This window comes from Girardinichthys multiradiatus, chromosome 12 (assembly GCF_021462225.1).
Source record: "Girardinichthys multiradiatus isolate DD_20200921_A chromosome 12, DD_fGirMul_XY1, whole genome shotgun sequence".
NCBI classification, from domain to species: Eukaryota; Metazoa; Chordata; class Actinopteri; order Cyprinodontiformes; family Goodeidae; genus Girardinichthys; species Girardinichthys multiradiatus.
The window spans coordinates 15,018,686-15,140,581 of record NC_061805.1 but is presented as its reverse complement, the minus strand read 5'-3'; the positions used below and the strand labels follow the sequence as shown (position 1 = coordinate 15,140,581).

Sequence of the window (121,896 nt, the reverse complement as noted above, 5' to 3'; positions counted from 1 at the left end):
TCGCACCCCTATTTGTTACCGTTTCGTCCATTCCTACTGCTGTTTCGTACCTCATAAACCATCTCGTGCCTATGCACTGAAACCATTGCTTATTAGTTTTTTATATAAAATAATCAGAAATAGTGAATACAGACAAAAAATTGTATGCCATGGTTAAGTACAAGGCTGTGAAAGGGTTTGTTTGCGCGTACCAAATCGAAGAAGTAAGAGACGGTGTGGTAATGCGTTGGTACGAAATGAGGGTAAAAATTATTTTGCAGGATGGATGGATGTTATGAAATTTTGAAATTAGATTTTGACATCATTATCCCTTTCACGAGGAGGCAAAATAAATATTGTACCTTTATTTATTGTACCCATACAGAAATGTTTACGCATCACCTTTACTCGGTGTTTAAATTTGCACCTAAACTTTTTCATTCTCCACGTAATCTTCAATTACGCACGAATCCCTCCATTTACGCACAACCTGAACGCCCCTCCTCATAGGGTCCAAAAATGAGATCACATGTTGCAATTCCCACGTAGAGTCCAGCCAGCCAGTGCGCTCCCGCTGAGCTCTTCTACCCCTCGCAGTTTCCAGATGCAGGCGCAGAAACGTAAAGAAGCCGGACTGTAACTTTTTGCGGAGGACTTTTTGCGTTAGATCTTGCTATGACAAAATAACTTGTGAAGTTTTTTGTTGTTGTTTTTCACGAGTAATCTAACCTGGGTCTTTTATGATACTGTTAGAACTTTTTATTGTAACATTGGGTTGGAAACATGGGCTGCTTTATCCTTATCATGAAACAATGACCAACCTCTTAGATTTGTCTTAATGTGGGGAATTAGGCTGTTTCAGCAAATAACGTGGTACAGTTCTCAACAGCAATGGCATTTTGTTTGCATATTCAACTTTTTGCTGCTTTTGTCTTATGTTTTAAGGTAAGTTAATTCTTTAAAGTAATCAGCTCATTTTCCGCATGTCATGCTTTGTGAAACTTTAGATTTTTCTTTTACAGGTGTGTGCTCAGATGGTGCCAAATGAAAAGCGTCCAGGTAGTGGCCAGTTTTTCATATACACATTATATCACACTTTTGTTTTCTGTCAGATCAACAGATCAAATGACAACATATTGGTTGGGAAATATACAATAACTTGAGAAAACAATGTGTTCCAGCGTCTGTTTCCATGGAGGGTTGTTATTTGTTTTCATCTCTTTAATCAGAATTGTCTGCAACATAAACAGCTTTTGCAGCTGGTTTGATTCATCATCATCAATCTCTTGATCCAACTAACTTCCAAAAGTGGATGCCGGCGTAATAATAAACCCTGAGCAATGTCCTTTAGGGACACTTGTTTACCTGCAATCTTTCTGTCCAGGCCTGCAGGTGTTGGCCACAGCTTCACATTATTGGCCTCTCGATGTAGTGGATGGAATTCATGAGCTGTGGGACAAGATTGGAGACAGACCACGTTATGTCAGCGACAGTGAAATAAGTATGAGCATACATGGCCGCCATGTTTACATTTAGGGCCTGCCTAGAAAGCCCTTTTGTTCACTATTCTCACTTTTGCCACTGTCATCATGTCTGTTCAGTGTCCCACTCACTTTAGAGACCTTTTATTTCTTGTTGAATATACAGTGCCTTACAAAAGTAGTCACACCCCTTAAACGTTTTCACATGTTGACACATTACAACCAGAAACTTACATTTTCTTCACTTGGAATTAATGTGATAGACCATCAAAAGGTTCTGTATAATTGTGAAATGGAGGGAAAAAGATGAAAAGTTTTCAATTTCTTTTTACAAATGACCTTTTGAAAAGTTTGGCGTGCATTTGTATTCCGTACATACAGCCACTTTTTGCTGCAGTTAAAGCTACAAGTCTTCTGGGATATGTCTCCTATCATCTTTGCACATCTATAAACTGACCTGTTTGCCTATTTTCTTTTGCAAAATACCTTAAGATCAGTCAGATTGGATGGATAGCATCTAGAACAGCAATTATAAAGCCTTATTACAGATTCTCAATTGGATTAGGTCTGGAGTTTAACTGAACCATTGAATAAAATAATGTACTTTTATCTTAAATATTGCATTATTGCTGTGGCTGTATTTGTAGAGTTGTTTTCCTGAGCCTCTGCACCAGTCTCTGCAACAATTTTGCTTCTAGTATTATCCAATATAAAGTTATATTCAGTAAATTAGGATATTATTGAAAAGTTCATTTTTTTACTGTGGGCTACACGGTGGCGCAGTTGGTAGCACGGTTGCCTTGCACCAAGAAGGTCCTAGGTTCGACTTTTTTTCTGCATGGAGTTTGCATGTTCTCCCCGTGCATTTGTGGGTTCTCACCAGGTACTTCGGCTTCCTCCCGCAATCCATAAACATGACTGTTAGGGTAATTGGTCTCTAAATTGCCCTTAGGGGTGAGTGCATGGTTGTTTGTCCTTTGTGTCTCTGTGATGGACTGGCGACCTGTCCAGGGTGTACCCTGCCTCTTGCCCATAGACTGCTGGAGATAGGCACCAGCTCCCCCATGACCCACTATGGAATAAGCGGTATAGAAGATGAATGAAGGAATTCATTTTTTACATAAACTCGCTAAGTAAAATGCATTATATAGATTACTTATACTGATGTTTTAAAGCTTTTATTTCTGTTAATTATGATGATTTTCCGCTTACATGTAATTTAAACATGCATTTAAGATTAGAATATGACAGACCAATAAAAAAAAAGACATTTGAATTCAGAAATGAGGGCTTAATGAAAAGTACGTTTAAGACCTGTGCAGGTAGTACCCCTCCTCTCACCCATAGACCACTGGAGATAGGCACCAGCTCCGCCAGGACCCTGAATGGAAGAAGCAGGTATAGAAAATGAATGGATGGATGAATATGACTGTAACGCTCCAACCATCCAGCAATCAATTTTGACCAGCTTCATTGCCATTGCTGAAGAAAAGCATTTCTGCAGCATGATTTCGTCACCACTATGCTTCAAATTAGGATCTCATTGTATCAGATTAAAAAGAGGCCAAAAGACCAATGCAAGCAATGCATCCTTTTCCTTTTGTTTTGCAGTTATGTGCAGCTCTGCGTTGGTCTGTTACATAAAATCCAAAGAAAATTCATTGAGGTTTGTGGTTGTAATGTGATAAATGTTGAAAAGTGCCATGGATGCTTTTCCAAGCCACTCTATGACTACTGGTTTGTAAACCAGTTATACTGAATACTTAGGGAAATACTAAAAATGTTTAAGCGGGATCTGATTTGGATATGAGCATGTTATGTGGCCTCACTCTGTGTTTACCTTCACCAGCATCACTCTATCTCATACCTGTGCAGCACGTCCCTCCCATTGATTTGCTCTCACTGTTCTCTGGAAATTATTGTTTTTGTCTTCTCTTTTTTGTCCAGCTGTCAGAATCCACAACCACACTGTGCTCCCTTCTTCCCATAACTCTTCCTATGTGTATACCAATGACTCTGCCTACACTAACATTTCCGCAATAGTAGGTGAGAATCCATCATTTTCTTCTCACTTAGAGTCCTTTGTGCATCACACACTGCAGCAAATCATTGCAAATCTTTTGGTCCTTCACTTGTTTGTCCTTGACGTACGAGACTTCTTTTAGGCTTATATATCTTAGGCTTTCGTCAAAACATAGTTGGAAGTCATTTTTATTGGTTTAGGCCAAAGGTGGACAAAAACTAGAAAACTTGAATAATTAGCATAAATCCAAACCATTCAATTTTGATAATTTAAAAAAATCATTATTTAAACAATATGTACTTCAAGCTCTTCAGTTATCTCCTAATTTTAAATGTATGTCTGTAATTTATATTTTGCTACAGACATTGTTGAAGGAGTATACAATAGGGGCATCTTTCTGAACAGCGATAACGGCGGCTTTTTTCTTCACTTTGGAACCTACCAGAACTCCTGCATGAGTGATCCTATTCTGTGTGGTCTTGAGGGTAGGTGCAGTATATTTCATACATATACACTTATCAGAATCAGCTTTATTGCCAAGTTTGTACAGACGAACAAGGAGTTTGACTCTGGTACACTTTGCTCTCAATAATAAAGAATATATTTTTTAAATGTACATATATACACAATTGACTTTACAGTAGAATATAATGTGGGATCAGTCCAAGTATGCATGGTGTTGTTCTGGAACTCTGACTATCAAGTGTTCATCAGAGAAACAGCCTGGGGGAATAAACTGTCTTTGTGGCAACTGGTTTAAGCAGACAGTGCTCTGTAGCGCCACCTGAAGGTAAAAGCCTAAACAGTTTATGTGCAGGGTGTGTGGGCTGTGTAGAGATTTTCGCTGCCCTTTTCCTTACCCTAGACCTGTATTAGTCCTGGATAGAGGGAAGGTCAGCCCTGATAATGCTCTCTGCAGACCTGATTGTACATTGCAGTGTAGATCTATCCTGTTTTGTCGATGACCCAAACCACACTGAGATGGACGAAGACAGACTAAATTATGGCAGTGTAGAAGATGACCAGCAGCTCCTGTGGAAGGTTGTACTTCTTGAGTTGCCTCTGCTGGGCCTTCTCCTGAAAACTGTCTATGTGTGAGAACCAACTCAGGTCTCCAGAAATGGAACCGGAAGTGGTCCACAGCAGGATGGTTAGGGGGTATGTGGGGGCGGTGTTCTCCAAAAGTCCACCACCATCTCCACAGTCTTGAGTGGGTTAAGTTCCAGGTGGGTCTGACCACACCAGTGTCTCAGCCGATCCACCTCCTCTCTGTATGCAGACTCATCACTGTCCTGGATCAGTCCAATAACAGTGGTGTCATTTGCAAACTTCAGGAGTTTCACAGATGGATCCGGCAGGGGGCCTCAACAGTCGCTCAAAGAATTTCATGACCACAGATGTCAGGGCGACAGGCCTGTTGTCATTTAATCCTGTGATGGTGGGTTTCTTGGGTACTGGTATGATGGTGGAGCATTTGAAGCAGGAGGGAACCTCACACAGCTCCAGTGACTCTTTGAAGATCTCAGTGAAGATGGGTGCCAGTTGGTCAGTGCAGGCTGTCATGCATGATGGGGAGACGTCAGGTCCTGAAATTTATATCTAATAAAATCAGATATTTATTGTACATACACTGTATAAAAAGATACACGATTTTTCTCACTGTCTGACATTACATCAGATCAAATAGTTCCTGTTATAGGTTATTGAGGATTACCAAATTGTTTCTATTTGCTTAATACCAGAATATTGAGAGATAATGCTTTGAGAGAATTAGTTCATTATAGCAATTCAAGACCTTGTACACATGTACATTACTATGACATATGACACAATTTGAGAATCCCAGATGATGATGTTTTGACTTTGTAAGCCAAGACATCATCATCTGCAGAAATATCTTAGGGCAACAACTCGAAAACACAAAGGCTCCTTGTGTGACATCAAGGGGAAAATGAACAGAAGTCTACCAAAATATCAAGAAGAAAATTGTGGACATCCACAAGTTCTGTTCTTCCTTGGATACAATTTCCAGATGCCTGACAGTGCCACAACTAATTAACAATTATATGCAAATAATAACACCAAAGGAATTTCCAAGGATCTTTCTGCTTTAGAAGGAGACAGGTTTTGTGCCCCAGAAATTAACATGTTTTGGTGTAAAACATGTTTATCAAGCCCAGAACAAAAGCAAAAAGCTCCGTGAAGTTGCTGTCTGAAGCATTATCCACAGTGAAAGGAGTTCTATACCACCATCGACTGAAAGGGAGCTCATAGAGGAAGAAGCAATCACTCCAAAACCAACATAAAAAAGTAAAGACAGATTACATTTTGCAAATTCACTTAGGGTCAAAGACCTTTTCTTTTTGGGACATGTCCTGTTGTCTGATGAAACTAAAATTAAAATGTTTAGCCATAATAATCATTGTTACATTTGAAGAAAAAAGGCAGTGGCTTGCCAGCCTGTTGTGTGTGGGTGATGTGCTGCAAGAGGGACTAGTGCAATGCACAAAATAAATTGCATCTTGAGGAAGGAACATTTTGTGCAATTACTGAAGCAAGATCTCAAGATACCCATGGGAAATTAAAGATTGGGCATGAATTGGTCTTGCAAATGTAAAATGAAAAAGTATATCTCCAAATTAGTCATAAAGTGACTTAAAGACAACAAAGTCAATATTTTTGGTGTGGCCCTCACAAATCCCTGATCCTAATTCCTTAGAAATGTTTAGGGCAAAGGGAGAAATGTTCAAAATTCCAAACTATTGTGAGAAGCACATGGAAGGATGCCGTAAACATCTCCAAATCACAGTTTAAATAACAATTCTACCATCAACGAGGAAAAGTATGTGAATTTTTTAATATGAAGAAAGTAATAAAAACCTTTGTTCTAATTATTCTGGCATTTTAAAAAAAGTAATAATTTTGGTGATCCTAAATGACCCAAAACAGGAAATGTATAGTCCAATTTCAGTCAAGCAGTAAGAAAAAAGGGTATGTGTCTTTTTAAACTGTATAAAACAAACTGAATGTAGCGATTTATGCAATATGTTATACACAACTGTAGTTATTTGGAAAAGCACATAATCTTACATTTATATTTTTTTTATGTATTTTTCTAGGTATGACCTTCTCCTTCTTTTGGAAAAACGAAAAGGCAGATTCCAATTTTGCCGTAGTGTCTGGACCAAAGGTTATTTCCAATGGCTTCTCAGTCTTTACAGACTCTCACAAAGGATTTGTGGAGCTTTACACGCGAGACAACAAACACTTTTGGAGGGCAGAAATTCCTATCTCAGGTACTGCAAACAAACACTCTTTTTTTTATAACACACTACTTCTTCAGAAAAGTGTTCGTACACATCTGTTGGGAATGCATTTAATTTGAACAAATCTTTAACTGTACACGTTGATTGTTTTCATGGTTTTAACTGACACCCAATGCTCCACAGTTGATTTGGTAAGTTATTTTGTAAATCTTTCTGCTGCAGCACAAAATATGCATCTTATTCAAGATGCAGTCATTTTGTGTGTTAAATTTAATTTTGGCTGATGATTACAGAATTGATGTTCTGGAAGTAGATCAAATGATCTGTAATGTTATAACTCAAACAAATGAGCCACAATGAAAACGAATTTTAAAAGCTAATAAATATTAGCCATTATTAACCTTATTAATTATTAAAAAGTTTTTGTCAATGTATTGTCAATGAATTTTATTAGAATTCAGTTGAAAATGTTGGGTCAGTCCTATTCATATTCATCGCGTGAAGTGAGCAGGCAGGGAGGCTGACATGTTTATATGGGTTGTATATTGAGTAAATATATAAACATGCAATGAATAAAAATTGTCATGAGACTTTTGGCTAAGACGGTTTTTGAGTTGAACATTAATTTAGGTTTGTATCTAGCTTTGTCTAGTTTAGTGACAGCGCTAATGATTTAGTCAAAGTTATTAGCTAGCTGAGCATCTTTAACCTGAGACAGTTGTTGCCAGTCCACAGCACATCTTAGCTGTGGTTGCCAAGGAAAAGATTTACACGCAACTTTGTTAGAATAGATTTAAAATGTGTACTCTATTACAGTAACATGTTATGTCTTAATCACAAACTGTTTGTCCTGGCTGCTCAACAGTTCATGCAGAGGCTTCATAACTCAATCTGGATTTGAATTCTCTATTCCAGAGCATCAAATGCTCCCTGATTCTCATACAGTAACACGCCAGACCTGTAGGACTGAATGTCCCAATCTCTCAGCTGTCCCTCTTTCTTTTCACAAGTGTTAGGAAAACCTTAAAGGGTGACTTAACCTCGGGGTTTGATGTGACCAACTTTTTATTAATAAAAGCTGAGAATTGAGTAGTTTTTAGAGAGAAATCTGAATGAGTTGAGAAGTGGAGGAGGTCTTGGCACATATGCTTTATATTGTAAGCAAAAAAAGGAAATGTATTATGATCTTCTGGCAGATATGTTTTGAGACAGTGAATGTATTGTCCTTGGGGACCTTCTTGTTGTTCATTTACTTCCTTGCCTTTCATAATAGCAAATGTTTTGGGAAATACTAAGACACATATGGGGATAAACTGCAGGAACTATTTAAATCTCAGATATTTCATCAACAGCAAACATGTTTACAGTAATCAGTGTATACTCATACTTTTAGTTATACTTTCATCTAAACATTTCTTCAAAATAGAAACATTATCCACTATATTATTTATATTGTTTATGTCCACTCCAGAGAAATACATTATCAGCTTGAAAATGACCGGTTAACTTGGTGATTTAGCATTTTAAGTAATAAATTCTACTGGTTCTTAAACTTGGAACTGGGACATGTTTAACCTTGTCTTCACAGGTAGAGAGAACACAAGGTAAGTGCCCTACAGCTATTATTCTTGGTTTAGTGTCCTTCACTACTTCACAATAAGTACACTTCTATTTACTTTGCTAGTAATTAATGCCAACGTTTTTTTGGAGTACCACTAAAGTCAGACCAAGTAGAACCAGTCATATTTGTACCACAGTCTGAGGACTGAGATGCATTTATCCATCAGAAATATATCTGTAATCACAAAAGTTTGTGAGGAGCACAAAGTCACATGTTTGGGTTTGTATAGAGGTCAGGCAATTTTAGGTACATCGCTTCCATGAGTCACAACAAATGTGTCTACCTAAAAATGTTAGCAATTTGCCTAATTGAGTTGATAGCATGACCAAAGACCCCTTGTCACATAAAAACACAAATTGGAGTATTTATCACTGACAAATGAGGCACTTAGTGATAACATCATTTTTTTAAATGAAGAGCATATAGGTTACATTTTAATATTTTTTTTTTTATTGAGGTAATAGCAAAATGCACAACTTATTTTCTAGAGATATAAAAAAAAAAAAAAATTGGTTTCTTAAGAAATGTTTTGCTTGATCTTTAAAATTAACATAATTATAAAATTTTGAAAAACATCTAGACAAGAATTTTTTACATTATTGCTACTCTTTGATAAAGACTGTCTTAGTAAATTTGGTTTGTAAACTCGCTAAATTTAAAAATATACAGATTTTACCATCATGACATCAATAAAAATATTTTTTACTTCTTTTTGAAAAGTAAACCAACATTTTTTAAACAGTCCTTTATCTTAGAATGCCTTCATTAAATGAAACTTTGTTTCATTTAAAATTTTCAGTAAATAAAACATTTTCTGATCCCTTTTTTCCTCTTTTAGGCCCATTTTGGACACATGTTCTGTTCACCTGGACCAAGAAGGATGGTCTGAAAGTTTATATCAACGGGACTTTCTGTGATGGAGATCCAACCGGCAGTGTCTCAGAGAACTCTGGGGACCGCAGTTCTGATGTTTTCCTTAAAACTGAGAATAGGGCACATCGTCATTATGCAACGCTGGTTTTTGATGAATTTGTCATCTGGAAAAGGGCCCTTTCACCTCATCAGATCAAACTTTATTATGGTGCAGCTCTAGGTAGGACAATATCCTCTCTTGTAAAGTGTTTCCTGGGTTTTAGCATAGGCCATGTCAATTAAAATGTTTCCTCCCTTTTTACTCAGAGGAAACAGGAGTTAAAATGAAATGTCCTTCCTTCATGCCAAATCTCTTTAATGACATTTAGGCAAAACAACCATAATGTAAACTGTGCACCGACACACTCCTCCACTCTCACACAATTTAAGTCCACAGCTGAAATAGTTCTGCCTTTTAAGTATCTATCCAAGTGTAGAGGCATGTTAAGCTGCAGAAGGCAGATCGTTTTAATTTAATGTGACAAGTTACAACATACAAGGAGCAAACCTCCACACTCTTAAATGTTTTTGTTCTGTTTACCTCCTCTGGTCAGTGGAGGACCATAAATGGAGATGGAGGAGATTTAAAAAAAATAACCACTATCTGTCAGGTGTGAATCAAAATTAGAACATTCTACTATCGTGTTTGAATCATATTGATTCCTCGGGGTGATTTGTAGCTTCATATGTGTAGAGTTACAGCTGGCTGCGATGTGTAAAGAATTTAAATAATCCACAGAGCTTTCTTTTCTTCTCTGAAAATATTTCCATAAGCAATATAATTCACAGGTTATTTCTCGACCACAACACTCTGGCTGTTATTGCTCACGATATGTATTTTTAGTTCTCAATGACTCTTCTATAATACATTTAATACATTTTACTATCAATCAAAGAAGAGCTGGAATGATTCAGATCCCTAACACACACCCGAATATGGTCATTTTATAGTAGCTTGTAAGAGGTGGTTTCATTAAATGAGTGCAAAGACATACACATTATCTAAACCCTGTACAGTCTGCTGTGGTAACATGTGTGTTTGATCATTCATGTCTAATGGAGGTTGCAAGTCTCTGGATCTGGCATTTGTTATTTCATGACTGGTGAGTGCAATCAGAATGTAAGCTTTATGCTGATAAAATCCAGCTACAGAACAACAGTCAGACCTGGTTAGGTGCCCGAAGCACCGAATAACAAAATAACAAAAAAGGAAAGAATATGTCAACTGATAAAATAAAGGAACCAGCTAAACAGGTCAACAGTCTGATAATTATTGTGTATTTCAAAAGAGCCCTTTTCTTTTTTTAGGTCAGGATATGGCTTCTGCCACAACACACGGAAATGCCGTAGATATCCCCACAACTACAGCAACAGGGGTAAGTGTCTCTAAACCTTTCCTTTACATGATTCTACCCCTTTGCCTATTCATACCCCTATTTCATACAAACACACTGAAAAATCCGACCTTTAATTTGAGTGGGAATTAGTGCTATGTTAATAATTATTCATTGTTTTTCACAAAATCGTGGTGACACAATTATTGGCACTGCTGCTGCTTTACAACCCTCTTTTGCCAATAGAATAGCACTTAGTCTCAGCAAATGCATCTGCCTTTTCCTGTAACCAACTGTTATTCCATTTTTTCTGTAGCAGTCCCTGTAAAAGTCTGCAATATACACTTTTAAATTCATTTTACCGGTGTGACTAATTTGTCATTGTTCCCCAGTGTTCAGGACATAGTTTACATAAAGATTATTAAGTTTATAAATTTTTGAATCATTTTGTACTGTTTTTCATTTTGTAAGATGAAAAGGAACTGTTATTTTACCGAACAAAACTATTGGAAATACTTGTAGGTTGTGAAATTTTAAATGCTCATTTTTGTGTCAGTAAAATGCCAGTAAATTTGACTTGCACTGCTCTTCTATTTCATATGTTGTTTATTTCTTTTGGTTGCCAAGTATTTAGATGAATTGTGGGGACAAATCATAATAAAAATCATCAAATCTTTCTCTAAATTAAATGTAATTTTATTTCAATATTTGACATAATACTCTGTTGATTGATTCTGGTTCTGATCCCTTTTTGGGCCAGTGACACTTATGAAATATTACAGATAATGACCCCTCATCAAACCAAAAAGACTATGACCAGATTATAGAAAATCCCTTTTAGTTACATTGGGTACAAAATGTCCTCAAAGCGGGTATTGGCACATGGTTGAAATGAAACACACCATGGCAGATTGCTCCTTTTTGCACAGAAACAAGTTGGGTTTGAAATGACCAAAACTGCAAAAGTACCTAATACTAAAGGGGCAAAATGACTCTGGACTCAACGAGATATATTCTGAAACCTTAAAAAGCCTAACATTCAAACATTCTGAGTAAAATGCAACAGCTACAAAGAAAATGTATGGAGAGAAAATCACTTGAAGTGTTTTGGACCAAAACAAAACACCAAAAATGTCACAGAAGTGGGAAAAGGGGTCTTTTGCTTCAATATGCACAAACAGTTCTTTATCTATCGAGGCATTGTTTTCTTTTTGTCAATAGATGAGAAGAAAGATATTGATAACACATGTGAAGAGAAAGCTGTTTATGAAAGCTCTGGGAGTAGAAAAAATAATCAGAAACTAGAGGACAGTAAAAACAGCTGCTCCACATGGCTTCTTCTAACAAACCGTGTAGAGAAATAGCGGTACAAAATCACATTTCTATAGAGTATTCCCTGATTTTAGTCACTAAACATTCGTGTGTATCTTGGAGCTCTGTGTTTATTCAACGCTTGCCTCCACATCCTTTGTATGCTGTCTCCCCAGAGAGCATTTGAAGTGACTCCTCCTGTCATCAGCAGTCATCAGGAGGTGGTCCAAAGCTCCCAGGGGCCAAACACTATGCCTGTACTGGACTTCCTCAGCACACTGCCCAACAGGACAATTCCTCACAACGCTGCCAACAACCTCACACAGGTCCTGGAGCAGAGCACAAAAAAAGCTATAATTACACTTTCAAAACAAGATCACACACTGATACAATGCCCACCCATGTTCAGATGATGCAGCAGTTCCATGATGTTCATTTTCTTCCATCCAGGCTTTTCTCAAAAGCGTGGAAGAGGTTCTGTCCTCTCCAGGATTACCGGAGGTAAATGAGGTCACTGTTGTTGTCTACAGGCAAAACATGAAAAAATATTGCAGAAGCAATCTGACAGTTACTGAAGCGGTCATTGACTCTGAGTTTTTAGCACTGCATATTTCTGGCATTAGAGGTGCTTTGAACAGTGACAGTAAAAGGCAGTAAGTCTGGACATTAATTCAGCTTGCACTCAAACAGGATACTTTAAATGAGGTTATGTCACAAGACTGGCAAACAGTTGTTACCAACACAACACATTCAAAGGAAATTGGCAGCTTCCTTTAATCAACAGTTATCGTGGTTAAATCTTTGTGCTCTGATATTCAAACATCACTATAGTTTCAAAGGCCTGGGTGCTCAGAACAATTTTTTATATTTTTATAAATATATATTATATATATATTATAGGTCAAACATTTTTAGAATCCCTTTGTCGTTTAATGCTTTTCTTTATGTTCATGACTATTTACATTGTACATACAAGGGTTGGACAATGAAACTGAAACACCTGTCATTTTAGTGTAGGAGGTTTCATGGCTAAATTGGACCAGCCTGGTAGCCAGTCTTCATTTGTTGCACATTGCACCAGTAAGAGCAGAGTGTGAAGGTTCAATTAGCAGGGTAAGAGCACAGTTTTGCTCAAAATATTGAAATGCACACAACATTATGGGTGATATACCAGAGTTGAAAAGAGGACAAATTGTTGGTGCACATCTTGCCGGCGCATCTGTGACCAAGACAGCAAGTCTTTGTGATGTACCAAGAGCCACGGTATCCAGGGTAATGTCAGCATACCACCAAGAAGGACAAACCACATCCAACAGGATTAATTGTGGACACAAGAGGAAGCTGTCTGAATGGGATGTTCAGGTGCTAACCCGGATTGTATCCAAAAAACATAAAACCACGGCTGCCCAAATCACGGCAGAATTAAACGTGCACCTCAACTCTCCTGTTTCCACCAGAACTGTCCGTCGGGAGGTCCACAGGGTCAATATACACGGCCGGGCTGCTATAGCCAAACCTTTGGTCAATCATGCTAAACGTCAGTTTCAATGGTGCAAAGAGCAAAAATCTTAGGCTGTGGACAATGTGAAACATGTATTGTTCTCTGATGAGTCCACCTTTACTGTTTTCCCCACATCCGGGAGAGTTACGGTGTGGAGAAGCCCCAAAGAAGCGTACCACCCAGACTGTTGCATGCCCAGAGTGAAGCATGGGGGTGGATCAGTGATGGTTTGGGCTGCCATATCATGGCATTCCCTTGGCCCAATATTTGTGCTAGATGGGCGCATCACTGCCAAGGACTACCGAACTATTCTTGAGGACCATGTGCATCCAATGGTTCAATCATTGTATCCTGAAGGCGGTGCCGTGTATCAGGATGACAATGCACCAATACACACAGCAAGACTGGTGAAAGATTGGTTTGATGAACATGAAAGTGAAGTTGAACATCTCCCATGGCCTGCACAGTCACCAGATCTAAATATTATTGAGCCACTTTGGGGTGTTTTGGAGGAGCGAGTCAGGAAACGTTTTCCTCCACCAGTATCATGTAGTGACCTGGCCACTATCCTGCAAGAAGAATGGCTTAAAATCCCTCTGACCACTGTGCAGGACTTGTATATGTCATTCCCAAGACGAATTGACGCTGTATTGGCCGCAAAAGGAGGTCCTACACCATACTAATAAATTATTGTGGTCTAAAACCAGGTGTTTCAGTTTCATTGTCCAACCCCTGTAGATTCTCACTGAAGGCAACAAAACTGTGAATGAACACATATGTAATTATGTCGCAAACAAAAATTTGTAAAAGAACTTTAAATATGTTTTATATTTTAGATTCTTTAAAGTAGATGCCCATTGCTGTGATGACTGAAATATTAACCTTTGGCTGTCTCTCAATGAACCTCTGGGAAGTTCTTTCTAGACTCTTTGGAAAACTATTTTAGGTGACCACCTCATGGAGAGAATGCCAAGAAGCAGTTATCCAAGCAAAGCGGGGCTAATTTGAAGAATTAAAACAATCTAAAAATGTTTAGTTATTTCACATTTTTTGTTTACTACATAATTCCATGTGTGTTCATTCACAGTTTTGTTGCCTTTGGTGAGAAACTACAATGTAAATAGTCATGAAAATAAAGAGACCCATTAAGGGAGAAAGTGCATCTAAAACATTTGACTGGTAGTGTATATATGTTTATATTTTTTAACAGAAACATGGTAACTGATGTTCCTGTCAGACATGAACAGTATTTACAGTGTTCATAGCAAAGTCTACAAATTCTTGTCAGATTTGAGGAGCAATTTGAAAACAATGAAAAATATTTCTGTGATAGAAAAATAAACACAAAGTAGTGCATAACTGCGAAGTGGAACAAAAACGATATTGAAATGTCTTACAAATCAGCCCCTTTTACTCTGCAACCCTTATGAAAAATCCAATGCAATCAACCTTGCATTGGAGTGACCCAGTTTGTAAACAGAGTCCATCCCTGTGTAATTTGTCAACAAACAGAATCATGAAGTCCAAATAAACAGACCAGACGGGTCTTGGATAAAGTTCTAAAATTTAACACAGTTAAGTGCCACAGGCTTTAGAAGAGGGCAGAGGTTCTCCTTCCATCAGGACAAGGAACCAAACATAGAGCCAGAGTGACGATATGTTAGTGTCCCAGTCAAAGTCCAGGCATACATAAAGGTTGGGATGCACACCAAACTTTTCAGATTTTTATTTGTTAGAAATTTTGAAAAATCATGCATCATTTTACTTCAACTTCATATGTATGCAAGGTGCTATATTTGTAACACTGATTGCCTTTTTTTTAAATTATTTGTATTAATGTTTAGGCTAAATCCACATTATTTTCCTGTAAAGTCAACTACAAAATTAGACATACATAAATAAATGTATACATAAAGGATCAACTAAATGTATTGTTCATTAATAGTCCGGCCCGGTGGTCAGCAGTTTGATTGAGACAGTGGACACAGTGATGGGACACATGGTGACAAAGCTGGAGTTGAGCTCTAGCTCTCCCTTCTCCCTGGGTGGAACGTCTTTGGTTGCAGGTCAGAAAGATGCCAGCTCTCCATGTGTTAAATGGACCACCTTTGACTACCCACCCCTTCTACTTTTCAAAACACATTGGTTTTATTGTTGGCTTCTGAGTTTATTATTCTCATTTGTTTCTAAACTCTGATCCCCCTGCAGATTACTCACTGATGAAACTGCCACAAAACTTCAATCTGCCACATTACCGCTTTCCCACACAGGGGACAAATTACATCTCAGTACCTGGGGAGGCATTTATAATGCAGAGTAAGTGTAAATGTTACATGTTTTTGTTTATTGTTGTGTTTTCTGTGATAGACAGGGTAGCTTTTCCCATTTTAATTTGACCACTAAACATTGAATGTGCATCTTGAGCTTCTACAATAAGCTAAGATGTACTGTAAGAGTGCAGTCAAACAGCATGCATTCTAAAAGGGGATTAGGGTGAAGGCCTTAGTCTGTCTTTAGAGTGCCCTGCAGAAACCTACCTATGATTTTAATGTACCCTTTCATTTAAAACAGAGAGAATAAAAGACATTGCCCTTTTTTCCACTTCACTTCGTCATTAAAAAGAACGAGCCCCTGCAGTGGACTGAGGGAGAGGAATAATTACAGTGGGCATGAAAACGTTGTTTGTTCGACTTTGCGTTCAGGTCAGATTCTGCTGGCTCCATCTCGCTCCTTCATGCAGTGTTCTGGCATACAAACACAAATATAAACTGTATGAATAATTAATTTACAAACTTGTATCGAAATGGAATGGATGTTATAGCTTGACATGCGAGAGCCAGGGCCAAATTAAGTCATAGATGTGAATACCTGGCAGTATAAAATGCGTAAAGGGTAGCTTGTATATCCTAATAGAGCACAGAAAAGGCAAAGCATTGGAGAGTTCAGATGGTGTTTTCTTTGTTCACTCTTCTCCTTTGAAGAGCTGTGCAAGCAAACTGACCAAGACATGCTGTTCTGTAAAACTTGCTGGGAGGCCTTCAGTCGGAATAATATTTCTATGATCTTTCATGCACATTTGCTTAACGTATCCAAGCCCTTGTTGTCAGTCTCAGCGGGTTTCAACTGGAAGACCTTTGAACAGAGGAAAGGGGTCATTAAAAATTTCCCCCAATTACATTTTTTTTATCTCGTATTGAGGAGGGACAGAGCTGAAGGAAAGGTCAGATCAGGGGTGGGGGGACCAGACCTTCTGGTGTGCCACTGAAGTCATGTAAATGTTTCATAAGCATTCCCTGTAACTATGTGGCTCTTTATCTTTCACCTTTGTGAGACTATACAGCTGTCATATTAGCTAGCTGGTGCTGGTGTGCGGTGGCAAAGCGACGTTAATTAACTTCCCTTCTTTGTGAGCATTTTAGCAGCCCTGTTGAACATTCCTGGTACCTCTCACACTCTGCTTCTGTATGTCTACTTCTTTTCTTCAGCTGAAACCACCATTGTTGGCCTTTTCTACCACAACATGCATAAGTACTACAAAGAAATGAGTCCAGTCAAGACAAGGTAAGAGGAGGGGTGGCCTTTTGTGTTTTAAGGTATGGACATTGTTTTTTAAGTTCAAGCTATTTAAAAGAAAACCACTCAAAGCCCTTTTCTTTGTGCTAACTGTGTGGGAAATCATGTCCAAGGGGCTCAAGCTTCCTGAACCGCAGAACAGCTGGAGCCAAGAGCTTATCTGTACTTTTTCCCTATCTCTCATCTCACCACTCAGCGTCCACTGACTGATACACCCTGCTATTAACATGCCATATCTATCCCCCCACTGTCACAACCCTCTCAGATATTGTCACATCACTGGATCGTCTTGAGACATCTACTTTGATGTGTTTATGCTTATCAAGTGTGGTATAACTGCATTCAGGCGACTTTAATCTTCGCCAAATTCAAAGTGACAGTTTCTTGCAAAAGTATTCATAGCCCTTGACTTATTTATGAGTTTGTCACTTTACAACTACAAAACCCAATGTATTTTTGATGGATTTTTCTGAGTATTTTAATTGTGAAGTGAAAGAAAAAATGCACTTGGTTTTCTTTTTTTTTCCAATAAAAAATTGTAAATATTAGGCATGAGAAAAAAATAGTAGACAAATTAAGACAAAGGGGCATACGAAAGTGCTAAAACTGTTGAGAAGTCAATAGAACGCTTCATTTATTATACAATATCCCAGGCTTTGAACATTTTACTGAGCACTATCTCATCTGAGAGCGGAAAGACTACAAAACAACTGCAAGCCTACTATGACATGGCCATCCACCTAATCTGACAGTTTGGACAAGGAGAGCATTAATCAGAGAAGCAGCCAACAGGTCAAACTCTAGAGGAGCTGCAGAGATCCAAAGATAAGGTGGAAAATTCTTTCAGATGAACAACTGTTTCTCCACAAATCTGGCCTTTATGGAAGATTGGTAAGAGTGGCATTGTTGAAAGAATAGCCACAATAGGTCCAGTTTGAGGTTTGCATGCACACTTGTAGATGTTGGGCTGGTCATATGGGAATAAAAACATACTTTTGTCCTACATGCAAAGCCCTATGTGTGGAAGAAACAAACACTGTATATCACTATGAGCACACCATCTCCATGGTAATACAAGATGCTGGCAGTGTAATGCTGTGGGAAGTTTTTCTTCAGCATTGTCATTGGTCAGAGTTGGTGGGAAGATGGATGTCATTAAATACAGGACAATCTCGAAAGAAGTTAGAGGCTACAAAAGACTTTGCAGAGATTCACCTTACAGCAGGACAGTGACCCTTAACCGAAAAAATGCAATGTCTTTTTAGGAAAAGGTGGTCCTGCAAAGTTTGGAATTAGACTGACTAAAAGTAATTGATTTTTAACACTTCAGATTTTTATTTTTAAAAGTTTTTTACAGCATGTATATTTTTCCAAACACTTCACACATTATGCACTTCTTTGTTTTAGTCCATCATATAAAATCCCATTAAAACGCATAGCTATAACATCAGGAAATCTAAAAACATTCAAGGGGTGTGAATGCATTTCCAAGGCACCACATAGCAGCCTATTTGCAGATGTTTGTGATCTACTGGACTGTTCTGTGGATGAAAAAGATATTTTGTGTCTTTAGAGAGATGCTTGTATGATCCTAATGTCACATATCAGATAATGTTGAAAAACTACTGATGCTGTACTGGTGGCTGTCAGCGCAATTCATTAAAAAGACAGATGGCCAAAATCCCATCTCAGTGCTACTGTTCTGTTTCTCTGGTCTTCTGGGTGGCACTCATGTGTTAGTAGAGAACTTTTTGTAAGCTACATTTAAAAGTGAAATTTTGTGAAAAATAGAGATAAAACCAAACTGCGAGGATTTGATAAACATTTAACAAAAAAATTGAAAGACAGATTATTCTGTGTTAAAACTGAATACAACCGACCTCTCATTTAGAATTTGATTCATTCGTATCTTAAAATAATTAGCAACGGTACAACAAAAGTTCAAAATAGTTGTGTAATGTTCAGAAAATACCTGGTGGTGCCTTCTCATGGCAACAGATCCGTAATGTGATTACATTTTTATGTATGTAAAGTTGGATGTTGTGTGATAGATTGTCTGAGAAAACAGTTTACTAATAGTAGCATTTTGTTTTTTCCTTTACTGTTGGTTCTCATTTCCCTCTCTTTATCATTACAATATAATGTCTCCTTTATGGCACAACAGGATTACTCAATCAGCCAACTACAAGGATCACAAGATACAGGTAGCAAGCTGCCTGATCTCTTTGAAAGTAGAGCCTTTACCAGCTTTGTTGGCCAACCATTCGGGACCACCACTCATCAAGATTGTTCTCACTCATGTTCTGGTAAGAATAACTCAATGCAAATAACCCGATTCTTTTTATTTGACTCATGTCCTTAGCAATTTCTTTAAACTTCTTCTAAATTTGTAAGACTATGAAATGTGTCTGTCCCACTGCTGACTGTAGCTGTTGGTTGTGAGACACATCTTATCAGATGGTTCATGGTTTGCCTATCGCAACAGCAGTTTGAGCCCTCATATGAAATCTATAAACTCTATTTCTGGCTTTCTCTTATGTAAGAAGATGAGTGTCCACAACTGACTGAGGCTTGTGCAACTAGGCCTGCCCAGTGAATAGAGCGGACCCTGTTTTCTTTTTTCTCAGCCTGCTTGAATTTTTCCCCTCACAGAACATGTGGTGTCCAGAACTGATTATAGATATTTGAATTGCAAGCTTGGGGCACTTTAAAGCAACAATAGCTTTCTTTATGGATAACATGTTTTCCTTTGGTGCTTTACAAAGGGGGTCATGCCAGTTTACCATAGCAAATGCTACTGAAATACAGAATTGGAATGTTTTTAAAAAATGTGGATTGTATTAACTTTGTCTCCTGTAGTGGTGTAGTAGTGGTATTAGCCACATAAATTCTCAGGTCACTCTTTCTGCCCTGATAACATCTGCTCATAAATATAGGCCAGCCAAATGATGAAATTGATAAAGCATTTATCAAAACCAGTCAGACAAATCACCCATCAATGTGTTCCCACAAGAATCGTTCAATTTCTATTGAAGTCCATTATCAAAACCTTCTTTTCCTCTCTCACTCATAAAAGCAGGAAAGAAGCTTTTGTGGTGTCATAAAATTGTACTAATATTGATTTGTATGCGTTTTTCCTCACTTGGTGAAATAAATATTGATACTGTAATTATTTGGCCTGGTTCCTGTTCCAGTGATCCCTCTGTTTGTTTTAGCAGATGATCACCAGTTCAGCTGTCTTTCCAGTCAGAGCATTTCCATTTTTAGTTGGACTACCTCTGTTGTGAAAACAATTCTGCTTTGTGGAATTTCTCTTCACTGTATCCAGTCATAAAATGGTTGAAACACTCATTTCAACCTAATCTTAGCTCAGATGATCATCTAAGCTAAGGAGTTCTATTATGATTTACCATACAACACTTGTGGCCAGGATCATGTCCACAAATGAGCTCTTTTGCTATATCGGGTTTGCTGCTCATTGCTGTGGTCAGATTTAGTCAAAGGGAGACTATTTTTGGCACTTATATGTTGGTTGGCTTTCAGAAGATACTTATCACCTTTCTAGCTTGGAAGCTGGAAGGAATCTTATACAGTACAGTGTGTAGAGTATGGCGCAATCACACAAGTCTAATTTCCAGGAATGTTAGAATGTTTGATAAAAATCCAACAAACGTTCAAATTTATAAATGTTCAGTTTGTTTTATTAACTTGTTTTTAACAGTCACAAGTGCATGCCCTGTAGCCAGAAGGTGGGATGAATCTCAGCTGTACAGCTTTTTCTATGTGGAGTTTGCAGGTTTTCCTCTTGCATACAGCAGTCTTCTGGGCAGAAACTACTTTTGGACTTGATCTTCTGCTATGAAGTGGCACTTTATATAAAATCTCTATATTTTACTATTGGGATCAATATGCTTACATCAAATCGATCAATTACTCTGGTGGTTCTGCTGTGCTAGTGTTTGCCTGATGGCAGTTAAAGGAGTTCAGTACCCAGTTTCTGCTGCAGCTCTAAAACAGATTGTGATCTGTGATCTGAATATTGTGTGGTAGTTCAGCTCCCTTCAGATTCTTTGCAGGTAAATCTTGTCTGCCATATTACCGCTGGAGTACTACTCCGAGAAGCAGTACATAAACATATTTTCCACCACAGCTCTGTAGAATGTTATGAGGATGCTGGTAGGACGTGATGTTTATTCTATAAGAATGGAAATACTTTTTACAGTGCTTAAATAACATATTTACCGCCATACAGCTTTCTTCTGTTTCTGCTTTTTTGTAGCATTGAAATGTTTTAGATTATAAATAAAAACACATTTTAGTAAAAGATAACTAAAGGGAATTTAAAATGCAGTTTTTTAATGATGATTTCCTGTATTAAGGAAAACAATTGTATCCCCAAAGTTTAAGAACTGGTTGTGCTACGGTTGGCAGCAATAACCGCCATCAGGCTAGTGTCTTACATTGTTGTTTTTATCATGAATAGGTCATGCCACAGTCTCTCAAATAGATTCAAGTCTAAACTTCAGCTAGTTCACTTATAAGCATTTATTTAGTTTTTTGTGCTTTGGATCATTATCTTGCTTCGTAACCCAAGTGTGAGCCTAAAATCACAAACTGATGGCTGGACTTTCTCCTTCAAGGTTTTCTGGTAGAGAAAAAGATTCATGGTTCCATTTGTCATGGCAAGTTATCCAGGTCCTGAAGCAACAAAGCAGCCCCAGACTATCACACAACCGCCTCGATGTTTGACTGTTGGTACGATGCTCTTTTTCTATAATGCTTCACAAAGGTTTCACTTTTGTTTGTTTAGTCACTTTGCTAAATATTTTCCCAAAGGTCTTAGGGTTTACTATTTTTTTCCTGGCAAACTGGAAACGTGCCTTTGTGTTCTTCCTGGTCAGCAGTGGTCTTTGCCTTGCAACTCTCGCATGGATGCTGTTTTTTTCCTGGTATCTTTTTCATACTTAAATCATGAACAAAAGTCTTAACTGAAGTCAGTGAGAACTGCCGTGCTTTAGATGTTCTGGGTTTCTTTTTCTGACCTTCTGGAGCAGCTGCAGTGCACTGTTGGAGTAATTTTATTAGGCCAACCACTCCTAGCTAGATTCATCACTATTTCATGTTTTCTACATTTGTAGATAAGGCTCTCACTGTGCTTCACTGGAGTCTCTGAGCCTCAGAAATGGCTTTGTAACCCATTCCAGACTGATAGATGTCAATGGCTGTTTTTAATCTATTTTTGAATTTATTTAGATTAAGTAATGATGTGTTTCTTTTTGAGATTTTTTAGCCTACTTTGTGTTGTCAAATAGGTTTTATTTCAGTGATTTATTGATTATACAGGTCAAGTAGTAATCAGGCCTGGCTGGGGCTAGGGAAGTTGAATTCAGTTCATAATTTAACAGGTGTTCATTATTTGAAACAAACAAATGGGACAAAACAAAAACAGAAGGAATCTATATGGGGGCAAAGACTTTTCACAGCAAGGTAAACTACAGTCACTGAACACAGTCCACCTCTGTATCCAGAAATGTACCCTGAAACTGTGACGCAATGGACAGCCATTTATCTCCGAGCTCTGCGCAAGACTACAAACGACGTCTAAGTGCATGAGCTCATCTTGTATAAATAGGTGAACATTGGACACACGCTCTTTGGTTGGAAAACTCTACATTTCAGTTTTCTTTTATTAAACACAGTCAGCCAGCGTTCATCAATGGGTACCAAGGATGTCAGCAGAGATGGTTTTGGGCCACATCAGTATCAATGGCCTGGCTGGGCTGTAAAGGTTTTGCTCAGACATAGGTTGGAATTTAAAATAGAGACTTTCTGTCATCAGGATGATAGCTTTTCCTGGGAGCCTGGATGTTTTTCCACTAGGACAACTCCATATTTCAACTGTAAGACTTATAACAGCACAACTTCACTCTGCTGCAGTCCAGATATCTCCTAAAACTGTATGACGACCATGAAGCTGAACATTTAATTATGACAGAATTGTGCAGCAGAAGTGTTACCTTACCAGAAGAGGATGGTAATACTGTGTCCCGGTCTGCACCAATTAAATTAATTTCTTTAATTAAAAGTAAAAAGTATATTTAGGAGTAAAAGTAATGTGAGACAATAAGAAAAAGGTATCTTTCACAAACCTAAGTGTGTTTCTGCCAAATAAATGAAATAAACTCCAGATATTGTGCTTCCAAACAATTAAGCATAAAATATAAATTTTAAAATGCATTTTTCCAAATACAATGGAGTCTTTATGACCTGCATTAGCTGGCTTAACCTCAAAATCGTCTACACATGACACACTATTCTTAGCTATGTTTTGTCTCATATCTGACTTCCCTCTTTAGAAGAGTACTCAGCAAGTCCATTAAAACATTGTGGAGGTCTCAAACAGAAATGTGTGAACTCTCTCATTAATGTATCCATGCTGCCATAGTTACAAGTCTTGTGTGCTGTCTGCAGTATAAACAGTCCACTCATGCAACAGATACCAATCTCTCTGTCTTTTATCTGACACTTGCTTTGATAAAAAAATAATAATACCAGAAACCAGATTGCATGGATCACCAACCTGTAAATAACCTTGTCTTGTGGCAGGTACTCAGTCAAGCTGAGGTCAAAGCTAGTCGTTGATGTCGGAGCGACCCTGCTCTCTTGATTAATGCCCTTTTGACTCAAAGAACAGCTCAGCTGAGCAACTCAGAAGCTGACTCAGTCGGAGCTGAGATACTGTTGCCTGTTGCCTCTAATATGGCAGAGAGCAGGTGTTAACAGGTCTGCTGGATTTCCACATGCCCTCTCACTGCATTACTCTGTGGTGTTGATTGGAGTCTGTCTCCATCACTGATTTATTCCTTTTGTTTGATTGTGGTTCAGTTTGGGAAACAGCGAGCAGCGAAGAACAGAAAAAAGGATTTGAGGCGTTGGCATTTGTAGGTAAACATTAATAGACCCATATAAAGACATACACTAACTTTTTGTCATAATGTTAACTGCCAACCAGACCCACATGTAGAGAACAACCAGAGACAGATGAGATTAGTGAATGTTTATTTAAACAAATGATCCTGGGAACGGAAAACAAGACTGTAACCGTCTGGCTGCGGGAGAAGAGCAGAGTTACAAACTGGACCTCAGAAAACGCACCAGAACTGATTGTGCAGCTTACAGGTAAGCGCAGGGAAACCCGCCGGGGGGAATGGTCATAGATCCAGTGGTGTAAGAGAGAGTGGCTCGCCTTGACCGCCATGTTCATTGAGACGGGGCCGACAGAAGGTGCTGGGAGGGCGGACAGGATTCGCTTCGCTGGTGGCTCACAGAAGAGTCAGCCTGAAGGTTCAATTCGAGACTCGGTTCAGACCGATTCTTTAAATCTCTGGTCAACTCTGTCGGATCCAGAGGTAAGGCACCTGGAAGTGTCAGGACAGGCAAAATCAGTGCAAGTTTACAGAAAATTTCAGAAATAACTTTCAAACTACAAGACTAGATTTCAGGGGAGACCAGTAGCTGTACCGCAAGGGCAAAACGCTCAGGCAACAATGTGCAGGCGCGGCCTCTTCATATACTGCCCAGTTGATAAGCCTGATGAGCTGCACCTGTCCCTTCTCCAGCACATCCAAGCAATGGCACCTGTCGGTAAAATGGTTAGCTGCAGGCGGATTCTGACACCACCCCCCCTCAACGGCCGCCTCCTGGTGGCCCAGGAACAGCAGGTCGGGCTGCACAGAAGTCACGGAGCAGAGCAGGATCCAGGATGAAGGAGCCGGGCACCCAGGTGCGATCCTCAGGACCGTAGCCCTCCCAGTCGACAAGGTACTGCGACCCACGGCTCCGCCGCTGGGAGGCCACAATCCGGCGGACGGTGTAGGCAGGGTGGCCCTGGAAGTCCCGGGCGGGAGGAGGGGGCACGGCTGGAGGGCAGAGCATACTGGTCTGGACAGGTTTCAGTTAGGAGACATGAAAAACTGGGTGAACCCGGAAACTGGAAGGCAGACGAAGGCGGACAGAAGTGGGTCCCAGTAGGGACTCTATTACGTATGGCCCAATGAACCTGGGGGAGAGCTTACAGGATAGGGACTTTAATGGGATGTTCCGAGCAGCGAGCCAGACCTTCTGACCCGGGTGGTACGTAGGTGCGGGAACACGTTGTCGATCAGCATAGCGCTTGTTATGGGCAGACATCCGATGAAGCGCTTGAACCGTTGCATCCAAAATCCGCTTGCATCTCCGGATGTGACGTTGAACTGAAGGTACCGCAATAGCGGCTTCGTCGGCCTGGAACAAGGGTGGCTGATAGCCCAGGGAGGCCTCAAAGGGTGTGCGGCCGGTGGCTTCTGAGACGTGAGAATTGTGTGAGTATTCGACCCAGGCCAAGTGAGAGCTCCAGTCGGCAGGGTTGGTTGAGGTCACACATCGTAAAGCTGCCTCCAGCTCTTGATTAAGGCACTCGACCTGGCCATTAGTCTGGGGATGGTGGCCAGAGGTCAGCGCCACCTTGGCCCCCAGGGCAGTGCAGAAGTGTCTCCAGACCTGGGAGGTGAACTGGGGTCCCTGATCAGACAGCAAACTTTGCGGGATGCCATGGAGACGGAAGATGTGCTTGGTCATCAGCTTGGCTGTCTGTGATGCAGATGGCAGCTTCCGTAGTGGAACCAGATGACAGGCCTTAGAGAATCGATCTATTATGGTTAGGATTACGGTCATCCCACGGGAGTTGGGCAGGCCAGTGACGAAGACCAGAGCGATGTGTGACCATGGTCGAGTGGGTACACTAAGAGGCTGGAGGAGGCCGGCAGGAGGACGGTTAGGCGCCTTGTTCCTGACGCAAACAGTACAGGCATTCACAAAATCTCTGATATCCTTGTGCGGGGACGGCCACCAGAACCTTCTGGAAACGGAAGCAACGGTTCAACTGATGCCCGGGTGGACGGAGAACTTGACGGAATGAAACCAGTTGATCAGTTTGGATTGCACCGATTCGGGTACGTACTTCCGTCCCGGGGGTTCGGTACCAGGTCCAGGGTCAGTCGGTAGGGCTCGCTGCATCAGGTTCTCAATCTCCCAGGTCAGAAAACCGACCGTGCAACTAGGAGGTACAGGGGTTGGACAATGAAACTGAAACACCTGTCATTTTAGTGTGGGAGGTTTCATGGCTAAATTGGACCAGCCTGGTAGCCAGTCTTCATTGATTGCACATTGCACCAGTAAGAGCAAAGTGTGAAGGTTCAACTAGCAAGGTAAGAGCACAGTTTTGCTCAAAATATTGAAATGTACACAACATTATGGGTGACATACCAGAGTTCAAAAGAGGACAAATTGTTGGTGCACGTCTTGCTGGCGCATCTGTGACCAAGACAGCAAGTCTTTGTGATGTATCAAGAGCCACAGTATCCAGGGTACTGTCAGCATACCACCAAGAAGGACGAACCACATCCAACAGGATTAACTGTGGACGCAAGAGGAAGCTGTCTGAAAGGGATTTTCGGGTGCTAACCCGGATTGTATCCAAAAAACATAAAACCACGGCTGCCCAAATCTCAGCAGAATTAAATGTGCACCTCAACTCTCCTGTTTCCACCAGAACTCTCCGTCGGGAGCTCCACAGGGTCAATATACACGGCCGGGCTGCTATAGCCAAACCTTTGGTCACTCATGCCAATGCCAAATGTCGGTTTCAATGGTGCAAGGAGCGCAAATCTTGGGCTGTCGACAATGTGAAACATGTATTGTTCTCTGATGAGTCCACCTTTACTGTTTTCCCCACATCCAGGAGAGTTACGGTGTGGAGAAGCCCCAAAGAAGCGTACCACCCAGACTGTTGCATGCCCAGAGTGAAGCATGGGGGTGGATCAGTGATGGTTTGGGCTGCCATATCATGGCATTCCCTTGGCCCAATACTTGTGCTAGATGGGCGCGTCACTGCCAAGGACTACCGAACCATTCTTGAGGACCATGTGCATCCAATGGTTCAAACACTGTATCCTGAAGGCGGTGCACCAATGCACACAGCAAGACTGGTGAATGATTGGTTTAATGAACATGAAAGTGAAGTTGAACATCTCCCATGGCCTTCACAGTCACCAGATCTAAATATTATTGAGCCACTTTGGGGTGTTTTGGAGGAGCGAGTCAGGAAACGTTTTCCTCCACCAGTATCACGTAGTGACCTGGCCACTATCCTGCAAGAATGGCTTAAAATCCCTCTGACCACTGTGCAGACTTGTATATGTCATTCCCAAGACGAATTGACGCTGTATTGGCCACAAAAGGAGGCCCTACACCATACTAATAAATTATTGTGGTCTAAAACCAGGTGTTTCAGTTTCATTGTCCAACCCCTGTAGGATGGGCTCAGCCTTCTTTTCAGAATCTTCAGGTCCAAACTGGCGGGAGACAGCATCAGGCTTAAGGTTCCTTGTGCCGGGTCTAAAAGAAATGGACAGGTTAAAACGGGAAAAGAAAAGTGACCAACGTGACTGTCTAGAATTTAAGCGTTTAGCTGACTGAATGTAGGACAGATTCTTGTGGTCTGTCCAAACCAGTAGGGGATGTTCAGCTCCCTCCAACCAATGCCTCCACTCCTCCAAGGCCAGCTTGATGGCCAGTAGTTCGCGGTCTCCCACCTCGTAATTCCGTTCAGCATATGTCAGGCGACGGGAAAAAAAGGTGCACGGATGAAGTCGTCCGTCCTGGCCAGAAAGCTGGGAGAGGACCTCTCCAACCCCGGTGTCCGAGACATCCACCTCCAGGGTAAACTGTTTTGAGGGATCAGCGTGGATCAGAACCGGGCCCTGAGAGAACCTCTCCTTCAGGCGGGTGAAAGCGGCCTCGGCGTCAGCGTTCCAGCTGAATGGCACCTTGATGGAAGTCAGCGCTGTAAGGGGTGCTGCTTCCTGGCTGTAGTTCCGGATGAACCTCCGGTAGAAGTTTGCGAATCCCAAGAACTGTTGAAGCTTCTTGCGTGAATCCGGAACTGGCCACTCTAACACTGCTCTCACCTTCTCGGGATCAGCGCGAACCTGTCCACCCTCCAAAATGAATCCCAGGAAGCTGATGGTGGACTGGTGGAAGGCGCACTTCTCCACCTTGACGAATAGTCTGTTCTCCAGGAGGCGCTGAAGGACTAGCCGGACATGGCGGCAGTACTCCTCGAGGTCTCTAGAATAGATTAAAATATCGTCCAAATATACAAAAACAAAAACATTCAGGAAGTCTCTTAGCACGTCATTGACCAGGGCCTGAAACACCGCTGGTGCATTGCACAGTCCAAAAGGCATGACTCGATACTCAAAGTGGCATAGGGGGGTCTTAAACGCCTCATCCCCCTGGCGGATCCTGACGAGGTGGTAGGCGTTTCTGAGGTTCAGTTTAGAAAACACAGTGGCCTCGTGAACGGGCTCAAAAGCGGAGGCTAGGAGCGGCAAAGGGTACTTGTTCTTAACAGTGATAGCGTTAAGACCCCTGTAATCTATACAGGGGCGTAAAGTGCCATCCTTCTTACCAACAAAGAAAAAACCCACAGCCAGGGGTGAGGATGATGGGTGGATTATACCAGTCGCTAGGGACTCCGCTATATAGTTTTCCATAACCCGTCTTTCAGGACCAGAGATCTTATATAGACGGCTAGAAGGCAGAGGAGCGCCAGGAAGATCTATTGTGCAATCATACGGCCAGTGGAGGGGCAATGACAGGGCTCGTGATTTATTGAACACTGGTCTGAGGTCATGATACTCGGGAGGGACTCGGGCCAAGTCCGGAGTCTCCTCCTCGTTACAAATAACGGGAGCAGAAGTGGGGCAGATGGCAGAATGTAAACATGACTGGAGGCAGCTCTCAGACCAGGCCTCCACCCAGCGTTCAGCCCAATTAATATGGGGGTTATGGAGCCGCAACCAGGGAAACCCGAGAACCAACGAGCTTTGAGCTATAGGGAAGACTGAAAAAGAAATTATCTCCCTATGATTACCTGAGACCACTAACTCCAGAGGCAGAGTGCGATGAGTTATTTGATGTAATGACAGCCCATCTAAAGCTAGAACCTGGTGTGGATGAGAGAGAGGCTTAGATTAAATACCCTCTTCTTCTACAAGTTTCTGATCTATTAAGTTTAATTCATAACCCGAGTCAACTAACACAGGAAGTGATCTGGAACTAATGTTTCTAAACAACACTGCAGGCAGAGTAAATCTAGGGGCTTCTAGGCTAACAGGCTGGTCCGTCGGCCGCCCCTTTAAGACTGACAGACCCCCCCTTTTGACCGAATGGGGCAAGAAGAAATGAAATGATCTGAGGCTCCACAGTAAAAGCACTGGTCAGCCTCCCGCTGCCACCTCTGCTCACCGGGCGAGAGTCTAGCCCTTCCCACCTGCATGGGCTCGGGCTCGGCGGGAGCACTCAGCTGAGGCTGCCGATCAAGTGACACAAAGTGAGCCGCTAGCGGGGGTCTACCGGCAGCTCTTTCAAAGCGAGCTCGCCTTCTCTCTCTGAGACGGGAATCAAGGCAGACGGCTAGGTCAATATACTAGGGCTAACACGTCTTTTAATGCCTGGTCCAAAGACTGAAAGAATTCTGCCTTTAATGCGCTGGTGTTCCAGCCAGAAGCTGCAGCTAAAGGGCGGAAATCTATAGAAAACTCAGCCACTGAGCAATTACGCTGTTTTAATGTCCAGAACCTGTGAGCAAGACTTGTCTGATCAAAACCTAATTCAAATGTTCTTCTAAACTCTGACTCAAAGTCTGCATATGATATCTGGAAACTGCTTGTGGAAGAAAACCTCGCCTCTGCCCACTGGAGTGCCCTCCCAGTTAATAAGCCCAGAATATAAGATATCTTTCCTTCATCATGAGGAAAAGAATGGGGCGACCTATTAAAAACTAAAGAGCACTGAAGCAGAAAACCGCGACAACCTCCCACCTCCCCCGAATATCTTTCGGGATTGTGGGTGGTTACCTCGCAGAAGTGCTGGTATTGCTGAGGCGGAGGGTAAGCGGCTGCGCCCCCTACCGGAGTGGAGGGCTCTGGTGCTGAGGTGGTCTGGTTACAAGCCTGCTGGAGGAGCGAAACCAGCTGCTCTACCTGAGATCCAGAATCTCCCGGAGGATAGAATCATGTGAAAGGATCTGCTGGCTGTGCTCAGCTAGGGTCTCTGGAGGTTCTCCGCGGGGTCCGGCAGGCCTGAGCGTTCTGTCATAATGTTAAAAGGGTTAGCTGCAGGCAGGCACACCACGGATTCTGACACTTTTTGTCTGCTTCTCTAACATAATATCACATAATATCACTGGCATTGGGTAAACTAGTTAAAAGGATGCTCGTTTCACAGTGTAGAGTGAAAGGAAAGATGATTTGACCAACAGCTTTTGAGTTTGAGGGTGAGTTTCCTGTCAATACTGATCGTTGCCTCACTGTCACTAAAGTTAGCTCAGCCAGCACAACAGTATTGTGTGTATTGTTTGTCTCTATCTCAGTCAACTTAAAATGTTTTATTATTTTGTAACTCAAAATACAAATTTCTAACTTTAACTTTGTTAAGCACCTTTTGAGTTTAATTATTCCATCCTCCTTAAGCCACACCCACCATCAATCATAATGTATTTGATTAATTTTATGAAAAGTTTGCTTTCTAAGCATGATTTTGCTGGCATTTGCTGATTTGCATTCCTCAGCTCAACAGAAGCTTCTGAAGGGGTTACAAAGAATCAAAAAAATATCTTAACCCAAAGGTATCAGTCAGAAGAAGAGTACAACAAATCGTAGCATCCTATAACACAATAAAGACAATCATCAATAATTAAAGATGACATCACACATTTCTCCAAAGCTCATAAAAGGCAAGACAAAAACTGGCCAGGGAAGCTGCCAGGAGGTCGACAGGAACAACACGTACTGGTTGTGTTCTACAACAACCTGCTGTGTATTGTTATGGTGTTTTGCCTAGGCTATCGAGTAGTGTTGAAAGACAGAAAACGTTCCTGCCTAGCTAAAATCTGGGGGAGAATGTGTTGTGGTCTGATGGAACCAAACTGGAACTTTTGAGACACAATTCACAAATGTCTGGCACAGAAACAGAACTGCAAAATATCCAAAGAACACCAATGTAATATGTAGATGGTGCCATCATGCTCTGGGGTTAGTTTTTTTTCACATGGAACTTTGGTTATTGTCAGAGCGGATGAAGTTTTAAATAGATCTCACTCTAAATCTTTAGGTGTCTTCTAAAAGGCTAAAGATGAAGACAGATTTTATTCATCAGCATCACAGTTAGACCAAACACACACCCAAATCCACAAAAGAATGAATTAATAAAAAGCAAACCAAGGTTTTGGAATGGGCAAGCCAGAATACGAAACTAAATCTGGCTGAAAATCTGTGGGGTCACCTGAAGAGGACTTGCATATAATGCAAGAAAACCTTGCAGTGTAACAGATCACTTTTGAGAGGAACTCTTTCTAACTGCAGAGATAAAAAGTTACTCCTTGTAGCGTCAGATATGCCCAGAATTAAAAAGAGCTTTGAGTACTGATGTTACTCACCTACCTGCAACATCACACTTAAGTACAATATTTAGAATAGAATATTAGCTTTTCCAGTTATTGTGTCAATCACCTTTGACCTATTAAAAAGCATGGTGACAAAGACTTGGCAGGAGGTAAGCATAAGTGTAGCTGCAGAAAAGGAAAATGCATGGCTTGTGTTCATAAAGACCTCTGCTTCCTTTAAATGTTGAAGGTAGAACAATAGATTGAATCTTTAGTAACTAAAAAAAACACAGAAAGATTGTTTAGCATATCTGATTCCCACAGCTAATCTATGTATTTAAGCTGTGGGTATCAGCTCTCTTCATCAAAATAATGCTTGTGCCTTTGTCAGTCTTTTTATAGCTTCCTGACCACTCCTAACTTAAACCTTGTGGGAAAATACCTCCGTCTCCCTCAACCACCCACACCCATCCATACACCAACACCCACAGAGAAATACAAGCCAACAGCGAGCCAACACACCACTGATCAATCACAGATGGAGGTCTGGTCATTCCCATTCCTCACTTGCCAGATGTATTTAAAGAGTTTCATTACAACCCCTTCCTCAACACTCCCCTTTTTAACGCAACTCTAATGTCACAAATGTACAGCCTGAGGCATAAGGTTTTCTGAGCAAGACTAGTTTTGAACACATCTTTTTCAGAGTGATGTGGCAGTGGGCTATTTGTTGGGACAGGATGAAGAAGGAGGGGCTTGCCCAGGGCAGCATTCATGTAGGATCTTCCTTGCTCTTATTGACTGATTTTTTAGCACCTGATGCATCCAGACCACAGCTTATACCTTTGTTTTCTTAGTCATCTCTACGATGAGAAAGAAAGTTGTTTTTGTTCTGTGAACACCCACCACCCACCCTGCAACTATCACTTCAGGACTTGTTTAATTGTCCACAATTTTCCTCACACCCCGAGCGACTCAACACGTCTCCTTGTTTTTGTTGTCCACCAAGGAGAGTGAGCAGAGACCACAGCTGCATGTCTTTTCACACGTCCCTTGATGCCATGATCTCATTCAAACGGCCGTAGTGTTTTGCTGGATGGATTCAGGTTGTTACTCTGCGCGCTGTGTGTGGATCAGATTAAGGGCCACCACTGCTGAAAAGCGTTGTTAGTTCTGTGCTCAATCAGTCACAGGTCCAATGATGCTGTCGTGTAAGATGGCTCAGTGAGCTTTTTGTGTATTAACTGGTGTAACACTTTTCTTGCCCCTCCAGATGTGCTGCTTTAAGGTCTTTGCTTCCTATACTAACTTTCAGAAGAGTACGCAAACCTCCTTTAAGTTGTCCCCATATGGTCTTTCTGTTTTGAAACCCCGGATAGATAAAAGTCTCCCCCTTTTTTTAGCACATTGCAACAACAGGTGATATGTATAGTAAATATTGTTTACATTACAATATTCAAATTTATACCAAATAGAATAAGTGGAAATTGTACCTTGGACCTCCTTACTCTGAAAATATTTGGAGCATTTGAAGGAAAAGGAGACGGTTTCTCATTTCACTTCACCGCTCATGCTATTGTATATTTATTCAGTTTTTTCCTCCTTTTAAATTTTGCACAACCCAAGTCCTTTTTCAGACTTCTCTGCTAGATTATGTCTGTCTCCTCCTGTGGCTTGTTATTTTTGTGCCAGTGTTGGATGGAAATAGACATTGTCCATGGCAAAGGAAAACCTTGTAATCAAACCAAAAATTGCCTTTTTAAGCTAAGAGCAATTTGGAATTTGCATTGTATTCTGAATAAAGATACTACTTACATTCATTCTGAATGAATATCAGCAGTTGTGTTAGACTAAATTTGGGGCACATTGTATGCCTTGCATGGTATTTTGAGTCCTGACTTGAGTTCTGACTATTTTGCATTTGTCAAACAATAGTGTAGAAATCTGGGCAAGAAACTATGTAAGTATTTAACTTACACAAGGAGATGTCATGCACCCCAAATCGCCACCTGGATCTAGTTTTGTTCATTTTACCAATACCTTACATTTCTCCACTATAAAGTAAAGGCAATCAAATCATGGAAACTGAGTCAAGACAAGTTTTATAATGTTTTGGAAACACCAGATGGAATTTACATCTATTTAGGTTCAGTATAAACTGTTGGTTTTGCAGTTTGAGATCTGTTTTGTCGCTTCAGGATCTTCTGACTTGGTGGGACAGAAGATAGTGATCTAAGCTGAGCTGCTGGACAATGTGTTTCCTTTAATGATTTGCTTGTTAAGTAATGGGACAAGTACTGTATCTGCTGTGAAAGTCAAATTAGAAGCTTGACAAGAGCAGACGTTTAAGCAGAAGCCATCAATGCCTGTTACTCCACCGGTTTCAAAGAGATGACAGTGGTACAAGTGGAGTTACAATATGGTTTACTGTATTTAGATTGCTGAGCAGCTGTTTCAGCTGGCAGCTAAGACTCAATTGGCTTTGCTGCCATTTGTTTCAAATTTTGGTCTCGCCTGTCACATTGAATTTGTAGCTGTTATTTCAATTGATGTCAGAGTTTTGGGTTTAAAGTCTGATAAAAGCAAAGCATTGTGAGAGATTATCCCCAAAGTTTTTCTTTTGTTGGTTTCTCTTTTGGCATATTTACTAGTTCCCATCAACTGTGGCTTCTCTCTAAATATACTGTATTTACTGTATGCAAGAATAGTTTGCAATGCAGTGTTGGGATTAGAAATCTGAGATTATTATTTAATATTAATATTTTAATATTTTATCAAATAATATTTCGGTCTGTTAAGGGTTGTCCTGTGAATACCAGCCCAGTAAGGCGATGGTATTAGGACAAAATAGAAAGGTGTGAGACGAGCTCTGACATTATTGAACAGCATAAACTCACATGGAATGAATTCACACAATTTTTTAAAATACAATAATTTATTAACAAAAATAAGTCAACTCAAAGTCAAACATATTTCAATCAACAAACTCTTTACTATGCTAAAACAATCCAACTAAACTACTAAGCAGAATTAAAGAATAACGAAGACTAATAGGCTATGTACAATATAAACAAGTTGATTAAAGATGATTGAAAACCATGACCAAAAAGAGTGATGCAACATTACCATGCAATGTTTATGTTTGAGAACCAAGGATTATCTTGAAGAATCTGGAAATTAAGTTAAGTTAGTCTTGGAACCAATTTACGCAATAAACAGCGAACGTTTAGACAACCATTCACAATGCAAGATCAGATCAAATATTTTAATAAAATAATGTTATAAATAATGATCTGCTGAATAAAACCAACCTTCTGGATGACCATTTCTCAACGGTGCCTCATTAGCTGCCTTTATTTATTCAAATAATATTTAAAGAAATATTATTAAGGGAGTATTTTGGAAAAGAGCCAAATCTTTCTGGAGAAATGGGGCTTAATGGTGTTTATTTAGTTATCAAACTTGGTAAAATGATGTTTGGGGAACTATTATTTACTGGATTGAAAACTAAACCTTTCTGGGTAAATATTATTTGGCAGCAAGCACATGTCCTTAGCTGTTAGCAGTTGAAGCTAACAAAGAAGCTGATAGCTTAGCAACAGAGTCAAACACATAAAGGGTTAAAATGCATGAGCGCGGATGGCGCGTTATGATCAATGTTCTGTTTAAAATCCCTCCTTTAAATAAAGTTTGTCTTAACCTTAAAACACAGACAAAGAACACAAAACTGAACGTGTGCTGAAGGTATTCTGCTAGCACCAAGATAGCAGAGTTCAACACAAACAAAACCAAACTTCATAAAATGAAAAACGTTTAGATCATTTCAATCTAAATCACTTCTATTTTATTCTGCCCAAACCTAACCTCGTATGAGCTGTGCTGAGGAAAAGCTGTCCGGGCGATGATGAAATTTGAAGAGAGCTCTGTGAACAAAGGGTTAGCTTCCAGCTAACCTCTGGAGCTGTGGATGAAAGACGGCTCGTTGTGTCCACCAACCACACTGCACGTTAACTGCCGTAATGCGGCTACTTGTTTGTCTTCCTCTCAGGCAAGGAAAACCGCTTCACTCGGCTTCTAGAGACAACGTCTCTGCAGGGACTTCTCTGGGTCACAGTTTGCTTCTGCAGGCCTCAGAGAGAAAGTCAAGCCAGGCGTGCACCTTAATTCCCGTTTTTATGAATGAATACTGGGTACACAAACAGTTATTCATTCATACTTAACTTGTGCATATGATTGCATGATCTTATGACACTCTTGGATCCAGTTGAAGAATTTATGTCTGTTTGCCAGCAAAGAGACATCAGCGCGCTGCTCCCCTCCTATCCCGATGATCACCGGTGGAAGAGGTCGGCTTGTTGGAGAGAGGATGCTCTTATTCAGACAGTGGCATCATGGGAAGTCTGCTGCTACCCCCCTTTCCTCAGTTGTTGGAAGTCAGTTAAATGCAGTTTATTTTGAAAGTTCCAGAAAAGTGTGTACAGGAGTTTTGATGTTGTTTCCATGGCTGGGTCCCAACAGCAGGAAACATATTTGCTGGGGAACATTTTAAAACACAGAGCCTCATCTAACACCGGATGTCAAGAAAGTAATTTAAACACAAGAGTGAATGATTAACCTTTTCAACATGAATGGGTTGAAATAACAGCAACTGAAGAACATAGCAGTGGAGAGAAAGCAGATAGAACTCAGACCCAAAATTCCCCTTACACAAGCAGATTATGACCTTAGTCAATGTTTTCTAGAACCACCTCTCACTGCACTTACACCTGCAAAACCTTTGACTAATGTTTTTACCAACTTTGAAATTTGCAAATTTTCCTTTGCAACATAGTTCACATTCTGTAAGATTGGATATTATGTTATTGTTATATTATGTTTTTCAAGTCTGGCCCAGATTTTATGTTGAATTTGACTGTGCCATTCTAATATTTGAATATACTTGGATTTAAACTCTTCCATTTGTGGCCCTGGGTGTATGTTTAGTGTCAAAGGTGAACCTCTACATCTTTCTAAAGTGTCATAAGAGGATTTTGTCAAGGATTGCCTTGCATTTAGCTTCATACATCTTCCCAACACCTGTCACCAGCTCCCCTGTCCTTACCGAAGAAAAGCGTCCCCACAACATAATGTTGCCACCACCAAGTTCCACCAAGGGGATGGTATTGTAGTTTTTTGCATATAGGCCAAAAAATTACTTGCTGCAAACATTCTACAGGACTCTTATAGCTTTCTTACAACAATGGCTTTCCTCTTGCCAAGCTTCCAGATTTGCTTAGTGCATGAATAATAGTTAGCCTTTTAACAGACTTTCCCACCTGAGCTGTGAATCTATGCAGCTCCTCCTGAGCTAAACTGGGTCTCTTGGCTGCTTCTCTGATTAATGCTCTCCCAACCTGTCTGCTTAGTTAAAAACATGTCTTGATAGGTTTCCACTTGTGCCATGGTCTCTCCACTTTCAGATGATCGATGAAACAGTGTTCTGTGAGATTTTCCTGTTTATAATGCTCAACTCCTTTATCTCTCACCTGTCTGGTCTGTTCGTTGGTCCTCATGATGCTAATTAAGTTACTTCTGAAGGCAATAGGTTGCACTGAATATTATTTCAGAGAAAAGAGGGCTGAATAAAATACATGCCACACTTTTCAGTTTTTGATTGATAAAGAAAAAAATGAAAAACCATACATCCTTTTCCTATTTACTTAACAAATGACATATTTCTTTGTGCCAATCTATCAGATTAAATCCAAATGAAATACACTGAATTGTGTGGTTGTAATGAGACAAAATGTGATGAGTATGCTTGAAGGATATGCATACTTTTATAAAGCACACATACTTTAAGTTAAGGATGCAGAAGGCCTTTCGAGACATGGCGGCCCTCAGTTCAATTAAGATTTTTCTCTGACTTTCACCAACTGCTGTGAGTCAGTCAGTAAAAGCACAGCTACTGAAACTCTGTTTCACGGCCTGCCAAATACCACTCCACAACACAGAAGCACCAGTGACACTATGACAATGATTTATCATCCTCTGTCCCTCAGATTGTTCTCCCTTATCAGCCTGTCGCTGTTGTTAGCTCTCCCTTTCTCTTTGTCCTCTCTGTTCTGCTCCTCTTACGAGTCTATGGTTAATTTCCTGGGCGGTGTTTGTTGGCCTCCTGTTCTTAATAAAGAGTTGGAGCTCCAGCTACAGTCTTGGCTGGTAAATTCTGAGGCCATACGACTCAAGGGGCTGGGGGTGGGAGCAGCATCTTACGATGCTCAAAAGAGACAATTAGATCACTAAACCCTGCTCAGATGTCGACTGGAAAGGGCAAGCTAGGTTTACTATTTGCACTTGTCAGAGAGGACGTGTGTTTGTTGACGAATGTGTCACGTGGTGTCTTGTACGTATCAGGGACTGACAATGAGCCTTTGTATACTGTTTTTGTTTAATCAGTCCCTTTTCATTGCAAAGAAACATGAAAGGTTTAGTAAGAGCATATTTGACAACATGATGAAATGCTTACAGTCTGCCAGCTGTGTTTTGTCTCCCCTTCATGTTTCTTTTTATTTTACAAATTCCTTGAAATTAGCCAGCAACTGGTGATTATGGGGGGGATGTCCTTTCAGTTTTGAATGCACCAGGACTGCATTAAAAACTGTCCAGCATGTGATGACTAAAGAGTTGCATGTGCAAAACAGACAAATGAGGAGCAGCAGTCTGATTATAAAATGAAGTCAAGGTATTGTGGTATGCTTTTTAATATTAATCAGCAGGCTCAGGGGGCCAAGAACCAGATAGACGGGCTGTCAGTTGCACTTGCTTGTTTTGCAGTAGGAAATGGCGCAGACGTAGTCCATCTCATCCAGATTTAGAAAGCTGAAGTGTAGGGACTAGGAAGAAGTGTGCAGTTTCGCTTTTATGCAGTTTATGCGCTTTTCCAGTCGGTGTAAGTGTTGTTTTCTCTCTAAGATTACAGATTGAGCAGGGTAGTGGTTTGAACTGAAACCCGGGCCAAGCCCCAATTATTGCATGCTTGTGATGTAGCCATTAGATCACTGTCTCTGGAGATTCCAAAGCTCATAACAAGAAGTGACATGGAAAAAGTGATTTTAGGTCAAATAAGAATCTTGACGAATGGAGAGATTTTTATGCTGCTTAAATGGTTGAATTATTAGGTACGTGTCTCCTGTTATTGTAGATATAGTCAAGCAGAGAAACCTTTTTTTTTATTTGATTTTGTTATAAAGGTAGCATCCTGGCTTCTTTTTTTAGTAATTATCCCCTTTACACATGCGATACCTAATGCCATTATCATTTTTGTACGTATTTTTTTGTTTGTTTTTGTGATTTCGAAAATTTGAAAATGTTCATTTTATTTTACCATTCCTTTTCAGACTAAAGAACAGCAAGACCAAATGTTAAATCAAAGCAACAAAGTCTTCCTCTACTGTGCCTTTTTGGACTACAGGTGGGTCAGTGTCCATTGTTTTAATGCTAAATCTCTCTTTTAGATGTAGCACAAATCTTATCTCAATTCTTTCTTTCTTTTTGATGTTTGCTGTTTCAGTCTGTGAGACCATAAATTATAAGGAGAAAAAAACATATAGATTTGGAAAAGGTCTATTTCCTTTTTACTTATTCAAATCAAAAACATCCAGGTTTACATGTGTTGCATTTTCAGTTTTTGTCCCTTCCGTTTCAGTCTCTGCAGAGATAGGGTGCTCTATAACTTGGATCCAAAAAGCTGTTCAGAGGGCATAAATCATTTTAAAAAGGAGTCTGATTTAGTTGGATTCAAAGACTTCCTCCTCTCGCTCCCTTTTGCCCTGAAACTCATAAAAAATGTGAATTATTAAATTATGCCAATAGAGTCAGCAATGTGTGTGTGCCTCCCACACAGGATTAGATTAAGTGAACCCTGCAGCAGTGCTCAAATAAACCCAGCCTTTTCTGTCTATTTATCCTCCAGTTTGAATGCTGAATGTGTTTACTATGTGAATAATCTCTACATGTTGTCTTTTTTAGTACTAATGAGGGAGTATGGTCTAACGAAGGCTGTGTCCGCTCAGATGGAAACATTTCGTATTCTGTGTGTATGTGCAACCATCTTACCAATTTTGCCATCCTCATGCAAGTTGTGCATTTGGAGGTATGTTTTTTTTCTGTTGCTTCTGTATTTAAGATATACATACTGCATGCTAGAAAGCAAGTTTAGGTTTGTAGGTTTTTAATCAAGGCAACATTTTGAAAAATTACAATGAAATGCTTCAGTGGCTCATGTATTTAATAAATATCAAGCCGACATGTTGAAACTAAATGGAAAGAAAAACACTGACTGCACCCCTTATATTTAAAGGAGTAATAAATTCAAGTAATTGTCTTTTGTATGATTATCTCACTCACATATTATTGCTGAGAAATTCAGGTCCAGACTTTTTTACTGTGTTGCTTCAGTTCATTGAGCTTTATAAGCCATTGATCAGCCAAAGAATTTGAATCAGGTTGAATTCTGAACTATCGGATACCAATACGTAACTTTCTGCTGTTCTGTTTGGATTTATTTTCTTGTTAATGACCTAACTTCAGCTGTCAGACAGATCACATGTGGTTTAAAAAAAGCACAGGTATACCTAGCATAAATCATTACCCCTCCACCACCTTGCTTGACATTTGATATTATTTTTTTGGGGTTGATATGCTAATTCTGGTTTTGGCCCAATCAGACATATGTGCTTTGGTCCAATCTGCCTTCCAACCCCAAAAAGCTGAAGATTTCTTCAAAAAGATTGTTCATATAGAACTTTGCAAACCTAAGCCTTCATTGTATGCTCTTTGACAGCAAGAAAACACTCTCTTGTGGCAGCTATTACTATCAAGTCTTACACATCAATTTTTTTTTTTTTGGTACGGTTATGCATTTTAACATGCAACCATTAGCCTGAGATGTAATGCATGGGGTACTCCTGCCTGCTGCTTAACCTAAAAAACAGCAAGGATAATTTCCTCACCTTAACTTCATTTTAGTTAAATAATAAAACGATCATATAAGCTGCAGTATTTTTTAAAAGCACAGCACAACTCATTAGAGACTTTGAAGAACTGTTGTTAAAGTCTGTGCATAAATGTTGCTTCCATGTATTTTAGTGGTCAAACACTGCTTAATTGTAGTTCGACAAAAAGCTTAGAGAGGGATGCAGTCTTTTAGTAATACAATACATCCATGAGCATGCAGATGGCCTGCTTGTGTTTTTCTGCACCGTTGTGAAAAAAACAAATAGTCAAATGTAGAAAACCTTGCTGTTAATCACCAGCTTTCCACTCTTATTCAAAAGTACACCATATCCTCTGGATCTCTGGGAAAATAAGTCTGTTTTTAAGATCATATTTTGACTGGTCTTAGTGGTTTACCACACAGTGATCAGTCCCACAGGAAGGCCCCCCACCACAGTTTATTGTTCAGAATAGGCTACAGTGCCTTGTGAAAGTATTCATAACCCTTAGATTTATCAACATTTTGTCCTGTTACAACCACAAACTGCAATATATTTTGTAATAGGATGTTATGAGATAGACCAACAAGACATAGTTTATTATTATAAAAAAAGACATGGTTTTCAAAATTGTTTACATTTAAAACCTGAAATGTGTGGTTTTTCTGCCCCACTGGATTAATACTTTGTAGAACCACCTTTTCATGCAATTATAGCTAAAAGTCTTTTGGGTTTATTCTTTTTTGCAAAATAGTTTAAACTTAGCCAGATTGGATCGATTGTCTCTTCGAGCAGCAATTTTCATATCTCGCTACAGATTTTCAATTGGATTTATCCGGACTTTGACTGGGCCGACAAGCCACACTGGCTGAATCTATTTACTACTAGTATTGGCTCATATTTAGCTCCATCCAACTTCCCATCAACTTTGACCAGCTTCCCTTTCCCTGCTAAAGAAAAGCATCCCCAAGGCATGATGTTGCCAAAACCATGTTCCACTACAGAGAAGTGTTTTAGGGGTAATGTGCAGTGTTAGTCTTCATCCAGACTTAGCCATCCAATTTTACCTTTAGGCCAAAACACTTTTTTTGGTCTTTTCTGACTTGTCTTTCTGCCAAATTTGTGCATGTTGCCCTGTCAATGAATTCCCCCACCTGAGCAGTGGATTTCAGCAGCTCCTCCAGAGTTACTATTGGTCTCGTGGCTAGTTTGCTAACTAATACACTCCTGTCGTTTATGGTAACTTTACAAACCAGATTTTATACAGGGGATCAGAATGCAAGGCACATGTTTCAGTTTTCTAAAACAAAATTATAATTGTACTTTCACTTCACAACTATGCACTGCTTTTTGTCGGTCTAACACGTGAGAAAACGTTTTGAATACTTTTACATGTCAGTTTTACTTGAGTTTTAACACCATGGTAATGATACGCATTTTCAATTGTGGTTCTTTTTTGTCTCACAAGACTAAAATGTAATCATTCTAAAACCAGTTATCACTCAATCATTTATTACTGTCTAAACGATGTCTTGCACAGTGTTACACAGCCATTAAACTTTTAAACCTTTTTAAAATGCATGCCTTTTTTGTTACAGAGCATGCGTGCAATGAAAGTATGGTTAGAATCCACAATAGTATTTTATTTTAAATAGGAAAGTGGATTTCGTATTGCAGCAAAGTGAGGCAGTATTCTTTTTAGGCTGAAGAAGTGTATTTGATGCTATGTTTTCCCACAGTAGGTCTCTAATTAGTGGGTTGTCTCATCCCTCAGCTGCAAAGGATCTTTCCACATTTCCTTTTGCTTGAAGGCTGAGAATCCTCTGCTCTCATAATGACAAGGCACATGTGTAGACAGTTCATAGAGAATCAAAACCGAACCCTCAAAATAGACTGAGCACCAAAACAACATCAGTGCACTTAAAAAAAATATATATATGCATATATATATATGTATACACACACACTGCCTGGCCAAAAAACACCTGGATTTTCCACAGTGGTCAGACTCTATCATCATCAATACAAGATCTTGCTGAAAACCTAATGCAACACTGGATGGAGCTAAATATTGTGACATTGTAGGAGCTTATTGAAAGAATGCCACAGTAAATGCGTGCTGTAATGAAAGCTAAAGGCGCTCCGTCGAAAAGATTGGAGTTTTTGTGTGAGTGACCTTTTTTTTGGTGGTGACACACACACACACACGTATATGTATATATGTATTGCCAGATTTAAATTCCAGCACATTTGTTCTACCATTTATATAGCTCATATAGATTAAAACAAACTTCATAGAGATAACATGAAGTAGTAGTCTGTCAGTTAAGAGTCGATGGTATAAGCTTTATTTTATACTCTCATTCCTTTAAATGTTCCTAATGTGAAGCAGACCTATTGAACCCATTTAAATGAGCTCTTTAATAAGTGTAATTGCTGCACTGTTTAAGCCAAAATACACGTCTTTGTCCAGTGCTGACAGTGATCTGTCTCTTTATGCAGCTCACTGCTGGCCACAAGATGGCACTGTCAACCATTGGGTATATTGGATGTTCAATTTCCATCTTCTGCCTTGCCATCACTCTGGTTACATTTGCAGTTCTTTCGTAAGTATTATGAACAGTTACTGTGACCTTTTTTAGCTTCTTTTTTTAAATAATCAGTTACACACTACCTATTATTGAATACATTGTCACATTAGTACTATTTCATTACATAATTATGAGCAAGATTTCTCTGTATGTGTTCATTTTGCTGCTGTGCAGGTCTGTTAGTACCATCCGTAATCAGCGCTACCACATTCATGCCAACCTGTCCTTCGCTATCCTGGTGGCAGAGATCCTACTGCTCATCAGCGCTCGCTTTGACCCGGGCACAGTTAGTACACTCTGTAGCACCATTATTATTACAGAGGATGCTTGTGATGTCACATAAGACAGGTCTTTTTTCTGGCATTGTTTGGGTTTGAGTGTTGTGGTTCTTCAAAACTTCAAGATTTAAAACTCTGCACATAATCTATTTTTACACCCGAGCAGCAACCACTTATAATGAACATTAAGCTGCATGAAGAGGGATTTGAGTCAGGAATTAAAAATGCCAAATATTCTGAAGATATTTTTTAATTATCTAGAGATTAATTGTTTTGTTATTGAGAGAAATGAAAATCTTGAAATTGATAACAGTTTTATGAGCTCATTATATCAAAATACTAACATATAATAGTTCAGTTATCTCATTATCTTGCGTTTACAAGATCTCATGCTTGTTTTGAAGTGATAAGAAATTCATTATATCATATCTTACTATCTCTCTATGACACAGTTTTGTTGTCAATTTTAAGCTTATTTTTAAGGTTCCTACAATAAGTTTCCTGACCTTGTTTTCTTGTGCTAATCCCTTATCTCATAATTTCAAATTCTTGAGATAATTGGTGACATTTCATTTTGAACTAGAAGTCCTGACAGTAATGCTGGTTTAAACTGAAAAAGTTGATTATGTGCAAGTGCATAACTGCTGTAGATTCTTCCCAATGTCATGACAACAATACTGGATGATGTATTAGTGGCTGCAACTACCCACTGTTGCATGATATCTGTGCATTGAACCATAGCAGGTGTGGTCATTCTCAGTTTCCTTACATCTATTACCTATTATCAGTCTTTCTTGAGCAATCTGTTTTAAGGAAATCAGATTTTTATGTTCTGAACATTGGAACACAAAAGGTGCCTGGAAAACAAAAAAATATGTTTTCTACACTCAGTTTTATTTTTTCCATACATATCCAGGTTTAAAAAGTGCAAATAGTTAATTTTGTATTTTTAAGACAACGTAGTGATGTTGATATATGAGTGATGATGGTTATAACATTACTAGAATCATTATTATGATGGCTATAGAAAATGATGTTGAATATTAAAATGTAATATTTAGATCTAGCTAAAATGCTGTTGTGTAAAACATTTCACAGTAATTTGGTAACATTTTGTTTTACAATACCTGAGAAATTTAAGAATAAATTACTTTTGAATAATACACCATTCATATAGGTAAGGTAAATAAGAGGAGGCTCTTGATATTAAAGCTCTGATTTTGTCTGATTTCAGCTGCCCTGTAAGATCACGGCTGTCCTGCTTCATTTCTTCTTTCTGAGCGCGTTTTCCTGGATGCTGGTGGAGGGTCTACATCTCTACAGTATGGTGGTGAAGGTGTTTGGCTCTGAAGGCAGCAAACACTTTTACTACTACAGCATTGGATGGGGTAGATCTTTTTCTTTTTGCTTTTCTTACATGTATTAAGATTTTCTTTCCACATCGTTTGACTGACTTTATTTAACAATCTCTTAGTTAAGTATACAGAATTAAAGACACATTATTCAGCCAATAGTTCAGCTAGGTGTATCATAATTAAATACATAAGTATAACATTGGATCCCTTAAATAAACTGTACATTTGCAAACAGAAAAGGACCTTTTTGGTATAAAACTACTCTCTTCAAAAGCTGAGCTATCTGTAAATTCCTTTTTGCATTTTGAACCTTTTAGTATGACATGATCCATTTTTATGTTCTCCTATTGGCCAAAGCAGTTTGTCTATCTAAGTTATGACTTAGATAGTCACAGTTATAACTATAAGACTTGTCTTGCAGCCAGGAGTAAAACTGTAAAGAAATAAAAGAAATATGCCTATTAAAAAAACTACATTTGCTTTTGGCTGCAATAAAATACATCCTTTCACAATGGCTCCTAAAAACTCTGGCTAAGAATGATAAAGAACCAACAAATGTTTGTAAATATAGAAATAACAACAAATGTGGGTTTCTAGCGGTTTTTTCATGGAATAATTGCATTTAACTTTTACAACAGAATGACACTACAGGCTTATTAGGTTGAAAACTACATGCTTTTCTCTACATCATTATTCACATCAACATTCCATAGAAGAATATGTATCCATCCTCTTTTTGCAAAGAGAAAAAAGTGATAAAGAGGTTTTGTTGTAAAACAAAAAAAACATTAGACCTATGATCTTAAAAGCACATAAGATCTAAACACTCATTGAGAAATGTTTATAGCAAGTGTTCGGTTTTGCTACTTTACATTAGCAGTCACTTTATGCAGATGCAACACATGTTCTCCTTGCTTCGATTTATTTATTCATTTTAGCTGGATATCAATCCTCCCACCTGGAATGTTACAAAGTCCCTCCTGAACAGGGACATTGTGACATCTGTTTACACTTAATAAATATGTCAGTTTCAGGGTGTATTATTATGAAACAATATTTTTTGCAGCAAGAAGGTCCTGGGTTCGACTCCCGGCTGGGGAACTTTCTGCATGGAGTTTGCATGTTCTCCCCGCGCATACGTGGGTCCAGAAACACGACTGTTAGATTAATTGGTCTCTCTAAGTTGCCCTTAGGTATGAATGTTTGTGTGTCTTTGTGTTGCCCTGCGATGGACAGTACACCTGTCCAGGGTGTAACCCGCCTCTTGTTTGTAGACTGCTGGAGATCGGCACCAGCTTCCCTGCAACCCACTATGGAAGAAGCGGTAGAAAATGGATGGATGGATTGTTAATATAGAAGTTACTATGTAAGGCTGTTATGGTAGGGATGCGTTTTTTGTCTTAGATCTAAATGCAACAGGGATGAAGAAACTGTGGAAAAAGTGTATATATTTTCTAAAATATGCACCAGGATTTATATTAATCTTTTGAACAGAGACAGTGTAGTATTTTTATATGAGTAGAATCAGTATTCCTTTTCTTATTGCAGTATGACTCCACTCTGTTATTTTTAATACAAGCTTTTATTTGAAAACATTTGTTCAGTGGGGAAACAAAATTTAAGAAATGTTTGTTAAGACAGAACTTAAGACAGTCTTCTGACATTTCACATGGTTGAAGCTTACAGGGAGAGGGGTCTTTGAGAATTCATCTTTGCTCAATCTCTTTAGATCGCATAGATTCCTACATTCCTCTCTTATGCTCTCTTCCCTTCCAGCCACCCTATGATACTCTATGTAATTTTGATCAGGGGACAGAAGGTCAGTGGCCATAAGAAACACGCTTCGGAGTTATGCCATATTTAAACCCAATTAACCCATATCAACTTAAAAATGAAAGTACAACAAAAAATGCTTCAGACGCTACATTTTTAAAGTGATTGTTAGGAGTATAAATAAAGTACCACATTAACACCATTTTAACATTTGTTAGATATTTGATTGATGAATTTGCTTGTTTTCTTGTTTTTCTTATTAAGCCCTGTTAATTAACCTAAACATTACTATAAATAAACAGCCATGGTGTGGTATATTGTCTGTTGTCACCCTAAAGTACCACCACTTCCTATTTTAAAAATAGATCTACTGAAATTGAAAACATAATAATTGATATAAATGTGGCCACCAAAACCTACACACCAGATTAGTTCCACTATCCTTTTTAGGTTAAGTCCAGTCATGCTTAGTTTTACATTAGTGAATGTTTTGTTTCTTTTCCTTTTGAGCCAGGTTCTCCATTGGTGATCTGTGTTGTGTCCGTGACATCGGCCCTTGACAGCTATGGAGACAAGTAAGTATGGCCGGCACGTGGGACTGTGAGGACTTCAAGTCTTGCATGGGAATGACATTACCTGCAGTGGCGCGCACAGACATTTTGGGGGGCAGGTGCTCAAGCGGAAAAAAAGGGCACCTTGTGCAGCACATGGAGCTGTCGGTTGCCTTTGTAGTGTGACATTTATTACAGGCACAACATGAACATAATTTATATGTATTACTAAGCACCCACAAAACAAACTGTCCTGTGGGTTGAAAGGAAATGACCACTCAGGGAGAAAAAAAACTCCAAATAAGAATGTATTTGACAAAATTCTTAAGATTAATAAGGCAACAAAATTTTCATAGACTGATTTAAAGTTAGATTACTGATTCACAACCTGAACTTCCTGAGTCAAATTTGAAACTTACGTTATCCTTCATTTTTTTTCTTTTTACACACTGAGCACAACGTGTTTGTCTTGACTATATCTTTCTGTACTTTTATCACAAAATATCTTCTGCACCAAATAACCTTATGTTGTAGCAAAGCAGGTTACACTGCCAAATTTACCAGGTGGGTCACACTAAATGAGTTATCTTCAGTAACCAGTGACCATTCTACAGTGTAAATCAACTATACCCAGAAAATGAGTTATAAAATCTTTATAGTCAAAATGAAACCAACATCAGTGAATATGATCATAAGAAGAATCATCTATACTTCTGCATGTAGCCAGTGTGATATATGACAGAAAGTATTCTTAGAGAATAAAAATTAATGAGATCCTGAGAACAGTCCTGAGAACTGATAAGATGTCTGATATTTAGAAATTAAAATACTCTGATCACATCATCATTTTTACACACACAGAAGTAGAAAATAAAACTTAACCTACATGCTCCACATTTACTGAACTTTTATTAAAGGTATTTTAGTAGTATATGAATTGTAATGTTAACCAGCTCATTTGGCTGTATTTGCAATAAAAGAAAATGAGTCAAACAGAAGTCATCATGGACCATTATAGCAAATGTAATACCAACATCTATGAGATAGATTTGAATAAATTTTTTTCTTCTAATTTAATCTAAGAGTTAAATCGTAGACATTCTAGTGGCGCCTGGTGGCGGCCATAGCAGACATAGCGGGTAAAGGTATGCCATTGATTGACGTGTTCTGTTTAGATAAAATGCTGGCAGGTGAAATTTTTACTTTTTCATCTGAAGTTTAGGAAGCAAGTATATTCGTTTTGGGTTTTTTTCTGGATGGTTAGCCGGCCTGTCGGCAGGGCAGGGCTCTATCTGATAGCAGAGGGGAGGAGAGAAGAGGTAAGCTGGACCAGAGCAGGTCCAACTCTCCGCTCTGCACACAGCCAGTCTCCGTTGAGTGACACACGAGGCGGGACACAATGTGTGTTGGCAAAGGGGGGGATTTCAAAACGTGGGGTACTGGTATTATAGGCCTTTAAATTCAGAAATCTTACCTTGGGCCCCACACTATACACTGTAAAAAAAAAGAAAAAAAGAAAAGATTTCAGGAGGGCACTTTTTTTTCCAAAGGATAAAAGGGTAGGTGCTCTAGCACCACCTAGCGTCTATCTGTGCACGTTCCTGATTACCTGTAAACGAAAGAAAAGAACGACAGCTTTTAATGTTATCTAAACAGGTTTAGTTTAGCAGCATTTTACATTAAAACAATGCAGTCTTTTTACTGGCCAGGAGACGCTTTGTAATTTTTCCTGGTTGTTTCAGCTGCTGGTTATCGCTGGAAGAGGGAGCCATTTGGGCATTTGTGGCACCTGCTCTATTTGTCATTGTGGTGAGGATCTTGTTAAAAATATGTTTTTAGCATATGTCTTGCCTGATTTCCTGTGTATTCTAAAAAATATTTTATTAATATTTTTATAAATTATTTATTTATTTTGATCCCGAGGTTAACATAGGCATTCTGATATCTGTGACGAGAATCATATCAAGAATCAGTGGGGAGAATTACAAGGTTCACAGAGATGCTAATGCGGTCAAGTAAGTTTGTTTGCACAATCACAATCTTTCATTTATGCAACATATTTATTTTGTTAAGAGCTGTATTTAGGTTTATCTTTGGTTTGCTTCAAGGCTGACTGTCAAAGCAGTGGCAGTGCTCCTCCCCATACTCGGCATTTCCTGGATCTTTGGAATTCTTGCTTTCAACACACACACTACTCCGTTTTTATATATTTTTGCTGTATTTAACTCATTACAAGTAAGTTCTCCACTTTTCAATCTTTTTTATATTAAAGGCTTAAAGCTATATTATTTAACGTTTTATTTGACGTTTTCTTTTTTTAGGGGTTCTTTGTCTTCTTGTTCCACTGCCTTCTCAACTCTGAGGTATGGGCTAAAATACTTGGCTTCTGTATTACTAGTGCCTTGTAAAAGAATGCATACATTTTAACTCTTTCAAATTTTGTCATTTAACAACCAGAGATGAGTGTATTTTATTTAGATTTTCTGAGACAGACCAACACAAACTAGTCTGTTCTGTGAAAGCATCAGAGGTTTGTTGAAGTAATATTAGTTCACCAAACAATTTCTAAAGCTTTGAAAACTTGAGGCACTTGTTCATTCCACCATCTGAAAATGGAAAGAGAACAGCACAATTAAAAACCTGCCCATCAACTAAAGCTGACAGACTAGGCCATGAGATCATTCAGAGAAGCAACCAAGAGGCCCATGGTAACTCTGGTGAAGCCACAGAGATCCACAGCTCAGGTGGGAGAACTTGTTGACAGAACAGTTTCACAGCACATTGCCTTTAATGCACCATGCTCACTGTGAAGCATGGTGGTGGCAGCATTATTCTGTGGGAATGTTTTTTAGATCAAAGTGTTATTATTGGCTTGAGTATCCCAATCAAACTCCAGACCTAAATCCAAAAACATGAATCTGTTGCTAGACAAAAAAATTATGTCCGCCGATGGTCTCCATCCAGTTTGTCTGAGTTTGAGGTATTTTTCAAAGAAGAATGCTTAAATATTCACAGATAGATGCACAGCAGGTAGAGACATACCTAAAAATAAAATTGCATCTTTAATTTCAGCAACAAGTTGTTGCACAAAGTGTTAACACAGGAAGGCATAATACAAATGCATGCAAGTAGAATATTTTGGAAACCTTGTTTTATTTTCATTAACCTTCACATGTATGTGCTACTATGAACTGTTTTATGATATAACGTTTCAATAAAATACAGTGACGTTTGTATCTGCAGTGTGACAAATTGTGAAATGTAGTTCAAAGGGTATGAACGCTTTTGCATATCACAAATATACAATGCTGTGAAACAGTATTTGCCTCCTAACAGATTTCTCCTGTTTTTTGCTGTTTTGTCAAAATATATAAGACAAAGATAATCTTAATAAATTCAAAAAGCAGTTTTCAATTTTCATTTTCTAAAGGAAAATGGCAAAAATTGTGTTCCCACCAAAGGTGAGACAATTAGCTATTAGGTTTAGAGGCAATTGCCTTTTACTTTTTCACATAGGAGCACATTTTTTATTAATTCATTAAATCGTCATTGAAAATTTGCTCAGGTTATTTCTGGTATTACAATTTGTCAGATAATATGAAACATTCAGGTGTGACAGATAAAGCATTATTAAGAATTATGTGGGGGGAAATGCTTTGGGCAGAGCTGTATCATGTAAGATTTTATAAACAAGAATGCCGTTTTACAAAATGTTTTGCTTATTTTTTTTTTCTAAAACTCTTGATTCTAGGCTTTTATGGTTCTGCTTTCTTCTGCAGGTAAGAGCGGCATTCAAGCACAAAACCAAGGTTTGGTCTCTCACCAGCAGCTCTATAAGAAACATCAATGTGAAACCATTCAACTCTGATATTGTGAGTGCCAAAATTAATATATTTACTTCTGAAAACAGGGCCGCATTGCTCCTAAAAGCCTAATGTTCCCTCTTTCCCATCTCATGAAACAGATGAACGGAAACAAGGAGGATGTAACTCCCACTAAGATGAACATATGGGACAAAAGCACCAACTCGGCCAACCGTTTTGACCTCTCCGCTGTGTAAAACAAATTTGCTTGTGTCTGTGACAGGAGAGCAAAGTGTAGGTCACTTGGGTGGAAATATTTTCGTCCACTCTGTTTTTAAATGACTTTGATTTGAAGTCGTATGATGTGTTCACGCTTAAGGACAAACAGACAAGTTGGAGTGTGCTCTAATACTCTCTGCACAAATATGTTTTGTGTTGCTCTTAAAGTACAAAACAATATTTCTGAGGTCCACAATGTGCCAGATAAATCCATGAGAGTAGCACAGGGCTTAGCAGAAACACTCACATAAACACTCACATGCAGGAAAACCCTCAATCATTGTTTACACCAGAAACCAGAGGACAGCTCATCTGAAACACTAAAGCTGAAAATTTCTATCCAATGATTCTGTTTTCCTTGTCTTAATTTCCCCATTAAATGAATAGTTATGAAAAACCAAGTTTTCCATCTGCTGCAAATTTTCCCTTAGCATTATCTAGCAATGTAGGTTAAAATTTATGATAAGGCCATCGCTCTACAGTCCTTTGTTGTGTACTTATATTTTTATTACTCTGTGTAAAGTTATAACTAAGTGATCGGCAAAGCCTGAACAAAGACAGTGATATAGTCACACAGTCTCTGCAAACATGGGACAATTAAAACCTCCTATCTTCAATGGTTAGCTCTTATCTCTATTAAGTAACTGAAACAGAAGTATAGAGAGAACATACTGCTGTCAGGTCAAGTGAAGGAAAAGTTTGGCTACATTAGAAGAATAAAATTAAATAAATGTCTAAAAAACTAAGTCATTAAAATCTTTTAAACGCCAAAGATACTAGGTGAAGTACAAAGCTTCAGATTATGAAATAAATTGCCTGTTCCAAAACTGTAGAATTGATCTCACCAACTGTAAAAGGATTGGGGAACACAATCAAAAAATGAATTGTTCTGGGGACCTACTGGTAGAGTGAGTCTGAAGATGTTTAGAAATGTCCCAGACATGTAAAAACCTAAAAATGTAAAATTGGCAAAAGAAAAATGTCTTCTCCAATACTGGAGGGTAATTTATCTGACTTCATGCAAGTGCAAAAAAGGATAAAAGCAAGTGTTGCAACATATCAGTTTATAAATCTACAGTGCCTCTCAAACACCCACACACTCAAGTTGAAATGCCAAGGTTTTGTGAAAGATTAAATGACACTAAGATAAATAATTCAGAACTTTATAAACAATATTGTGATATTTATTCTGTATTGATCAACTGAAAAAAATAAATCTGTTAGGAGAAGGTTAAAAAAAGGTTAGGGTTAGGGTTAGGGTTAGGTTAAAAAAAAACAGAACATTGTATACATATGAGCAAATACAGTTATTAGTAACTGGAGACTATATGAAACAACAGTGACATACTTAAACTGGACCTTTCTACGTGGTTGAGTCTGACTGAAGCTGGTCAGGGAGCCGAGAACCAGACAGTAAAATTAAAGAGTTAAACATTAATCAAGATGAAGATGATGGTGGCTTTTGTTTTTCAGCATCACTGTCCAAATCAACAAAATTCAACCTTGCTGAGAAAAAAAAATGTAAGTTTTTGGAATGTCCCAGCCAGAGTTCAGAAATAAGCTTGGCAGAGTCTTTGAGGTCAATTTGAAGAAGGCTGTGGACAACAGATGTTCTCACAATGTATGAGATTTGGAGAATTTTTCCATGGTAGAGAGGGAAATTATTGCCAAGTTCACAGTATTTGGGATGCCGTCTAAATCTTACCAAAGGAGTCTGAATGCTGAAACTAGAAAAATTTGCATTTCCTGCGAAAATGCAGTGTGAATGCTGTAATCTGAATTTTTTAGCTGAAAGCTGGTAAAAACAAGTTGAAATTGACTGCAGATAATTTGCTTAAATTTAATGAATTAGAAGAAAACAGAAATGCTAAACTCCTGTTGAAAGCTGGCAGAAAGATGCTAAGGTTGACAGCAGAATATCAGCGGAAATCTGATAAATTAGTAGAAATAGTAGAAACAGTAAAGAAAAACTGTCATCTGATCTGTTTAAGCAGGAAGACTATTATCTATAATTCAGCTTAACAATGTAAAGTTACCTCAAAACTACTTGTTGAAACAGTTGTTGAAATGGAAGAACTGACAAAAACTTTAAAAAGCAGGAAAGAGCTGCCCATAGATGAGCTGAAAAAGCATAGACTAAAGCAGAAATATAGCCTAAGAAGTTGAAGTCAATGCCAAAATATTAAACAAATGGCAGAAAATTTAGAAAAAGATTGAACTAACAACAAATACGCTGAAGAAACACAAAAACAAACAAGTAACTGCCTAAAAAAGGTAAATGTGTTCTTCAGCTAAGAGAGAATAGAGGAGAAAGAGAAGCCAAAATGCTAACATTAGATAGCATTAGCATTGGCTATCACTAGCATGAAGGCTGATATTAATTTAACCCATCTACCATACAAAAAGCAATATATAAGCAAAAATTTGCTAAAATGCTAATGCTTACTACAGCTTATATTCAAACGTCTATGAAATTGCTGTTTAAAATTATTCACTCTTCAGCATTCACACAATAATAATAATAATAAACTAGAAAATTTCTGAAGAAAGTTGGATGGGGCCTGCCTCTTGGTGCGTGTGTTGTAATTATGAATCATGGATTTCAACACGTGCATCTCGGACCAGAGCCAAAGGTTGTGGGGCTGAGGTACAAAACCAAAGCAACAGAACGGTGTGCATCACGATTGAGGGTAGAAGGTTAAGATGTCTATCAAGACCTGTTCTTGTTTCACCAGTAATCATACGTCCTTGCATTGCTTTGGCAGTCGCCAATAAATAAAGAGTCCAGTTTAGAGATGTGTACTAATAGGTGCCACCAGGCAATGGCATGGGAGTCAGGTCACTCACTGTTCTCCCTTCATTGCTATAACAGGCCCCAACTAAGGAATGTTGAGGCTTTTATTTTGTAAATATCAGTGAGTTTATTTTGAAAGGATAAAGTAGATCCATTTCCATCACATAGTCCCAGCAATAGTGTTAAGACCAATGCTGCAATTATCGCTGTGTGAAATATCAAGACATTTATTTTGTAGGGTATGTCTAGGTGTTGTTTTGAAAGTCCAGTATAGTTGTCCTTTCAGGTCTGGCGTACTTCCACCTGATATAAAGAACCTGGTTGCTATTCTAAAATCATTATGTATGCTTTTATCAGCTTAAAAAATTACTAGTAACTTTGGAAGACAGAGGCTTTAATTTTGAATGTTTCAGTAAGCTTTATTTTAAAAGGCCAACATGGTCCTATTTCCAACACTGGGTGAGCTCCAACAGTAGTGTGAAGCCCAGTCCTGCAATTATTTATAATTTAAAATGTAAAGGCTTTTATTTTGTAGAGCATGTTTTGTTTTATTTTGAAAATCCAGCATGGTTGTCATTTCAGGTCTGGGTTACTTCCATTAGTTACATAGAATCTGCTTGCTATTCTAAAACCATTATGTATGCTATTATCAGCTTAAATAATCACTAGTAACTATTAAAGATTGAGGCTTTTATTTTGAAAGTTTCAGTAAACGTTATTTTAAAAGGCCAACATGGTCCTATTTCCAACACTGGGTGAGCTCCAACAGTAGTGTGAAGCCCAGTCCTCCAATTATCTATAGTTTAAAATGTAAAGGTTTTTATTTTGTAGAGCATGATTTGTCTTATTTTGAAAATCCAGCATGTTTCCATTAGCTATATAGAACCTGCTTGCTATTCTAAAATCATTGTGTATGCTATTATCAGCTTAAAAAATCAATACAAACTACGGAATGCTGAGGCCTTTATTTTGAAAGTTTCAGTAAGCCTTATTTCAAAGGACCAGCATAGTCCCATTTCCAACAATGGGTTAACTCCAACAGTAAAGTGAAGCCCATTGTTGCAATTTCCTATAGTTTAAAATGTAAAGGCTTTTATTTTGTAGAGCATGTTTTGTCTTATTTTGAAAATCTAGCAGGGTTGTCCTTTGATGTCTGGGTTATTTCCGTTAGTCAAATAGAACCTGCTTGCTCGTCTCAAATCATTGTTTATGCTATTATCAGCTTTTAAAAAATAATTTGTAAATATGCAAGGTTGATGTTCAGTGTGAAAAAAAGGCTTTTATTTTGTAGAGTATGTGTAGGTCTTATTTTGAAAGTCGAGTGTGGTTGTCAGCTATGACTGACTTATTGTGAACACTCATGGAAGCTTCTGGCCTGAGCTCAGCCTCAGAGCCACTCTCTGTCAGAGGTTACTTAAGTTGTGTGTTCTGTTGCTATGGTAATTAATGAGCGCCCAACAGCTGCTGTTTCTCACTTACGCAGCACCACGCTTTGTGTCTCATCATGACCTGGCTTTATAACATGGTGGCACATGCTCCCGAACTACTGCCCATAACTCGGAAACCGTAAGGGTTATCGACGTCATTCTTGGACCGGACAGGGAAACGATAATATCAATCCTTTTTTGCTGAAAATATTATATTAAAGGCACAACACTAGGTGAAAAGAACGGGAAAAATGGAGAAAAACACAAAAATGCCTGAACATGCTCTCGAACAAAGTCTAATAACTCGGAAACTATAAGGGCTATCGATTTGATTCATGGACCGTATGAATCAGCAGGCCTTGCTGAACAATCATGGAGATTTTCAAATTTCTACAAAAATCTTTCTGGGAGGTGTGACCCTGTGAAAAAGTGGATCATTTTGACCATTTTTAACCTGAGTGAAGGTGAATTTTTCACTCTCAAACAAACCTACTTCACGAGGAAACGATAGAAGGTATCCAAATATTTTTTGGACCGAAGGTATCAGCAGGGATCGGTGAACAATCCTGGAGATTTTCGTGTGTCTACATAAATCCGTGTAGGAGATATGACAGTGTAGAAAAGTGGATAATTTTGAAATTTTTCAATTTCAAGCGATTTTAGGGAGGACAGATTTGGTACTCCTAAACAAACCGTTTTTATGACAAAATGATAAAAGGTATCAAAATAATTCCTTCACTGTGAGCGCCAGCAAGATCTGAAGATAAATTTGCACAAGGCTTATGTCTCTGCCTCAAATGGTTTACGAGAGGCGGCGATTCGAAAACATGTGAGTTTAAGGATTTTTTGCCCTGATTTTTTTCTGAAATTTCTATAGGTTTCCCATTCAGGGTGTGTTGACTTTGCGTTTCTTCGGGACATGTTGCCGGAAATCTGTTACCATCAATGAGGGTGACATTTTCTGAATCGTGAAAGAGAATCCTACGTTTTGATATATAATTTGTGTCAGTAGAGTGAAAATTAAGCGAGTGAGGAGAGTTTGTTTGTTCTTAGGTTATTCAAAAACCTAGAGTGTACACTCTAGCAACTGACAAATTCCGCCATTGGATTACATTATAAAATCAAAAACTTCAAAAAGTTTGCCTAAAATTTGAATCGCGATTGTAGAAGAACCGCAACAGATATGAAAAAGCTGAATTATTTGAAGATAGCTTAATGGCTTGTGAACATTTTAAAAGTTGGATGGGGTTTCTAGTATGTAGAAGTAGTAAGCTGTGAAAGATCACAAAGTTTTAGCTGAATTTCGCGGAATTTTTAAGATTTTCCATTCATTTCAATAGGCCAAAAATCAGCACAAAAAGCTGAATATTTTAAAAAGTATAAAAGTACTAATACCAAAAGTTATAGCCGTAATGTCCTAAATGAGCTAAACATTTTAAAAGTTGAATGGCTGAAATAGCACAAAGTGTGAAGGAGGAGATGGGTGCCAAAAAAAGTGTTAGATATAGATAATAATAAAGAGAAACAGGATCTCAATAGTGTGAATGCCTTCAGCATTCACACAATAAAATCAGAGCATGTGCACACTTAGGCAACCAGATCCTTGCCACAACTTCCTATTAGACCCTGAAATTAACATTGGAAAAAGGTTTTACATAATTTTTTACAGTCTGGTTGTTTAATGTCACAAAAATCTACAAATTTGATGGGATGTAATTGTTTTATATTCACTGTGTGTATTATCAGAAGAATGTGATGGGCTCCATAATCAGGAGATAAGTTATCCAAATCTTTCTCTCTCTTGATTTGTTTAATATAACTAAAGTAGTTTGCTCTCAATGTTAATACATATGATTAGTATTGATCTTTTAATAAAAATTATTTTGCTTTACTTAGGATATAATGTTATGACATGGGGTTTTAATTGCAGGCAGGGATTAAAGTTAACTATGTTAAGATCAGAATTATCTGAATTTTCTTAGAGCTGTTTGCATAATCATGGACAAACAGACTAGGACAATAAAATGTTAGTTTTAAATGCTTTAAAAACCATGCCACACCAGCTGTTAATCTATTTTGCATCACAAAGGAAAAGTGCAGATTTTATCATTAATAACAATAATGATTTTACACAGCTTTAATCCAGTTTCAGGAACAGCAAAAAATAATATAACCATGGATCCTATAACAGTGAATTTAAATTTGATAAATGTGTATTTATTGTTGTTGTGTTTCTGAATAATGTATTGTTTCCTCTTAGAATGTTGTTTCAGTAGCAAAATTACTATTTTTCACTTTGTTTTCTTTTGTTTAATTATTTTCCTTCTTGAAAAATACTTGCTGGAATATTATCTGAACCTCGCTAGCTTAAAAATGCTTTTTAAGAACTGTGAATACTGTTTATGTATTCCACAAAATTCTGTGAAATGTCTGTTTTTAAGTATTTCTGCTACATTTAAATTAATTTTTGTGCAACAAGAAGTATGAATCCTGTTTTTCTGCAGAGGGTTAAGATTGATTAGGAATGGCATTTTTTTCTCTTAAAACTTACTTTGTTAAAAATGTCCTTTATTGTACACTGTGCCAAAATGAAGTTTCTTATTTACAGTAAGTCGGTCAGCACTTTTTAAATTTCAGAATAAAGTTCAATATTTTAGCAGTAGTATAATTATGTGCAGTCTTTAATTATTGTCTTCTTATGGTACTTAATTTGTGTCCAATCTCTTTTATTTAAAAAAAAAACCTGTTTATTTCAAGAATTCACTTTTTTTCTTTAATTTACAATTTTTACTATTCAAAGGGGGTGTTCCAGTGGGATTACATAGATTACCTTGCAAAAGTATTAATACCCCTTGAACGTTTATGCATATGTTACCGCTCAGTTTTATTTTTTAGGATTTTAGTTGATAGACCCACACATAGTAGTAGTACATTGCTGTGCAGTGGAAGATAAAGCACACCTGGATTTTAAACTTTCTTACAAATAAGATGCTGAACAGTATATCATGCATATCCATTCAGCCTTCTTTCTCTGACATTTTTACATTAAATCTAGTGCAAATACCTTCTGATCTAATCTAAAACATAAATATGGTCCACCTGTGTGGAATCTAATCCTAGTACAAATCCAGCTGTGGAGTGCAGCCTTCAGGGGTTTGTTATAGAACATCAATGGTAAAACAGCATCCCAAAGACCATGAAACACAACAGACAGGCCAGGGGAATAAGGTGGGGAGTAACTTAAAGTGGGGTCAGCTTATTAAGCAATAACCCAAACATCACCATCTCACAGAGCGCTGTTCAAAACTGATAGGACGGTAAAGGAGAGCTGTACAAATCCACAATTATTGATAGCACAACTATTAGTCATGCCCTCAACAAATCAGTTTTTAAAGGAGTGACAAGAAGAAAGCCATTGCTGAAAGAAAATCAGAATGCTGCTATAGATTTCCCCCAAAGGCTTGCAGCTGTAACTGCACTGAAAGGTGGTTCTACAAAATATTGACTCAGTAAGGCTAAACACAAAGGCATGAATCACTTTTCATATATATATTTTCTAGAAATGTAAAAATAATAATAATTAAAGCTGCAAGCAGCGTTGAAGGCCCTCGCACCTCAGCGCAGCGACCGCGGGAGCCTGGCATCGCCTCCTACATGCCACATACGATGACACCGCGTCACTTCAACACGTCGCCAGTAGGTGGCACTTTGAGCAACATGTCATATGATCTTCGGTCATGCAGAGTTTCAGTCTGGCAAAAAGCATTCAAAATTTTGAGTAAATTGGACCTTCCAGATGGAAGCTGCACTCACTTGTTTGTTTGTGGGTGGGGCTAAAACGACATCATCAATTGACTATGTCAACATGTCCATCATTAAGGCATGATCATGTATACTACACTTCAAGTGGATCCGATGATGTGTGAGGGAGATATAGCCCTTGAAGTGTCCTAGGGGGCGCTGTTTATCCAATTTTCAATGTAATCCAATAGAGCTGTTTGGGGGCTGACAAAGATCAAGCATATTCAGTTTGGAGTGAATAGGACCATGCATGTGTAATTTAGAGGCAAACGTATGGCTGTGGCGTGACATCAGAATTCGCCACTCCCTTTTCCACACTCTCCAGCTAAAGCAGTCAGTACTGGCGACTGTCTAAGACCATCATGTTATCTGTTACTTGGGATAGTTTAACATTGATAAGGTGAAGAACATCAAACACTGACTGTCTAAAGGAAAACGGGACACTTCCTATTCTCAGGGGCGGGACTTCGATGATGTCAGCATGTCATCAGTGAATATTGTTGAGGCCTAGAGGCAGATCAATCCCAGAAGGTTTCATGTGTCTGTGACTTTCCTTGTAGGAGCTATGTCAATTTAGTGTTTTATGCCGAGAAGTCATATTTTGACACGCTTTTATGTATCAAAAAGCTTTTGATAACTTTTAATCCCCAATGCCTTAAGAGTATACTGAGTGATTTTGAAGTCTGTAAGTCAAAAGCTGTAGGAGGAGTTCGCTCAGATATGCGGGCTAGCAACGCCCAGAAGAGGGTCAAAATGGCAACTTAAATCCAAAATGGCCAACTTCCTGTGGGGTTTGGAACAGTGCTCCAAGAAACTTTTCTGTAGGTCCTGAGAAGTTACATATGTGTACCAAATTTCACAATCCTCGGTCAAAGCATGGCTTGGGGCTGATTTTTTAAAGTTTTGTAGGGGGCGCAGTGGAGAATTTAAGCCACGCCCACCAAATATGTCATCAGATATCTGTTGGGGACTGGACTAGGATGAATCAAATTGATTTTGGTGGCGATCAGACAATATATGTGGAATTTAGAGCCAAACGTATGGCCATGGCGTGACGTCGGATTTTGCCGCGCCGCCACTGCCACACCCTTTTATGAAAAGTCACTGTGCTTCAAACGAAGTTAGACCCACTAGTTATCTGTCTTTTGACCCACTTTCAAGTTGATTGGGTCAAGAGGGTCAGAGAGGCACCTTTCCAAGTGAAAAAAGTGACTTCCTGTTCTGAGGGGGCGTGGCTTTGATGATGTCATCATTTGAGCACATATGATTATTGTTCATCTGAGAGGGATCAATAATACCAGGTTTGGTGTATTTCAGGCAATGTATGTGAACGTTATTGCTGTTTGAAATTTGTGGTATGAAGGTGAACTTTGAGGCCTGGTCCCGCCCCTTCAACATACACAAAAAGTCACAATTTTGATAACTTTTAATCCCCCATGCCTTAACTGCATATTGGGCAAATATGAAGCCGGTAGCTCAAAATCCCTAGGAGGAGTTCGTTAAAGTTCGACATGTATGAAAAGTGAAAAAGGGCTAAAAATGACCCTTTGACCCAAAATGGCCGACTTCCTGTTGGTTTTAGGGCATACCCCCAAGAGACTTTTTTTCATGATTTGAGGGGATCTACCTCTGTAGCAAATTTCAACTCTGTAGAACTTACCAGTTGGCCTATCTCACTTTAGGGGGCGCTGTAAAGGCGTTTGGCCACGCCCATTTTCAAATCCATTAGAATACGAAAATTTCCATTGGGGGACAACTTTCTGTGAAGTTTGGTGAGTTTTTGAATATGTTAAGGCCTCCAAAAAGGCAATTCATTTCCCGGATGAATAATAAGAAGAAGAAACGGAGCGATTACAATAGGCCTTCGCAGCGCTTTGCTGCTCGGGCCTAATAATATGTATAAATAAAACATTAATCGTTCTCCCAGTGCGCCTTGACCGCAGAACCGAACCGCAAACAGCACGACGACTTCTGGCAAGCAACGCAGAATTGTATTGTAGCCCAAACTAAAAATATCGCATAATTAGGTCAGGTATTTACACAGTAGCCCGAAATACTCAGTTACACGATGAATTGGAGAAAGTAGGTAGCGCGCACGCGAAAGACTCCCAGAAAATTTTAGTTGTCCCTTTACGGGCTCCGTAGCGCACAAACACATTTGCGAGACGTATGCTGCGTTCCATTTATACTCGGGAGACGGAATTTCGGGCCTCTATGCAGGAAAGTTCGAATGGAACGTCCCCGAAGGTCGCAAAATTAATGGTGTGTGTGTGTGTGTGTAAATACGTGAATCCAGGGTGACTCGACAAATAACCTGAACTTTCCTTCATGTGTAATATACGAATAGGAATTATTACTTGTCATCAATAAATTCATAAAGTGTATTTTACATTTCATCATAAAGCACATATAGCCTAAATAAGACACAGCTATTGAAAAGTTGAATTTACGAGCTGACAATGAAAGCACCACCAACAGAAACATTTGTTTGCGCATGCTCATCATGAGACGAGAATAAATTGCAGATGGTTGGAGAGGTGAGAGGCACAACAATGCTCAGTGTTTAAATACAAACCACCACATACGCAGGCTGACTTAAGTCGACTTTATTTTTTTTTATCGAGACACGGTTTTACAGAAGCGGGTGGGACTTAGTGGACCTCTTGCATTTTATCCGCATACACTGTTGTTTACTACTTCACGTTGTGACTACTTTTTGTATTTACGTTTACACTTCGTCATGTTGTTGTCGACAATTTCAGCCAATATGAAGCCTATGAAATGTGAAGGCGGCATTTTTCATCCTTGACATGCGACTAACCGGTGTTGAGACGAGTGTCTGCTTCAGTTGCAAAGTCATTCTCTCCAAGCTGCTCTGAAATACTGCACTGTATAGCTTTAGGTTTCTAATCCATGGAGGCTGTTGGGAAGTTTGAGTTCAACAGGAAGGACTTGATTGGTCACGGTGCCTTTGCTGTTGTGTTCAAAGGCAGACATACAGAGGTAACTTTCCCATCTGTGGCAATTTGAGATCAGCCTTTAAATTATTTATATGTCATTTTATTAATACCTATTGTTTTTCCAAGAAACGTGACTGGGAAGTTGCTGTAAAGTGCATTAACAAGAAAAACCTTTCCAAATCACACTCTTTGCTTGGGAAAGAAATCAAAATATTAAAGGTAATGTATATTTCTGATGTTGTGTATTTATTAAAGTGCCTCTCTTCTACTGGTCTAACAACAACAGTGTATTTTATACCTCTCCCAGGAACTCAGACATGAGAATATTGTCAGACTACTCGACTATCAGGTAAGGATGATGTTTCTACCACAGCTCAGTCTCACATCCATCTCCAAAAACACGTTCTATTAGAGTCTTGACTCCCAGATGATGAAACGTGCTGGAACGCTTCTTGTGAGCTGCTACAGCAAGTCCAGCAATATATACGGGCCCCTAAATAAATTTTGATTTGGGAACCTTCCAACTGTGATCGCCTACCACAGCTCAGTTAATATCTGCTTTATCTCACTCTTGCCTGAATATTTAAGCATTGTACCTCTGAGATTATTATAATGACTGTAAAGAAACAAAATAAGAAAATAATACATCACATCACTTGATTGTACAACCAAATCTATGCTGCCTAATTTCACAAGTCAAATCATATGATACATGTTTAAAAATGTATAATATGTTTCCATTGGAGTTAACACTGGCTAAGCAGAGGATGAAAGTTATGAAACAGGATGTTATTTTTCTTTTATGTGATACAGATTTCTTAATTGTACATTCACAAATCTGACTTCTATGATAATTCTAGTGGTCTTGGGGGGTCCCCTTCTGGTTGGTGGGACCCTTAAGCAGGTGCTTAGGTTGCTTGTGCCTTGGGCCGGTTCTGCTAGTTGCTTATCTGGTGCAAGCATGACTGTCTCATGCTGTGGTAGAGCCTTATTAATCTAAGCTACATCTAAAAGTGCAAAGCTATTTTATCGTGACTGATTGTTTAGACTATTATAATTATTGCACTGCTAATGTTTGATGCCGAAGCACAGGTCTCGTAACTTGACAGGTTGCGCATATTACACAACAGTAACCATCTGTTGGATGTGAGTTTGCCCTGAGTGTGTGCAGGTTCCCCTTATCACCTTACTGACACCTGCCAGATCTAAGCTGATCTCCTAAAATGTCTAACAGATGGCAGGGTGCAGGAGGTCAAACAATGGCTTATTAAAACCCAGAGTCTGAGTATAGCCTCAGAGCAGAGATGCACGGACACACAAGGTTAATGGCAGTCTTGTTGTTTGGTTTGAGATGGTTTCAACTCTTGTTCAAGCGGTAAACACATTTTAAAGTGTGATTCCAAAGTAGCTTGTGCAACTTGATTTCCCACTCTTTGCATGTTGTACTGAAACCCTAAACTTCTCACCCCTTCTGCCTCACTAGATGTTACCTCACTGCTCTGCTGGTTTGTTTTTTTATTAATGGCAATAAAGAGGGGTGCTGAATTGAATCCTGGGGGATTCAAGGGCTCAGAGCTGGATGCTGGCTTTAGCTGGATCTAGTTTCAGGCTTCTAAGTTAACTGTTAGAAGCTGTAAGGTGGTAGGCCAGCAAAACCAGCAAGGTCCATCTAATACATGAGGTGTTGTCACTTGTGTAGCCGTCAGTGTGGCTTCTAAGATACTGATGGACTGTTTGTATAATTTCTCATCTCGAACCATGAGTAAAACATACACTGTGCCTGTTTATTTATCTGTCAGATGAGTTATTGTTTTCTACAACTGTATTTAACAAAGACAACATGTTCATCTTTTGTGTATTCATTGTCAACAGGAGATGGGAGGATGTATTTATCTCATAATGGAGGTGAGTGAGTGGAGTTGGAATGGTGCAACAGGTCTGTTTTTACGTTGATATGAAAATCACATCTTCTAAAAACAGGACTGTGCCACTTTGTCAAGGCTTCTGTTAAGACTTGTCTGTGACTTGATTTCAGTACTGCAATGGAGGTGACCTGGCAGAGTATCTTCAAAGTAAGTCTGCCACAACACTGCCCTTAATTCAGTTCATTTATTTTTTTTCCCCTTCCTTTGTATTAGAATGCAAAGCAAAAAGGGAAGATCTTAGCTCCATACTTTAAAGGGTTATGGTAATAAGTTGGATTTGTTTCAGTTTGTTTAATTTATGGGAATCTAATTGCTGCACACATGGTTCTTTGTGGCTTTTATTTATTCTAGCATTTTAAAAGAATAGTAAGGTTTTCGGACAGGGAATACATGACAGATTTTAGGTTTAGATGAGTCTGTGGGTGAACAGTCACAGTTTTTCTCAAATACTTAGCCAAGCAAACCTATTAAGTAGACTGTTCTTGGAGTTTAGACATTGTTTTTTTTTCTAGAGATGCATTAAGAAATCTCTTGTTGACCCGAATCAGACATTTCTTTTGCTTACTTGACCTTAACAGGTAAATGTCTGGATAGAAACTCAAAAATCCAACCTTTTTACTGATCACTGAATGCACTTTATGTGATTGGTACCAGGTCATGTTGACAACATCACTCTTATGTGGGAAGGGTGTTAGTCAGAGTTAGCCATTTTGAATGTCAGTTAGGTGTTTGAAACCGAAGTCATAGAAAGCGCAAACATGTAGGAAGCTATTTAGAAGTAAACTGTATTTTCCAGAACATGTCAACATGTCTGCGATTCATTCAGACTGCAAGAGAGTGAGAGAATTTCAGTAGATAACAGGAAGGCTAAACTGAATACAGCAAATTTGCTCTGTTTTATCCGTTTTGATCTTTCAACTGCTGTCATGTCAACAGTTTGGAAATCTCAAGGTCAGTGTGAGGTATATACATATATGCATTTCCTAGAGAATACACCCAGTTCCGTTTTAGTAATGCTCTTCGCCCTATCTGCACTAATCCAGAATAAAAGATGCAAAAACTGTTTAAAATGTAAACTCTGTAATCATTTTTTCTTTGTTTTAAGTTGCCAAAACCCTTACAGAGACTGCTCTTTCACATGACCTAATCGTATGTCACCTCTGCTAATGATAGATGTATTTAATGTTGGAGGACAGCTTGAGAAAACATGTTTTGAATGCTGTTAATTACGATACAAACTGGAATCAGCTGAAATCACTATCGACACAAAATTCTGATTGTTGCATCTCTGCTACATTTTGCTAATTATGTGACAATCAACACAAAGGTTGTTGCCAAAAATAAAATTTGTGGGAGTTTTTTTTTACATCATTTCTAAGCCCATGCCAAGATGGCATACATAGCTATTTGCAGCATAGCACTAGTTCGCATTTGGCAAGGTTGAGGGAGTACCCAAATGACCTTACCCATCTGTCACTCACTTATCCCCTGAGCTGCAGTGGAATAACATGGATGTGTTGGGAGGGATGGTGAATATGCTCAAATATCTGACAACCTTGATTTCCATTTCATTTTTTATATACATAACCCCTGTTTCTTGTTTAGACTTATAGTGTAATTCTCTCCTTTAACAGCCAAAGGAGCACTTAGTGAGGATACGATCCGGGCATTCCTGCAGCAGATTGCACAGGCCATGAAAGTCCTGCAGAGCAAAGGCATCCTGCACAGAGACCTCAAACCCCAGAACATCTTACTCTGTCATCCAGAGGGGCGCAAGTCCTGCTCTATAAATACCAGCATTAAGATCGGTAACAGCTTCTACTCTCAAGCTAAAAATGTCTTTTTGGAAAATGGTTTATTTGAACTCAGATGTTTTTGTTGTATGCAGACTCACACTACCTGTATGTTGTTGTTCTTATTTTATCAAACTTCCAGCTGATTTTGGGTTTGCACGGCACCTCCAGATAAACACTATGGCTGCTACACTGTGTGGCTCTCCCATGTATATGGTAAGTGTTCACTCTGCTTTCTAGTGTCAGCAGGTTGTAATGCCACTGTAACCTTAATCTGTAAATATTGTTTGTCTGAACACAGGCTCCTGAAGTCATCATGTCTCAGAACTATGATGCCAAGGCCGATCTGTGGAGCATAGGCACTATCGTATACCAATGTCTGACTGGAAAAGCCCCTTTTCATGTGAGTGAAACTTCAAGTAGCATTAACACAAGAGAACTAACAGATTGAAATGTGCTCTTTACTTTCCTTGTATGGGTTTGCTAACTAATGCCGGCTAAGGTCCCTGTCATTGTTTTGATTTAGTTATTATAGAGGACAAACTAATGAGTGTCTCCCTTTCATAACACAAAGCAACAAGAGGATCCATAACACAACCATGATAAACAACATGTCTTTGGGATGAGTGTTGTAAGATGGAAAAAGCTGGAGTAGCTTGATGCTTCCAAGTATTGAGCCTTATTTATGGAAGGGGCATGTGGAAATGGCCACAAGCCACATCTCTGAACCCAGAATAAACAGTGTTTCACAACCCCACCTATTACTTTTTTCTGTTCACGTGGCTCCTTTAGTCATACTTTTGAACTAGTATTTACAGACTGTCTCACATGTAGCGTAAGCACACACAGACGTTTTACCTCAGTTTTGTTTTTCTTCTGTAGTACTAAATCCTCCAATTTGGTTATTTTTTTTTTTTATCCTTAGTGCTGTTCCACTATAAGTAGTCGCTTAAACACCCAAACCTATTTTTGTTCCATTTTCTTAGATTGACTGGGAAGTTTATTGTATATTCCTAGCTAGGAGGTCATTGGGTTGTGTCAGGTCCAAGGGTTAGTCTATAGTTAGCTGCTGATTCTCATGTTTTTATGGCTGCCTGAGTTGGCAACCCTTGCTGAGATCATTAAACACTTAACCTCTTGTCTGTGTTTGGAGTACCTTCTTTCACACAGTAGTTATTGGAAATAATATATAGCAATAAATAAAAACATGTTGGTGACATCAGATTAATCAAATTTTATTTTTGATTAATCTGATGTCACCTGATTAATCTGATTAATCAAATAATTTTTTTGTTTATGTAATACACAATTGAAAAGCAAATGACAAATATTTTTTACTTTAAATAATAACACAAAGCTCTATTAACAGCTCTCTCATGTTTACTAATTAACAGATTTCCTTTGGCGTAGTTAATGGTATTTAGGTGTTGTAATACCTGACATACTGTATATCCTTAGAATTAAGAAATGTAGAGTAGTGAATTTAAAAAAAATAAAAAACTGAGTTTAGAAAAAAAGATTCGGTTTCTAGACTTTATTTCTATAATTCTAAAATCAAAATTTCTGTCATTTGTCTCAGCTTGGCCATATTCCACATTGATTTTAGGCTGCTGATTGACAACACAGAGCTAAAAGCAGACTGAAAAAGGCAGTTTCTCAGCTTTTTGGGGTTTGAAACAACTTGACCTTTAGTTTTGAAACTACATCTGATTCAGATGCCACCAAACAAAGCATTGAAAAAGCTTCTTTTTTTTTTTTAAAGAACCTTTAGAAACAGAATATGATATTAAAGATCACAAACTGTGCATAAAGAATCTCGAAACAGTGTAGAACAGTAAGTATAAGTATTTTTGAAATGATAAAAATCCCTGAGTATTGCATTGCATTGTATTGTACTGCAACATATTGTATCACATTGTGTTGTGTTGTGGTGCGTGGTACCATACATACAGTACAATCCTGATGTGTTGTACTCTTCTGTTATAGCATATGCTTATGGTTTTGTATTGTGTTGCATTGTATCATAAATGAATATTGCATGTTAAAGTCTCACATCTAAACATGCTGAATCAAAATGTATTGCATTGTAGGTGCCCTATGATTTCAACCTTTTTGTATGAAGTGTATTTTTCAAGATTAATTCTTTCTTTCTTTGTGTTCAGGCCAGTTCACCACAAGAGCTCCGCCTGTTCTATGAAAGCAACGAAACTCTGTTACCCAGGTGACTGCATGCCTTCCAGACCTTTCCTCCTAAACTGACGTACAGTCCAATGCGTCCGCACATATGCAATGCGTGGAAAAGACGACAGGAGCTGGCATTACTGGAAACTATGTCTTGTCCACAGTCAGTTTACCAATAAATAACTGACATTTGTGACCGAGGTTTGAATACATGGAAGTCTGCAGACACATCCTCCCACAGATATATTTAGAAGTCAGTAAATAAGTCCTGCAGCAACACTAAAAATAGTCCTGATGTGGAAGAAACTGATACAGACACCTGATGGGATTAATCAGACCTAGAAAGTTCTCCATGATCTATTCAATTCCACGTATGTATAATGATACATCTTGTGTCCTTTCAATGTAGAATTCATAAATCTGATTAAATGCTTTCAGGAAATAAAAAGTAACAGACCGTTTTTGTTTAGTTTTTTTTTTATGCTGAACATCTGATTTGAAGAAAGCATCCAGATGGATATATGGGCTGTTTGCCTACTTTGTTCACGCTGTTCTTTACTGGCTGGTCTACGTCCAACAGCCATGCCTATTTTATGTAATGATACAGCTGAATGATAAGAAAAGTTATGTTTTTGTAGGAGGAGGCATAGCTTATTTTCTTCTCTCTCTATATATAACCTACTCCGAGATGTCAGCTAGTGGTCTGTGCGGCTAACTTTTTCCACAAGACCCACATAGCTCAGCCCACACATAAAACACACACGCTGTCTGACAGCGCACGTCATGTTGCCCAGAGCTTTAGTGCTGAAGACATTATTTATATTAAGAACTTAATTATTTAAATTGTGCACGATTTACACACTGAAGCTGCAATTTCTAAATATTAATATATTTATCATAATGTAGGCAGCACGTATAAATAGAACAGAGATTAACCAGCCACTGCTTTCTTCCTCCACAATCAGTGTATCCCTACTCTTAATGATTTATGCTTGAGAGCACATATAAATGAATGAAGAAAGTTGCACATGGGTTTTGCATGAGAGTATGAATGCATATATTCAGAAAGTATTGTTTTAAAAGGCTTGATGTGTTAAAATCACTACAGTTTAAATTATTTTAAATTAAGTCTGTCACTGCATTGCTTTCCACTGGCTTGGCTTTACATTTCCTGTGTTGTTAACTAGTTTATATTGTGAAATGAAATAATCAAATTTTATTTTGGAATTTTTCTAGAATCCCAAAGGAGACTTCAGCTAACCTAAGACACCTGCTCATGGGCCTTCTGCAGAGAAACCATAAAGAGCGTATGAGTTTTGGTAAGTCTATGCCTTTTAATCTTTCATAATTATTCTTCAAGTATAAAATGTGTATTTTAAGTGCAAATCTTTACACTTGCAGACGAGTTCTTCCACCATCCTTTCTTGGAGTCAAGTTCGTCAACAAAAAAATGTGCGTACTGTGCCTTGCGAGTTGTTGCCGCTGGTTGTGGTGCCACTAAAGTAGCTCAGCTCCTAACACAAGCAGCTGTGTGCTTTTTGACAGGTTCACCTTCTCCTGTAATCTACACCAACTCAGGCTCAAGCAGCTCATCCAGCAGCTCCTCCACATCTCAGCTCGCCTTGCCACAAGTATGTTTTCCAGTGAACACAAATCTCTCAGTAAAGTATGACAGATACAAAATTTGCTTTTAAGAGAAATATACATGATTTATTTGTTTTCCTGTGGTTTTCCATTGTCATAAGAGAGTCGCCAATCAGAGATTTTTTAGCCGCTTTCCGATCACCGACTTTGTAAAGCTTTGACCTTATGCTTTCTAAATAAATGTAAAATTTAACAATTATCAATGTTCCTGGTAATATTAACCTATTTTCTCAAAAACAGCCTAAAGTTAGAGTTACTTCGATTTGCGTCACAAAAAACCTACTAATACAGTAAAATCCTCCAGGTTATGGGATATTAGAATCCGTAGTAATTAGAAATACAAAGGATTGTAGATCTTTGATTTACTCCATAGTAAGACAGATTGTAGCTCACTAACTTTTTCTTTCCTTTTAAAGGCATAGTATACTATATCACAAAATATTCAATTTTTATCTACAAGATCCAGTCAGTATAGAAGCTGCATCCAACATGATGTTTTAGAGCTACCATGAATGTGCCATTCATTTATTGTAGCTATAAGCATCCTTTCGGTCATTAGTTATTTATATTGAGACCAGAGGCAACAAAGGGAGCAGTCAGTGTTACACAGCTCTGCAGTAAATTTTAAGGCTTTTATGTTCCTTTTTTGTTTAGTATGATTAGTAGGATTCGCATTACCAAATACTGACATCAGTCTTTGTGTATATTCCTTAAAATGTAACTAACGTACCCTAATTGTGAGTTTTTTAAAACCCTGCCAGTATTTCATAATCTAGCACGTTCTGGAAATCCTCAAAAGATTAAAACTGAATAACTTTGGGGGGGGGGGGGTTGAAGGTGCGGCCGCTGTGTGAACAAAAGGGGTTAGCTTCCAGCTAACCTCCGTGTCCGCCAACCACACTGCACGTTAACACGGTGATGCGGTCTCTGCTGTCTTCCTTCCAGACTGGGAGACAGCGTCTCTGCAGGGGCTTCTCTGGAACACCGTTTGCTTCTGCAGGCCTCAGCGAGAGAGTCAGGCAATGCTTATACCTTAATTTCCCGTTTTTATGAATGAATACTGGGTACACAAACAGTTATTCACTCATACTTAACTGGTGCATATGATCGATGATCGTATGAGACTCTTGGATCCAGTTGAAGAGTTTGTCATTTTGCCAGCAAAGAGACATCAGCGCGATGTTTCCCCTCCTATCCCGATGATCACCGGTGGAAGAGGTCGGCTTGTTGGAGAGGGGGTGCTCTTATTCAGACAGTGGCATCATGGGAAGTCTGCTGCTACCCCCTCTTTCCTCAGTTGCTGGAAGTTAGTTAAATGCAATTTATTTTGAAAGTTCAGGAAAGTCTGTACCTGAGTTTAATGTTGAAATCCATGGCTGGGTCCCAACAACCACCTTTTGGCATTTGGGTGGGGTGTGTTTCTGTTTCTGAGCAGGAAAGTCATCCAACATAATTTAAAGCATAACTTGTGCAAATTTTCTGTGTATCTCTAATTGTTTTTAACTCCCTCTTAGCATTCCGATGGAGAGCTGCACCAGCTTCAGCCCAAAGAGCTGCGCTTGCCGAAACAGAACCCCACTGGCTTGCAGGACGAAGCAAAAGCCAATCAAGGCAGTAAAAGCTCGCCATCGTGTGTTGAAGATTACGTCATGCTGCCTGCTGAGCTTTCCAGTATGACATGTGAGCATCCCTGAGTAAATATCTTGGTTAATTAATTTCATGTTTTTTTCTCTGCTGGTCTGATTAGGTCTGTCTTATTGCTTTTTTTTTTTTTTTAGGTGAGGTGGAAGATGGGTCACCCACTGAAATCTGCTTAAACAACAAAGGGTGAGTCACCCTAATTGTACAGTTATCTGATTTAAAATTTTATTTGTTGATGTCAGGAAATATTACACGTTTTTTCTAAGCAAGACTTAATTTTTATAGGAGGTCTCAGCTGACCAGGAGAGGTTCTGGATCCTTAAGAAGGATACCACTATCTCCTTCCCTCCTGCACTCTCCCCCTAAGCCTCTTGGGTAAAAGATAACTATGCAGGTCTATATTTTTCTTTTTTAAGCCTAAATCATTCCTAACTTTCCATTCCTTTGTGTCACACACAGCAATCCAGTTACATTAAATGGCCGCAACTGCAGCCCTTCGGTACCCATTCCTGTCCCAACTCAGATTCACAACTACCACCGTATGGCGCAGAACCTGCAACCAGTCAAAGTAGCCCCCCTGCAGTGTGGGTGGCGTAGAGCTTCATGTCCAGGTGTCGTTTCTAACTTTCCAAAACTGGCAAAAGGAGGAGCGCAACTAGAACAGTCCTCCCCACCAGGTAACCAAGCAGTTTTATATCTTTTTTTCCAGTCTAACAAAGGTCATACAGTATGTAATATTGTTAGTTTCATTAAGTTCCAGAGTTTCAACTTTGTGCTCTAAATATGCATAACAACAAGACAGGACAGGTAGCACTTTTGAACAAGAGGGAGGAGCAGAACCAAGAGAATTATTACTGTTTTAATGGAAAAAGGGGTTCATCTCTTCATTGTTGTTTATATAAATTCAAAATATGAGGCACATTTTTTTGGCTGTTTTTTTTTTTTTTTGTATAAACACATCAAACAGGAGTGAACACTAAAGATGGTTAACTGCAAAGACAACAACACCATTACTGATTTATTTTCATAATTGAAAAGGGATTTTGTTAGGAGACGTTTTGTAGCTCCTCTCTATCAGAAACACAATCTTTGCTCACACATTTTGGACAGATTTGTCTAATACAGAGAGCCAGAGCTAATTTATGATAAGTTGATTCTTAGATTCATTTAGTGATAAACTCTTCACTTCTCTCTGTGTTCAGTCTGACGCATCCAGTCTTTGCAACACTTACCATACAAACTTATGCTCGTCATTCCTGAAGTATATGAGGAAAAACACACGTTATCTAATAAACACAATGATCTGATAAGAGTTATATGATCATTTCTGCTTCAGCTGGAATGACCCCAAAGACCTCTGAGCAGACTTTCCCGCTCAGCACAAAAACTGGACTGCTGACTGGTTCTCCGGATGCAAAGGTCACTGCAAGTCAAAAGGTCAGCACATTTCCAAAAAAATTACATGATGTGATTTTGTGTCACCAATGTCTGGAAACATTGGTGAAACAAAATCACATCATGTAATTCATAGCCAATACTGATTAGCAGTTTTTTAGATCTCAACTTTCCATTCCAACAAGTTGTTTAAGGATTATAACACATAAAACAAAAACTTATGCTGCAGTTGCTTTAATAGAGGTAGTTGTTTTGAATAAAGCAGAAAATGAAGAACGTACAAGTTCATCACCATTTATACATCCAAGCATATATACCTAACCTTTACCTCATTTTTATAAACGCAAAAGAGTGCACCAATATGCATCCTGTTTGTTATTGAAAGTTCTTATTTTTTTAAGCCTGTATCAAATCGACAAAACAAAATTCCAGTTTCTTAGGATTTGACGTGGCAATCAGCGTTTAGGGCAAATTAGCTGGTTTTGGTCTCTAGCTGATCATCTCTACATCTCTCCCAGATTACTTGTCGGTTATACCTGCCCATAAAATAACAGATCTTCAGTGCCCAGCTCATATATTACAAACTTTCAAACTTAAAATGAGTGTCTTTTTTTTTTTAACAGCAACCCAAAAGGCCGAACCGAACCAGGACAGTGCCAAGCCCACAATGTCTCGATCAATCTCCTGGTTTCCACAACAACATCAGTAGGAACCCAGCCAATAAAAAGGGTCCCTTTAAAAGGTAGGGCACTATTTGAAAATTATTTGGTTAAAAAGAAAAAAAAGTTTGAAACGATAATGTAAAAACATTTTCTAAGCTAAATACCCACTTGGAATAATCTATCTCTAAAGGAGCTTTGCATCTGAAAACTGATATGTCTGGTATGGCCCACAGTAATGTGTCTGTCTGCTTCAAATGTTCAGATCCCTCAGCACTGGCAGACTTTCTGACATGCTGCTGAAAGCAGCATTTGGAGCTAATCTGCTTGAAGAAGGATGTGATCAGGGCTTCAACTGGGAGAACAGCAATGATACAACAGGTAAAACATTAAAATATCACTGCTATTACCAGTTTATGTTACGTAGTTGCCACCAAATTCAACTACAGTACATAAACTTGTGATCAGTGTTCGCCTTATCTGATTTGCTGGTTTGCTTTCTAGGGGTTTCTGTCATCTGACTAAACTTTTTTTTTTTTTTATCTCTATAGCTCCATCTACTGGATGTTATAAAGTGTTTCAGTTCTCAGACAGCCCGCCTCCCGCGGTTTTTGCCATGGGTTCTCCATCGCAGGGAAACAGTCCTCCTGATGCTTTGGTTTCCAGAATGCTCTCATGTAGGTGTAACTGCTAATATATATCTCAGATTTCCTGCCAGCCAGCTTTATGGCAGACCCAGTTATTCATAGGAAAGTGAAACTTGCCTTTTGCCTGACTTGCAGGCTCTCCCAACTACTTTAACTCTGGATGGATACTGAACGCTTGTCCTCTCCAGCAAGGAAGCCGAAGAAACAGTGAAACTGAAGCCATGGATGCCATCCCACAAAGCAGTCTGATTTTCCACCCTCCAGAGCTCCCTGAAGATACCCTGATGGAGGTAAAGAAGAATACGGATGACGGCCTCTATAAGAATACCTTGCAGTAACAAATTCCACATCTATTCATGGAATTTCATGTCCACTGTCTTTTCACAGCAGGCTCATACAGACGCTCTGAGTGACTTACGTTTCACTTTGGCTTTTGTCACCTGTGTTATGGAGTTGGCTTCCTCAAAAGGCCCGGCGATGGATGACTTCTGCAGTTCTGATATTTCCTTTTTAGAGCAGAGCTTTGTGACAGATCAGATCAGCGTTCTGAGTAAAGAGTGGAGGTAAGAAGCGAGTAAAATTAATAAATGTAAGTCCCTGCCTGAGTTATGGTGTCATTCACTGCTTGTATGAAGTCAAATGGTTGCTTATGATGACAGGTCTGTCATCATAGTGTTGAGGTGATTTGAGTAGGTTTTAGGAAACTGTTAAAATGAAAAATGACATGAAAAATGAAACTGTTAAAATGAAAAATTGTATTTAGTCTTACTATAGATGTAATATCTTACCTATAAAGAAGTCACACATAAATGGACCAGTTTAATCTAGATTTTTATTAATTGTGTCCATGAATAATAATAGAAAGCACCATAGGCTTTAAACAACTCATTACTCACTCATCACCTCAAAGGCTTGGGGCTCCAAGCAGCGATAAGTTCAATATCTCATATGGTTGCTGCACACATGCATGTTTGTACTGTTTGTATCTCATTAAACCCGTGGCACACACACGATGCTGTACAACATCTGCTTGTGAACATGTCTCTTTAGTGTTTGAATGTATCTAATGGTGAGAAATAGCAAATTGTTATCAAAATGGATTCCTGCTAGTAGTTAGCATCAAGACAGTTGGCAAATCCCACTGGTTTTAAGGCTTGCAACTAAAACATTTTCTTCGGGTGTGACATCGTTCCTGGATTTGAGCGCTGACCTCTGAGACAAATCAGTCGCATCGTTATTTTTACATTTTGTTCCGTTAACTTTTGGGGTAAACATCAGGGGGCGACTTACGTGAAGGTTATATTTCCTCAGTATTTACAGTAGTTTTAAGCTTGTAAGCCTCCTCTTTAACAAATGTTCCTTGTCTTGTTCCAGCTATGCAGAGCAGTTAGTGTTGTACATGAAAGCTGAAGAGTTTCTGTCCTCTGCACTGCATACTGCGAAGGAAAACATAAAACTAGGCCAACTCCAGACCTCTTCATCGGTGAAACAAGGTGAGATTATTGACATGGATGATATGGTCTTAAGCAGAAGTTAAATGGGACAATGCAGACAGAAATTAAAATCAAACAAAATTGTCTCAGACTAAATAATAAAGACTTTCTTCAAATTTTGTTTTCAACTCTGTTGATGCTACAACTGCAGCCATATGTAACAATGAATGAATATGTATGTATAAAGACTACTTCTAGTGGTCTTTAAAGCATTCGTCTTCTTTTTACAAGGCTGTTTATTTCCTGTGTTTAACACTAGAGATACTACAGGAGTTAGTGACCATAGAATCATTTAAACAAACACAAATTTATCAAACAAACTTGAATGAATGTTTTAAAAAAATACATAAAATGTTAAAACTGAAAAAACAACAACTTTTTTGCAGTGATCAGGAAGCTCAACAACTTGTACAAGAACTGTGTAACCTATTGCCGCTCCTTAAACGATCGCCTTCAGACCTTCTTGCTTGACAAACAGAAACTCATGGACCACTTCAATAGCCTCACAGCAGAGAAGCTCATCTATGGCCACACTGTGCAAATGGTGAGCACATTGCATGGTGCTAAAGCTTATTTCACATCCTTTTCTGTCATTTTTACATCAAGAATGCATGCTTTTATGATATCAGTCTCTCAAATGTGTGTGCTTGCTATATTCAGATACAGTCTGCTGCTTTGGATGAGATGTTTCACTACAGTGCATCGTCAGTGCAGCGGTACAATAAAGCCCTTCTGCTGATGGAAGGTCTGTCCAGAATCCTCACAGAGCAAAAGGACATTGACAGTATTGAAAAATGTGAGTAGACACTAACAGCCAGTATACAGTTGGTCATATTGCTAAATTAGAGCTCAGATGAATGTATTTCACATGTAATCATAATTTGTTTTAAATCTTTTTTTTTTTTTAGGTAAGAAGTGCATTGAGCGACGCCTTTCAGCTTTGCAGACATAATGATATCCATCTCCTCTGAATGTAAATGGTTCATTCAACACACCCGCGCTTTGATCCCATGTAGGAGAAATGACCACGAGAGTATCTGATGTTATCCTGCTATCCAGTCTATAACTGCAACGTCACACCAAATAGGTGAAGCTTTCTGCTTTATGTGCTTAAGCACATATCGTGTGAATAATTTTAGGCAGTATGTCTTCTCAGTGTGCTTCTTTCTTTTCCACTTACAATCAGGTAAGGAATATGGGCTGTATGTAAAAAAAAAAAAAAAAAAGGTCAGGATTGTGTCTGTTTTTATTAAATATTTCTGTTATTTGTTCACATGTTAACAGGAGTGTGAATATTTCAGATGAATGACCAAATATTGCGAGTGTGTAGCAATATTAAGAAAATGTGCCTATATTTTGTGTATAGTGGACAAAGTAAATGTAACTGAAATAAAAAAGTGCTTTGACCTCAGAGTAATTGTTTTATGTCTTAAAGCCTAAATCTTGCAATAAGTTGTAAAATGCACTACATGTCTTTTCAAATTGAGTTGAGATTCTGTTTGAAAAGAACAAATCTACTGTTTCCTCAGGTAGCGATGCAGTCATTTAGGAGGTTTTTGTAAGTAAAATTACCAGTGTTTGTGTGTACATTGTTTTATATCTCTACTATACTTGCTTTTTGACGTTTGTGTGGGTGAATACAAGTTTTTACAAGTTTTAATTGGTTATTGGAATAGTCTTTTGTCTTATAGGACATAATATTACAATTATACACTCAGTATTTTGTGAAAGTGTTTTACAAGGCTTGCTAGAATTTATCCGATTACCTTTTTGTATTAGCAGGAGTGTTTGTTAAATTTGCAAAAATGAGTTGTTACACTGTGTGATCATAATAAATATAATTATATTATCGAAGATTTCTTCTTAGTCTTTTGGTGTGTGTGTTTTTTTTACATATATTTCTTAAATAACTATTTAAATTTAAGGTAAAGCCGGTTATCGTTATACTCCTTTTCGTTGACGTCACAGTGGAATGACATCCGGGTCACAGAGGGTCGCGGCGGCCGCCATGTTGCTGAATGAAATTACCCTAGCTTCAAAACATTAAAAAGCGGCTGGCGATACTAGTTAGTAATATTTCATGGAATAATTCTCGTTTAAGATTTTGACATATTGCAAACATGACTTAGACCTCATGAAGGTAACGCAGAAGCCCCATACGTGTAAGTAGCAAAGTCTAAATGATTTCTGAAATAATTCAATAGCTTCTGGCCTGCTAGCAAAAACAAGCTAAACACCTAGCACGCGTTCCGTAGAAACGGTCGTTTTAAATACTGAATGGCAGTTTATGCAATCGTAAACATCACAGTAGAGCACTTTGTTTAATTGTATGGTAGTGACTTGGCTAAAATGTGACTGTTTGCATGTATTTTTATTTTAGAGTAGACATTTTTATCTCTGATTGTTGCATTGCAAGATAGCGTTATCCAGCGTTACGCCCCGGAGCAGGCAGTGCTGTCAACGTTACTGTTGTATAAAGCATTTTACATATATTTTGGACGGCTGCAATTATCTGTATGTCCACATGTAAAAACCTTACCCGTAAATGGTTCATTCGTTGTTGAATATTTAAAAAGAGGAAAGTGTTCAAGTCGCAGATCTCATAACGGTAAATAAATACTATACCTACAGCTATGGTCAAATCTTCATCGGTAGTAATACTCGTGTATCGTCTTTGTGACCGGTGTTATTTTCATAATTTGAAATTTATTCTTTTCTACTGTGCCTGTACTGCACAAACATGTCAAGACGGGTTATAACGCAAACATGTAATGTAAAGCTTCTTGAAAATCAGTTACAGTGTAAAGGTTGTAGGAAGGCCAGAAGAAATACAATTTATATTTTTATTATTTGTAGTCAAGTGTCCTCAGCAGTCACCCCTAATATTCTCTACAATCTCCTCTAAATTGGACAGTTATTTGCTTACAAAGAGCACTCATTGAGGGTTAAGAGTTGATTTTAGCATTAAGAGGTATAATTAAGTCATATGTTTTAGAGTAAATGTAAGTCGGTATGTTTTGTAACAGTTTTCAAGGATTGAATGCTAAAGCAAACAATTTCCTTTCACAGAGCATTAAAAGACTTTCAAATGACACCAGGCTCATACATGTAGGGTAAAACTTAAGTTTATTGTAGCAATTTAAAATGTAGAATTCTGGGGCAATTTATGTCTTCATTTAAATTAAAACAGAAGAAATTGTAACCTAAAAACAAAACACCATCGTTTAAAAAATTGGCAAAATTAAGCTTCATTTAAGATGTTGCCATAATACATATTGTTGGACATTGTGAATAATTCTTGAACAAAGTCTTTTTTTTTCTTTCTTTTTTTTTGGGTATGGGGAAGAATTGAGCAATCGTCATCACATTACTAAAAACAATAGTAGTGGCTAATCTAAATTTAAAATTGTTAATGAAATAATGTGCCAGACATCTTCAAGACAAAACATTGAAAAAGCTTCTGGTTTTGCCTGTTTTGTTGAAAAGCTGTAAATTATACTGTGTATTTGTACATTTGATACTAATACCAAACAAGAATAGGTTTTTGAGAGGACGGCATACCGACTAAAGTAACTGAAAATTCAGCAAATGGAACAAATTAAGAAATTATTTGTGATGGGTCAGGGTACATTTGGACAAGGGCTGCACAATATTAGAGAAACATGCATTTATAATATTATTGATGAAAACTGAGATAAAAGTATTGGTTACAATAAACCAACACTTTCCTCACTCTGCTGCTAAAATCATTCTTAACTGTGGGAAGCAAGATTGATGACAGCCAATCCATCCAATTAGCGATTATAAATTTGCCATGAAGTGCGTGGCACTTAATTAGTATGCAAATATTTCTAAGCAATCTCTGCAAATTAGATATTGCTTTTTTGTACAGTGATACAGCACTATCTCACTTAATGGGTGTCTTTATTTTCATGACTATTTACATTGTAGATTCTCACCAAAGGCAACAAAACTATGAGTGAACTCACATGGGATCATATAGTAATAAAATATTGTAAAATAACTTTAAACATTTGTATATTTTAGATTCTTCAAAACAGCCACCCTTTGCTTTGATGACTGCTTTGCTCTCTTGGTAATTTCTCCATGAGCGTCATGAGGTGGTCACCTCAAATAGTTTTCCAAAGAGTCTTGAAAGAACTTTCCAGAGATTCATTGAGAGACGGCCAAAGGTTAATATTTCAGACATCACTGCAGCTATTTTAAGAAATCTAAGATATAAAAAATATTTAAAGTTATTTTACAGTTTTTCGTTTGCTATGTAATTCCATATATGCTCATTCATTGTTTTGATACCTTCAGCAAGAATCTATGCACAAACCATTAAAAAAGAAAACCATTAAATGAGAAAGTGATTCTAAAACATTTGAACAGTAGTGTATATTGTGATAAATTTGTCAAAAAATAGCATTTATCAAGCAGCCTATTTCATTCCAGCTGTGTAGACCGCCTGTACACTCTGAAACAAGGCAACACCTTGACGGGAAACCATATTTATCTGTCTGGGGATCTTTGTTTAATGTTTCTTGGGTAAAAATTGACATTTATTTTACTGTCTCCTTTCTATAGATCGTGTTCACACATAGTAACAGTGTCAAGCAATGAACCATGGAAGTGGATCACAGAATATCCAACGACAGCTCCAAAAATCCAAGTCTGTCTCTGGGTCGGAAGCTGAGGAGCAGCAGCAGCTATCCATGGCAGCTACACAACAACAAACTACAGTTAGCCACCCTCAGTCTCCTGTGACCACCTTTTCCTCTGTCGCTAGCCCTTCAGCCCCTCAGTCACCCAATTATCAGATAATCATGAGTCGGAGCCCAGTCACAGGCCAGAATGTGAACATCACATTGCAAAATGTGGGACTGACTGGTAATCAGCAAATCACTCTAACCCCACTCCCCATTCAGAATCCATCATCTCCTGGGTTCCAGCACAGTACATCTCAGTGGAGGTTTGAGCATGCTCCATCCTACATTCAAGTCACGTCACCTGTGCCCCAAACTATTCAACCCCAAAGTCCCACTCAGCATAGCCCAATCACTTTACAAGGTGTCACAAGGCCAGGGGCTCCTGCAACAGCATTGGGAGTGCGTGGACAGAGCACTACAACAAATGTTGATGCTAGCATGATAATGCGACAAATCAGCCAATCAGGAGGAGGTCACTTTGTTTATCAGGAGGGGACAGGACTTGCCCAGATTGCCCCAGCATCTGGCCAGGTACAACTTGGTACAGCAGGACCACCAGGCTGTGTCAGGGAACGTCGGCTCTCTCAACCTCATTCTCAGACTGGTGGCACCATCCACCACCTTGGACCTCAAAGTCCTGTTGCCACTAGTACTGCACTGCCCACTCTGGGTAGCCCTGGACACATCACCACTTCCAGCCTACCTCCACAGATTAGTAATATCATCCAAGGACAGCTGGGACGTCCAATGGTCTTTGAGAAGACCGCACAAGGTGTGGTTACTGGAGTAGGAACCACAGCTACAGCAACGTTCAGCATACCCTCCTCCATTCCACCTTCTAGCCCATCCCTTACTAGTCCACAACATGGGATCACCAACAATCCTCTGGCACCCTCCAGTATGACTACTGCTTCTATAAAGAAACAGATTCCCAAGAAGTTAGAGGAAATCGCTCCTGCTACTCCTGAGATCTCCCAGCTGAGAAAGCAGTGCTTGGAGCACCACACCAAGAAGATGGAGAGCCTGAAGGAAATGTTTAAAGAATACATGGTTGAACTTTTCTTTCTGCAGCATCTTCAGGGGAATATCATGGACTATCATGCTTTTAAGAAGAAGCATTGTCATCCCTTAAATACGTACCTGAGACAAAATGACCTGGATCTTGATGATGATGAAGAAGAAGAAGAACAGTCGGAGGTTATTAATGACGAGGTATCATAATGTCTTGATATAATGTTAAATGGTGTTCACTAAAGATTCATTAATCACGCGGTCAGAGATCAGAACAAGCCAACTTTCCTTTGACCCCCTCTGATTGGCAGGTCAAACACTGAGGGAGGGTTTTTTTTTTGTTTTTTTTGTTCAGATAATCAAATAAATGTTAGGGGTGTCCAGCATCAGATTTTTTTCTCTATGCATTGTAGTCATTCTAACAAATAGTTTTAATTGGTAGCTAAGACCACGAAGAAAACCATTTACGTTGTGCTTTGTTCGATTCTTTGTCTTCTTAAGGTAAAGGTTGTTACTGGAAAGGATGGCCAAGCAGTGACACCAGTTGCCATAGCAACACAGCTCCCTCCGAATGTTTCTGCGGCTTTCTCTGCCCAGCAGCAGTTTCAGGTGATAAAGAAAAGACTGATCTTAAAAACTACATGCATAGTTTTTCTTATACAATTGTGTTAAAATTGATTTACACCAGGTATTAGCAACCTAATTACTGAAAACCTTGTTTTGCAGGGACATCCAGGGGCGGCTTCAGGCACCATTACAAACCCTGGAGACATGGATGCCTTTAAGAGGCAACAGACTATGGTGCAAACAGGTAGGGCAAGAATTGTAGACTCCTGTCTTGCTTATGTTGCTTTGTTTCCCCCTGTTTGCTTTGTTTTTGTTTGTTTTCTTTTCTCCTTCTAATTGCTTCTGCTTTTAGATATTTGGCATCTTCTACTAGCGCTCTGTGTTGAAGGCTTAAACGAAGGAAGGAGAGGTGACCTGTAAGGTTATCGGAAGGTCACTACTCGAGTGCCTTTTTTGCGTTATGAGGGTATTGTGTGTTTTAAATCCCAGATCAGGCTAAGAGGCCACGGATTGACGTTGGTCGCCATGGGCTGATTTTCCAACATCCTGGTGTAGCTCCTTTAGGATCACCTGGCGTTCCACTTCAGCAGCTAATGCCGACTGCGCAAGGTAGGAATCCTACCACCAGGCCGTTGTGTGTTCTGTTCGATGCTGCTGGACCTAAGCCTTTCCTCAGACTAAGGAGATTTAAAAAAGTGAATCCCAACATTTATCTTCTGCAAACAAACTCCAAGAAGCGCATCAAATTGATCTTCATCCATCTGCTGGATTTTTCAGCAGTGTACAGGAAGTTCAGGCTTAGCTGTACCAGCACCAGCTCTCTCTGTCAGGATAAATGGGGAAGAAGGCAATCCATTTCTGAAGAAGAGTAGCCACTCAGTGGGAAGATGCCATGTCTTAAGATTTATTTTTCCTTTTTTTGGGTTTTCTTGTTGTTCACCTGATCGTAATTCATCTCCTCTTTTCTGAAGTTTGTTCCTGTTTGTCATTTTTGTTTGGACAGACCTTCCCATGCTGATGGATTTCCATTTAATTTGGAGGTGGATCACAGAAAGTGGGAACCCTTTGGGATTTTTATCACTTTGCAATGGGTTTTGCGAGTTTTTCCCCATTGTAAGAATCCACCTGACACTTTTGATTTCTCATTGCCATGCGTTCACAAGTCTGTCTCCCATTGTCCATCTCTGTACCCCCTAAAACGGATTCAAAGTCATCTTTCATCAGTCTTCAGGAGTGTCTTTATCTCATCTGAATCTTTAGTTGGTTTTCTTCCACATTATCTCATTGCATCTTGTTCTGACTTGGCTTCTTTCCCTCAGCCTAATTAAGAGGGGAATAATTTGGAGGAGTTTTGTTCACGGCACAGGTTTTTGCGATTGTGATGATGTGGGTGTGTCAGGGCCAGGTGTTGATGGCGTCTAGGCAAGGTGATGTGACGTGCAGGGAGGTAAGGCAGGTGCTGCTTTAGTGTGCACAGCTCTGCTCAGGCCTGCTGTCTGCAAAACCCCATGTGTGTCCTTTTGCTCACCTTTGTGCTCTGTCTTTGTGTGAGGCATCCAGATGCCTTGGTTTCTGCACTTACATCGCTTCATGCATGCTAAACATATGCTGTTATCGTGAGTGTCTGCTCTCTTATTTTATTTCCCCTTTCTTTTTGCTGTCCTTTAATTTCTAGAAGGTCTTTTTGTGTTTGTTTTCAGATTTTGTCTCTAAAACCTCTTATTGCATGTAATGTTTTTTAAGTTTTCAACAACATTCTCTCAGCATTTGAAATGCAGTGTTTTGGTTTTGCATTGATCAAAGTAGTGTTTCATTTGAGAGACATGTAGATTTTCATATTGATTTCATTTCTTCTGTAATCATTTTGCTGTATGAGTTTCATTAGTTCTGCTCTGATCATCAGGCAGTAGTACTCTACTGTTAATGAATACATTTAGTTCATTAAGCAGAGGTTTAAAGAGCTCTGAATTCTAAAGTGCACACAGCCGTTTAAAATGATCACGTGCCATTAGATTCAAAATATCAAATTTCTGTTCAAGGGTCTCTCAAATAATTTTAAAGGGAAAACTTCCAAACACTTGATTTTTTTTTTAGGAAAAATCTATGAAAAACTTTAAGATGTAAATATTTCCGTTTTGGCTCTTTTTAAACAGTTTTTCTTTGTGTTGCTCTCTTTACTACTCTTTGTTCTATACTTTGGTTGCCATGTATTCAGGCGGTATGCCACCTACTCCTCAAGCAGTCCAACTATCAGGACAGAAGCAGAACCAGCAACAGTACGACCCATCCAAAGGACCACCTGTACAGAATGCAGCCAGCCTACATACCCCTCCTCCTCAGCTACCTGGCAGGTTGCCTCAAGGTGCCCTACCGATGGCAAGCATACCCATGGCCCTCTCTCAGCAGGCTCAGTTAGTGGAGAATTCAAGTCACCCTGGTGTGCAAATCCAAGTGCAGGGAGGCGGGCCCATGCTGGCTGCTGTGAACACCCACACACAGCTTCAAACCCAGCTGCAGCAGCAGATGCAACCAAGTGTTCATATTCAGCTGCAGCCCCAGCAACAACAATCCCAGACAGTTCTTCAGTCAGGACAAGCGGTCAGTATGTGTGGAACAATCAACATTAGTCTTTGGATATTTTCTGCAAATGTTGTGTCTTAAGAGACTAGAGGTGGAGGATACAATCTACTTTTGGATGCAATGACATGTGGACAATTCTGACAAACTTCAAACCTTGATTATCTTGGGTTTGTAATATCTAACAAAACTCAGCTATATTTATATAGTTTACATATGTATTAACACTCTTCTTGCCATTATTTACTTATAATTAGATTGACAGTAAGACCCAAAGCTGGCATTTTCATTTGTATTTAGACTGAGGGGCTGCTATCAGCAAATCGTCCTCAATACATTTTTCATTTTCTTCCATTTTCCTTAGACGGTGGCACTTGCTCGCCCTGGTACCGATCCAAACCAGCCTGTTCACCGGATTATGACCAACTCAGTATCAATAACATCTGTGGTTCCTGCCCCTGTGTCTGCCACTAATTCCAATCCAGCTGCTCATACAGCAGGTTCTCTCCGTCCTGTCAGCTCCAACCCAGGAACCCCGTCTAAACTGACAGGAACCAATGGCATATCTGCTGTCAAAATAGGCTTGGGCCAAAATGCGACCGGTCAGTCCCCACAGGAAGGTTCCCAGGATAAGCAAGTGGAGCAGGCCAAATTGGTGAGTTTTATAAAGGTGTAGGTAATGAAAATCTTTTCATGTTGTCTAAACCTCTGGTTTGATCGTAAGTAGTAATCTGCTATTTGTTTCCCCAAAACATGTCATTTTGAACCATGTTACTGGAAGAATACGAGTACATTCTTCCATGTGTTTAAAAATAAGAATGTTGAGGAAGGAGCTGTAAAGTGACATTGTAAATGTTCTGTTTCCTTTTTTTTTAGACGTATAGATAGGCATAAAATAAAAGTCCAGCTGTTTAGCAGATGACATCGTTCAGTCATTTTTGGCCTGGATGAAATAATGATGACCTCAGTTTATATGATATTCTCTGCGCTTTTTGTATTTCAGGAGAGTCAGGTGCACCAACGCATCTCTGAGCTAAGGAAGGAGGGTCAGTGGTCAGTCAGCAGGCTCCCCAAGCTTATGGAAGCATCACGTCCAAAGTCCCAATGGGATTACCTCCTGGAGGAGATGCAGTGGATGGCAGCTGACTTTGCTCAGGAGAGAAGATGGAAGGAGGCTGCTGCAAAGAAGGTTTAACACCAAACAAAATATGAAATTAAGAACATGCGCAAAATACAAGAGATGCAACAACATGAAGATGGCTCTTTGAACCTGTCTTTTGTGCTTCTTTTATAGCTTGTTCGTACATGTGCTCGTTACCATCAAGAACAGAAGAAAAGTCAAGAAAGATCACAGAAACAAAAGGAAATTCATCTTCGTCAAATTGCCAGTACAATTGCTCGAGAGGTGGAGTTCTTCTGGTCCAACATTGAGCAGGTAAGTGTTTAAATACTTATGAATTTCTCTTATTTATAATTAGTAGTGTTTTTAACCAGTCTAAATAAAAGGTTTTATTTTTAAGGTTGTGGAAATTAAACTCCAGTTTCAAATCAATGAGAAGAGGCTTAAAGTGCTTAACCTACAAAAAGCAACAGGTACATTACATCTAACAAACACTTGTAATAACTTAATATTTTTGTTGTATACTTTATTTAATAGTTATTTTATATTGGTCACGGTGCTTTTCCTTTTGACAGAATTTAGCTATATTGTATTAGACACTGAATGCAGTTTACACATTATTGCAAAAATGCAATTTTTATGCCACTGAGTGCAGTGTAACTGGTATGTGCTACTATGAGCTTTGTCAAAACATCTCACCGGTGACGTTCTGTAACAAAATGTTCTGACTTGCATTCCAGTGTCTGGTCAGTCAGCAGAAGAAAAAGTCAATAAGACGGTAGGCGCCACCCTGACGTTTAAATTATTGCGTATCTCATCCTGGATAAACTTTCTCTCAGTGATGAAAACTAATTTTTGTTCCCTTTTTTATTTTATAGGAGGCGACCACCTCTGGTAGAAAGAGAAAATCAAGTTTATCCATGGTGGAAGAAGAGGGTTAGTTTTGTGTGTTGTGTAAGGAAAAAATAAAATAAAAGCAGAACAATTAAAGATTATTCAAAGTCTGTATTTTTTTTTTAGTCACCGATGAAGAGGGCACCATAGAGGAACAGGAGGTCATTGAAGGCGACACAGACCACAAAGCAGAATTGATCGACCTCGCAAAAGATGGTATGTGATTATAATTTCCCATTAGAAATTTTGAAATGTGCTGTTTGACTGCACATGTGTGTTTGCACTTAAAAAAACACTTTTCCTAAAAACCTTAAGGAGATGGAAATCCATTGTTATACACTGAATATTGATAATATTTTTAAGCTTATGTACCGAATGAGGATTAACATTGAGAACATTTTTGTTTTATATTCCCCTATACACAACTTTATAAAATGTGTAGTAGTTCAGTCAGGGACTTTGATGTCAAACTAGAAATACAGAGTCTAAGTCAATATTCGAACTTCTGCACAGATGTGGACAACTGTCGTTACATTTAGGACAGTGTGATAGTCTTGGCAAAAGCTAAGCTTTCTGGGTATATGGTTTGTTTGTATATATTTTTTATTTATTTATTTGTTAAAATGTTTTGTATTTCCTGTTTGACACATGGTGGTCTTCCCCTGGCAAAACAATTAAAATATATATACACTGCTGAAAAAAATAAAGGAAACACTTAAACAACACAATATAACTCCAAGTAAATCAAACTTCTGTGAAATGAAACTGTCCACTTAGGAAGCAACACTGATTGACAATCAATTTCACTGCTGTTGTACAAATGGAATAGACAACAGGGGGAAATCTTTGGTGATTAGCAAGACACTCAATAAAGGAGTGGTTCTGCAGGTGGGGACCACAGACCACTTCTCAGTACCTATGCTTTCTGGCTGATGTTTTGGTCACTTTTGAATGTCGGTGGTGCTTTCACACTCGTGGTAGCATGAGACGGACTCTACAACCCACACAAGTGGCTCAGGTAGTGCAGCTCATCCAGGATGGCACATCAATGCGAGCTGTGGTAAGAAGGTTTGCTGTGTCTGTCAGCATAGTGTCCAGAGCCTGGAGGCACTACCAGGAGACAGGCCAGTACACCAGGAGATGTGGAGGAGGCTGTAGGAGGGCAACAACCCAGCAGCAGGACCGCTACCTCCACCTTTGTGTAAGGAGGAACAGGAGGAGCACTGCCAGAGCCCTGCAAAATGACCTCCAGCAGGCCACAAATGTGCATGTGTTTGCACAAACAGTTAGAAACCGACTCCATGAGGATGGTATGAGGGCCCGACGTCCACAAATGGAGGTGGTGCTCACAGCCCAACACCGTGCAGGACACTTGGCATTTGCCAGAGAACACCAGGATTGGCAAATTCTCCACTGGTGCCCTGTGCTCTTCACAGATGAAAGCAGGTTCACACTGAGCACATGTGACAGACATGACAGAGTCTGGAGACACCGTGGAGAGCGATCTGCTGCCTGCAACATCCTTCAGCATGACCGGTTTGGCAGTGGGTCAGTAATGGTGTAGGGTGGCATTTCTTTGGAGAGCCACATGTCCCTCCATGTGCTCACCAGAGGTAGCCTGACTGCCATTAGGTACCGAGATGAGATCCTCAGACCCCTTGTGAGACCATATGCTGGTGCGGTTGACCCTGGGTTCCTCCTAATGCAGGACAATACTAGACCTCATGTGGCTGGAGTGTGTCAGCAGTTCCTGCAAGATGAAGACATTGAAGCTATGGACTGGCCCGCCCGTTCCCCAGACCTGAATCCAATTCTGGGACATCATGTTTCGCCCCATCCACCAACGTCACGTTGCACCACCTCCATTGGTTAATAAATTTGATTTCCGTTGATGATTTTTGTGTGATTTTGTTGTCAGCACATTCAACTTTGTACAGAACAAAGTATTCAATGAGAATATTTCATTCATTCAGATCTAGGATGTGTTATTTGAGTCCTTTATTTTTTTTGAGCAGTCCATACACGATTTATTTCAGTCATTCATCTAAAACAATTTCCTGTATTTCCATTTGAGTACACTTGTTGAACAGACAGTACATCCAACACCCGTTCTTATTGTTACCTAATTATTACCAGCTTTGCAAAAGAATTTACTACATTTTCTACAAATTTTACTAAAATAAAATATCTTTATGCTGTTTATCCAATCTTGTGTTTAGGCATTCACTGATGTCATCTTTCTTGTATAAATGAGTAAAAATAACTTCTGGTGTGATGTTAAAAACTATAATATATCTAACCCTTATTCAAATTTGAATTAAACATAAGCAAATTTAAAAATAATATGTTTTCAGACATGTTGCTTCCATAGTCCGTCATTACCACAATAATCGAGGTTTATTTTACCAGTGAGAGTCATTGTACTCTGGGTGTCTGAGGCTGAGTCACAGTGGTGTCTCAGAATTTAGAGGTCCCCTAGAAACAAAAGTTCCTGCTTTGTTTGGAGTTTTTGTTCTCCCAGGTTTCTCCAAGCATTTCCCTTTTTTTTTTTTTTTTTTTGTTAATCTAGCCTAACCTAAATAATAATATTCATCATTTAATTAACAGTAGGCTAAACACTATACTTGTTTGTGCTTGAGTCCAGTTGGGATGAAAGTGCCGGACCTTATTAGCTAAAGACACTAACATTGCATGCAGCACCGGTTTCCTTCATGCTGTTTCGTTTACTGTTTCATGTTTTAGCATTATAGTTTTAACACAGGAAGTGCTATTACATGTGTAAAACTAAGGTAATAGCCCACATGCTAGCACTGCTCATAATATAAGTCAAAAAGTACTTGTATTGTAATATTCCTATTAATATTTTTAGTCATGCTATACATATGTTAGCCTATTGCCTGTTTTTGTTTAACTTTATTTGTTCTATTTTTCAGCTGAGATGTCTTTGGATGCTTTAAAGAGACAGTATGCTGGTGCCTATGCTGATGATTTTGAGTGGCCTCAGCCTAGTCCTCATACTGATGAGGATGATGTGGAAGTTACTGAAGGTGCCTTTGTATTTGAAATTGTTAAAGTGCTTTCAGTTGGGGATATTTTTTTGCACTCACCGCAGTGTGGTGTCACTTAACCATTTCACATCCATTCTTTTACAGAAATGGTTTGTTTCCCAAGCAGTTCACCTGAAGCAGTGGTAATTGACTCTCTGTTTAGCATGGACCAACAACGTAGTGCTGATAAATCGACGTCTAACACTAAAGGAAAGGCTGGCAGAGACATTGCTGAAGTAGCAGCTGCTACAGAACTCTTCCTGCCCAAGGGCAGCCACAGAGTCACGTCATCTGTAAGATAAAGAAAACGCTTCACTCATTTAAACATATATTTCTACTATTTTAAAGTGATAACACTATCTATCTCACTAGACCCGCAGCCCCGCACCTATTTTGTTACATGGGTTGTTGAGAGAATATCAGCAGATTGGTGTGGACTGGCTGGTAAACCTTTATAAGAAAAGGCTCAATGGCATCTTGGCTGATGAGACGGGCCTCGGCAAGACTGTGCAGACGGTGGCTTACTTGGCCCACTTAGCTGGTCAGGAGGGTATGTCACTGTTCATAGTTCAATTTGATTTTACTATAGTATTTATTTGTTATTGTTTGTCATAGATTTACATTTTAAACAACATTTTTCTCTACAGGCATTTGGGGACCCCATCTAATTCTAGTAAGGACATGCAAGTTGTTAAGTTGGGAGTTAGAGTTCAAGCGCTGGTGTCCTGGCCTTAAGATTATTCTTTACCTGGGCAACAGAAAGGAGCGCAGATACAAGCGAATGGTTAGTTTGTTTGTCTATTATAGACCCATGAATGACAGTGTTCATCATAAATAAACTGTTTAGTTTTAAGTGGCTCTTCATGTAGTAACGCATCATTCGATTGTTGCTCTGCAGTTATGGGGTGACGCCAACAGCTTCCATGTGTGTGTGACATCATACAAGCTGCTGATGAAAGACCAGAGATATTTTCTGAAGAAAAGATGGAGGCATCTGGTTCTAGACGAGGTGCAACTTATCAAAAACATGACTGGAAAGCACTGGAAAACTATCTTTGCTCTCAGAAGGTGAGCTTATTCATGAAAAAAATATATATATTTGTCTTATAATGAGCACAGCTGTTAATAAAGGGGGTACATGGTTATGCAAATGTTAGATTAGGTTTGTACAAACTGTCTCTATTTAATCATATTCGCTTGATATTTTCCTGCATCATCACCAACATGTTTCTGTGGTTCTTCCAGTGAGCAAAGGATCCTTCTTATCCACACTCCACTGCAGAACACTCTGAAAGAGTTTTGGACCATGATCCACTTCCTGTTGCCAGGAATTACCAGGTCTTACTCAGACTTTCCTGTTGAGGCAGACACAGACGAGAACCAGGACTACTGCCACAAACTTGTCATACGCCTGCACAGGGTGTGTATTGTCCCTACATGTTCTTCTGCTTGTAAAACGGTCAATTGTGCTTTTTATCTCCTATAATTCATAAGTACATACTTCATATGAATAAACTCTTTTGTGCTGCTGTGTAGATGATCCAGCCATTCATCTTGAGACGCTCTAAAAGGGATGTAGAGAAACAGCTTCCTAAGAAGTACGAGCACATCCTCAAGTGCCGTCTCTCAAACAGACAGAAGACCCTTTATGAGGATATCCTTACGCAGCCTGGGTGCGATGTGTTACTGAATAATCATCTTCTTGTCATCTAAATAAATTTAATGATAGAGGACTTGGGCTCAGAGCATATTTTCCAGTCTAAATAAATCTAGATTATTATTGTAAGCCTATTCCTTGATGTATCATATTTAAATAAAAAAAACACATCAAACTCTGCATCTTGTGCATATTGGTTGCACAATTAGTTTTTTGTAATCCTATTTTGTGTATTCCTCCAGGACACAAGAGGCGCTGAAGTCGGGTCATTTTGTCAGTGTGCTTCAGGTTTTGATGCAGTTGCAGCGAGTGTGTAACCACCCTGAGTTGGTGGTACCCAGAGAAACCAGCAGCTCCTACCTCTGTTCATCGCTTCAGTACAATGTGCCATCACTGGTTCTTGGAGCTATTGTTAAAGACTCGAGCGAGGTGTGCACTAGGGTCGATTTTGATCCCCAGAAAAAGAAAAATGCATTGTTACGGGTCAGAAAATATGTCCTTGACAAATTCCTTAATTATTTGTTGTTAAACAGTGTAAATATATATTTTTATTTGGTGTAAAGTCCTAGACAATAAAACAAGAGGCTCAAGCATCCGATTGTTGCCATTATGCTAAGTTAATTTCCTGCCTTTTCTATCTTTTTTTCTTTTTGTAAAGGTTTGACTTTTACTCTGAAATAAATTCTAATTAGTTTAGCATGTTAACCTTTCACATTTCAATCTACCTTGTTATTTACCATCAACCTAGGTTGCAAACCTGTCCATATTTGATCTGATTAATAATGAGAACAGACTGACTCGGTACCAGACCGAAGAAGCTATGCCTAAACTAAAGGTCACTCAGCAGCTCATTGAGGAAATTTACACTGGTCCTGAGCAACCACCAAGACCCAGACCATGTCCGATAAAACCCATGAGGTCAGCACTAAAATGTCCCACATGGACGTCATAATACAATAATCTTATTGCAGTTGCACAATCTGACTGTTGGTTTGCACTTTTAAGGTTGTTCCAGCCTGTGCAGTATGGTACAAAGCCAGAAGGTCGCTTGGCTGCCATTGGAAATGCAGTGGGTCAGCGCCCCACAACAAGCTTTCCCCCTACTGGCACCTTAGTTTCCACTATCAGCCAGGCAGGCCAGACCAGAGGCAGGTCCCCTGTTACTGCCCCGACAGCTACGCCCACATCTCATGGTAAGATTTTTGGAAAATGTGTGTCAAACGACAGGCTATCCACCATCTTCAGGACTCCTGGTTATCAGTACATTGTTTAACTGAAATATATATTACTTCTTATGGTTGTTTGGTTGTTGCTTTTATCCCATTTGCTAATAAAACTTTCTCTGCTTGTCATGCTTGCATTATGCAGTGTTATGCTGCATGATTGAGATGTCATTTTAAATTTAAATTACCCTAATTACTATGTCATGCATTACAACTTAAACCTGGCAGATATTGTCATACACGGTCGTTTGATTGTGAAGCACAAAAATGTGTACCATGGGTATGTGTTTGCTTAGTTTGCTGTAGTTTTAGAGCAAGGCCTACTGTTGGAAATTTCAGTTGACTTTCACACGCAGGAGTCATAAAGGTATTAAAGTTAAAGGTTCAGAGTTTTTAAGTATGCTTTTGTAAAAGGTATAAGCAGTTTATGTCCTTCCTACCATAGATAACTCCTATGCATCCTCGTTAAGATTAAATCCAGATTAGTACATCCTAGAGGCTCAACCTAAAAGCAAGTTCGAGAGGGTCCAAGACCAAAGTGGACTTCTACAATCTAAAAACATATGAGATTGAAAAAATATCAGCAGTTTATGTTCACTCTAATTTAAAAACATTCAAAACCAGAAACCTATGATTATTTACATGGGAAATAGAGGTAGAAGGTGGTCCAACACCAGTAATGTTCCTGTGTGAAACACGCACTGAAAATGGAACATTTAAAGCAAATAAATAGTGTAAATAGTCATTTTGCTTCTTTGTAAATAACTGCCCAAAGTAAACAAGCCAGTAGTTTATACGTTTATATAAGCCCCAATCTGGATCTACACTAAATGAAGATGCTCAGAGAGTTACCAACTACAGGTAAATTATTAACTTCCTCTAACCTTTTACCAGAGCCTCACTGTGTTTAAATCTAAACTTTCTTGCAGCAGTGGTGGGTTGACAATATTGCTCTTTTCTGATGCCTCCAAAACTCTATGGAGTTGATTCACTTTGCAAAACAAATCTAGCACTAAAGCTGCTACAGCTTCTTATTCACACATTCAGTCTTTTTCAAATCCTGTGGTATGTGGTAGATAATCATTTTATTTTTTTTAAAACTAACAGATAACTTGGCAATCTTAGATCTTCATGTTTTTCCTACAACAGAAAAGGACAATTTTGTTTTAAAATATGATAGAATATACTGTATTTTCCCGACTATAGGGCGCACCTCAATATAAGCCGCGCCGGGCTAAAAGCCGCTGATATCGACTGAACTGATTAGTTTCCGAATGGTGCCTGTAGCATAAAAGTTAAAGTGCTGATCAAACAAATCAGAAAAGTTATGGATTAGTTTATTCATCGTCCTCCTGCGCACTGAAACCACTGAAGTCATCTTCTTCAGTGGTTGAACAGCCTCAGAAGAGCTTCGTCACATACATTTTCTGTGTCGATGTCAGTGTAAAAATTAGCGCTTTCTTCTTCTTTTATTTCCAATTTTGACTTCCCACCTGTCTTGTGAAGAAAACTCCACAGCAAAGCCGCACCTCATTATAAGCCGCATGGTTCAAAGCATGGGAAAAAAGTAGCGGCTTATAGTCGGGAAAATGTAACAGATATTACACACCCGCCATAACATAGAAGCAGTAGACAACCTGTTTGCTTTTTGAGTGACTGTGTTGAAAATTAAAAAAAAAACACAAAGAGGACACAAATAAATTTTGTGAGGCAGGTTAGTTTGCAGTGGGGGGCACTAAATATAAGAAAGTATTGGAACCTTTTCCCCACTGACCATTGGCACCCGGTCTCCTACTGCTTCCTGTGTTGGCCCACCACTGCTTTGTAAATATAGGAACTAAACACTTTGCTCTTAATGGTTTGACTAAATATTGGGTTAGCCCTAACATGGAGTCGCCCACCCCATTGCCTTGTATTTCGCAGCCACTGGAACAGCTACTGTGAGAGCCCAGGCTACTCCTACTGTCAGCAGGAGCAGCAACAACAACACTGCATCTTCCTCCATTGCCTCCTCTGGGAACAGTGGCAATGGGCAGCATGCTTTGGGGGCTACTCCTTTGGCCTTGGGTCAGACCTTAGCTGGAACAGTTGTAGGCTCTATGACTTCCCTCAGCCAGCCTGGAAAAACACAGGTTCTAAGGCCAGGTTTAGTCCCCAGCCATGCCATCCAGCCCAGCCTTTTGTCCCAGACGTTGGTTCTTACATCTCAGGCCCAGGCACGGTTGCCTAGTAAGTGGCCAGCCCTCCCCCTTCATCTCTGCATTTTCCCTCCACCTTTACCACAAATGTATTGGCTGCTGTACACCAAGGCCTTTACTTGAGGCACTGCTGATATATGTTTAGTCCAGAGAATACGGCTATGGTTATGCATGATGGCAACAGTGTACAGAGTTGCAGAAATTGCTGTCAGATGTCATACATCAGCAGCTGATGGAAGAGATGTCTCTGTAGACCTGCAGCCATATCAGCAGCATCTCATTGTCTTGGCATACCCAGTTTCTTTCTTTACACCTGCATGTACACTGCATACCTGGCATCACTATGCTGCTTAATTTAAAAGAACATTTTAGGATTTTTCAGTCTGGTCCATATTTTTCCTTAAAAATTGTTTACAGGCCTAAAAATCTTTGCATTGAAACTCTTACTGAAAAAGAACATTGTGACTGGAATAAGTGAGAACGGTACTGCAATGACATTGAGCATCATGCACACATGAACTGTCCATGATGACAGCCAGTAACCAACACAAAATGTCATTGGGTCCTTACTCGGTATAAGTCCAACTGTATTTGTGATCCCACCCATCAATATTTTTCATCCAGATAACAGGAAAAATATGACTCAAGTAGAAAGGTCCAGGAAACGTTTCATTCCTTTACGTATGTTCTTCTTTCTTTGTTAATACTTTACACCCCAGTTTACTAATATCCTTTTGCATCAGCCCAAGCTATAGGGAGAATAGCCAAAGCTTCAGCCTTTCTCCCCTTCCCTTCTTATGTCTAATATTGAATGTCAAAGCAAAGCATGTGGAAGCCTTCCTGCAAATTATCACACTCTTTCCGCTTCAAGTTTTCAACTTTTTCAGTAACCCAGTATTTGTATATGTAATAACTGTAAGGTTGCCGTGATTATATTCTTCAGGATTTTAATTATGTTTGCTTCCAAATCACAGCGTTTCAAGTATAATTTCATCACCGAAGGGGTCAGATAAAATTTAGGTAAAATTCAAAGCGTTGTGTAATCTAAACCTAATATTTGGTGCCTAATCTTCAGAAGATTTGCGTGTATAAAAACACGTGCAAACCGGATTGCATGCGCAAAGCTGATTTACAATCCAGGTGCAAAATGAATAGTATGTGTAAAACAGGCAGAACAGCAGGCGCATACCATTTAGCCTGTTTGACTTCATGATTATGCAAAACATATGATAATGACGCAAACAGGCAAATATATGGGAGGAGGATATATGCAAATGTAATTACACACCACCCTCAATGCAATTTATCAAACCTAAAAAAGGTTGCAGGTGCTGTTTTTGTGTCTATATTTAGCATGTTTGTAAGGGAGGTGCAAACTGGAATGCAAAAATGTCTGCGTTCATTGTGGTGAGAAGGATGCATAGATACAATGACAGAGAGAGAGAGAACCTTTTATGCGCATGTCAATGTATTTTTACTGTCAGAAATAAAAACAGAGATATCATCCATTAAGCAATGCCACTTTGGAGCTACAGCATTCTAAATCCAGAGCATCATCACTTTATGGGACGACACCGTTATGCACTGGAGGAGCGCTTCTGTACAGGCCAGAAAAGGTGGCACAGATTATAGTTGTCTGTTGCATGTTTGCAGCAGGACTGCAGACAATCTTTATGCAATTAAACCAAAAATGCCATGACTGAACTTAAATATCATGGCACGTTTCTAAACTAACAAATCTGAATGAACATCAACAGCCACCAGAGACTAGAAAAAAAAAATTGAAGAAAAACAAAATAAGAAACTGTCCTTTTTATCATGAACACATTTATGTTGAATGAAATAAACAAGTTATTATGGGCCTATCTTGGTTTGCAATGGATCAAGCGAGTCACACCCCTACATTCCAACAATCTGAATGAAAGCCGACAGCTTTCATGGGCCAAAGGGGTGGGGGGCGGCTGGGTTATTTTTCTTCTTATTACCAATATTATTACCAGCTCCATGGCTTCAAATTTAAATGTCTTATATGGCCACTCTGTTTCCCAAACTACCCATGATGACAGCCTGTAGTCCACACAAAATTCTGACTTAAGTAGGGTGGTCTGCAGTACACCACTGTGGCACCTCTTATTCATTGCGCACACAATCTTTGTAGGTCACCTGCAACACGCCCACTTAATGCACATGTAATTTAGTGCTCCTTATTTGGAATTTTTGAAGATCAGGCCAATATCTTAACCAGTGTCCTTAACCTACCTGCTTGATTCAGCGTTGTTCTGTGGTCAGCAGGTCAGAATTTGGGCACCCTAGATATTTTATTGGGTGAAATTTGTCAAAGTGATTTGGGCTCGGTGAAACTACACCAACACTGTTGGTCAAGGTTCTTTACGATTAAATCTGATTCTTGATGCACAATATTATAGTTAATTTATTCATCGGGTTGTTTTCAAATGTGATTTTTTTTTCCATAGATACAGTAGGGAGAACAAGTATTTGATACACTGCCGATTTTGCAGGCTTTGCCACTTGCAAAGCATGTAGAAGTCTTTAATTTTTATTATAGATACTCTTCAACTGTGAGTGACAGAATCTAAAACATAAATCCAGAAAATCACATTGTGTGATTTTCACGTAGTTAATTTGCATTTTATTGCATAACATCAGTATTTGATCACCTAACAACCAATAAGAATCATAGGCCTGTTAGTTCTTCTTTAAGAAGCCCTCCTGTTCTCCACTCATTACCTGTATTAACTGCACCTGTTTGAACTCGTTATCTGTATAAAAGACACCTGTCCACACACTATTAAACTCCAACCTCTCTTCAATGGCCAAGACCAGAGAGCTGTGTGAGGACATCAGGGATTAAATAGTGGACCTGCTCCAGGCTGGGATGAACTACAGGAAAATAGCCAAGCAGCTTGGTGAGAAGGCAACAACTGTTGGAGCAATTATAAGAAAATAGAAGAAGTTCAAGATGATGGTCAATCTCCTTCAGTCTGGGACTCCATGCAAGATCTCACCTCATGGAGCATCACTGATCATGAGGAAGATGAGGGATCAGCCCAGAACTACACGGCAGGACCTAGTCAGTGACCTGAAGAGAGCTGGGACCACAGTCTCAAAGAAGACCATTAGTAACACACTACGTCCTCATGGATTAAAATTCTGCAGCACACACAACGTCCCCCTGCTTAAGCCAGCGCATGTCCAGGCCCGTCTGAAGTTTGCCAACGACCATCTGGATGATCCAGAGGAGGAATGGGAGGAGGTCATGTGGTCTGATGAGTCAAAAATAGAACTTTCTGGTCTAAACTCCTCTCACCTTGTTTGGAGGAAGAAGAAGGATGAGAACAACCTCAAGAACATCATCCCTACCATAAAGCATGGAGGTGGAAACATCATTCTTTGGGGATGCTTTTCTGCAAAGGGGACAGGATGACTGTACTGTATTGAGGGGAGGATGGATGGAGCCATGTATCAGGAGATCTCAGCCAACAACCTCCTTCCCTCAGTAAGAGCATTGAAGATGGGTTGTGGCTGGGTCTTCCAGCATGATGACCCGACTCACAGCCAGGGCAACTAAGGAGTGGCTCCATAAGAAGCATCTCAAGGTCTTGTGGCCTATCCAGTCTCCAGACCTGAACCCAACCAAAAATCTTTGGAGGGAGCTGAAAGTTGCAAACAAAGGTTTCTGAACCAAATATTAAGTTTTGTTTTTTCTGATGTATTAAATATTTGTTGTGCAATAAAATGCAAATTAATTACTTAAAACTCACATGTGATTTTCTGGATTTTTCTTTTAGATTCTGTCACTCACAGTTGAAGAGTACCTATGATAAAAATGAAAGACTTCTACATGCTTTGCAAGTAGGAAAACCTACAAAGTCGGCAGTGCATCAAATACTTGTTCTCCCCACTGTATGTGTAGATTAAAGTGAATTAGAGAATTACAAAACAAAATTAGGTACAAAACTTTAGAGAATTTGAGAGAGAAAACGAGAAAGACAAACTATTGAACAGTTATGTGTTTTGAGTGTAGGGGTTGAGATGCTGTGAACATGATTAACATCGTTGATTATGTATCGCATTTCAGCTGATGTCGGTGTGTAGCATATGGTTAACTGACATTTTTGTTTGAAATTCAAAACACCAGAACATCTTAGTTGATCTTCAATCTAGAGCCACTTAGGATGATTTACTTACTGACAGAACATTTAAGCTAAAGCCTTTTGTGTTATTTTCTTTTGTTTTTAAGCTTAGAATGGTGTGTGAACCACAGACTAGCATGAAATAATGACAGGAGAATAGAAGACTTTGGCCTGGTTTGGTTTTTGTCTTTTTAAAAAGGCTTTAAACTTAAATCCCAGATTTATTGAACCATTGACAATGCAGCCTCTGATTTTTCTTAATTATTCTTTTTATAGCTATAAAATGGCCTGAATACATTAATCTGAAATGGTTTGAAATCGTAAAGTTAAGTTTCGTTAGTACTGAAATTATACATATACATAATATACAGCAGCTGTTTAGAAGATATTTTCCCTTATTGTAATTTTGTGTGAGATGTGATTTTCCATCTGATTAATTCACCCTGTTCTGCATGTCTTATCACCTTTTCTCCCTATAACTAACTAAATACATTGTTTTATATTTCTAACTGAATGTGAAGTTATTATTTTTTTTTATCTGTCTTACTGTTTGTTCATTCTTTCTTTTCAATGAAGGCGGAGATGCGGGGAAAGTTGCCCAGCTGGCCAACATGGCAGGGAGTCAGAATCGTATCTCCCAGCCAGAAACTCCCGTCACTCTGCAGTTTCAGGGGAACAAATTTACTCTGTCCCCCAGCCAGCTCCGACAACTCACCACTGGTCAGCCCTTGCAGCTCCAAGGTACACTCGGTAATGTACATCCCATTGTCATATTTTATTTTTGCATTATTTTCTTTACTTTCTCCTTAGTGTCCGTGTTTACTCTTTCCATGTAATCCATTTGCAGTGTGTGTTGTTTTTATTTTACCACATAAGCTTTTCATACATTAAAACCTTTATAATTAACCTTAATAATCTTACGTATAGTTAAATTGATGTTTCAATATTTCTGTTTTGCATCCGGTTATGGTTAATATAGCTGAAAGCTTTTCATTACTGTTGGTTTTAAATGTTTGAATTTTTACTGTTCATCCTGTGTAAGGGTACCTCTTAATTGTCTCCGTGTGTGTGGATCATTTAGGTAACATCCTGCAGATTGTGTCCGCTCCAGGGCAGCCGATTATAAGGCCCCAGGGCTCCATGGTAATGCAAACAATGCCTCAGACTGTTCCTGCCTCTAGTGCTGCAGTTACACCAGGCACACCTCATCCTGCCCTCTCAATAGCTCAGCAAGGTAATTCATTTAATATTTATTGTCCTCTCTGTTTCGGTGTCTCTGTTTTTCCTTTCTGTTACAATAAATAAGCAACATTCTGATCGTTTTTACATTATTGTGGAATAAAAAATGCTACTTTGCCCAAACATGTCTTTTTATTAATACTGTAGGTGCAACACTCGTGTTTCTGTAAAATAATCAAGTTATTTGTCCTTTGACGCTGTGTTTCTTTTATTAGCGTTGGGTGTGACTACAAATGCCACGTCATCTCCAACCAAGCCTACAACTGTAGGTCGTTCCCAGGTGAGAATGTTGAAGTAATATCACACAGAAAGGATACAATTAAACAATTGAAGTAGACAATTATTTTCATACAATTTTAGTTTGTTAAAATGAAATAAATATTGACAGAAAACCTTAGAATGCTTTTATGTTTCTTTCAAAAACATTTCATCTACAGTTTGGAAAGAATATCTGACCAAGCTTTGCAGAGTAGTGAAAATTGATTTTAAAGTAACAGAAAACATGTTTAATGTAATCAAGTAAACAAGTTCATTCATGCCTTCTATCCATAAAGGAGTTCTTCAGGTTAAAGTGAGGCCGTGTGTTCTTGTACATGTATGTGAAGTCGAACATGGAACTGGATAATAATCGGCTCGCTTTAAAAAGACCAAAAAACAGCCCGAATTTCTCCTAAGTAGAAACACAGGCTTGGTATAAAAAGCCACAAGTGCCATTGAAAATGGAACAATTTAAACAAACATGTGAATAGTTTTGTAGAATAACCACAAAAAGGTCTTTCTGAACTTGTGTGAATGAAAGTGCTTTTTCTGCAGGAGAAACATTTGTTTATTAAGTTTCCTCTAAGATTTTAATTTGGTTTATTTATAAGATTATCTTAGCATAGCTGTAAATATGTTTTCTAAATTAAAGAGAAAGAATGACTCATCTCCCATTTTTATTCTTAGGAGGCTTCGGAAGAAAAGACTCAGCAGCTGAAGGAGCGTTTAAGGCGCTTGTTTGAAGCAAATGAGCAGCGCTGTAACCGCAGAGTGTTGTATGGGTCAGATCTGCTGCAGGCATGCACTTTGAGCTCAGAACCTGCTCACACTGCCCTGACCGCTGGAGGATGGACGTGGGTGGGCCGAGAGAGCTGCATTAGAGCTCTGAGAACCTGCGTCGGTACCACTTCTGTGCTGCAGTCTGCTTTGCTTACTGTGGAGGACCATCATGAGGCTACCAAAAGCCTGACCAAGAGGTATTTCCATTTTAGTTAGAACTTGTAAACCCTCTGTGGGTAATGGTTCAAAATCCGTCTCTACATCTTTATTGAAATGTAGAATAATTTATAGGCAAGGCAAGTTTATTTATATAGCACATTTCAGTAGCAAGACAATTCAAAGTGATGTACATAAAAAAAAAAAGAAAAAGACATAATAGGAAAAGTACATTACCGTGGCATAAAGGTAATTAAATAATTAACAAACACAAATAATTAAAGAGAATAAAAATGAACAATTCAAATAAGATGATGATAAAAAAGATAAAAAATTATTGAGAAAATGATTGATAAGAAAGGAAAGGAAAGTTAGAATGAAAACTTAATAATGTTTATAATATAAAAGGGGGAGCATGTAGATATTGAATAGGAGGGGCCCTAAGATGGACCCTTGTGGAACGCCACCTGTGATTTTTGTGGTCTCTGATGTAAAGTTACCTATTGACACAAAACGTTCCTGTCCTTCAAGTAGGATTTTAACCAGTTGAGTGCTGTACCAGAAAGGCCGACCCAGTTTTCCAAGCGCTCTAATAAAATGGACTGATCAACAGTGTCGAATGCTGCACTAAGGTCCAATAATAGCAGCACTGTGGTTCTTCCACAGTCTGCATTTATACGGATGTCATTGAACACCTTGACAAGAGCAGTCTCTACTGTGGTGAGCAGGAAGCCTGACTGGAAGACATCGAAGCGGTTGGTCGTTGTTAGGAAGTTGTTTAACTGCTGAAACACAGCTTTTTCAATAATCTTACTGATGAAGGGGAGGTTTGATATAGGCCTGTAGTTCTGTAGTAGCAGCTTGTCCAAGTTGCTCTTTTTCAATAGAGGTTTGATAATTGCTGTTTTTAGGGCCTGCAGGAAAACACCTGACAAAAGGGACGTGTTTATTATTTGTGTTAAATCAGATGTTATTACAGGCAAAGCTTTCTTAAGGAAAGCTGTGGGTAAAACATCGAGGCAACAGGAAGAAGAACTTAGTTGCTGTACGATTTCTTCTAAGTTTTTTTTTAGTTTATTTGGTGAAATTGGGAAATTTGGTCAAAATCAGTTCTAGTTGGAGACAACATTGTTAGTGGAGTTGATGTGGATGTGCTGACTGCCCCTCTGATCTTTTGGATTTTTATAGCTAATCAGCTGCAGGTTTATTTTTTTGCTTTTTTACCATAATTAATCACACACTGGCTTTTTGATGTAAATCAGTTTTACACATCATTTCTGAGTGTTATTAATTGATTGTTATTTTGCAGGCTGACATCTGTGCTGCCAGCAGCTGTAGCTCCACCTCCTCATCTGTATGCAGCCAATCCTTCAGTTCCTTACAGGCTTCAGCAGAAATCCTTTCAGCAGCAGCTGCTGGAGGCCTCTGAACCCCACAGTGCAGACATCCACCATTTAGCATCCAGACATTTCTTGAGGCATCCTGACCTGCAGCTAATGCAGATGGATTCAGGTTTGTTAATTCACACATCTTTTTGTCTGTATGAATATCCATGATCAATCTTGAATTACAAAATAATGACTTAATACATGTTTATGTCAAATTAAGTTAAAGTTCTAGCATTAAAAGTTTAAATAAGCAAGAATACTCTGGTTCTTGTAAAGAACTGGTTTGGTATTCCACAACCTAAGAGCCAAATCAGGGCAATGTCATTTTGTCAGTCTAAACACTGACCCTCTGGGTGCCTGGTCACTACATCACTCATCCAGTAATGTTTGATCCTTTATTTGTTTTATTCTGAGTTTTTGTCAAAGAGCGTAGTGCTTGTCGACTGTTTAGCTACAAAAATCATATTATTTATCTCAGAATTCCTGCCAACAAATCCCATCACGGTCATTTTTTTCATGGTGTTTTTAAATACTTCGCTGTTCCATTGAGCTAATTTCTCATCAATACCATAAGCCCTGGAAAACAGCAGTTAAAACACTTTGAAAAAGAGTTTTGTAAAATGACCTCATGGTTCTAAGCAACCAAAGGCTGCTATACACTATATACTCTACAGTAGCAGAGAGATTTGATCCCTTTCTCGATCCGTAAGCAGGAAAAGTTAAAGCATTATTTTATTTTACATTTAATTCTTTACCAACCTGCATCTGGCTAGAGTTGCTGCTTTACAACTGTGTGATTCATTTTCAATAACTACTAAACACTGATTAACACACTTATTTTTATTTTATTATCATCAGGTAAACTCGTATCAGATAACTACGGAACATGTTTGTAGTAAAAATTGTACTTGTTAGGATAAAAAAAACTGATTATCAGTCCTATGAGTAGTGCTCTGATCATCAGCACTGCAATAAAACATTTGTCTTACAGAACTATGGCGAAACGGTTTATAATTGATGCCAAAAATAACGTAAAATGTCACAAATTTCCTGCAAAAAATATTCTTTTATTTTCTGGTACTTGCGTTTATTCACCACATACCTACTAAGTGCTTTATACTCACTTTCAGCCGCCACAAGCAGATAACATATAGCGGGAAATACCAGAGTCCCAGGCCCGAGATCAGACAGCGGTCAGTGGGGAAATCCCAGTCCAGCCACCCAGTTGGCTTAGCAGCCAGACCAGCGTGTAAGCGGAGCTCCGCTGCTCCTGAAAACTCCAAAAATTAATTACAAATGACTGGTATAAAAATGGGGCAACAGTGCGCAATTGGATCCCAGCCGGGGGCTTTCTCCGTGGGGTATGCTTCTTGTCCCCGTACATGCGTGGGTTCTCTCCAGGTACTCCAGCTTCCTCCCACAGTCCAAAAATGACTGTTAGGTTAATTGGTTTCTCTAAATTGCCCTTAGGCATGAATGAGTGTGTGAGTGCATGGTTGTTTGTCCTGTGTGTGTCTGTGTTGCCCTGCAATGGACTGTCAACCTGCAGTACCCCGTCTCCTGCCCATAGACTGCTGCAGATGGGCATCAGCTTCCCTGCGACCCACTATGGAAGAAGCGGTAGAAAATGACTGACTGGTACAAAAACGATTAATTTGTTTAGTAACCTCTGCCAAGCTGCTAGTGTCATGCCTCGCTGCACACAGCTCCGCCTCTTCAACAAAGCCCAGTGAAAGCTGAAAAGACCCACTCCAAACCAGGACCATTTATCTGTGAAAGCAAAGCCCAGGGATAGTGAAACTACCCGGGTAAATTTGTATCGAAACGCAACCTGAGTTTTCAGAAACCTAGGGCTTTGTTCAAGCAATGGAAAAGGGGCTAATGGCACTCACAAATTTTTGATTGGTTGTTGGCCTCCTTGAGCCTAGGTCCTGACAATAGCAATTATGTCCTCTGGCTCAGCTTAGAGGTAGTGGTAAGAAAGAACCAGTTTATTTGTGGTATTGAAAACACAAGGAACGGGTGCTAAGCACCAACAATACTAGCACCAGTTTGGTAGAAAACCCCAGTTTTCCACTATTTTGTTGTGTTTCGAGGCCCGAGCAGCGAAGCACTGCGCAGGCCTATTATAAACGCAGGATTTCTTAGCACCTATTGTAATCGCAGGTTGTTGTTTTTTTCTTCTGCCCCTTTTGTGGCTTTTTGGGGGCCTAAGTATAAATGAAAACTCACCAAACTTTGGCCAAAATTGTGCCCTGATGAACATTTTCAGATTTTAATGGAACTGAAAATGGACTTAGCCAGGCGGCTCTACAGCACCCCCTAAAGTGAGATAGGCCAATTATTAAGTTCTAGAGATTTGAAATCTGTTACATAGGTAGATTTCTTCAATCATAAAAAAAAGTCTCTTGGAGGCATGCTCTAAAACCAACAGGATGTCGGCCTTTTTGGGTCAACGGGTCATGTTTGGCCGTTTTTGACGTTTCATATATGTCGAACTTTTACGAACTCCTTTCTAGAGATTTTGAACTACGACTTCAGATGTGGTCAGTATGCTCTTAAGACACGTGGGATTAAAAGTTATCAAAATCATGAGTTTTTGACTATGGTAAAGGGGCGGGGCCAAGCCTCAAAGTTTGTCTTCTCGCCAAATAATATGAACAGCTATAACTTTCATATTGAGCCAAACCATAAATGGTTGGCTCTAAATCACACATGCATGGTCCAATTGACCTAAAACTTCATTTGGTTGATCTTTGTCAACCCCAAACAGCTCTATTGGATTACATTGGAATTTGGATCCTAGGAAGCTTCAATTGCTCTATCTCCCTCCTGCATCATTGGATCCACTTCAAATTTGGTTTGCATCATCGTGGACGAAATCTGAACACTTTGCCACAATCAGTTGATGACATCACTTTAGCCCCACCCACTAACAACCAAATGACAGGTTTCTTAGCTGATTGACCTTATTTGACAGTCTCCAGAAGATTTACATTTTGTCTAATGAGACATAATAATTTTAGAAGACATTTTAAAAAACACTCAGCTTCAATCGGGAGGGTAGAATTTCGGCCGAATTTTGAATGCTTCTCGCCAGAGCAGAACTCAGCATGGCCAAACATCGTATGAAAGCTTGCTTACAGTGCCGCCTAGTGGCGACCTGCAGAATCCAGCAGTGGGCTCCTCATTAGCATAGTGGAGGTGATGCAACACTCCTGCAGTTGCAACATGAGCCGTGCGGCGCTAAGCAGCGAGGGCCGTCCAGTGCTACTTGCAGCTTTGATCTCTTATTGTTTTTCAATAACTTAACAGAATAGATTTTCTTTCCTGCAAAATTATGGTTTACGAGTTGCATGGATAGTATAGTCATCTTTAACCATTCACTGGACCACTGAAAACGGGAAGAACACTAATTTATGTTTTTTTGTTTGTTTTTTTTAAAGGTAAACTGGAAGCTCTTGCCATTTTGCTACAGAAGCTTAGGTCAGAGAGTCGTCGTGTCCTCATCTTTACTCAGATGTTAAAGATGCTGGACATCCTGGAGGCTTTCCTGGTTTACAGGCAGCTCAAACATGTGCGCATTGATGAAAACCTCACATATGAAGAAACGCAGGTAAAGTATAACAACTGATTTAAATAATACTTAAAATGTTTACTCGCTAATCTGAAAAAGATACATATGATCGATTGAAACAAGATGTAATAGTTGCCTAGTACATCGCTTTAATCTAACATGACAGGTGGCAGTAAAGGCAAAGGCATATGTTTTTTTCCAGATGCTAAGAGGTCATCTGCCTACATTATAATGCAAACTCTTTGTGTGTGTAAGCCAAAATGTTCTTATTTGTCTATAGTTTAAGTGTTCACAAAGGTCTGTTTGGAGTGTAATGATTTTTGGCTAATATGTTCCAAGAGTTATGAACTTGCATTTTACATGCTAATACAATCTTTAGCTAGTAATTGGACAGAGTCTCACGGCAACAGATCACGCCAAACACAAATGACATTGTCCAAAATATTAAAGGTCTCAATATGTAGGAAGAGCAGATGAGAAATAGGGGAAGATGAAAATAGATTGCACCTGATACTGTCATCGCAATATTTACCAATATTATCACCATCGCAGGATTTTCTAATATTGTGCAGCCATACATGCACACAGCAAATCAAGTCTGCAGGTTAGTTTTAGAGAATATTTTCTGTGAACCGAGGGATGTATAATTTGAAAAGAACTTCAAGAACACATTGTATTGATACAGCTATAAAAGAACACAATATGCATGAATATAAATAGGTCCTTATATAAAATGCCCTACTGAAATAATGCATCTTTTTTCTACATACTCTTAAGTAGTTTTTTTCCTATACCGTTAGATTTTGAAGAATAACTCTTTTCAGCATTTTGTTTTATTAGCTTCAGTGATGAGAAAACGTATTCCTCTTGTTTCAGTGTCTGTTATAGATTTCTCTCTACAGATCATTTTTATGGAAAACAATAAGCTAATATAAGAAAAAAATAAATGTGAAACACTTTTAAAATGAAAGGTTGTTCTGCTGGCAGTGTTTTCTCAGCCTTTTGCCTTCTCTGTTTGTGTTTGATGTTGTGGTCGCACAGGAAAATATGAGAAAGTTCAACACGAATAGGCAAGTGTTCTGCAGCATCCTGACCAACTGCTGCTGCTCTGAAGTCGGGACCATTGTCGATGCAGACACCATCATCTTCTATGACACAGACCTTAACCCAAGCATGGATGCCCGTACTCAAGAGTGGTGTGACAAAGTGGGGCGCTCCAAGGATATTCACATATACAGGTGATCTCACAAATACAACAAAATCTGTTTGTGATCTTTATCTATGTGCTCCCTAATCCAGACTAATAAGGCGATACTAATGGGCCACCTGAAATGCAACACTGAAGGACTTGAGTATTTTTTAATAGTTATTTTTACTTCTTGCTTTTGTTTTCTCAGGTTGGAGAGTGGCAATTCAATTGAAGAGAAATTGTCAAAAAATGGCACCAAGGAGCTTATAAGGGAAGTAGTTGCACAGGGTACTGACTATAGTTTGGCTTTCCTCACACAGGTAAGATAAACCTAGTATGGTTGCCTAAAGGTGCATCTTATCCTTCTAGTGTCTGTTGTTAAGAAATGAATGCAAATTTCCATTTAGACTTCATGCTGATTAACAAAGTTTCATCTATTAAAGACCATAAAACAACTGACCTGATACTGTGTACTTTTAGTCGACAATCCAAGACCTGCTGGAGGTAGAGGCAGCTTCGGGTATTAAGGTGGAGGAGTTTGTGGTGCTTCATCAGGAGCCATCGGCTTCTGAAGCTATTTCACCCAAAGTTGCAAGGCCCTACATCCAGGCTCTGCACAGTATAAATATGGATGGTCAAAAAGAGGAGGGGGAGCACCAAGAGGAGGAGTCTAAAGAAGAACCTGGCCTCTTAGAGGAGTTGAATGCTGTCATGGAACAGGTCATTTTTGTTAAAGCTCTGTGAAATGAAACAATCTAAAATAAAATTGTCTTTTTTCCTTATAGCTTTTTTTTTTTTTTTTCTAATCAATTTTCACTTATCTCAAAAACAGCTTACACCTATTGAAAGATATGCTCTGCATTACCTGGAGTACCTCCACATCAGTGATGATGAAGCTGCACTTAAGGTAAGAAAGATGTATTGTTTGTTTGGGGCGACAGCAGTAGAGGTTCATCCTGTAACCGGCTGGTTGCCGGTTCGAACCCCTGCTCTGTCTGTCAGTGCAGGGGTTCACCCTCCTTGCCTGCTGAAGGTGGCATATAGTGGCTACGTTATAGTCTACCACTGTCAGTGTGTGGATGGATGAATGACTGATTGAAGTGCTTTGGGGTCTCTGGGGACTTGATGAGTGAGACCATTTATTTCAACAGAATTCACCTGTGTGTTGACCTAGCATGGCCATGTTGTCTTATTAGTCCATGTTTAGTGTGGTCATGTTTACCTGTCTGCGTTGTGTTGTCGGCTTGATGAATGCGACTATTTGCTGCTTTTTGTTTATATTGTCTAGGAGAGGTTGGAGTGTGCAAAGAGAGGCTGGGAGCTGCAGCAACTGCAGAAACTGAAGGAGGAGGAGCGCAAGACCATGGAGGGAGAGGAAGATCTTTTCACTTACACCAGAGAAGATGCTTACAACATGGTGGGTGGACACTGTTATCTTCATCATCTTCATCAGTTAAACAAGAAGTGGTTTACAACTTGTTTCCCTTTTGGAGACTCTAATCTTTTCTGTACACTTTAACAGGAATATGTTTTTGATGCAGAAGATGGTCATAAGGAAATCATGCCGGTAAGCCACTAAATGCAGTGTGTCCTGGAAGATAAATCATTATTATAACAGGATTGCTACACATTCTGGAAAAGTGTGAAATATGATTTAGGTATGTTTTAGGTCTAGATAAATGTGGGACCACAAAATGAATGATGGAAATCTATTTGCTTTTATAGACATTCTTCCCTATTCCCTTGTCAAAAAATAATATTCCTCCATCCATCATTATGTCCATCCATTCATCCTTTTTCTTTCATCTATCAACCTGGTTGCCCATTGGCCCATCAATACAACAATCCACGTATCAATTTCTTTGATTCATCTATGTTTCCATCTTACTCCATAAACCCACCCACCCGTCCTACATCCATTGTTACCATTCAAGGTTTTTACAGTATTTGTATTCATCCCCTATAGAAAGATCTGCAGTAAGTCCTTGGTAAACATTTGTATTTCCACTTCAGACAGAAAACTTTGCTGATCTAAATCAAAAATAAAAAGGAAAATGGACATTAAATATAGTTTATAACTCCCAACTTGCCCACTCCTATTACTCTGTGATTCTTCAACATAGGTTTGGACTCCACCCACGCCACCACAGGATGACAACGATATTTACATTGATTCAGTCATGATGCTGATGTATGACACCACACCTATGCCAGAGTCCAAGCTGCCTCCTATCTACATTCGCAAGGAGCAGAAGAGACTCAAGATGGACCCCTTGGGTAAAAGATTTGTCAAAAAGGATGCCAGTTGTTGGGAATTGTTCAACTTTAGCTTAGGTGTACTTACTTTGTCCAGCAGCAGCCAGAAAGAAGAAGAAGGGTCACGGGGAGACCGTGATACCTCCACGCTCCCTCTTTGAAAAGGCCAGCATGCTCAAAGTTCGGCGTGAAGGCAAAGACCAGAAAAAGAACTTTTCCCTCAAACAACCTCCTTTTGCCAAACCCCTGCCGTCACTGGCTAAACCTGCCATGGAGGCTGGTCAGGATAACCCAGAGTGGCTCATCAGTGAGGACTGGGCTCTGCTTCAGGTAACACCTGCACGTGATCTTCGCCTAGCTGGTTGACCTTTTTCAACTGCACTTGGCTGGGTGGCGGCAATCTATGTGTTCAGTTTTCATGACGATGAGAAAACCACTTGTTACTGTGCTGCATCCTATTAGGCTGTGAAACAGCTGCTGGAGTTGCCTTTGAATCTGACGATTGTGTCTCCTGCCCACACACCTAACTGGGATCTGGTGAGTGACGTGGTGAACTCCTGCAGCCGCATCTACCGCTCCCCGAAACAGTGTCGCAACCGCTATGAGAATGTCATCATTCCTAGAGAGGAGGGCAAGGTACTGAACACTCGGTCACCCTGTTTTAAAGCTAGACTGCTCGCATTGTGCTGATCGCTTTCTCTAATTTTACAGCTGGTGTATGAAGCTAACCCTAAGAAGAAATCCAAGAGCATATACAAGGTATCCATTCTTTTTTACTGTTGGAGTGAATCAACATTTCTTTACTCTGGAGTTAACTCTGGGTTTCACTTGAGTTCATATTTTTCCTCTTTGTTTATGTACGTTCAGTCTAAGAACAGCCGTCCTTTGAGGACCTGCCAGATCTACACACAGGATGACAACAGCTCACAGATTCAGCTGTACAGCAGTCGCTTTGAACTCATGAAAATAATCGCCAGCAAGCGAAGCCCACCAATCAAACCACTGTAAGAGTTGGCGTTCGCTCACACTGATTATACTGTTGTTTTCCACTGTGGAAGAAAACTTTGTACAAGTTGGCATAATGAACTGATCTGGATGTTAATTAGCACAATATATTGGTTGTTTGTAAAAGAGGAAATGGAAGAGAAATTAAAGAAAGAAATGTTAAATGGAGGTAACGCTCGTCCTGAGACTGATTTTTCAATATGCAATGAATTATTGTTGTGTTCTGGCACTTTGCACTGTATAAATCTGATGTTTAAGCTAAGGTCTGCTGAACGGATAACAAAAGATTACACATTCATTTTTAAAGTTCAGATGGTAGTGTTTTTATACATGTGTTCATATTATTTGTAGGCTTGGGATGAATCCATTCCAGAAGAATCCCAAACACGCGTCAGTCTTAGCAGAGAGGTATGTTTTAATATTACAATTTTTATATAATTTTTTGAATCAATATACAGAAGTTCCAATCCAGAAACAAGCATGTTGTTTTTTCTTCTTGTTTCAGTGGGATTAGCTATGATAAGCCCCTACCTCCCATTCAGGTGGCCTCTCAGCGGGCTGAAAGGATTGCGAAAGAGAAAAAGGTAAATATCAACAGAATGAATGTATTCTCTGACTTTTAGTGATTGTTTCATTCACATGGTTACAATGCAAATTCCTAGAAGGTGTAGTAATCACAACTGGTTATCACGCTTTGTTCGAGCCTGCTATATGCTTGTTCAAACTTTCAGGCTAAGTCCAAAGTATTCTCAAAACTGTGGCTTTCTACTGCAGCTTTAACTAAATCAAAATTTAAATCTTGCCTTACATTGCAAGCTTCAAAATGCAAAGAATTGATCAGACAAATTAACAAATACTATATTGAAACTCGGGCTGCACGGTGGCGCAGTTGGTAGCACTGTTGCCTTGCAGCAAGAAGGTCCTGGGTTCGACTCCTGGCCGGGGGTCTTTCTGCATGGAGTTTTCATGTTCTCTCCGTGCATGAGTGGATTCTCTCTGGGTACTCTGGCTTCCTCCCACAGTGCAAAAACATGACTGTTAGGTTAATTGGTGTGTCTACATTCCCCTTAGGTGTGAATAGGTGTGTGCACGGTTGTTTGTCTCTGTGTTGCCCTGGGATGGACTGCCGTTTTGTCCAGGGTGTTCCCTGCCACTCGCCCATAGACAGCTGGAGATGGGCACCAGCGACCCCGTGACCCAGTATGGAAGAAGCGGGTATAGAAAATGGATGGATGGATTGTTTAATATTGTCCCCATTTTGTTATTTATATTAGTGCGTTTAAATAGCCCCATTTGGGAGCCTGAATTATCATTAAAAAATGTTGAAAACGTGTTTGCAGCTAAGTTTGTTTGTGTGTTTGCAGGCACTTGCAGAGCAGCAGAAGGCTCAGCAGTTGGCCCAGCAACAAGCTGGAGCTCCCCAATCTCAAGCTACACCTGGTCAGGCCCAGACTCCTGCTGCTGGCCAAGCCCAGGTTCCACAAGCGGCTGGAGTAACTGGAGCTACTGCTGTGCCCAATGCAGCTGTACTGGTGAGAAAAATGTTCTATTTGCATTATTCTAATCCAGAATTGTCTTATCCCTATCCAAAGTCTAACACGACTATGTTTCTTGTTTTGTAGGCTGGAGCGATAAAAAACGCCAATGCGGGCACAGCCATTCAGGCTGGTATGTTGACACACACATGCTTCATATTACAGTGCTGTTGTTGTTTCTGAAGTTAATTAATTTCTCTGTATTTCTCCAAGGCACTGTGGGGGGGAATGTAATTGTGAACACAGTAGCTGGAATTCCCCCAAGTCCCTTCCAGGCCAGTAAACGCCTGGCATCTCCGGTCATACCAGGAACCCTGTCTGTGAGTCATGTTCACTCCTTACTGCTGCTCTGGAATTAATTTGCTGTGACACAAGTAGCCTTTGTACTGGCATAAAGAATGAAACACAGCCGATAGACAGACCCTCACAAGCTTTCATCAATGTGTTGTTGTCATTATTGATCCAGCCTGCAGGCACAGCTGGAGCCCAGGTGGTCCATGCACAACAGAGGGCTGTTACTGCTGCTGCAGCCCCTGCTGAAGTGGTCACCATAGCTACAGGTGCTGGTGTGCGAGCTGTAACCCCAGTGACCGTTTCTACTACTTTGAGCCCAGTACAGTCACAGACCCGCCCACTGGTCCCTCAGGTCACACCAGGTACAGAACATATTTTTGGCCAAGCTCTCTTGTTCGTATCATGATGTTTTATGTAGATTTGACCCGTCTGACAATGTCTTTCCACCACAGGTATACAGATGACAGGGAAGCCTATTACCCAAGCCCAGCTGCAGTTGTTCCAACAGCAGCGGCTGCAGCAGCAACAGCAGCCTACTTCCCCTCAGATCAAAGCTGTAGGCAAACCTCAGGTACATTAGTGGCCTCGACACACTATGTGTAACTTAAGTGATATTTAATCTTATCAAAACGTAGGATTCTCTTTCGCGATTCAGATAATGTCACCCTGATTGACGTGGAACTAACAAATTTCCGGCAACATCCCCGGGAGCAATGCACAGTCAACCCCTTAAAAAATCCTTAAACTCTCGTTTTCGAATCGCCGCCTCTCGTAAACCATTCGAGGTACAGACATGAGCTTTGCAACAATTAGTCTTCAGATTTTGCTGGCACTCATAGTGGAGGAATTATTTTGATACCTTTTACCGTGGCCATTGGATTACATTATAAAATCACAAACTTCAAAAATCTTGCCTAAACGTTGACACGAGATTGTAGAAAAACCACAACAGATATCAAAAAGCTGAATTATATGAAGATAGCTTCATGGCTTGAGAACATTTTAAAAGTTGAATGGTGTTTCTAGCTGAATGTAGAAGTAGTAAGCTGTGAAAGAGCGCAAAGTTTTAGCGGAATTTTACTGAATTTCCATTCATTTCAATGGGACAAAAGTTGGCATAAAAAGCTGAATATTTCAAAAAATTATAATAGCTGAAGTTACCAAAAGTCATAGCAGGATTCTCCAGAACAAGCTGAATGATCTGATACCAGAATTGTTGAAATCAGTTGACCTTGGTGTAGGTCAATCACACAAACTCCCACTAAAATCCATACAAATCTGTGGTCGTAATGTGACGGTGTGAAAAGGTCAAAGGCCCGGAAGAACTCATTACATGAGAATGATAATGAAGTTACACCAACAGCTGTGCTACAGATTGTTAATTTCTGTCAAAATTAGAATTTTTTTATTTAAAATTAAACATGCTTACTATCCCCCTCCTAAACCTGTTTGATTGTGTTTACAGGATTTATTAAAATTGCCGAAACCTAAGGGGTCACTGCAGCAGCAGCAGGTATCTGCAGCAACACAGGCTCAGCAAGCTGCTGTGGCCCAGGTGCAGCCCGCTCAGGCTGGCCAAGTCAGTCCTCAGCTGGCAACGGTGGCTGCAGCTAGACCTGCAGCAGTCAATACAGTCCTGGCTCCAAACACCCTGCAAGTTACCAGACTGGTAAGATTATAGAATAACCTCCAGTGATTTGTTTTCTTCTCTGTTGGCCAGACATTTTAAGTGTATTGATTCTTCTCCACACCAGCAACTATGACCTTTTCTTTGTGTGACTGGAAATATAAAAAAAAATAGAGAAATAAAATCTTGCTGAAACGGCTCAGAGTAAATCATTCATTCCTTCTTCTCAAGAGAATTACGTACATGCCAGCATGAAGAAGCATATAACGAACTACATACTTCACTAGATCACATGTCTAATATACTATTCATTATAAGTTTTGACTTTAGTTCATTTTTAAACTGATCAAATGCTGAATAGAAAATGGTGGAGAACACAGTGCAGCTGAGTCATCATCACCTGGTTTATTTAATAGGGTCAGTACTTTAGGTATGTATGGAAAAGGTTCCCATTAGGAGAACTTTTACATTTCCCTGCTCCATATCACTTCACTGCTAGCAGTGTGTTTCAGCATCGACTGAGAACCTTTCAGCTGTGCAGCCATTAAATATCTCTGGGGTGTTGTTGGTACTTGGAGATTATTTAAAAAAAAAAAAAGCTGAGGACTGCACTGTCTGGGGGACACAAACATTATTTTATTATTACTGTCTTTTATTTACCCTTTGTCTATATCACAAGAAAAGTATAAAAATATAGTTTTAGTGGCTGCAACAAAAATCAGGGAGAGGAAACTACATGTAGTTTGGTTTTTACTGGAGCACATACATCGAGATAATAACTTAAAAAAAAAGAAAATCACATTAACCTTACTCTGAATTTTGTCTCCTCGAATGAAAATGCTTGGCTGCTGACTAATAGTAAAAATTAAAATCGTGCTTTTGACATTGCTGGTCTCTTCTCATCTCTGTTCACCTAAACAAATGGACATTTGGTCAGCTTCAATTCCAAATATGTCTGTACTTTCACAGACTCGAGTGCCCACTCAGGGGCAGATTCCGACCCCGGCAGGACAGACGGCTCAGGTGACCCTCACTAAGCCTCCGGGGGTGTCTGTGCCAGCCGTAGTCTCTACAGTGTCGGGAATAAGTGTGGCTATTAATCCAGCACAGAAAACTGGTGAGTTTTACGTCGCTGTGTTTGTTGTTGATTGAGTAAACAGAGGATTTTGCTTATTTTTCGTCCTGTATTAGGGGGCACAGTGCTGACGTCACCCTTCCACCCGATGCACGTCCAGCAGCTGATTCCGATGAAGAAAGCGCAGCACCCGGGAACAATTCAGGGAGCTGCAGCTCAGCAGAAAGCAGGACAGCCTCAACAAGGACAGGCTGCCGTGCAACAGAAGGTGAACACACCACTACCACTCAAAGCGCTTCACACTAGAGCAAAATTCACCCGATTGCACTCACACATTCCTACACCCATGCGCACATCGGTAGGCAACTTGGGGTTAAGTGCCTTGCCCAGGGGCACATCGACATGTGGCAGGAGGAAGCTGGAATCGAACCCACAACCTTTAGCTTGTAAGACGACTATTCTTCCCACTGAGCAACACTTGCCTTATCAGAAACAAAAGCAGCATATGCATGTTTTGTCCCAGGTGTACAACAGGGTTTCATTCTAGGCCTAAAGAAATCTTAAATACATAGAGATCTTCCATTATAGGTCTAAAGTTTTACATTATTGTGTTTAAATTTGTATAACCGTTGCATCTTCAAGCTACTTTTTGAAATTATTTATTTAATTGTTTTCTGGGGGCATCCATTTGTTCCAAGGAAGTTGAAGATAAGGAATTAAGTTTATTTCACTGTAACTAAACTACGAAGTCGCAAACAGGCCTATGGGAAGAAATTTATCCCTGAACATCGAGCCTTTTCTGCTGCTGAAACTGGATTGTTGTTGTTATCCTATCTCTGCTGCCTGCTTCTTCATTAGAGGTGGAAACGTCTCTAATTTCAACATAGTTTGACTTGAAAGTAAGGGATTTTAATAGTTTGCTAAAGCTTGTCATCAGTTACTGTAATTAAGATTACTGTATTTTATGCAAGTTGTGGAAGTTAGGACCCACCTGCCAAAGCTGAAAAACTTAAATTTGACAACGTTGTGTTTAACTTATTTAATATAAATATAGCTAATTAAGGTACTACAATATTTAACATAACTTATGCAAGCCTTAAATTTGAATCAAAATGGTCTTAAAAACAACTTGTAGAAACCCTGATAGAGAAGTATGCCAGAGTGATATCATGTTCATAAATTAGGATTGAAGCCAAATCTTGCTACAGTATTCAGAAAGGTACAAATGATTACTTTTTTTTTTAAAACATCTTGCTGCTTTCATGACCTTTTAAAAATAATTTAGCTGGGTTGCATCAGCCCACCACATATAGAGGCTATAGTCCTCAGTGCTGCTGCCCCGGGTTCAGTTCCCAACCTTCAGCTATTTTTTTTGCCAAAGGTCATTCCCTTTTTGTTGCCCCGCCTCCTGTCAGGTTACTGATGACTAAAAGCTACTAGTCTCATAAAATGAATGTATCGAGTGTTTTTGTCAGCCTCTGTAAAGTTGTTTTGGCACAGTCTAGGTTAATTGGTTGGTTCATATTGCATTCGACCACAGACATGTTGACCCTTAGCAGATTTGTTCTGGTTTCTGCGTAATTAATTTACTTTGTTCAATTCGTTTGCTCTGTTAATTACTTGAGAAGCGCTAAACAGTCAGTTCTAATTTTAAGTTTGTTTCATTGGCTCATTTCATAAAGTACATTACTTCTACTAGAGGCAGACAAACCCATTGGCCGCCTGTTGTCCGAGGAATATTCTCTACAGCTCCTTTTTTATGCCTGTCATAACATTTCAACAAGTATAATACTTTGATGAAGAGCATTCATTTCGTTGTCTAAGTCAGATTTTCTGAAGTATAATGTGTAAAACAAATATTATTCATTTAAAATGGTCAATTTAACGTAAACTCTGTGTATTTTATGGACTGTAATTGGTTTTGATAGATTGGTACCCAGCAGGTGACGATGCAGGGAGCCCAATCAGCGCAGCAGCAGAAGGTCACCTACGCAGCAACAACACAACTCCAGCCTGGAATCAAAACCCAGTTCTTCGCTGCTGCACCCATTGCCCCGGCCCAGAAACCATCTGGAGCCCAACAAATTCAGGTAGGTCATCTTTGATATTAGATGGTAACACAGAATACAGGGTTTACAGATATGCACTAGGTTTGTGTGCTGATGTGAGAGTTTGTTTTAGGTGGCTAAGCTTCCACAAATAGCGCAGCAACAGACAGCTCTGCCCAACATTCAGCAGATTGTGTCTTCTTCCCAGCAGGTGAGGGTCTACTGATTATTAATTACACGTGTTATAGCAACGTAGTATGGACCACACCAAAGCAGCAAGGTAATAAACTTTTGTTTGTCTCGTGACCCGGGTCCAGCCTCAGACGGTGACTCTGGCCCAGGCGGCAACATCAGCTTCTGCTCAAGTTCAGATGATTCCTGCAGGGACACCCACAGCTCAGGTGGTACAGCAGAAGATCATCTCACAGCAGGGGGTGACGCCCGCCACGCAGATCCAGTCACAGAGTCCGCACAGCCCTGCCCATCCACCTGCTGCCCCTTCTGCTACGGAGTCCCCTGGACAGCAGCCCGGCCAGGCCCAGCAGCCCACCAAGAATCAAGCTCGGCAAGGTGGCGTCAGGGCCAAAACGCCCGCCAAGCCCAGTGGGGGGAGCAGCTAGGCATGCTCTGTAATGCCAACGCCCTCCAAGTGTTTTTCTGCAGGTCATATGAGGTTGTTACAGATTCCACAGCATCTGAGTCCTGAAAACCAGCCACTGTCTCATTGAAACTAAACCCTTTGTTTACCCCTGTTAATTCTTGTCTTTTACTGCTTCTGTTGGGCTCTACAACCATCTCTTGCATTGTAAACGGTCTTCCGTTCTTAACCTGATTTAAATGTACATCATTTGTTATTAACAACTTCAGTATGAAGTCCATAATACAGCATTCATGTCTTCTGTTTAATGAATATATGAGTTAACAGAGCCGAGGTTGAGGATCGAGTCATTCTGCCTTGGGGAATGAGCTCACCAATATTATAAGTGTAATCATCATTAGTCCCTGTATGTCTGATTCTGTTATCTAAATGATTGAGTGGACAGTAATGGTCGTTCCTTTAATTCTTTTTTATTTCAGTAAATACACTGTAAACATGTACTTTAGTGTTATGTGTTTTCTCATAAATTCTTTTTTTTTTTAAATTGATGTCAAAGTAAAAAAAAACTGTAAATATCAACAAAAACATTTGTACTTGTAAAGTAGTTGTGTTTTCATTTGATTTTTCAGCCTAATTGTAATAAAGTGTTTTGTTTTTATACACAAATTCATCTTTTCCTTTTATTAAAGTGTTGAAAGTACTTAAACATTTTCGACTTTTATCTTCAACTTTATTACCAGTTGTATGTGGGTGGGGTTTTTTGTATCCGTGCTGCATTAAGAGTGTTTATTTTTTGCTATTCAAATTATTAGATGCAACCAACCTGTATTTGTGGGTTTCTGCTGCAGTAAATGTTACGCAATAGGTTGTTTTTTTTTGATCGATTTGAGCCCCTTTGCTTTTGTAAATTTGTTCTTGCAAAATAATGAACAGAAAATTAAAATATTACATAAGATGACTAAAAATGATTATTGATACAGAAATGATTTGCCTGTTGCTCTGCTGAGTTGTTTAGGAAGGCCAGCTTGTTTGGATAGCATCTTTTGGTTCCGCCATGTTGTTGGTCCTGGTGCCTCTCATCTTCCATAGCTTTTCAGTGGGGGCAAAGTGGTCAGTACAGCATGTATTGGTATTATTGGTAGTGTGGGTAGATGCCAGGCCCTCTTGGAAAATGAAATCAGCATCTACATAAAACTTATCAGCAGAGAGAAACATAAGGTACTCTAAAACTTTATTTTCAGCTAAGAAGAGGACTTTGGACCACTGAGCAACAGTCCACTTCTTTTTTCTCCTTAGCCCAGGTAAGATACTTCTGGCCTCTCTGGTTAAAGTGTAACTAAATATTAGGAATAAGACAGTTGTAGACCATGTCCTGCATACATCTGTGTGAGGTGGCTTTTGAAGCTCTGACCCTGGCTATAGTCCGCTCCTTGTGAATCTCCCCCAAACTCTTGAATGGGCTTTTGCAAATTTTTCTGAGGAATTCAGTTTTGGACTTTTATTAGCTGCAAACAATAATCATCAAAATTAAGAGAAAGAAAAGCTTGAAATATATCCCTACAAACTTGTAACGAGCCAACACGTTTCCCTTTTTTAACTTTTCAGTGATATGCTAATTTACTGAGATGGAGCTTTATGTAATGAGCATCTCTCCACAGAATCAGTCCCTTTCCTTCCAACCTCTCCAGCACCATGGGCAAGACCAAAGAGCTATCAAAGGATTACAGCAACAAGTACATCTGTACAAGGCCTGGATCATCTGCACGCCCATCAGCTTGATGGAAAGGTGGCACCTGCTGGAGCAGACATTTGGAAATGGGAAAAGTCTGCTTCAGGGTAAGGTGAGGAGGAATCTGCTACAGGAGAGTCGGCAAGAACATTAGTAGCACTGTCGTTATGGACTGAAATTTTGCAGGCCTCTTCCAAATAAGCACTTATGTCTAACATTTGCCAGTGAACATATCAAGGACCCAGAGAAGGTTAAGGGGAGAGTGCGGTGGTCAAATGTGACCAACCTCTGGCAGTAGCTCCATGTTTGCAGGTACAGAAATGCTGACCATAACTCACTTTTTGTAAACCTTTTTTCCCCAAAGCTACAACATGTAAGACATGTTATTGATCAGAACTAGCTTTATTGCCAAGTTCGTACATACAAACAAGGAATTTGACTCCGGTACACTTTGCTCTTTGGTTTTGTTTTTGCATTACAGAATATTACAGTATATATTTACAATGTACAATATACACATATATAATAAAAAGGTGCATTTGTAACATCTGTATGCTGTTGTTTTATACTCTATTGAATGTTCATCAGAGAAACATTCTGGGGGAAGAAACTGTCTCTGTGGCGGCTGGTTTTAGTGAACAGTGCTCTGTAGCGGCGGCCTGAAGGTAAACCTCTGAACAGTTTATGTGCAGGGTGTGTGGGGTCTGCAGAGATTTTTGCAGCTCTTTTCTTGACCCTAGACCTGTATAAGTCCTGGATGGAGGGAAGGTCAGCCCTGATTATTCTCTCTGCAGTCCTGATTATTCGTTGCAGTCTGGACCTGTCCTGTTTGGTGGATGAGCCAAACCACACTGAGATGGATGAAGACAGGACAGACTGAATGATGGCAGTGTAGAAGATGAGAAGCTCCTGTGGAAGGTTGAACTTCTTGAGTTGCCTCAGGAAGTACAGTCTCTGCTGGGCCTTCTTTCGAACAGTGTCTATGTGTGAAGACCATCTCAGGTCCTCAGAGATGGTGGTTCCTAAGAACCTGAAGTGGTCCACGGTCGATACAGTGTTGTTGAGGATGGTGAGGAGGGTGTATGGGGGTGTTCTCCGAAAGTCCACCACTATTTCCACATGGGTGTCAGTATGGCAATGCCCTATTATGTATTGTAAAGACAACAAAGGAGCAGCTACAGATGAAGCATATTATTGTTCTGGACTAGCCTAGCCAGTCTGCAAAGCTGAATCACTTAGAAAATTTTTGGCGGGAGCTAAAGCAGACTAAAAACCATTTAGAAAGCTTCTGAAAAGAGGAGAGGGCCAAATGCCTTGACGGATATCTACAAACCTGGTAAAGAACTACAAGATAATATCTTCAAAGTTCCAAGTTATGTTTTGCTTCAGGAACAAAAGCAATCCTGTAATAAATCAGACACTTTAATTCAGTTATTATTAAGAAATGTTCCCATGTTGATGGCTAATGCTATATTTTACTTATGTCTAGAAACGAAAGTTATGTAAATGCATTAAAAAACAATCTTGTTTTACTCTTCAAACAAACGATGTTAAGAAAAATGTGTATTCTACCAGAGGAAAAAGTTAGGACTCCCTACCCCCTAATAGCTAGTGTAACCCTGTTTGGATGAAATAACTTTGGTAAGGTGCTTCTTATAGCCATCTATCTATCTCTGACAGGAAAGTTTGCCCCACTCCCCACTTTAAGCTGCAGGATGTTTAAGTATCATGTATGTACGCCTGTTTCAACTCACTCATCAAGATCCAGGCTTTGACTAGGCCCAGGACTTTTAATTTTAATCCTTGCTGGATTAAGTGATATGTTTTGGGTTATTGTCATGTGGTGGGATCCTGCTCTGCTTCAGCTCAATGTTTTTACCGATGGTTTCCCATTTTCCTCAAGCACCCTTTGAAATTCATGGTTGATTTTATGATGTTGAACTTGCTCCAGAAGTCCTGGTCATATACAATGTATAGTTGCAGTATATCAACTTCGTCTTCCTTTTGTAAAAACCCTGTCTATATACATATCTGCAAATCAGAAAAAAAGGCATTTTTATTTTCCCTTTTAATATAGTTATATTTTAAATGTCTTCAATGAGAGCGATTGGAACCAAAGTTAAATTCCTTGTTTGTGTGAATAAGAATGATTTTGATTCTGGTCTTTGTCTTCGTTCTCTGTGGTGAGCTTCCGTCTGGCCTTCTTGTTTTTAGAGAGCAAAACGTTTCTTCCTTGAACAACTCCCTTCAAGGTAAACATGTTCAGTCTCTTTCTGAACTGTCAAATCATCAGGAGAATAAGTCTTGTAGGCCCTGTGTTGATATTTTAAGACTTTTTAGTGACTTCTTTTAGCATCTTGAAGTTTGCTTTCAGAGTGAACTCGTTTGGACACCCAGACCTGGGCATGTTAGCAGTTATTTTGAAAGTCCTTCAGCTGTAGATTATTTTCTGTACAGTGCAATAACTGATTTGAAATTCTATTAGACTTCTTTAAATTATTTACCAGACCCATAGGCTGCTTTAGTCGGGA

The 121,896-nt window shown here is 39.3% G+C and overlaps 3 protein-coding genes across 14 annotated transcripts; all 3 read left to right on the top strand.

Annotated features, from left to right (window-relative positions):
- The first annotated feature begins 597 nt into the window (after positions 1-597).
- Positions 598-51,492, top strand: adgrd1 (adhesion G protein-coupled receptor D1). The gene is made up of 26 exons (XM_047380753.1): positions 598-924; positions 1,002-1,038; positions 1,364-1,480; positions 3,408-3,506; positions 3,846-3,968; positions 6,603-6,779; positions 9,209-9,463; positions 10,591-10,658; positions 12,104-12,253; positions 12,378-12,428; positions 15,374-15,494; positions 15,637-15,744; positions 16,914-16,989; positions 19,166-19,307; positions 38,866-38,939; positions 39,497-39,620; positions 42,964-43,067; positions 43,227-43,338; positions 44,565-44,718; positions 46,973-47,033; positions 48,752-48,818; positions 48,933-49,024; positions 49,118-49,244; positions 49,331-49,372; positions 50,789-50,881; positions 50,974-51,492. The coding sequence occupies exons 1-26, from the start codon at positions 871-873 to the stop codon at positions 51,067-51,069; spliced, it is 2,724 nt and encodes a 907-aa protein (XP_047236709.1). The 5' UTR covers positions 598-870; the 3' UTR covers positions 51,070-51,492.
- Positions 51,493-60,769: 9,277 nt separating this feature from the next.
- ulk1a (unc-51 like autophagy activating kinase 1a) lies at positions 60,770-77,305 on the top strand. 3 transcript variants are annotated; one of them, XM_047382650.1, is made up of 27 exons: positions 60,770-60,885; positions 62,010-62,116; positions 62,200-62,292; positions 62,381-62,422; positions 63,946-63,978; positions 64,109-64,145; positions 65,633-65,806; positions 65,934-66,007; positions 66,093-66,194; positions 67,954-68,012; positions 69,209-69,291; positions 69,374-69,424; positions 69,518-69,603; positions 71,131-71,296; positions 71,395-71,443; positions 71,543-71,632; positions 71,717-71,934; positions 72,594-72,694; positions 73,276-73,394; positions 73,577-73,692; positions 73,863-73,988; positions 74,094-74,248; positions 74,346-74,521; positions 75,333-75,451; positions 75,838-75,995; positions 76,112-76,247; positions 76,360-77,305. In XM_047382650.1, the coding sequence occupies exons 2-27, from the start codon at positions 62,027-62,029 to the stop codon at positions 76,401-76,403; spliced, it is 2,697 nt and encodes an 898-aa protein (XP_047238606.1). In that variant the 5' UTR covers positions 60,770-60,885; positions 62,010-62,026; the 3' UTR covers positions 76,404-77,305. The 3 variants fall into 3 exon arrangements, with proteins under 3 accessions (XP_047238606.1, XP_047238607.1, XP_047238609.1); XM_047382651.1 differs by lacking the exon at positions 60,770-60,885 and adding an exon at positions 61,633-61,650; XM_047382653.1 differs by lacking the exon at positions 60,770-60,885 and having other exon boundaries at positions 61,657-62,116; positions 74,349-74,521.
- Positions 77,306-77,444: 139 nt separating this feature from the next.
- Positions 77,445-118,591, top strand: ep400 (E1A binding protein p400). 10 transcript variants are annotated; one of them, XM_047380956.1, is made up of 54 exons: positions 77,445-77,613; positions 80,042-81,375; positions 81,676-81,783; positions 81,901-81,985; positions 82,231-82,350; positions 83,957-84,339; positions 84,683-84,973; positions 85,322-85,507; positions 85,613-85,753; positions 85,839-85,911; positions 86,179-86,216; positions 86,317-86,374; positions 86,459-86,548; positions 89,266-89,379; positions 89,485-89,672; positions 89,752-89,929; positions 90,027-90,163; positions 90,278-90,447; positions 90,625-90,799; positions 90,916-91,052; positions 91,279-91,465; positions 91,785-91,954; positions 92,042-92,229; positions 94,183-94,488; positions 99,188-99,352; positions 99,693-99,845; positions 100,066-100,130; positions 100,796-101,085; positions 102,354-102,556; positions 105,879-106,048; positions 107,051-107,247; positions 107,407-107,518; positions 107,679-107,918; positions 108,031-108,105; positions 108,487-108,615; positions 108,721-108,765; positions 109,322-109,475; positions 109,552-109,784; positions 109,917-110,090; positions 110,166-110,213; positions 110,322-110,458; positions 110,811-110,867; positions 110,965-111,043; positions 111,824-111,991; positions 112,082-112,127; positions 112,208-112,314; positions 112,461-112,650; positions 112,741-112,859; positions 113,754-113,957; positions 114,885-115,032; positions 115,107-115,258; positions 116,919-117,080; positions 117,172-117,249; positions 117,356-118,591. In XM_047380956.1, the coding sequence occupies exons 2-54, from the start codon at positions 80,074-80,076 to the stop codon at positions 117,656-117,658; spliced, it is 9,228 nt and encodes a 3,075-aa protein (XP_047236912.1). In that variant the 5' UTR covers positions 77,445-77,613; positions 80,042-80,073; the 3' UTR covers positions 117,659-118,591. The 10 variants fall into 10 exon arrangements, with proteins under 10 accessions (XP_047236912.1, XP_047236917.1, XP_047236910.1 ...); XM_047380961.1 differs by having other exon boundaries at positions 99,188-99,361; positions 109,555-109,784; XM_047380954.1 differs by having other exon boundaries at positions 99,188-99,361.
- Positions 118,592-121,896: the final 3,305 nt, after the last annotated feature.

Bases quoted from the DNA above. Each gene is read 5' to 3' on its own strand.
- adgrd1 (XM_047380753.1), top strand. From the start codon at position 871: ATGGCATTTTGTTTGCATATTCAACTTTTTGCTGCTTTTGTCTTATGT. The intron at 12,254-12,377 runs GTCCTGGAGCAG...TCTTCCATCCAG, and splicing joins CTGCCAACAACCTCACACAG to GCTTTTCTCAAAAGCGTGGA. The intron at 43,068-43,226 runs GTAAGTATTATG...GCTGCTGTGCAG, and splicing joins GTTACATTTGCAGTTCTTTC to GTCTGTTAGTACCATCCGTA.
- ulk1a (XM_047382650.1), top strand. From the start codon at position 62,027: ATGGAGGCTGTTGGGAAGTTTGAGTTCAACAGGAAGGACTTGATTGGT. The intron at 62,423-63,945 runs GTAAGGATGATG...CATTGTCAACAG, and splicing joins TCAGACTACTCGACTATCAG to GAGATGGGAGGATGTATTTA. The intron at 75,996-76,111 runs GTGAGCACATTG...TGCTATATTCAG, and splicing joins ATGGCCACACTGTGCAAATG to ATACAGTCTGCTGCTTTGGA.
- ep400 (XM_047380952.1), top strand. From the start codon at position 80,074: ATGAACCATGGAAGTGGATCACAGAATATCCAACGACAGCTCCAAAAA. The intron at 90,800-90,915 runs GTGTGTATTGTC...GCTGCTGTGTAG, and splicing joins TTGTCATACGCCTGCACAGG to ATGATCCAGCCATTCATCTT. The intron at 112,860-113,753 runs GTACATTAGTGG...TTGTGTTTACAG, and splicing joins AAGCTGTAGGCAAACCTCAG to GATTTATTAAAATTGCCGAA.